The sequence below is a fragment of the Labrus mixtus genome, chromosome 4, assembly GCF_963584025.1.
Source record: "Labrus mixtus chromosome 4, fLabMix1.1, whole genome shotgun sequence".
Taxonomy (NCBI): domain Eukaryota; kingdom Metazoa; phylum Chordata; class Actinopteri; order Labriformes; family Labridae; genus Labrus; species Labrus mixtus.
Genome location: NC_083615.1, coordinates 8,342,454 through 8,482,634, shown reverse-complemented (window position 1 = coordinate 8,482,634; position 140,181 = coordinate 8,342,454). Strand labels below are relative to the sequence as shown.

General features: G+C 39.4%; 13 protein-coding genes across 22 annotated transcripts in view; 3 read left to right on the top strand and 10 right to left on the bottom strand.

Annotated features, from left to right (window-relative positions):
* Positions 1–7,999, bottom strand: part of alx4b (ALX homeobox 4b) — an 18,636-nt gene extending 10,637 nt beyond the window's left edge. For both annotated transcript variants that reach the window (XM_061035663.1, XM_061035664.1), the window contains exon 1: positions 7,279–7,999. In XM_061035663.1, coding sequence (XP_060891646.1) covers positions 7,279–7,621 — 343 coding nt within the window. In that variant the 5' untranslated portion in view covers positions 7,622–7,999. The remainder of the gene's footprint in view (positions 1–7,278) is intronic.
* Positions 8,000–35,261: 27,262 nt separating this feature from the next.
* Positions 35,262–38,643, bottom strand: lmo2 (LIM domain only 2 (rhombotin-like 1)). The gene is made up of 3 exons (XM_061035662.1): positions 38,128–38,643; positions 37,210–37,425; positions 35,262–36,308 (listed from the first exon to the last, which is right to left on the bottom strand). Exons 1-3 carry the CDS (start codon positions 38,166–38,168, stop codon positions 36,080–36,082), a joined length of 486 nt encoding a protein of 161 aa, XP_060891645.1. The 5' UTR covers positions 38,169–38,643; the 3' UTR covers positions 35,262–36,079.
* Positions 38,644–43,821: 5,178 nt separating this feature from the next.
* caprin1b (cell cycle associated protein 1b) lies at positions 43,822–55,717 on the top strand. 3 transcript variants are annotated; one of them, XM_061035661.1, is made up of 18 exons: positions 43,822–43,982; positions 45,267–45,431; positions 45,528–45,590; positions 45,690–45,776; positions 45,866–46,104; positions 46,212–46,294; positions 49,646–49,828; positions 49,946–49,998; positions 50,275–50,358; positions 50,803–50,982; positions 51,057–51,165; positions 51,258–51,319; positions 51,677–51,769; positions 53,124–53,237; positions 54,182–54,335; positions 54,474–54,653; positions 54,960–55,066; positions 55,183–55,717. In XM_061035661.1, exons 2-18 carry the CDS (start codon positions 45,267–45,269, stop codon positions 55,267–55,269), a joined length of 2,043 nt encoding a protein of 680 aa, XP_060891644.1. In that variant the 5' UTR covers positions 43,822–43,982; the 3' UTR covers positions 55,270–55,717. The 3 variants fall into 3 exon arrangements, with proteins under 3 accessions (XP_060891644.1, XP_060891643.1, XP_060891642.1); XM_061035660.1 differs by having other exon boundaries at positions 53,124–53,270; positions 54,477–54,653; XM_061035659.1 differs by having other exon boundaries at positions 53,124–53,270.
* A 1,094-nt stretch (positions 55,718–56,811) lies between these two features.
* nat10 (N-acetyltransferase 10) lies at positions 56,812–65,851 on the top strand. The gene is made up of 29 exons (XM_061035657.1): positions 56,812–56,959; positions 57,178–57,301; positions 57,925–58,016; positions 58,121–58,292; positions 58,491–58,613; positions 58,692–58,753; positions 58,835–58,949; positions 59,584–59,691; positions 59,902–60,035; positions 60,120–60,213; positions 60,300–60,398; positions 60,505–60,641; positions 60,815–60,939; positions 61,209–61,359; positions 61,644–61,740; positions 61,844–61,960; positions 62,179–62,280; positions 62,374–62,448; positions 62,543–62,659; positions 63,226–63,359; positions 63,460–63,508; positions 63,597–63,693; positions 63,789–63,896; positions 63,980–64,152; positions 64,237–64,356; positions 64,463–64,561; positions 64,804–64,877; positions 64,986–65,066; positions 65,157–65,851. Exons 2-29 carry the CDS (start codon positions 57,188–57,190, stop codon positions 65,305–65,307), a joined length of 3,120 nt encoding a protein of 1,039 aa, XP_060891640.1. The 5' UTR covers positions 56,812–56,959; positions 57,178–57,187; the 3' UTR covers positions 65,308–65,851.
* On the bottom strand, positions 65,411–104,631 carry adal (adenosine deaminase-like). Its single transcript, XM_061035658.1, has 11 exons — positions 104,626–104,631; positions 68,526–68,586; positions 68,267–68,397; positions 68,016–68,076; positions 67,838–67,925; positions 67,359–67,440; positions 67,084–67,210; positions 66,776–66,856; positions 66,560–66,698; positions 66,370–66,470; positions 65,411–65,836 (listed from the first exon to the last, which is right to left on the bottom strand). The coding sequence occupies exons 2-11, from the start codon at positions 68,568–68,570 to the stop codon at positions 65,645–65,647; spliced, it is 1,047 nt and encodes a 348-aa protein (XP_060891641.1). The 5' UTR covers positions 68,571–68,586; positions 104,626–104,631; the 3' UTR covers positions 65,411–65,644.
* LOC132972661 (tyrosine-protein kinase CSK-like) lies at positions 69,023–83,940 on the bottom strand. 2 transcript variants are annotated; one of them, XM_061035655.1, is made up of 13 exons: positions 83,465–83,940; positions 77,160–77,261; positions 76,961–77,074; positions 76,555–76,667; positions 73,259–73,478; positions 72,448–72,541; positions 72,266–72,331; positions 71,729–71,828; positions 71,317–71,407; positions 71,159–71,232; positions 70,441–70,636; positions 70,258–70,344; positions 69,023–70,095 (listed from the first exon to the last, which is right to left on the bottom strand). In XM_061035655.1, exons 2-13 carry the CDS (start codon positions 77,172–77,174, stop codon positions 69,910–69,912), a joined length of 1,356 nt encoding a protein of 451 aa, XP_060891638.1. In that variant the 5' UTR covers positions 77,175–77,261; positions 83,465–83,940; the 3' UTR covers positions 69,023–69,909. The 2 variants fall into 2 exon arrangements, with proteins under 2 accessions (XP_060891638.1, XP_060891637.1); XM_061035654.1 differs by lacking the exon at positions 83,465–83,940 and adding an exon at positions 82,049–82,163.
* Positions 84,158–90,306, bottom strand: LOC132972660 (enhancer of mRNA-decapping protein 3-like). Of its 2 annotated transcripts, none has more exons than XM_061035653.1 (7): positions 90,178–90,306; positions 89,714–89,879; positions 88,689–88,915; positions 88,263–88,601; positions 88,020–88,173; positions 87,325–87,542; positions 84,158–87,225 (listed from the first exon to the last, which is right to left on the bottom strand). In XM_061035653.1, the coding sequence occupies exons 2-7, from the start codon at positions 89,875–89,877 to the stop codon at positions 86,882–86,884; spliced, it is 1,446 nt and encodes a 481-aa protein (XP_060891636.1). In that variant the 5' UTR covers positions 89,878–89,879; positions 90,178–90,306; the 3' UTR covers positions 84,158–86,881. The 2 variants fall into 2 exon arrangements, with proteins under 2 accessions (XP_060891636.1, XP_060891635.1); XM_061035652.1 differs by having other exon boundaries at positions 90,140–90,300.
* On the top strand, positions 91,576–98,460 carry LOC132972658 (trichohyalin-like). Of its 4 annotated transcripts, none has more exons than XM_061035648.1 (21): positions 91,576–92,072; positions 92,157–92,221; positions 92,304–92,574; positions 92,717–92,793; positions 92,883–93,009; positions 93,099–93,224; positions 93,363–93,482; positions 93,572–93,640; positions 93,743–93,898; positions 93,977–94,206; positions 94,288–94,552; positions 95,166–95,265; positions 95,446–95,488; positions 95,589–95,658; positions 95,784–95,833; positions 95,919–96,003; positions 96,108–96,206; positions 96,513–96,632; positions 96,749–96,871; positions 97,733–97,811; positions 98,104–98,460. In XM_061035648.1, exons 1-21 carry the CDS (start codon positions 91,986–91,988, stop codon positions 98,322–98,324), a joined length of 2,583 nt encoding a protein of 860 aa, XP_060891631.1. In that variant the 5' UTR covers positions 91,576–91,985; the 3' UTR covers positions 98,325–98,460. The 4 variants fall into 4 exon arrangements, with proteins under 4 accessions (XP_060891631.1, XP_060891629.1, XP_060891633.1 ...); XM_061035646.1 differs by having other exon boundaries at positions 92,714–92,793; XM_061035649.1 differs by having other exon boundaries at positions 91,577–92,072; positions 92,714–92,793; positions 97,733–97,799.
* On the bottom strand, positions 98,780–103,374 carry syt18b (synaptotagmin XVIIIb). The gene is made up of 5 exons (XM_061035651.1): positions 102,744–103,374; positions 101,286–102,286; positions 100,652–100,808; positions 99,474–99,634; positions 98,780–99,376 (listed from the first exon to the last, which is right to left on the bottom strand). The coding sequence occupies exons 1-5, from the start codon at positions 102,886–102,888 to the stop codon at positions 99,230–99,232; spliced, it is 1,611 nt and encodes a 536-aa protein (XP_060891634.1). The 5' UTR covers positions 102,889–103,374; the 3' UTR covers positions 98,780–99,229.
* A 2,409-nt stretch (positions 104,632–107,040) lies between the features above and the next one.
* LOC132972650 (AT-rich interactive domain-containing protein 3B-like) lies at positions 107,041–119,546 on the bottom strand. Its single transcript, XM_061035636.1, has 9 exons — positions 119,240–119,546; positions 117,949–118,569; positions 112,552–112,626; positions 112,366–112,438; positions 111,013–111,196; positions 110,357–110,607; positions 109,682–109,945; positions 109,489–109,578; positions 107,041–108,259 (listed from the first exon to the last, which is right to left on the bottom strand). Exons 1-9 carry the CDS (start codon positions 119,264–119,266, stop codon positions 108,120–108,122), a joined length of 1,725 nt encoding a protein of 574 aa, XP_060891619.1. The 5' UTR covers positions 119,267–119,546; the 3' UTR covers positions 107,041–108,119.
* Positions 119,547–120,878: 1,332 nt separating this feature from the next.
* LOC132972647 (cytochrome c oxidase subunit 5A, mitochondrial-like) lies at positions 120,879–124,682 on the bottom strand. The gene is made up of 5 exons (XM_061035631.1): positions 124,532–124,682; positions 123,106–123,222; positions 121,620–121,741; positions 121,386–121,500; positions 120,879–121,300 (listed from the first exon to the last, which is right to left on the bottom strand). Exons 1-4 carry the CDS (start codon positions 124,602–124,604, stop codon positions 121,387–121,389), a joined length of 426 nt encoding a protein of 141 aa, XP_060891614.1. The 5' UTR covers positions 124,605–124,682; the 3' UTR covers positions 120,879–121,300; position 121,386.
* A 1,654-nt stretch (positions 124,683–126,336) lies between these two features.
* LOC132973585 (ribonuclease P protein subunit p25-like protein) lies at positions 126,337–127,831 on the bottom strand. The gene has a single exon (XM_061037131.1). The coding sequence runs from the start codon at positions 127,524–127,526 to the stop codon at positions 126,813–126,815; it is 714 nt and encodes a 237-aa protein (XP_060893114.1). The 5' UTR covers positions 127,527–127,831; the 3' UTR covers positions 126,337–126,812.
* A 1,292-nt stretch (positions 127,832–129,123) lies between these two features.
* On the bottom strand, positions 129,124–137,049 carry LOC132972649 (protein mono-ADP-ribosyltransferase PARP6-like). 2 transcript variants are annotated; one of them, XM_061035633.1, is made up of 23 exons: positions 136,619–137,049; positions 136,259–136,325; positions 135,669–135,749; positions 135,159–135,253; positions 135,003–135,063; positions 134,808–134,898; positions 134,008–134,074; positions 133,758–133,907; positions 133,535–133,673; positions 133,309–133,440; positions 132,322–132,417; positions 132,121–132,213; positions 131,911–132,036; positions 131,738–131,803; positions 131,542–131,609; positions 131,378–131,426; positions 131,086–131,198; positions 130,926–130,998; positions 130,741–130,810; positions 130,546–130,625; positions 129,951–130,014; positions 129,774–129,858; positions 129,124–129,645 (listed from the first exon to the last, which is right to left on the bottom strand). In XM_061035633.1, the coding sequence occupies exons 2-23, from the start codon at positions 136,292–136,294 to the stop codon at positions 129,558–129,560; spliced, it is 1,923 nt and encodes a 640-aa protein (XP_060891616.1). In that variant the 5' UTR covers positions 136,295–136,325; positions 136,619–137,049; the 3' UTR covers positions 129,124–129,557. The 2 variants fall into 2 exon arrangements, with proteins under 2 accessions (XP_060891616.1, XP_060891618.1); XM_061035635.1 differs by lacking the exons at positions 132,121–132,213; positions 132,322–132,417 and having other exon boundaries at positions 136,619–137,047.
* Positions 137,050–140,181: the final 3,132 nt, after the last annotated feature.

Genomic DNA, 140,181 nt, shown 5'->3' with positions numbered 1-140,181 from the left:
GTAGGTAAGATGACTAAATAGTTTCAGGGTGATGAAGCTAGGCGGAGGCTGTCTGCAACAAGTATGTTTGTTTTCAAGGATTAGAGCTCCTTTGGCTGGTGTCTCACAATGAAATGTCAATAGTAGATCCTCTCGGTGCCGCAGCAGCCCTCCCCTGCTCTCTGGCTCAAACCTGCCCCGACTGAGACGCTAATGGAACAGCACAGCTCGCCCAGCTGGAGTTCATGACCTCATATCACTGTGGCCCACCTGTCAGACCCTCTTACAGTCTCCACGCAGGCAGATGTTCTGACATCACCAACCCCTTGCTCAGGCCTCATGCTAAAGCAATGTGCAATATTTGTATTCTAGCCCTGGGCTTGCAATGCTAAGAAGTAAGACAGGTCAACTCCAGGTTCCTGTTTGGCATCTGCATCAGGGAGAGAAAATGAAATTATTCCGCTGTGCACGGCATATATCCGGTGAGGCAAGGGGTGCAGCTGGGTGCACAGATGAGGGGGAAGGAAGATGGTGGGTGAGTGAGTTTGTTTTTATACAGACCTGCATCACGAAGATTAACACAGGAATCTGCAGCAATTAGAGCTCAACATTTTGGATAACACGTATTTTCTTTCTTTCTGAGACATTAACTTTCTCACTTTGAATCTCATGTGTACAGTATGAATGTATCTTAAGCAACCATATATTTATGTAGGGTTATATGATGAAGGCATTTTCAGGCTTGCAGAGCTCTACAGTTGTTAATACAGTTGGTGGACCTTGTCCGGGTACAATCCTGAATAGATACTTAGCACAAGAGCTGCCTTGAGTCACATAATGGACTGTGACTGGTTCAGATGTAAGCGAACATTAATTGGCTTATAATGGACCAATGCAGCGCTGGCAACCACCAGCTTTGAAAACTTGAGTAACAGCTTGTCTAAGTAGCCTTAAAAATAGACAAAAATTAAAAAAAAGACAAAATTACCAACAGTGAAATTGACATTTGTGTCTCCTCTCTCATGAAATCTGCATCGTACAACCAACCCAGCTCCAAAAAGGCATCCCCCATCTTGTTGTTTTTCTGTTGCTCTATGCCAGCTTGCCTTTCGTCACTTCAGTTGGTCAGAATGAAAACTGAGAAAAAGCCCATGATGATATGTAGTTCTCGTAGACAGCCAATGGTACTAAGGTCATCCCCTAAGCGTTTCAGTTTGAATACTCCTTATTTCTTGACCAGGGCCAACTGCAGACAACCATCAAGTCAACAGTTTGCTACAAGAAATAACTTTAAAAAGACAATGTTTGTATTTGTACTTAATTTTATGAACTTGTTTAACAAATGTGACTAAACATGTTGATTAATGAGAGTCAGAAAAGCCGGCTGACAGATATTGTCACCTCCAGCAAGAGTGAGAGTAACATATCATTACTTTTCCATCTAAATCTCTGGGGTTAAAAACAATTCAGCAACAATGACAAACTATTTGTTTTAGCTCCTCAATACAGACTTCTATCACCACCAGAATCTGAACTAACCAACATCTTCCTCTTGTCTGGAGCTCCAAGCGCATCTCTTGTTCCTCTCTCACGCTAACTACACAGAATCCTTTGCCACAAACATCCATGAGCATTCCCGCATGCGGAACACAGCCATCACACACTGCTTTCTTTTGGGAGCCAAGATTCCACTGCACTGGATCCAGCTTTTCTGGCATTCCGGGGAATGTGTTTTTGACTTGTTCTCGCTTCAGTATTCATGGATGTATGCACAAATGCATCGAATATCACCGGCTGATCCCGCTAATTTGCCAGAGTGAGTCTGTGACAAGCTGCAGACCTCTTCAGTTAGCCGAGGTCACACGTTTACTAGGGTCAGCAATTTAATCACTGCAGAAAACAGAGAGGAAACATCAAAGTGTAATTTAACTGGTTGTAAAGCAACAGGGCACCCTCTCAGTTTTTATGGAAAGGGACGAGGAGGGTCAAGTGAAGCCAAATAAAAGAAACACTATAAATTAGTAACCTGGGGAAGGGTTAATGACCAAACACTAAATAGGGAAGGGAATGCTTTTAAACAGAGTGCTCTGAAAAGTTCTCTCAAGGCTGACAGCAGTCTGTTACAACTGCTCTCCACTTATCACACCTTATATGGACCCAATACAGTCATATATTCCGTTGGTTTTAATTGTACATCCATAGCTGGTCCGCAGACATTGGGCTATATTATTTTTCCTGCAGCTCAGTCTAAGCCCTGATGTTGACTGTTGTTTCCTCAGTGGTAGGGAGGCTCCCAGATGTTCCTGAGGAGAGATGTATGCCAGCGGCTCACGCAGGAATTCAGATTCCCTGGGAGACCGAAAAAATCTGTCTGTTCAGCCTCAGCTCCTGATAAATTTACACGATCATGACCTCACTACTGTCAGTATACCTTAAGGTGCAGCTGTCAGCCTTTTATATCAAAGGGCACAGAAATACTTTTTCGATTTTATGAGTTTTTAATGGAAATGTAGTAAAAAGAGGACAAAGCACATTTTGGATATACTGGGGGGGGGGGGGGGGGTGGTATTTTGATAAAAAAAAAAAGTTTTTGCATTGAAACAAACAAAAATGTGGTCAACAAAATGTAACATACTGTATCAGTGCATAGTAAAAGCAAAAAGACGTCTCAATTAACCTGAAGAAAGGGATCTGTTAATCTTGTGAATGCTGTGATTGTAGGTTTTTTTTTATGATTTATATTACAAGTACATTTGTTTCTGGTGATAGTTTAAAGACATGTATAAATTACATAAGCTTGTAAACGATAGAGTCATTAAGACGGTCATCGTCATCTAGTCCCAAATTCTGTCAGGAATATTTTTTCAAACGTTTTTTGCATTTTTGAATTTACTGGGAGGTATAATGAAAGTTTGTGGTGCATCTAGTGACATTATACTGTATATATGACACATTTTTATCAAACCAGCTGAATGAGCTGCCTCTCTGTGAGTCAAATGCCTAAAATATATATATCTGCATGAAATTTTCTGACATCTGGTTTTTGGACTTTATTTTTGTGGGGGGGTTTTCGGCAGTACACTTCTCCCTTCACCACTTCACTGCGTTGCCAAATTATGTCTTATTTGAGAACTATTACCAAAGTTAGATTTAGCTTAATCTGGGAACTGGATGTCGAGACAGAAAAGTCAGCCAACACCAAAGACACAGCTCAAAATGTGTGCAAGTTAGTTAAAGTTTCCAAATCATTTCTCTAATGTGGTCTGCAGCAGGTCTCAGGTAGGCTGGGGGCAGGGTGATTACCTCCCCCTGCAAAATGCCAGAGCATGCTGTGTTGTTTGCTTCAGAGCAAGACCAAATACAAGAAGAGCGACATACTTTTGATTTTAGTTCTTAATCCGACTTTTGCTTAACACAGCACTTCACACAGTTTGATTTCTGCTGTCTTTTCATGCAGTGGCAGGCAGATTGCTGCAGCTATGTTTTCTCATTCACATTTATTCAAACCAGTAATTCATTCATTACGTATTCTATTTCATTCTGGTTCACAGACCCACAGCGACACCATCATAGGTGTCATTCTGGCTTTTGCTTATTGTTAGCAGTAAGGACACAATGTGTTATTCATCAGCGCATGCATATCCTGTGACATCACTTCCCACAGCCTTTTAACATGCATTGCAGAGCTTTATTTTGACAGGATGACTTTTAAAAAAACCCGAGGACTTTTTTGGGGGTCTTGTTTTGGTTTTTATACAGCCTAGAAAAATGTTTTACATTTCACAGGATGCTTCGATTTCCCGCTGAATGGGGGAGGGGTTGTTTGAAAGAAAGTAAGAGCTGATGGCAGTTAGCTTTTAAGTGTTATTTTGTGGAAAAAGACGAAGAGGATGCGGCGCAAACAGTGCACCACAGCTCACACAGTAACTACATTGCTTTGCAGATTTTATACAGCAGTATCAACCACAGGCCTGAAAACACAGTGAGGTCCTCTCTTTTTTACTTTTGCAATACCAGTATATTTTCTCACATTTAATTAAAGTCTGCATATTTTGTGTTCGCTCAACGTTATCTTTTTTTATATTGCAAGACTGAAAACTAAACATGATTTTGATTCTGAAACTAAACTTTAATTTGAAATTTAAATGTAAAAGCCAGCGAGTTGAGTGAAGTTTACCCATGCAAACATTCATTCATTCACACGTGTGGCTCTCCCCGAAACCCTGTCATACCTCCCGATCCCCTCAAATCATTACCTAATCTGGATGTCCATTTCTGACTCATTGCTTATTTGTACAAGGTATTGTAGAGACGGGGTTATGTAAACCAGTCCCACTCAGTCATCTCAGGGACTCTCTGCAGCTTTGAGAGATGTGATGTTTGGGGAGTATGAATAATAACTATAGGAGCCAGTAATGCACATCTGGCTCCGATTAATGCCGACCTCTCCTGCAGCGCTGACCCGCATTCCTCGGCTCTCCATCAGCTCCAGGGGCTTTATTTCATTCATCCCTGTGTGAGCAGGTAGACGGCTCCATCCCTGCATCGCTGTGGGACAGTCTCACTGATTAACATCAAACCCACCATACACAACTACTGTGCACAAAAATGTGTTCATTCACTAGAAAGACAAGATTGTGTTAGTGAGGATTTCAAAATCATGAGAGGATTTTTTATTATTTATGCAAAAAAATATAACACTAAACCTGCGGAAAATTATCGTGTGATTTTAGAGATTAAACGTAGAGAATGCATAAGAATATCTGAATTTTACAATTGTACTTTGCAGCTTAAAATATTGTATTTTTTTTTACTTAACCTGAATCATATTTGGCATGGTATTTGAAACATAATTTGCCAGAATGATTGGAAATATAGGTTTAAAAATAAGAACAAAATGCAACCAAAGTAATATGTATATTGAAAGGATTAAAGCAGTAAACCACTTCTTTACCTTTGCTTCTCGTGTTTTCATGTGTTGTTCAAAGGTGGTAACATTTGAACAATTTTAGTACATATAGCTAGTGAGACTTTTTTTTCTCAGCCACACACTACATTGGATGAAACAAGTATGGCTACACAATGACGATATATCTAGTTGCCATGTAAACAATGTTCTAGCTGAAGTTGCCACAGAAAACTCCCTCTGGGTTCGAGCTGACTTTTTGTGTCATCACGATGGAGATAAAGCTTCAGCATTGAGCAATATATCTCCCATTGAGGACCACACATTAGAGCACAAGCCTGTTGACGCCTGAGGCTTTGGCAGGACCCCAAAGTATCCTCCCCGGAGCCACGATGCCTTCATCTGGCTGCAACATTTTCAATAACAACACTGCGCAGCTCTCCTCAGGGGAGGCATGTTGCATTTAATGACGGTGTTTAAATGGTTCTGTCAATGCACGTGCCAAATCGATTCAAACTTCAGCGCAGGGGTGCTCCAGTCTGTTTGGGCAAACTTTCACACTCTAGAAAAAAAAAGTGACATCTCAGTTTAGATAAAGAGTGACTCCAGATTTTCTCAGGGAAACAGATTACTTCTCACTTCGTGGATGTTTGTTGGCAAAGTGCTGTAGAGGCTACTGCAGAAAATAACTTATAGGCCTACTGCAGGCCGAGTTGTAATTAGTCCCACTGAGCAGAAAAAGGGGCAATTCATTTCATTTCACACATAATGCTGAGATTAACCAGAATGAGATCAATTCTTTAGTGTGTCTTAAATTAAGTGGTGTTGGATCCTCATTTCAGAGCGGCTTAAGACATCTTTTTTTTCCAACGTGAATGATCGAGCGATTAAAATGTCGATCGAGAAGTTTCAATTAACATCCCATTTCAAGTCATGATCATACAGACGTTTTCCTCTGCATCATGATAAACATCTGGACGTGAAACATCAGGGCACTAATCACTCTATTCGCAGATAACTCACATTTGATAACTGAACATAAATGGAGCTAATTTAATACAATTATAAATAAGAATTAAATCGTTGTTTCTACATACATTGTTTTTTTTTTCTAGTATGAAAGACTATTTTTTGTGCTATTGATCATTTTCTTATGTCCTGTTGTCACACCGTCTGCTCAATATATGAGGATTGGTCTCTTTTTATTTTAAACTTCCACTTCTCAGAGCGACAGTAAAACGGCTTGTTCTCTTTTAAGAATGCATTTTTAATGCAATGAACTGTCTAAAGACTGTAACGATTTCGTTAAAAAAAATAGCGCCATGTTTCAGGACGCTCCAACAGTCTCTAAATATTGAAATTTGTTGTGTTTTTTGTGGACTAATATAGGGAAGTGGACTAATATAGGGAAGTCTTGCCCTGAAAGCGGAACTCCACTCCACCATCGAATTAATTCATATTCACCAAGCTTTAGAAATATAGTCTATTGAACAAGTTATAAGTAATGTTTTTAATTATTAAAACATCTGATATAAAAAAAGAGGAAAAAAATGGATCACGTGCCAAAAATGCTGCTTATAATAATTTATAATAATTGTACTTTCTTCATTTACACGCCCCGGTGATGTTCTGTTCATATATGTAGGCTTTATTCAAGTGTTCCATACTAAATGAATTAACAACTGACTTCAGCTGCAGGAAAGTTAAATGTCAGCGTCAGAGATGCTGCGGATTCACCGGGAACACAATTCTGCATTTTGTGAGCTATAAAATCTGTGGCTCTCTCTGTCAACGTCATGGTCAATACAACCTATACAATAAAGAACACATGCATAGGTAAAATGTATATTAGTTTACTTTTACACCTTTCAGACTGAAAACATATCTTGAAATGATTGTTGTATGCCTTCTAATGCAATTACTGCTTAATGCACTTTCATTACGGAGCTGAAAACCCTTTCTGCCCCTGAAATGAAATTCAAAATCATTTGCTTTTTAAGAATAGATTACTCACATTAAGCCCTGGTCATAGCTACTTCTCCCGTCTACACTTCATTTCTACAGATTTAAGTCATGCATCACATACACTGCATGCGTAAAGATTTTATTGTCAGTTTTCTTTTTGTTTCACACAGTTATCTTTATCCGATTGATTGGAAACTACATTTCACCTTTAGATATACATTTTCAGTATAGTTTTATAAAATGCTGGCTGATTGGATTCCCGGTGGGTTTAAACAGATAACTTGACTTTCAGATGCTGCAGCCTATTGCGCACGATAGGATATTATTCCTTCCATTATTGCTTGCAAATGTTCCCTCTTGTCATGCATTTCCGTTCAACTCAAGAATCAACGTGTCGCTTCGTTTGAGCCTCTTTCGTGCGCACTCACCGTAGCAGGGCAGGAGCGTCCCGTTTAGCCCGCTGTCCGGGTGCAGCTTGCCCCCCTCCGGCGGAGTTTTGCAGGTCGTTCTCTGCATGAAGAGCTGGTACGACTTGTTGAAGGCGCCCTCCTCTGCGCCATCCAAAGACTGGCAGTCCGGCTGGAAAGGACTCCGGGGCTTCTCTCCGTACGGCTGCCCTTTACCTGGGATGAACGTGGGGCTGTATTTGGCTTCAGTGTTTTGGAAAGTCCTGAACGGGTTCGCCTGGTGGTCCCTACCCTGCGCAGTAGAAGTGCTATAATATGAATCCATCGATGTCATATCGCAGTATGAGACGCACGCTGCGTTCATACCTAAAAAAAGTGATATTTAAAAAATCCACACGCTTCTGGTTTCCCTCCCCTTCCTTCTCTGAGACAGTAGATATTCTCACGCGCTGACAAACTCACACTGACGCTCTCGTGCACACTCACTCTCGCACTCTGTACCGCATCTGGGACTGCTTAAAAAATGAATCAGATGTTTTCCAGAGACTGCAGACTGAACAAATGCTAAAAGCCCCCTGAAGGTTTGTCGGGGTAAAGAGAAATGCCTCGCTCAAGCTGATTCCGTCTCAGTAGCCTGCAGTGCATCTGACACACACACACACACACACACACACACACACACACACAGAGAGAGAGACCCACACAAACACACACAGTTTGGAGTAGGCCCACACCAAGCTGCAACCTGCGCTATTATGCAGCAAGTAGAAATGGGAGGTCAAATGCTCTTTTAGTAAACACGCGGGAGACACAACACATGACATTAATGTAATTAGAGGATCAATGTGACCGCTTTGATTTCAGAAGTTGCATGTCCGAACACACATCCTCTGACTTTTCTTCATATCAAACGTTAATAATGCCTTTTTGTATTCATCAATGTCAGAGGAGCCAGTCTGGTTATTAATGAGTTGTTTGTGTGCTCCTCTTTGTCTGTTTTTTTGGACTTGACTTCATTGGACGTGTAAATGAAAAGATCAAGCCCCGAATTTGGAGCAATAACAGCGTCTGAAGCTAACCAATGTTAAGCTCAGGTATAATATAAATATTTTCTTTACACATTAAACCAAACAACGTTTGACCAGGCCACATGTGCGAAGCCTGTCACTGCGGATATATCCACTTATAATAATGGAGAATTGGAGCCCATCAGGGCTGCTTCTTGATATTGAGTTAACCTCTAATTATGAAACATTTGGTCGGTGATGCACGATGAAAAGCTTTGCTATGACGCGTGTGCCAGAGACGTGTGAGCTCGTTTGCTATTAATATAAAATAAAAACAAAACCCGATTGTAGAAAATTAACAAAGACATTTTTAGCATATTGTCTCACATTAGGCCCTTTGTTTATTTTTAATTGTTTTGTGTTTTATTTTGAAGGTAATAAGCAATTATTCTAATCTGCAGGTGAAGGTATCAGTTTGAGTAGGCCTATAAATAAATAATGAATTATGGTAAACTATTTTTAATCTCACATTATTCTAATATTATTGTTTTTGTTGTTATTATAATAATAATTGTGATTAATATTATTTGCCTGATTTTCATTTGAAATAAAACGAAAATCAAAAGTGTTGAATTGCGACTGTCAGGTCTGAGATGTATTAATTATGAACACATAAATTCACTCCGCCATTATTAAAGTAATAATAATGACTCGATACAGAACTCGCGTGTTGAAACTCAACACATCGGCCACATGTGCACTTCTCCGAGCAGAAGGACAAACTCATTAACAAGAAAACAGAACGACAGATGGAAATCAATAGTGGGCTGCCGAGGTTTTTCGTCTCCACTACGGGGACTGATCTTCTGGCTTTCATTTAGTTTTTATACAAAGGTCACATTTTTGAAGAAAAAACTGAAAACCTCTTTCGACAAATACCATTTTACTGGTTTGGGCCCAGTGCACGTGCACGTCTCTCCGCCGTAGTCTCGTTCACCACCGGCACCTCTCTCGCTGTGCAGGTATTCCTTAACGAGATTTTTCATCGTTTTATAAGAAAACATCTCCAGTAAATCACTATTCTCTAGCCCAATATACCGTCACGAGTTCAGTCCTTACTGCAAACTTTCCTTTGGCTCATTTTATTATGTGGGTTTTTTAATATGGAGATGTTCGACCTGTTACTGGTTTTCACGCTCATAGCTGCATTTTGTTGCATCAAATTCATAAAAATTCGTTTTTTATCTCCGAAGTTTTCAATTTTTCTAAATTGACTGCTGTATCCGCTTTGATCCTCATTATAACACCGTGTTGTATAGAAAAAAAGAGAAACAGCTGATTATTTCCTGCTAAAGCCTTCGCTTTATTTTTTCACAATTTTCGAGGAATTTGGCTCAACATCTGTATTTGTTTGCTAAAACAGCAAATTGATGTTGCCTTTGAATTATAATAAATCTCTTGTAGTGTTTATGGATTTATCCAGATTTTATTTCAAGCATCACAATCAAAACTACATTCATATTTTATTTTTTTTTACTTTTTTAATACTGATATTTATTTGCACTTGTTTAAGCTGTTATGTGTTTGTACAAAGGGTTGTAGAGGCATGTAAAAAAGAGGATTTGGACACTTACATTTATTCATGTTCAAACACTTGTATGCTGGATTTGTGTCTGCTTGCATCCAGCCTCAAATTAAAGAAATAACGTGGAGAGAACATAATGAATTTGACACTTTTTGTTTAGTTGTATTTCTCTGCAGCCCTTATCTGATTAAAATATACAGAAAAGCTGATATAAGCATGTCATGAAATAGTTTTCTCAATAAAGTTTAAGCCAAGTCAAGGTTACAAAAAATAACAGATTTATATTTTTGAAGTGCAGGTCTCTCAGTATAAACCACTCCACTGCTACAGGCTACAGTCTGAGCCGTCACAGATATCCATCACTCATGCGTGGCATTCTCCCTAAAAGCTTTCCACTGAATGAAGACTTGTCCGTTTGAACCATATCCAGGTATTATTGGCTGCTGTGGGGGGACGGACTCTGCACTGATGCAACAGCTTGGAGCCTCTGGGGGTTTACGTTGGCACAGGCTTCATGTGGACCAGCAGCGGGGTCTCTGAGACTCTTGCAGCTATCGGTGTGTTGTCTAAAAGGCGTGTCGGTGCGGGTAATGGGCTGGAGAAGGCTCTAGGTTAGACTTTACATCTCAGTGATTCCATGTTGAAGCTTGGCTGTGGGAAAGGCCAGCAATAGAAGATGGGAAATGCATAAAATATGTATTCCTGCTCGATGGGAACATTTTTAACGCACAGATATGTTAAAAACAACAAATGCATGGAAACTTTCTAGAGCCATGACAAATCCAGCCTGTAGTAATCTTGTCTAAGATTTTAATTTTCTTCTGCATTTCTTCTTATGTTCTCATGTCATTCAACAGGAGTAAGAATGAACCTGGAGTTAGACTGGAACCTGTTTCCTGGGGTGCCCAGTGTGTTCAAAGATAGATATATGAAGTCATTAAAGGAATGTTGGGAATTCATAGTTGAAGCTCTTCACTTCTTCACAGATCAGATATCACTCCATCATCTGTCCCCAAGTCTATTTTTGGGGGCGGGGGGGGGGGGGGTATGATTCTTCAAGCATTGTCTCTTGTTGCATGTCTGCAGAAAGCCCTTGTTGTAGTGTCCTTTCCTTTCTCCTCTAATATGCGACAGTTTTTGATTGCTTTAATCATTCCTGGTCTCTTGACTGGTTGTAAATAGATTCTTACCTGATGTGGTTCCATCGAGGCGTCTGGACAAAACAAACTTAAGTGTGTTTAAACTATGCTGTCATAGTGTTTTCATTGCGTCTTATGTGACCCAAAAATTATCCAGCAAATCAGGTGTTTCATGAGTCTATGATTTTAAAGGTTTGATAAAGGCTACACAGTTGTTTATAATTCTATGCAGGATTTTTTTTTTTGATTCGTGCATGCTTTAATTGTGACAAAAGAATAAACTGGGTTCTTTTTTTTAAGACTCAACCTTGTCATCCCTGCTGATATAATGAAGTCGTCCCACTCAAACATTTGAGGATTTGTCTTTCTGAACATATTTGAAAGATATGCGACACAATCCACTGTCCTTTTTCTGAACCATCTCTTCTCTGACATTCAGGGGAAGCTAATATGAGGCTTCATAAAGTCTGTCTTCATTAAATCCACAAGGTATTTTACAAAGTTTGTTTTTTTTTCATGTAAAATGTTCTCTTTATATTTCTGTGTACAGTGATTCTTGACAAGATAGAGGAATGGCACTGAGCTAGCTTCAGAGCAATGCACAGTGGCCAAGATAAACAAGAAAAATACACAGGATACAGAAAAGACACCAGATTGACCAAAAAGAGACAAAAGAAAACCACAAAGAGACACAAATCAGCCACAAGACATAAAGGCCGCCAGATAGATCACAAAAACAGACATAAAAACCCACAGATATATACAGTATATATATAAAAAAAAACAAGACAACCAAAGAGTGACAAAGAACCAGATAGAAACCGAAGTGACCAAAAGAAACTCAAGACAAGCAAAAAGATACAAAGTACGACTACACAATGATGCAGAAGGTGTACTGAGATGTAGAGATCCACAAAATAACTTAAAAGAGATAAGAAATAAGAATAAAAGCGTCAACAAAAAAGACACAAAAGATAGAATAGACAGAACAGTCTAATAATGCTTTTTTGAACCTGAGGCCCGTGCTCTGATTTTGGAGGGGTTGGCGACCTTTTACATGTCTGTATTCAGGGGCGCACTGCCTCAAGTTTCTGAATAGTAAAAACAAAGCAGCAAGTTCACACTGAAAATAGAATAGAAAAGAATAAGACCCAGTGCCTTTGCGAAGTACCTTTCTCACCTGTGCACAAACCATTAGGTGTCTTCTCCTGCTGTGTTTAATACAAGCAGATCTCTTTAAGTGCCCTGACTAACAGCACACACCACACCCTCTGTTTCTGTATGTGTGTGTGTGTGTGAGAGAGAGAGAAGAGAGACACCAGATTTTTATGTGTAGCTTTAAATTGGTTTCACATGAGGAGGGCACACACTGCATCAGCAGATTCTCTGATCAAATTAAGCAGAGATGAGGGGAGAGAAAAAAGAGGCAGCGGTTGTACTGAAGTTTAATTCAATAAACAGGACCAAGCAGGCGCAGACAGAGAGGATGCTGTGCTGCCTTCATCCCTCAGTTCTATATCTGGTTTAGTTAACTGTTAACCCATGAGGAGGTGCAGCTCCATCCATCATCGCTGCTGCAGACACATCAGCTCTGTGCAGGCATGGCATGTAAAAAGTGAATATGGACATAAAAGACCGAGGAGATACAGCAAGAATAAAGTTCTATAGTTTTCACATCTTCAAACCAGTTGAATTCCTTTCTTGTTCATACACCTTTTTAATTGTGAAGACCTAATGTGTGTGGATTTGTGTGTGTTTGGATGAAAGTTTACTTGTTTAAAACTTACTTTAATTTTTACATTTCTTAAATTTTGTTGGTGAAATAATTTCGAAATGAAATGAGAAAATGATCTGTAGATCGAATGGTTTATCCATCCTAACATTCCATCCTTCTGTTTTTTTCATCAAGGGACATGTGGATAGCATGTAAACCCACACACCAAAGCATTTATAGTTGAAACTTAAATGCCATATTTGTCCCATTTAAGCTCTTAAAATAACTTAAAATCAACGTCAAAACACACAATACAAATACAAATCTCTTAACTTGATCGTAAGTGTTCACTTTCCAGAATGCTGACCCACTTGTTGAGCTGTGTGTTGCTGTGAAATGTAGTCATTTTGTTGTAGAGGTTGTAGAATTTAATGGCCATTAGTGGGCAGGTTGCAGGATGCAGCACACTTTTGATAGCTTCCCTCATTATCCCCTTTCAAGTAAGAATCTACACTGTGGGTGGTTTTAACAAACATGATTTTAAATCATTCATTCAATTTCTTACAACAGCTCCCCCTAAATAATAAACTGGTCCTGGACCAGTGGTTCTCAAATGGTGGTTCGGGACCCAGAGGTGGGTTGCAGAGCCATTTTGAGCGGGTCGCGAAAGTTTGCTGGAAAAAAACTTGTGTAGAAAAGCCTGTGCAGCACTTTTAATCTTTTGTTTTTTTTGATTTGGCTTCTTTGGTCAAAGTTGACATCAGAGATGAAGGCAAAGCTATCAGTAGTGAAGTGGTGCCTAAAGTAGTGGGTATACTCTTAATTATTTACCAAATTGTTTTTTTCTGTGGCCCATTCAGCAGAGTATAAACAGCCTCTGTTAAAAACAGTGACATGTAAGACTCCTCTTGCATATTTAGTCAGTGCGTACTAGCCAATAAGAGTATAGGGAGGATCGTCCCTTCACCATCCATGGAAAAATTGCAGCACACTACTGAATATTGTCAATAAATAAATGATGTGAATCAGAGGTGATTTAGACGTGGTTATACCCTATGAAGATACCCGAGATATATTTTGAGATATATACCTGCGTATACCCTGCGCTACACCACTGAGCTCTGATAGAGAACGTTCCCCCCTCCTGCACAGTAACAGCATTGGGCTGCTCCTTCAGCGACAGGCTTCATCACCTGTGGCGTCTGAAGGAGAGATACCGCAGGTCCTTCCTTCTTGCTGCAGTCAGACTGTTTAACCAAGCCTGCTCCCATAGATCAGGAAACACACACACATGCTCGAAACACTCCAACCACTCATGCATTATTATCACATTTCAATATCTCCCTCATGTGCAATAATATACAGAACTTCCTTGGTGTAATAACATGTTCAACTTTATGTACACTGTGTGCATGATAATCTTTACTGTGAATGTTCAGACTACATTTGTAACAACTGCTGCTCTGTTTCTGCTCCTCCATTATTTCATTGGGCACTGTCTGACTCTTTTTTGACTCTCCTTGCTCTTTGCTGCTTTAACACCGTACATTTCTCCGTTGTGGGATAAATAAAGGTTTATTTTGTCTTATCTTATTATTGTTTCCATGGTGATTAATTGTAATTCAAAGCATTTAGTTGTTATCTTGTTCTTCATTATCAACATTTTTTGTCTATGTTATTAAATTGTGAAAAATGCTCATTCATGTCCCATCTACAATGTGACATCTTAAGATCGAAGAAAAACAGCACTGTCACATTTAATGATGTTAATGGTTTAATGAAGTCAATTGAGGCAATAAATTGCTGTGTGTGCTAAACTGATGAAGAATATTGAGTTCTCCCACTCGCAGAGTTGTACAGCCAGTGCCTACATTTTCCATGATGCATTGCTTGTGAGTGTCAGCAGCCAGTATTCTCTTCTAATAACAGCTGATTCTTTTTTTGTAAATTAAGACACTGTCAACTGTATCCTTGTCCACAACATCATCTGTAGTCATATTCTGGGATTCTGTTCTTTGCTGTTTGTTTCACAGCTTATATTGAAAGCAAGCTGAGATGGATGATAGAAAGGTGGAAGAGCCACCAACATCACTAATTTGCAAGCTGTTCCTTGACATTGAGAGAATATCGGCAACAACTGCAGGCGTTTTTTACAACTCATATCTTACTGAGAACAATGTAGACATAAGGATGAAAATCTGCAAAGCTTTCCTTTAATTCACATTACAAAGGGGTTTTTGCTTAAAATAGATCAAACATTGTACATGTAGAAATTGGTTTTCCCACCACAGTCTTAACATATTCATGGAGGTGCCTCACTCTAATCATTTGAAAATTAAAGCAGCACTCAAACAGGGGACATGTGGCAGACTTCAGTCGACGAGGTTTGAGCAATTGTGGACACGTGTTGCAGAAATCAGAGATCTCACACGCACACACACACACACACACACACACACACACACACGCACACACACGCACACACACACACACACACAGCACACTTAATAGATATGCATTCCAAAAGAGAACTAGTAGATGACAGCTGAGAGCATCTTTGCCATGAGTTTGTGGAACATCAGTCACTCCAAACTAATATGGGAGATAATTTATATAATGAGTCAATCTGTTGAATCTGAACCAATGAATTGAAACCAGAAAAGGTACCATGAGCTAAGCATTTGGAAGAGATAACACTGATATCCTTCTGTTTTGAGTTTTTGATTTTGCGCCTCCTGCGGACAAAACGTCACCTCCTATGTCTTAGCTTATCTTGTCCTATATACCATATGTGTAAGTAGTGTTTTCAAATGAGATTGTCTGGTCCTGCTGTCTTTAAGAAGAGTATCGTAACATGCAGTGAGAATCTTTGCTGTGTCAAAAGTAAACAGGCTGTTTCTACAGCGTGCTGTTACTCACTTCATCAGACACCTACCCTGCAGCAGGTTACAAGCCTTACAGTTTAATTTATTAAAGTTGTTGCTGATCGTCTTGTTTACTTTTGTTGGATGTATAGAGGCATACATATTAATATTGTTTCATTCATAACCAGATAAACACCCATCAAAGGAGCTTTAATGTTTGCTATAATTTTGTTGGGAAAAGACAACCTGCTTAATTCTAAATATCATAATTCAGACTGGATATATACTATGATGATCGATTGTTTTCAAGCTGCTACTGAGCAGCACCTGAACAGTTTTGAACAAGGACTCCGTGTCAAGGCCAGCGTAGCAGTTGTTACACACCCATACTCTGATTTTTATAGTTTTACTGTAGCCCTCATTTACACTTAGAACTCTTTAACATGCTGATTTGTCTTTTAACAAAAAGGCTAAATTTAGGTCTGATACACTTCACAGACCCACATCCCTTCAGATCATAATGAAAAGAGCTGCTGAAGGTTGCAGCCCTCTTTGTGAATATCTGTGTACTGAAGTCTAAATTATTATAATCAAGCCTGACATGAAATGACTCTGTGTTTAAATGTTGATACAGCAGGCTGAGTTCATTTAAATTTGATGTAATGCAGCATGTATTGTTTCTAAACAATGCATTTGACCAATTACATCTAACTTGTGTTTGTGGGGGCTCAGAGGCAAATAAACACTCAGGGAACTACACCTCACCCTCAGCTATTTTCTTTCCTACACATGATATTTAAACCATTTTTTCTATTGAAGATGTGTTCCGTTTGAACATGCACCAGCCACCGGTGTCATCTAAAGACCACTCAGGTAAAAGCCAAAAATACAACAACCTTATTTTTCTACCAAGGTCTCTAGCTCGTTTGATACAGTTTTACTGAGTGTTTGCGTAGTAACAGAACACCATGTGTGTGCTGACCCAGCCTGTTCTTCCCACAGCAGTGTCTGGACCCAGCAAGCCGATGTGCGCTGAGACGCAGCACCAAAACAAAACAAACGGGTCTGAGGGAACATGTCTGTGGATCCAGGGTTCAGCACAGCCACATAGAGCTCAGAGAGGACTCCTATCTCGATGGGGAAAGAGCCACATTCCCCTGAAATGAGCTTCTCTAGGATGAAAGCCTCGTGTGAGCTCCCCAGATGACCCACGACCCCATCTGTATTTGTGCAGGGGGGAGTCCTGATCCTGGGTTCTCTGCCGCCCTGCTGGGATACTGGGGAGTCATGTTGGGGTGGCCAGACAAGCCCACCGCTCTGCCCTCGGGTGTTTTGGTTTTGGGGTAAAGAAAGACCCTCAGATGAGCCGGCACTGTCACAGTAGTAACCTTTCACCCCAAGAGTTTCAGAGGTGGGCTAAAGGAGGCCGATCCTGGAGCGCTGTGCTATCTAATGACAGAATTGCAATACACCTATATTCAAACAGTGTTTTGCTTTAAAACACAGCTTGAGACTTTAAAATTGGCAGAAAATCATATATATATATACAGTATATAAGGTTATTTTGTGGTCTTGTAATTCTTTGCATATTGCTATGGTATTATGGTATTTGACTTGCCAGTAGCTGGAAAGAGCAAAATAAATGGCCAGCTCGCAAAAAAATACAATCTTGTGAGGGAGCGAGGAGAGAGGCTGTCATCAGAAACCTGTTTGCAGCTTGGATCGCTACCTGTGATGGTGAGCTTACATCATCACAACTAACAACATCTGATAATACACTGCAGGGTTGAGATATTGGAGAGATGCAGGTTCGGAGATCAGAAAAAAAATTATACAGAAACCGGAAGGTGACACGGTTAGAAAAGTTAGGATGCTGAAAGTTCAACAGCAGCCGTTGATGTGCATGACAGCATACACCAGCACTGCGCTGGCTAACCTCATACCCTAACCCTCAGGCTTTGCAGGATGTCAGAGTCAGCCCCAAACACACTCGATTACAAACAAACACAGATGCCCCAAATTCCACTTTCACTTGAAACAGTTGGCTGACCTCCTTTTCCCCTCTGTTCAGGTAACCTCTGCCCACTCTCGCCCTCAGGCCAATGTTAATCCAATAGAGATCTCCCTTAAACAGAGGTTGAACAGGAGACACCAACCTCTGCCTCCTTTCCTGTCAGCCAAAATACATTCAAGGCGGGGGATACAAGACCATCGTGCATGTTGACCGATCGTTATGAGTACCGTGACCCACAGCAGGTTATCCTAACTTTGTCCCAGCTCTGTGACAAATCAATCACCCACTCCCACAAGCATTTCAATATTTTGACAAATGTTAACATTAACACAGCAATGATTTCAAACCTTTTATCTTAATTTGCCAAAATGGTACCATAAAATGCTTCATAGTGCATGAGACAGGTATTTTTTGTGTCTTAAAAACAAAAAAAAACATGGCACAAGACTTCAGACGATCACTGAGTCGATTACAGCTCATCATAATGCAGAACTTCATTACTGAATCAAATTTCAAACAATAGTTGTCAAACTCAAAATTGGTCCGAGGGAAAAAGTCAAGGGATAACAGATTTCAGAGGGGTTTAACCCTTTGAGGACCATGAATCTGTGATAAAAACCTGTATTGGATTTTGAATTTATTTATTTAATTGGGACAATTCAATTTAACATAATTTCAATACAAAGCATGAAACTGATGTGCTGCATAAAGAGTATATAGCTATTGCTAATTTCCAACTCGTGTCCCCAGCTGGGCCTTTGTGGAAACAAACAGATTAAAATGTACAACATTCAGTTACATAAAACCCCATAACACGATATGAGGATACATTAAAATACATGAACAACAATACAAATGTTATAAACCAGTTTAAAATAAAGTTTGAAGATATTAATTAAAAGTGGGTACAGCTCTGGCTTGCTTTGAGCCAGCATTTCACCTGTTTTGTAAAAGATTTTAAGTCGGACATTCATTTTATTTCAGGTGGTAAGGTGTTCCAGAGTTTGCAGCCTTTGATGGAGAAGGCTGATTGACCAAACGTAGATCTACGATGTTGTACGCTACAGTCTCCATTCACAGTGCTTCTCGTTACCCTGTATCCGTCCTGTTTTCGAACATATATGGAGAGAGGTTCAGGGGCCGGATTGTTGATACATTTAAAAACAAGTTTGAGGAAACACAAGTGCATAAAGCTCTCAAAACTGAGTAGATTGTGTTTTTTCAGTATGTGACAGTGATGCCAGCGGACAGGTTTTTTGTCCATTATTTTCAGGGCCTGGTTGTATAGTGATGAGAGGTTTCTGATGTATACAATTGTTGTTGGGATTTTTCAGTCTGGACCAAAGTGGTGAATTGACAAACTGACATTTTCATCCCCTACGTAATAGCAGGAGTGAACTGAAGATTCTGGATCTTGTTTTGTTTCGATGACTTAGTGTCCCTCTGCTGGGCTGGCAGTATAGACTGTTCTTATGTATTTCTGATGAAACCGATATGAGCCTGTGAGGTCACCACAGACAACTTCTTGATTCAACCTGTTTTTGCTCAAACTTTGTTTCTGTTTTCTTTTTCATCTCTCAAGTCATAAACTTTCTTCCACTTACACCTTTTTCATTATCTAATGTTTTCATCCATCACTACATTTCTCATTTTTTGATACACGTCTAGTGCCAGACTGGCGTTTCTGAATGCTCATGTCTCAAAAGGCAATATCCGGATTTGGTTTTGTGGTTGCACTATAAAGTATCCTGACCACATAACATTCCCTTTGTGCAGCAGGGCATAGCCCCGGCCTGCAGCTCCAGTCACATTAAGGGGTAACATTGGCTTAATAAACATGCCTGTCAAAGACTGTCATAAAGAAATAATGGTGGAAACCCAATAAATATTTTTTAATGTGTTTTTCTTTTTTGCTGCCCATCATCTGTTGCTCAATAAGAATTGATAATAGCAGCATAATGGTATTGCTGTCATTTAAACAGATAATTTCTCTTCACCTGCCATTTGTTAACACCATCCTGGTGAAGCTGCATGTAGATGGATCACATGGCTCATGTCCATCTTAGACTTCTAGGTACTCACTGCGCCAACAGACAAGGTCGCCTCAGAGAAACAAACAAAGCTGCACTCATCCTCCTAATTGTCAGGAATGTCCTCATTGAGACAAGAAAGCAGCTCATTCACATGGTGCTTAATCAGAGTCATGCTTCCTCCACTAAATTTCGGAGGACACTTGTTAAACAACTGCCTTGTCCTCTTATATAGGGCTGTGTCCTATTTACCCTTGCAGAATCACTACAGAACAATATTAGCTGGGCAGTCCTGCCAATGTCTCAGACGCTCTAATGTCACATCCGTTCACCTTTGCTGTGATTGTTCTATCTGTTCATGGTGTGAACACCCTGAAAAAAACAGTAAATTATAACAACAATATTGCAGAAAAGCTTTGAAGCAGTGTTGTGTGATTTGATTTCAACAGCTATGGTTGTCATCATCGATCGCTGAAACTGAAGAGTATACATGGATGAGATCTGAGAGAGTGAACCAAAACACTCAGGTTGAGCGTAGTGGAACCAAAACAAGGAGCTAAAAGAGGCTACAACCCTTAAAAGGTTAAGAGACCTGCAGAGTTGGATAATAATTCATATGGTTTCATCACTGAATGGGATTTTACGTGACACTTATTTAACCCCATGTTCATTTGAAAATAATGATTAGAACAGCTTGAAAGGGAAAATTCATATGAAGCCCCAGCACCTTTACATTTTTAGCATTTCACTCATACATCTGCTGCAGTCTGAAGCACACATTTGAATATTGTTGAAAAACTGATTTAAAAGGCAATTCACCTAGCAGATTAGACAAAAAAGTACACTGGGTTTCATACTGCAAAATGGAACTAGAGGTGGTATAAGAACCTGACATTTTATTAGCATGTTGCATTTGATATAAATTATGGGGTAGAATTAATCTTTTTCGGGGGGGAATATTTACTTGTATTAGAAGAATGAGTGGTGGATCGTTTCTCAGTAGATTGTAAAGTGCTGAAAGGAGTGATTTGATGACTATTGGGTTCAAATGTCAACCAACTTTCTCCATGGCACCAACCAACTTAAAGTTTTCTACCGCTCTTAACGAAAAGATCTGATGGGAGACACTTAAAATTCACCATTAGCACTTTTAATTCTGTAGGTCATATTTTCTAGACTGTGAAGTCCTTGTGAAGTCCTTGTGAAGTCCTTGTGGAGTCCCTTTGCTCTGCTGATAGAAACACACTGTGTGTGATGGTGACTTAACTGTGATCTGTGGGTTCAGATGGGATCTGAGTCAGCTGCAGTAGTCATGATCTCATCCAGGAGTCTTTAAAAAATTACAGTAACAAAGCTTTACAACATAGACAACAACATACAAATAAGGAATAGAGGCCTCTGCTCTCACTATTGTGCTGCAGGGTATTAATGTTAATCTGTGGGCCTCTTTGGCACAAGCTGAGCGGGTGTAGTCTATCTTTAACAATGTGACAGTTGGCAAGTGAGCTGACCCAACATTGAAGACACATGTTGGATAATCCACTTGTCGACACAAGTCAGCTCATCAAATGGTGACGAGAATTTCCTGACATTTCTTCAATCTCGGATTTAGGATTAATATTTTCTTTTTATATTTTATAACCAGCTCTGACTTCCTAATCCCACTGAGTGCTGTGTCCCCTTCAGTTAAGTAATGAGCCATATTTTACACACTGCTGCTCCTCTGGGGATTTTGATTTACTCTGAGAATTAGCAAACTTGAAGTAATTTATGTATCTGTCTCGGTGCATCAGAGTAGAGCCGACAAAGTTGGACTATTTCATGTTCTTTATTATAATGCCAGCCATTTCCTGCCAAATTTGCATTGAGCTGGTGCAGGCTGACAGTAAACAGCTGTGTGAATGTGGGCCTAATGGCTACACACTCAGGGGTAATATTTCACATTCATGTCACCAATTGGAGTAATTTCTCAATCCTTTGTCTCTGATGTGTTTCGATATTAAAGCTCTGTTCTTTCAGTTGTTGAAAGCAGTTGACTGACTATTGGCCTTATTAGACCTGGCTAATGGATCCCAAAACTTGATGGATCACAGCACAGGGATTTGTGGAAACTCTACTGGCAGACTTTAAAGATTAGGATGTTTTTGTGTTGTCTAAAGATAGTTACTCACATGGCAAACTCAAGACATGGCAAGTTGGAGCACTAGACCTGTAAACTGTGTGACTTCTGGAATTGGTGGCCGGGACAATTAGAGCAGAGGGGTCCACCCAGGGGTGCTGACCAGAGGCGGATCGGGGGCGCGTGATCCAGCCATAAAGGTAGCAGCGATGATGTCGGGTCACGGACAAAGGCTCCACTCAGCAGTGCTCTTTTGCTTTACACCTCACACTCACGCGCACTGCCCTTCGATTGCTTATTGAATTACGTCTAATCATTCAATTAAAGTCACATGGAGGAGCAGCATACGTTGTCTCAACCCGGCCACTGGATGCTGGGATAACGGGCGCTGTTGTTGGTGTTCGTGGGAAGTTTGGAAAACAAGATGTCTGAAATGTTAGCTCTGTGACAAGCGTCTCAATCTCTGACTGCAATCGCTTTGGTTTCACAATGCCTCTGGGAAAGTACCAACAGGAATGTAGATCAAACGCAGACATTTTCCCAAAATTACCTCCCATTCAGTCAGTCAGTCGGCGTTCACTGTTACAATTCACATGATAAGCTGGTTGCAGGTTTTTTATGTATTCATGAGCCAAATATTTATTTTATATTGTGACAGTAATGCAGTTACATTCATTAATAATGTGTTTACTTCAATTTTTTGTTTCCAGCGTGAGAGTAACCTTTCTGTGCTCATATTAGACAGTGAGACTGACGTGGGCAAGTAATCAAATAATAACTAACTGAGGAGCGTTCATAACATAATCTGATGCCAATGAATCATGTTTATGTTGCAACCTTTGACATCAAGAAAAAGAAGAGATGTCCTCACACTCACTCAATGACACTAAAAGTTGATTCAATCACAACATTTTGACCATTTGGTGAGATTTTGAATATTGGGGGCCACACACCCATATACTGTATATGGCAACCTTTGATATGAACAGACTTCATGCCTGGCAGGGGTACAGCTTCTTTTAAAAAAAAATCAAATCAACATAAACAATCACTTTTTCAAGCCATTTTTGGTTCCACCGTTTATAGTCATCTTTTCTGAATGTCAGGTCGGTCTGATGAGATTCTTTCTGTTGTAAAAACCATCTCTCCCCCACAGTTTGTTAAATTACACGACAATTACAACACCTTTGGTCATTTAGCTTCCAAAGTCCAAAATGCAAATCATGTCTACAATCAAATTCTGTATGTAGCGTCTGAATCACAACACAGAAACTGGTTTCACAGTAAACAATACAGAGCTGCCTATAAAATGCAGTTCAGGAATTTTTGTTATACAAGTTAAAAAAAAAAAAAAAATAGATAAAAATCCCCCTTAAAATTGTAATTGTTTGATAGGGCATATTTTTATTAGCACCTATTCCTGTTGCTTGTTTGTCTTGTGTACAAACCACACCTATTTGTAACACTCAATTTAAACAAAAAGGCTGCAAAAACATTATACTTTAAATGGAAGGATTGGTACATTTCAGTCATCTTTTTTGAAAATGACTACTTGGTTGTAAAATTGTGTTGGTTGATAAAATATCCCAACCCTAGTTGTCATGATCTAATTCAGCATTTCTTTCCTAATTCCAAGCACTTTTTAACATTATGTAGAATGTGAAACTACTCGATTGTATATTTACTGTCACGATCTTGCAGGAATAAGTGTCACTTTTTTGTTACTTAATTAAAAATATTCAACTTTTGAACTAGTAACACTGAAAACGACACACAGTTGGTGGAAATGGTTTATTTAGTGAGATAGTTTCCCTTGTATCTCTAAGGCCTCATGCAGGGTCACTTCCAAGGTCTGTTCTGGAGATTGAGTGCGTCTGCAGCCGCCTGGGTGTTGAAGGGCAGCAGTGAGTGAGGAGGAAATGGGCTCTGGCATGTTGACTCAGGAGAAAATCCCTCCGGACTTCTCAAAAGGCTGCCATTAGAGTTTAATCACCCTGCGACGCTGAACACACTCTGAAGCTGAGAGGGAGGACTGATGAGCACGCGGCGTACAATCTGTGAGCATGGACTCATCCAGAAGCTGCAATCAGCACTGTGGATGGATGAGTGCTCTCCAACCATGAGGAAGCAGAGGAAACTCTGAACACAGTCATAACACACTCTTCTTTCATGCTTCCTATTTTATTAAAAAACGTTCTCCTGCCTGTGTTTGAACAATAGCTGTGTGAAGCCTCTATTTTACTTGTAAATGATACTGGAGTGTGTTTTACTTCTTCCTTGCTTTACTTTATTACTTCCAATTTTCTCAAGGCCTTCACAAAGTGTGCCCAATTTCTCAACAAGCGAGGCCCTTACTTTTCATTATTCGCAGCTTATTTTTAGACAAAGGGTCCATTCTGTTGTCTGTGAAAGCAAAAAAAAAGCAGAGCACCAGTGAATTGTTTCAAGGACATTTGCATAATGCTTAGTGACTGAGTCCCTATTTTAAGCTGAATTCTTTCCAGACATCGCTTTTTTGAGCTACCAGAGAGAAGAGAAAAGAACAAGTGTGGAGAGAAAAGGACTATCAAAGGAAAGGAACCGAGCTTTCATGTTAGGACACTTTGATTGTGTTACAGATTGGTTCCAGGTGAGGCAACTCTGCGAGAAAAGGAAATCCAAGGGAAGAGAGAAATTCGTAACTAAGGATGACATTGGCGGGATTTAGGCATTATGGGAGATTTGGAACAGCAGGTGGAGAGAATCGGTGAGGCTCAAATATTCTGTTTTGTGGTGGGTGGCAAGTGAGGGGTTTTAAATGTTTTGGGAAAGTGTTTGTCTTTAATCACAGACAAAGTTTTCTTTGATGAGAGCCAGTGGTCGGGGACAAAAATGAAATGCTCTCAATACTGATCTTACAATTTCAGTGTTTGTGCTTTAGTTGACTATTTCCTGTTTGTGCTACTTTGTACTTTTTAGCCATTTAGGGGGGCTACGAGCAGAGATGATTTACTTTATTAATAATTCTGACCTGTCTTTTCTGTATTAATCTTTTATTTCTACATCACAATATACCAGAGAACACGGTGACATCATTACATGTCAAAACCTCCTAAAATTGTTTAATTCAATCTACAAGTCCCAAAGAAAAGCACTGAATTGACTGTAGTGCCAAGAACTTGCCGTGAATTTTTTTTGCCAGCTTTGCATGAAAAGTGCCTTAATAACTCAATCGATCATCAGGATAGTTGTAGAACATTGTTTGTTTGTTATAATTGAAGAATCAATACATGGTTTACCGTATAAGTAATCTTAAAGAGTTGCATTGAAATATATGAAACCTCCAAGAATGGAAAGTTGTTCGTGTTGTTTTACATACTCAGTCGTGTATAGTTCTATAGGATGCAGGTGTTTTACTTGTTGTGGAATAACTTTTTCCAACACAAACAAAAGCAATGAAAGCCTGTAAATGTGTCATTCATAACTGCTTCCCAGTCAATTTTCTGTCCTGAAATTCTTCATGATCTGTCTAACTGTGATCCACCACCTTCCTAGTTTGCCTGAATGCCTGAACTGGCTCCATGCAGTGATTGGAAGCAGGCATTGTGTGGGAAGTCCAATTAGAAACGGGAAATTGCACTGAGCCTCGCAATGTGTAGGCAAAGTTTGCCGCATGGTCACATACCTGCACATCTGCACTGGTTTTGTAAAAGCAGTAGCCACCTTTTCCCAGCACCTTAATTGGAGTTTCCATTGCTGATTGCCTGAAAGAGAGGTGTATTGCCACGGTCTGCTTCCTTGTAATGGTCTCTGGCTTTTCACTGATGTCTGATGAGAAGGAGGCAGGAGTCAGGTTTAGATTTAAACCAGGAAGTCCTTTTTTTGTGCTCATCTAAATAATGCAGGTTTAAACTTCACCGTCATCTACTGTCACCAAAATAAAGTGTATTATAAAGTTTCTGAAACATGATAGTGTTGGAAGAAAAGAAAGGAGATGTATTTCTGATTGAAAAGAAACCACATGAATCAATCACTAAATTGTTCATAGAAGAAGATCAATCTAAAACGTTTTTTAACATTCTCAGTTATGAAAATATTTTTTCTTCTTTTCTAGACAGTTTTACGCTTTATAACAAGATGCTTTCCCATCATGCAGCACAGAAAAAAAAAACGTAACTTTTGACCTATTACACCACATCCACTCGCTCACTTTCAAACTGAACCCTGGAGAATGTTTTCATGTGACATGTTGGTTAATTTTCCCAGCTATTCATCACAAGGAAAGCTCAAGGAGTCCATTGGTTTTGAGTTATAAAGCACGTAAAGTGATTGTAGTTTCTAATCCATATTGTGTGGTCGAGACATGAAGCTGCATTTATTACTCTGGAATATTGTAAGTCAGTGTAAGAGAAAAATGGTTCACCTAACACCCCGCCCATCAGAGCAGCATGTTTGATGCAGGTCTTGGGACGGAGCCCCTGGTGCAATGTGTATTTGGTTCATCATCAGCCAGAAACACAGCTCAACATATGGGGATCGTTTTAGGAGGGGAAATGACTTATGGCCAAAAGAAACATATTTTTCAAAGGTATTTTGGCCCAAAAAAGACTTGTTACACTTACATCAAATATTTTTGTCGATCTTAAGAATTTCAGCAATGATAAATGCAGAAGTGTATCAGTCAGTGTATGCATGTGTGCAGACAAATTGCTCATAGATATGTAGAAAGTAAAGTATATAAAGTGATAACTTGGAATCCAGGAGAAAAAAAACATTTATTTGCTTTTTACCAGATACCACTATCATGTTTTTACAGTTAATGATCAGCTAATACCAGCAGCTTAGCTTAGCAATACAGCGTGACAGAGGAATAAAATGGCCTGGATCTGTCCAACAGTCAATAAAATCTACCTTCCAAGCACACAATTTGAACCTCCTGTGAACTCCTTTTTACATTGTATGTCAATGGTTTTAACATTTCTGAGCTGTGAAGTTGCTGGTTGTCATTTTTTCTATCTTTGAACAGAGCCAGGCTAGCAGTTTCCAAGTGTTTTCAGTCTTTATGCTAAGTTAAGCTAAGCTAAGCTAAGTGACTGCTCAGTTCACAGACAATTTACTGTACAGGCACGAGAGTAGCCTATGTGAGAAAACACGTTTCATAATGTAGTACTATCCCTTTTTTTAATTAATACTTTTGAAGTATCTGTACTTTTTGAGGGTATTCCAGTCTTGTGCTACTTTTTTTCTCCATCTTGACAAACTACAAAAGTATAATGCTTCTCTAAGAATCTTGCATCATTTAATTCATTCAGATTTTAAATATGTAATAGTAAGCACTTGTTGAAAACGTTTTTCTGCATTGAGTACTTTTGTTTTCGATGCTTTAAAGTACATCATTCTGGGATTATACTTGCACACTTTAACTTTGCTTTTACAATATTTTGAATGTTGAGTTTTTGTTTGTCCTCTGTTATGTTAAAAGCATGCAGCTGTTCAGACTGAAGCATTAAGATAGTCACTGAATCCATCACATCACACCTCTAAACACATGGCCTGATAAGAGAGGACAGTGTGAGTGAGGAATAATAGTAATAGTTTAACGTACAAAGAAGCATGTTGAGAGTAAAAAGACAGATACTGGTAGATAAATAAAGGTGAGACAGGAAGTCTGAGGTAAGAAACACAAACAGGGAGAAGAGTGGAAGTGGAGGCAGCTCAGTCCAGGAGTTTTTCTTAGGCCCCTGAGGTCTTCTACCTAATAAATCCTAAGCACATATTTAATCCAGTCACAGGACAAGCTCAGGGAGAGTTAAAGGATGCACGCTTATTACTCACCTATCCACCTCTGAATGTGCAAACCCCAGGCCGACAAACCACCCCCCACCCCCTGTCCTCCTAGCAGACTGCAGGCGCTCCAACTATCAGAGCATCGGAGCAGGAATGTAACTCCTGTCAGGCACATCTCTCAGGACCACAGACGTAATATGTTCCAAATTAGCTGCATCTGATAAAGTGTGAGTGCAAGTGAAACCCAAAGCAGGCATGATCAATAGCACTTGACTCATTGTGTCATATGGGTTTGACATTGACAGGCCGCGTGGTGATTAATCACTGTGGTGCTGCAGATAATTGTCCAACCACATCTCCTTTTGTAGGTGTCGTTGAACTCGCGCTGTCATGTCTGTCTTTGAATGTGGCTTGTCACTTTAAATTCAGATCTAATGAATCTTTTCTCAAACTGGCATCCATACTGAAACCAGTTTTCCCTTAATCTGCCAGTCACTTATTTTACTATTGCAGTCTTCTTTGGTCTTGTGCATTGCCCTAAGAAACCTCTACCTGGACCAGAACTGCCATCTGCTGTTCACTCTGCATATTGCACCAGATTTATGCCAATTTGTCCTGCTTCAGTGGGGTGAGTTGTTTGATAGAAACAAGCTGCAAGCTGCTGCGGTTACTTCCCCAGAAAGTCTCCTTGGTTTTTCCATGCACACACAGCTGGATGTTTTTAGGTTTTACCCGTACGGGACGGCTGTGACATGGGCACTGGAGATGAAACAGGCCTGCCTCGGCACACAAACACAGCACTACACTCGTGGCCTTGTGTACAGCTGCTGGGGATGACACAAGAGGCACAGGGCTTTATTGAGTCCTGCTGAGGCTGCTGTGTTAGGCGGGGTGGTGCTCTGGCAAAGCTCAGCCTGCAGGGCAACACAAAAGAGAGTTGGACCGATGGAACGCAGGCCACTTGGCTGATGCGGAGGGACTCTGCAGGCCGATGTCTGTGTGTGTGAATGTGGTGAGATGAGACCTGGCCTCCCCTGAGCTCCGGTCTTACTTCACTCAGTGAACTACTTGTAGGAAAGGAGCAGCAGAAAAAGACTGCAACAGCCTTCTTTATAACATGGAGACTGAAAACACCAACATTATTTCATTAGCCTAAAACTTAATTTATTCTCCTATTTGTGTGAGAATTCCTCATAGATGTGACTTAGGACTGCTCACATGTTCAAAAGTCAATAACAGAAAATGATCTATTACTTCTGTTTGAGATCACAGCCGTACACATGAGTCTACAGATGCAGCTCTGCCAAGCTGCACAATATAAGTTCAGAGTGTCAATAATTTTGCTACTTAGTCGTAAATTCCAAACTACAACTGAGGCTCTTGGGAATGTAAATAGTTGAGCAAGAATGTGCTCATAAAACAAAGTATTGGACAAATTAAAAGTTGCACATAATTCAGGCGCTAGATTAAAATAGCTAGAACCAAGTTTTTTGTTTGTGCCTTTGTGGAATTTTATGTCAATTCATCAGAAAGGAATTCCACACAAAAACCATCATATTGATCAGTGAAGTCATTAGAACTCGTCCTGTGTGGATCATGCAGATATCAAGATTAAATGGGAAACTTTGATCAGCTGGTGGGGTTTATTGTAGTTCTTCCTTTTAGTACCATGAGTACTAAACTATCAAACAATCAATCTGACAGTTGCCAAGATGTGTCTTTAAAGTGAGAAAAAACTCAACTTGCCTCTCTTTTGGTTAGCTGAGCAGTTTGTTCATACAAGGTTAATGGGGAACGAGATTAAACTGACCATGAAAAACTTCACCATTTAGATTTTTAAAAATACTTTAAAATCTTTTGTTCCACATAAAATATTTTTATGCATGCCATAAATGCTCATAAGCATAGCATTAAATATGTCCATACTTTGTGCCATCAAGAAGCTTGAAGGTTAATCCTGTATTTTGCAATCCAAAAGTCGTATTCTCAGTTTTTGGAAAAAAAAGGGTTACCATATTTACACTTCTACATTCTGACATTTTTAGCTGAACAAAATAAAATAATTGCTTTTTCAATAATATTATAATCCAACCAAAACACTGAGGAAGTACAGCAAATAAACCAAACAAAAATGATTAGTCACATGTCACCAGTGTTGTAAATGTAGTCTATGAGCTGCTGCCAACACTCTATACATTTGTATATTGTCTATAATTCATCTACACATTTCATGTGCCTTGTGTTCAATGTGGAGATGATTTGTTGCTGAGACCACCGTGTGGTATATTTCCTCTGCATAGCCATTCCTCAAGCATTGCTTAATGTCAGACTGCAGACCTCCAAATGAGCAAAAGTGCAGCATCCCTCTGTGTGCCTGTACTGTAGATTCCCATCTCTGTTGTGGGAAGCCTCATTAGATTCCCCATGAGTATCTCTTTGAGCAACAGCATCAGCTCAGCCTGGGTGGGTTTTAAATCTGTCTGTTTCAAAATTCCCTCATCTTTGGGGGAAAGAAATGCCTGTAAAGATAACTGAGGGTGGCAGGAGGAGGTGGGATGAGACTGCAGCAGCACGCCGTGTGGTCACTTCAGATGGGCTGACTGCTGGTTAACATGAAGTAGAAGGAGAGAGAAGAAACACCCTGAAGGGCACCAGCTTTTTTTTTTTTTTTAAAGAACTAGAGTGAATGTAAGTGAACAATCAATGTCAACTCTTTCTCTCAGTCATCTATTTCGCACTGCTGACATCAACAGTAAGCTGCAAGACAAAGATAGATTTTTAATAATAACAGTATTCAGCAGCTCACCAGGAAACTTTTGAGACCTCTTGATTTCTTAGTATTTGGCGGCCTCTTGTGGCTAAAACAGGAATAAAGAAAAGGAAACTACAAATTGATGACAAGAAATGAGAGTGTACCGGCGCTTCTTGGATGATGTTGATTATCCTCAGTTGTCTTACCGTTAACTATAACACTAAACATCCTTAATTAAATATATATATATATATATATATATATATATATATATATATATATATATATATATTCGGGTGTGGGTAAGTAAAAGCACAGGGACAACTTCTGCTGTGCGTCTCATACTTTTAATGTCCGTCCGTAACAGAGCATGACATACCCAGACCTATGGTTTTCATGTACTGCTCCTCCTTGCTCCCTCTACGGCCTAGATAAAAGATGAGTGCGGTAGCTGAAACCTTGCTGGAGGGTAAACAAAAAGAAGAGCTTTGTGGAAAAAAAATCAAGCAAATACCTATGTCAGCATTATCAGCCACAAAAAAAAAACCCAGGATGTGCTAGCCCAGCTGGATGAAGCCATTCATAAGGCACCATGCTTAGGCTTAGCTGTAGATGAGTCCACAGATGTGTCTTGACAATGCGCAGCTGTTAGTTTATGTCAGATTCTTCAACAAGGAGAAGAAAGAGGTTCTGTGAAGACCTGTTAGGTGTTACGCCCCTTCAGACCAGTACAAGAGGAGAGGACATCTACCTGGCCATAAAGGAGATATTAACACAGAGGGGAATAGAGACAAAACAAGTGGTTTCAATAACCACAGGTGGAGCCCCCGCCATGGTAGGGAGAGAGAAAGGAGCTGTGGCAAGAATGACAGTGGACAATCCTGAGCTACTCGCTTACCATTGCTTCATTCATTCATCAATCAGTTCTGTGCTCCACCCTGTCAGATGAGTATGCTGAGGTTATGAACACAATGATGAGAATGATTAACTTTCTCAGGGCATCCTCGTCCCATCAGCATCGCATGCTCAGGGAATTCCTCAGAGAAGTTGATGCAAATGCTGATGACCCTTCTGCTGCACAACAGTGTAAGACGGCTCAGCAACGGCAGGGTGTTGAAGCGCTTTTGGTCCACCCGAAAGGAAATCGAAGCCTTTTTAGCACAGTTGAAGAGCCAGAAGGCAACACAATTTCTTCTCTTTTTAGAAGATGAGAAGAAGATGGATATGGTAGCTTTTTTTGGTTGACATCACGTCACACCTGAATGAACTGAATTTAAAGCTACAGGGTAAGGAAAATACAGTTTGTGACCTGATGACAGCTGTCCGCTCCTTCCAGAGGAAACTTGAGGTGTTCAAGGAAGACCTGCAGGAAGACTGTGCACACTTCCCGTCAGCGCAGGAACAGGTTCAGGGTGAGAGAGAGAGAGATCTTCTTTTGTTGACTTTGTGGACAAGCTGATTGTAAACTTCAGCAAACGGTTTGGCAGTTTCAGCCTTGGACAGCAGCTCACCCTGTTCATTCAGAACCCATTCCTCATCACAGGTGTCAGGGGGTTCTCAAAGGAAGTCACACAGCACTTCAAGTGGGCAAATGCTGGGCCTCTCCAGATGGAACTGGTCGATCTCCAAGCAGATGTGGCTCTGAAAAAGAACTCTGGAGAGACTGACCCTGCCACTTTCTGGCTCCAAATGGTCTCAGAGACAGCTTTAGGTCTGAGGAAAGTAGCCCTGTACATCTTGACCATGTCCGGCTCCACGTACAACTGTGAGGCAGCTTTCTCCACTATGAACATTATTAAAACAAAATGTCGTTCGAGGCTCACCAATGAGCACCTACACGTGTGTGTGAGAATGGCCCTGACACCATTCAAGTCCAGATTTGAAATCCTGGCCGGCCAAGCTCGAGCTCACTTCTCTCACTGAACAAGAGAAAGTAGGGGAGTGGGATATAAGAGGAAAAGAAAGAATAAATTGGGTGTTAAAGCCGTTCAGTTGTGAAGATGTTTTGAGATTGTTTATCATTTGTTATTAGTATTTTAGATTGTTTGTTAAGATGTGAAACAGAGTTAAAAAAGGAAGAAAAGAAAAGGGAAACTCAAGCTGCCCTTTTTATTTCATTTTTCAAAAATTAAACACTTTATTTTGATATGCACATTTTTCAAAAGCTCTATTTTATTATTTATATGCAGCCCTTATTTTACTTGAAATGAGAAGAGAGCATTTATTTATTATTAGAATACTACTTATTATTTATAATCCCTGTTCAATGTGAAATCTGAATAAATACTGTTGAAATATTATTGGATTTCTTTATTTAATCAGTCAGTTGTTGACTTCATACATACATTGATACAACTACTAGGCTACTTTAATATGTATATGACATTGAACTATAACGCAAGTTAGACATTACGATGTTCCGGACCTATGCTTGAGAAAATGTTCTCTAACTGGACCTCTTTGAATTTTAATTGAATACCCCTGTTATAGAGGATGATATTAATGTTACATGGTTGACGTTCATTTCGACGGCTCACAAACTCAAACGTCAACATTTTCTCTCATTATTATTATTATAACATAAACAGGCAATAACAAGTACAAAACTAAAGATGGTGACAGACAGAGATCAGCTATATGTTGAAGCTTGAACAGAAAAATTTGATTTGTGCAAACGGTTACCAAATTCAACTTTTTTGTCTCTTTGTATGAGTTCAGGGAAATTTAATCTGGTTATTAATATAGTTCTTAATTGTTACAGATGCTCTTACACAGAATATAGCAGTAGAAATATAAATAACATATGGAATGAAAATAAAATATAAAGCACATAGATATAAAGTACAAGAAATAGTTTGAAGAATACAGCCAAGTACTGAGCTCATGTTAATAATAAATGAGCTACTGTATGTTGGGTACTGAAGCACAGAGAGTTGGAACATGTGGGTGTCATCACTCAGGCCATTCGGGGGAGACCTCCCTCGCAGCGACTTGTTGAAGAGAAGCAACTGAAGTCCTGAAGAACCAACAAATGCAGATGTTGTTGAGGCTCAGGTTTCTTCCTCTGTCTCTGCAGCTCTCTGGGCACCTCGACGGACAAGTCACCAATAATCCACACTGTGTCTATAGGAGAAATACAAAGGTGTTCAATTAATGCCTCAGACAAGACAAAATGTACAGTTAACTACACGTGACAGTTCAGGGTGTTGTTTTGTTATTAACCACATCTGCAGGAATAATATTGAACAAGGTAGCTGCAACTCATAATAATAGATGCCAGTCTTAAATACATTTTTTTCTAATACTTAAAGTTTTTGGTGTGAAGCTGACACTGGCCACAGACTCCATGACTTCACGGGGTTCAATAGAAAACAAATGTCTTATAATAAATACTAAATAATTATTTTTCAATTGTCATGTTCACCCACATCGCTGTTGACATCAGTAAACATAAAGTAGATCCTAAGTTAGGTTGAGACCCCACTGAGACAGCATATCCAATATGGATGTGCCCGTCGATTAGACTCATTTGATGCCTCCGTAACAGACGGGTGACGTCACTCAGGGTTCGTCCAGTAATATTTACAGTCTATGATACAGACTGAACAACAACAACAACAGCAGCGACACCTTACTTGTCTTAAAGCAATATCACGCCTCCAACCGTAACCATGGGTAACCTTAAAGGCAAAGTGCATCATATAAAACAGATACTCTTGTAAAGTACAAATTGTAAATATAAATGAAATTAGCATTAAGTCAAATAATGTATATTATCTCAACCTGAGAAAAATAAAGATCTATAAAATAAAACTTCACAAAAATAAATCTCATCTCCATCTTACAAGAGGTTGGAAATGAGAAGTGTTTCCGTATAAGAGCGACTCTGTTGAACACACAATCATGTTATAAATTAGCTCATAGGTCATACACTCTGATTTGATCGAGAAATACTTTACTATAAAAAACAAACTAGTTGTTTGAGCTAAAAAAAAAAATTAGTGTGCAGGCTTCATTAAATTTGAAGTTGACTGAATTTGAGATGATAAGTTGAGATAAATGTGTATTCATTCAAATCAAAAACTCTTTCTTTGTCAAACAATCTTGTAACTTTTACATTTACAATTGAGTTGCTTTGTCAACACAGTGTTTCCTTTTCATTCCTGGCCAAACTGGGATGCAAAAGTGAGCTCCTAAGGCAACAGCAGTAACATTGTCTGTTTACAGTCTTCATATCATGTCATCTTAATTATATATTTATATTTTGGTCAACTTCAAATCATTTGAGTCATTTTTGTAAGTGGAAAATGTTTACATTAGTTGAAATGACAAACACGGCGTGTCAGTCTTATTTTGCACTGCATTGTGGGAGATCAGCGTTTCAGCATTAATCCTGATTGAATGAATTCACTAGAACCTGTTTTGAGTATGCATTTCCTGTGGTTTTAGGACACATCTTATGTTTTTGTGGATGTCTACATCATTTATTTGAATGTGATGTGATTAAAGGTTCCTGTGTTAATGGATCACTTCTTCTGTGAAGCTTCAGAAAAAACAAATTTCAGGACCTCTGGATAAAATGGGTATCTTATATCTCCCCTAAACTCCCATCTTTTGTTTAATCTGATTTTACCTAAGTTATGAAACCCTGTATGCTTCATTTTTGTATTTATTGTGGAAAATAACCCCATGTCTTACAATTTTGTTTTTATTTGATTTCTTCTGTTTTATTCATTAGTTTATTTATTTATTTCAATTTGATATATTTTGTTCTGTATTCATTTACAAAGAAAGTGAAAAGAGGAATCACTTGATTGTCTAACCACAAATTAACAATATGTACAAATGTCTGTGAATATGTGTGATTCCAAATAAAAAATTTAAAAAACGTCTCTGTGTTTGTCAAAGAAAAACACTCGCATCTTGTTTTGCACTGCATTGTGGGAGATACCCTGTCTCTTCTGATCATTCTCAAAAGTCAGTGTTTCAGCATTAAAAAGAAGGAAAATCACAATTTCTCTGAATTGTAATTTATTTAATAAATTGACAAGTAAATATACCAAAAAATCTCAGGTGTATGTCCAGAGAGTTGCAACAGTTACAAAAGAAACATAGTAAACTTCTCCAAAGTCAGTCACATTTATATTGCATGAATTCCTTTGATCACTAGAGGGCAGCACCGGTTCAACCTGGTGATACCGTACAATCATTCTGATCAGGACAAATCAAAATGACTTATATTCTATTGATGGTAAGAAAAGCTGGTAATGATTTACTTTATAGGTTGAACATTTGCTCATCTAATTCTCTCCAATTTCCTGCAGAGAACTAAGTAATGTAATATTAATTGTATGAAAAGTCTTTGAGTCAGTGCAGCAGGTAAGCTGAACATGTAAATGATTTACAATTAAACTCATACGGAGAACCAAGTCTCCTATAAATTGAGTTAAAATGAATTTGAAACAATTTGAATCAAATTCTATTGTTCTTTGCAGGTCATTCTTAGAAAAAAATACTGATTTATGACATTATAGGTTACTGAAATTCTTATTAAGCTTTTTAGACCAGGCTGAGATGATGTCACAGTGTCGAACTACAAGAAACTTTTTTTCATTAAAAATGTCTTAAATTCCATTGTGCTATTGCTGGTGTAGGTTCATTAGTCCCAAGCAGGGAGCAATGCAGAGGTTTAGTCACTCGTGTTAAGTTCAAATGATTCCACATCAGACTCTGACGCTAAAGTTAAAGCCTTCAAATGTGTTCCATTCCCTGTAAAGCCAGGGGGAAAGGGCAGGGTGACACTCCTCCGTGTTGGGCACAAGATTTTTTCTGCTAAACCATGCTGTTGTTATTGTTGAGTTTGGTCCACTCAAAGATGTCCTGCTCGCACACAATGTCTGAGTTGATGAGGAGGTAGCGGTCACCCACGCAGAAGTGTTTCTGGCAGGCGGCACACTTGAAGCATTCCAGATGGTACACCTTATCCCGCACACGCATTGTCATCTCGAACGCTCGAATCCTCTTCTCACAGGACGCGCAGAGACCGTCCTGACCGAACAGCCTGCATGACGCGGGGAGATCAACAAAACAGTGAGTATAAGAAGCTACACGTTCACTCTGTGTGCATAACATGACACTTTGGAGTATGTTAGACATCTTTAAACCTCTGTACATCTTTAAACTATTGATTCTCAGTGTGGAGGCTGCGGCCTTGAAAATTAATTAACAATAGATAAATACAAACTTTTTAAATTTGCACCTTTTTTGTTGCTTAACGAGTATTGTTTGATATATGTGAAGGGATTAACACTTTTCACTGTATTGCTACAGGAAAAATGTCATCTTCGCTCAGACGTTGATCAGAGTTGAGCGATTAACGGTTTGAGTGGACCATTGAATAATTAACCATTGACCCTCCAAAACCAGGGTGTCACCCCATTGCACTGAGAGGTACAGTACATTGTCTATAGGACCAACACATACTTCTACTTTATGCTTGAATAATACAACCTAGTAAGGATGTAATGACACACAATTATTTAGGACTAAATATACCAGTCACCATATAAACATGTGAATTCACATAACAAGTCTTTAACAGGGCTATTAGCCTATATTATTACCTTATCATGCATAAGCCTGCAAGGGATCAAACATTTCCAGGAATGTGTTTGTGTGTGTGTGTGCGTGTGTGTGTGTGTGTGTGCGTGTGTGTGTGTGTGTGTGTGCGTGCATACTTCAATATGTTTTATGCAAATGAATTCCATTGTTCTCAAAGAATTTTGATTGGTGACATGTTTACAAAGTATTCACATTATGTATTTGTATTATGTGTTATGTATCATAAACTACAGAATATCATCAAACTTATCTTCATCACTTTGATTTATCACAAGAAGTGGTTACAGTTAAGGGCAATAAGAAATTCTTACCCCACCCCTTAGTTACCCCACCAAACAAACCTGAGGTAGTCTCGTCGACATAGTTTTCTTCCCAGTTTGTAGTAAAGCCGACGGCCCACCTCCCCAAGTCGACAGCCACACAGGTCGCAGCTCAGGCAGTCCTCGTGCCAGTACTGCTCGATTGCCTTCAGGAAGAATCTGTCACCGATGCTCTGCTGACAGCCACCACATGTCAGCAGAGACGGAGGCATCTGCAGGACCTCATCCACTGGCTCCCTGAAGAGGACAGAAAGCAGGTTATGAAAACGAATATGAATCATTTGCACTGCCCATTACTTCATAGTGAAAATGCACATTTCCCTGAAACCCACGTTGAGAAATCTTTCCTGCTCTTTTGGTCAAGCAAACCTTTCCCAACCACAAACTTTTCTATCATATCATATCCTCCTGTAAGTTTTAAGGTTGTTAAAATGATCTAATCACACATATGTTTACATCAGTATTTACCTCCAGTACTTCTTCTAGATTTTAATACAAAACAGTATGATACTCAGAAAAATATTTAAACCCAAACCCTTGTTGATTATTTTGTACCTTAAAATTGAATTAAATATTATATATAACATCTTGTGCATGATTTCAAACACATTTCGTTGGGATGTAGAGCTCAACTGTGTCATTTCTGACCCATTGTACACTCCTGCTTTAAAGGTTTTAAACAGTGTTTAAGGTCCTTATAGGCTACAACATCTATAAAATCTAGACACTTTTGACAGTTAACTTGTCTGGTGAATATTTATTTTTCAAAGAGCCATTATAACCCCCCTTTTTGAACGAATAACACAACAATGTGCTGTTTAACATAAACTTGACATTTCTTGGCAAACAGCGCGAGACTCCTGACCTCGTGCCCGTGAGATAATTGGCCGAGACTATTATAATGTGTCAATATAGACTATATAGAAAGTAGCTACTTACTCATTTGCTTCCAGTGTCTTTCTCTCTATAGTGGTTGACATCTTTAAAATATGACGTCCAGCTCTCCAGATAAAAAGGTTTAAGAGTCACAGTCAGCTGTGTAGCTGCCTGTGGACACACTGCTGCACCTGCTCCCACAGCCTCCGAGACGCCGCTTCCAGCCGCTTATTTGGGGTTTTATGTCTTCTAACCTGACAGGCGGTGTAAGTCCTGGTGGAAATGGCCGCAAGACAAGAAAATATCGCTAAGTCGCTAAGCGGCGATGGAGGACACTGTCATCATTTCCTGAGGCAATAACCCGCCGTGACACCTCCATGTCTGTCAAATGCACTGTGTCTCCGTAAAGCCATTCTGAGGACTGTCCTTCCTTTAAATGAAAACACAAATATTCCGGATGAAAGCGGCTACTCCGTGTCCCCGCGCCACTTTGTTTCTAAGTGAGCTGGCTGATGTTGTTGTGCAGCAGCAGCAGCAGCAGGAGCATCGTGTTTAAATACATCAGGCGCCCTCTGCCTCTCTCTCTCTCTCTCTCTCTCTCTCGGCTTTCGTTTCCCTCTTCCTGCTCACGACTGTTTGACAATGGGGGGAAATGGGTCTTAAAGCGACAGCTAAACACGGTGCTCACGCTGCTCTGTCAGGCGTGCAGGCAGGTCGTGACTGGGACTAATGAGTTCATTATGTGCTTTAATTCACCGAAGAGCCCTCCGGACAATAGATAAAGAGGAGCGTGATATAATAGGACAGACCTTGTGTGTTTTCATTGTAAGTGCGCCTCATTACTTAAAAGTGTTGTATCTAATATGTAGGCTACAAAAAATATAAAGAGCCCTTTTACCACTTTCCAATAGGAAACACCCTTTAGTGCCTTTGGGCATGTGTTCTATTGAAAGACTTCATAAGACCAATACAAATAGTCAACCTTCACATTTTATGAATAGGAGACCATTCATTAAAATAACTTCGAATAGATGACTTTGTTAGTAGCCATGGTGGCTTCTTTTAGTTTGAGCACCACTTCCTGCTACTTTTGACCTCCTTTCCTCTACAAGTCAAAGGAAATGACTTCACATTTACTTTTACGTTTCTTGTAATGCAATAAGCCACTTTTGTTTGATAAACAAATCATTGTGATACAAAGTGTATTATGTTTTTACAACTCTATTATTGTTTATTAAGCCCTCGGTGTTTTCAGTAATGCGGGTGATTTAACTTGCCTCATACAAAGCTCTGGTGTGATTTATGAGGTTCTTATTTGTTTGATAAAAAAGGAGAGGCATTCCGGTCTAACAACATATTGCATTTAGACTTTTGTGTTGTAAAGGGTTGTTTCTTGGTAAAGTGAAGATTTACTTTTTACTTTTTATACTTTAGGTTAGTTAGTAGACTTCTAATCTTACTTCTGTTCATTTTGTAACGGAATAAATATTTGAAATGAGTCTAAGCCTAGAATAAAGGCTAATGATTTGTAATAAGCCTTTTAGTCAGTATTTGTAAGTACTTATATTGAACTCATGTAAGTAATGCACAATCACCTCTTTTACCTTGTTGTATATGGATTACAGTCCTGACTCCTAAGCATGTGAGAGGCATTTCAGTGATGCACTTGGTGGGTTGGAGAAAAAGAAGGAAATACTATTTCTCTTATAGCTTTCCAGTAATTTCTACCACAGTTATAATTAAGGCAAAAGAAACCAAATTTTATGTCAACAGAGTTAATATATTTCATACCTTTCAACATGACTCTTGGAGTTGTTTTCGCTTTTTATACAGAGCTCTTGGATCATCAAATATACCTGCTTTCTTGTAAGCTGTTGGACGACAGAAGATGCTATCAACTTTCCCTGGAGCTTTTTTTTTTTTTAAGTTGTCATTAATGGATGCAATAATATTCCCACTTTGTTAGTGTCCTTGCAGCCTTTTATATAACAAACCAGAGCCACTTCTTCTTATCTGCTGCCAGGGCCTCGGGTCTGCCTGCAGGAGGGAGGGACTCGCACAGCAGTTGGACTGGGCAGAGAGATAAAGCACCTCGACTCAGCAGCCTCACTCAGCTCCGCAAACAGATGCAACCAAAGGAAGATTGCAGTTAAACTCTAAATTCTGGCTACATGTGTCCTGAGGCTGGACAGTAGTTGGACTGTGTATATGCTCATGGGATAAACACCAGGCTTAAAAAGGCCCTGCAGAGAGGTGACAAAAGGCATTGTGCTGTGCCAGCTTCACAGAAAGTAGAGCAGCCTGCAAGAAATAAAACTCTTCATTTCGTGTCCTTCATAGTCGGTTTTTTTTTCGCCTTTTTCTTTATACAGCACAACAGCACATTTAAAGAGCTGTGGTGGCTTTCTTTCACAAACCTAATCCCCGATATTCAATTTTAACCTTCCTTTGATTGCAAATAATATCAGTATCACAACAAGACACTCTCTGGAGCTGATTTGGAGTGTTTGATCTACGACACTAACACCTCAGCCAAAAGAGTTTGCCCATAATTCTGTGTTAGAATTTTCTTTTTATTATTACTCTTGACGGATCTCTTTGTCAATGTTTGACATTTAACATGGACTAATAGTGCTCAGAAAACAAGGATACCATGACAAAATCTATCTGGAGAGGAACCCAGTATGATGCACTCAAAATGTCCATAATCATTTTTAAATGTTATGTTATCTTTTGTGAGGGCATTTTTTCCTTGCTGAATACGCCAAAAGAGACTAACTTTTTATGGTTCTGGCTCTGTTAGGTTAGTAATGCTTAATCCAATTTAGACACGTTGCTACCATGATGTCTCAACCCTGTAAGAGCTCAAGAGCAAATTTATGACAGCTATGACAACCAAGTCATTCACTGCTTCCTGTGAAGCAAACAGAGACATCCCAGAGGATGTGCAACTGGCATGCAGAGCAGAGATGAAGCCTTTCTGGGGGGGGGGGGGGGGGGGGGGGGGGGTTGTGCATTCACTTCCTGTCCCTCAACCTTCCCCATGCATGATGGCAGCCCGCTCATGGTCTCCGAGATAGACAGGTTGACTCCAGATGGTTCAGTATGATAGGTGTAACGAGGCTTCCAGCATAAACAACATTACAGCTTATTGTCATTCATCTGTAAAAACCTGAAACCTGCACCTTTAGCCCTCTCAAATGTCACCAGAAGCAAAAAGCTATAAACCTTCATTTTTTAATTTGATTCATAAAAGACACAAGTGATTTTTAAATGAAACATTTTAAAGGGCTATCGCAGGCTATGCCCACTATAGCTTTAATATCTTTTCAGTTTGATTTTGGAGAGCAAAGAGTTAAGTTAAGTTGACCTTTTGGGAAGTGGTGTCACTCATGTCCAGCTTCCTGTTTTGCTCGATTAGTACTGAGAGCTTTATGGAGTTGAAAGCAGAGTGGAGTTTGAGGGCAGATGGAAAATGAGCGTCAGCATAAAGCAAATAGTTAGATCATACTAATCATCTCACATTCCTTTATGTCATCATTCAAGAAACAAGATCATCTGTGGCAGTACATAGCAAGGTCATACAGGGTCAACAGGCAATATCACACCATCTTGTTAAATCATTTGAGATTTAGATATCAGGAATAGAACATCAATAGTTACATTATGGACTATCTGAACTACCTGGAGGCCCATATCCTAAAACAAGAGGACCCTGGATATATTGTTGTCTCCTTGATAGCATGAGTTCTGCATTAGGAATAGCAAAACCAGATACTTCCTTTGTAATCTGAAGTACAGTGATCATTGGCTATGGTTTGAAAGCATTTCTCCTGAACTAACAGTTAGAAAATGTGGTTGCATGTTTCACTACACGCTTACAAAATTGGTATTAATTAGAAGATTCAATTCAATTAAAATGTATTAGTTGTCTAGGTCAGAGGTAAGAAGAGGAACCACCCTGAAATACTTTGTGAACATGGCTGGTGAACTGTGTTGTTGTTCGATTGAAACACAGCAGGCTGCGGAAATGACTCACTCATTGAAAGGGAGCTGCACTTATCCTGGGAATTCTTCCATAATCAGTATTATCCCTGAAAGAAAACACTTTCAGTGGAACAGTGCAATCAAAAAACTGTGCAGCCATGTTAACTGCTTCCTGTATTTGGCAAAACAAAAGAAAGCTGGTTTCACAGTCTTCTGGTCACTTTTACTCTGTGGTTAAATGCTCAAAGGTGAAGTAGAAACACAAGAAACAACATTTAAGCTTTCCCTTTTTTTTCAGGTTTTTATATATTTGGGCTTTTGGTGTCTTTATTACAGAGAGAGGACAGTGGATAGAGTCAGAAATCAGGGAGAGAGAGAGAGTGGGGAGTGACATGCAGGAAAGGAGGCGCAGGTCTGATTTGAACCCGGGCCACCCACTTTGGAGGACTTCAGCCTCTTTACATGAGGCACGCACACTAACCCCTAGGCTATTGGCGCCCCGATTCAGCTTTCCTAAAGTAAAAAAAAAGAAGCTAGAAAATTAAAACATTTTGTTTATATTTGCTTTGGTTGAATCAATTTTCAGCGTTGATGCAGTTTGTATGCATTTGCTGTGTTTGTGTTAATTATTATTTTTAATTTGTTAAAAAATATATAGGAATGAACAATTAAACCTACACATAAATGATTCTTCTCCCCAGCCAGAGGTTTTACCTTCTCTGTGTGTGGTTGTTCTTAGTGCTGAGTTTTACTGCCACCTACTGGTGTAATTAACCAAAACATCTCTTTTGGCCTGAAGGCTGATGCAGCATTGTCATGATCTCTGGAACAAGTTTTGTTCAGTTTACTTAAGTGTCTGTCTGCTTGGCCCATTAGCTTATATTTAAGTAAATCTCAATGTTGTGAATGTAGTTTGTCTCTTGCTTGTCAAGTGTACTGCAGAGTGTGTTGGTCTTTATGTACACTTTACTTTATAATGCAGACAAACAAAGCAAGAAAAGTGCCCTTATCCTCAAATGCTGTTACATATTGGGCAATAACCTCTGTGCACATTTAAACTAAATAAACTATTTTTTTGCACTTGTTAATATTTGTGTTATAAATTGTGTTATCCTCCGAAATGCAAAATTTGAAAGCCAAGTTGTATTCAAAGATGTTGAAACATCTCTGAGTTATCTTTAAAACACAATAGTAATCTAACAGGGACTAAAATTACTATAGTGACCCCAATTATTTCCAACTTTCACTTTCAGTGCAGACCTCAATCTCTTTAACAATTCCATCTTTTAGTTTCTGTTTCTGGTTTTTAATTTTTTTTATTACTTACTTTTTGAACTTTAACATGCAATTTTAACTTGTTTAGGTCTTTTTCAGCCAGAGTCATGCTGAGGTTGAACTTGAAACCTTGTTCAAAAGATGGTATAATATTGTAACATTACGACTACTGGGTTGTACAGAGAGGCTGTGCTGTGATTGGACAGCAGCGTCTTGGACGGGGATACAGTTTGGATAGCCTAATCAAAGCTAATGATTGTGCAGATTTTCCACCAAGCGACTGTAATCTTTTTGCCTGACCAGAAGTAGCTAATGGATGATGATTAAATAAAATGTGTTTTACCAGTTATTCTACATTTACATTAACTTATTGGTTTTGAATATGCAAATCTTGTTTTTAACGGAGATACACTCCACTAAGGTTTTGATTGTGCATTTTATTTCCGCAGGCGATATCTACGGCAGCTAAAAACGGACCTTCGCCTTTATAAAGAGTTTCTCCTTCTTTCGGACCGTCTCAGTTGTCGGTGAGGCCGGCGGGGCGGATCCCACACTTAAGAGTGAAAGAGAATATAAAGCAACACAACAACAATAACAACGTGGCCGTTTCGTACATATCGCTAGGAAGCTCCTCCTGTGGATATAAAAACATTAAGGTGGGTGAATCGGGAGTTGTGCCACCGCCGAAATGAGGCTCCCCCCCCCGGCCGGCTGCTGGTTAGCACGCGTCGCTGTAGCTAATGCTACGTTAGCACCGACCAAGGCCGATTTACCCGGCGAGCTGACCCACACCGCTCCGGACACCAGGGCTCACAGAACCGGCGGACGAACACACAGCTATGTAGTTACAGAGTAAATGTTAACAGTAATATCAGCTCATCCTCTGCAGCTTGTTTCTGTGGTGAAGTGGTTTAATTACATGGAGATGCTGCTGAAGCTTTACTGCATAACTTTATAACGAAGCTATATTCAAACTTTATACATCACTTTAATATATTGTTTATATTTTGTGGTTTGCTTGGGATCTGTGATATATTATAGAATATAATAGAATTACTTTATTGATGCCAAACTGGGAAATTGTGGCGTTACAGCAGCAGGTTATCCAAACACGCAATGAGTAAAAAAAACACAATGTTAGCAAATTTAAACACAATATAATATTAACTACAAAGTAAATAAATACTAAAAGATATCAAAAATAAGAATGTGAATATATACAACCAGGATTTAATTAAGCATTACTAGTCTTAAATAGGAAGATTAAATATGGAAGATTGAATGTAAATGTGCAAAAACAGAGTTGTAAATGGACAGTATTGACATAAGTTAAAGTGCATGAGTGTAGACATATAATAAGCAGAAACTATACAATATAAAGGCGAGTAGACAGACAAATGAAGTGAACATGAGTGCAGGGATAATTTGTAAATTTAACATGTTTAGAACAGATTACAGTATGCAGAGACAGATATTATCATGATGACAGTTCTCTGCTGGCATGAGGTGAGCTGTTGTACAGAGTATATATGTATATATTGAAATAACCATACACTTCTGGGTTTAGACGAGTAATAGTACCTAATACAATTGTTTACACATCTTTTTATCCCATTAGGATATTCAGGCGAATTTGTATTATGAAAGGTATCATAAGGTCAAGGAATGTTATGCCACTAAAATCTGGGACGTGGGACCTGCCATGGCTGTATGTAATGTAATCTGGGATGACAATGACGTAAAGAACCTATTTGTACTGATACTGCACCAGACTGTCACTCTGTGCTGTTCATCAAACAGCAAGCATTGCCTGTTAAATAGTTTTGAAAGGTTTCACATAAGGTTAATGAACAGCATTTCCAGATAATCCTTCTGGTCAATGTATACATGTTATTGATCAAAGCATCTCTTTAATGCCACATAATCACTTTCATTTGCAGATGCCCTCAGTGATGAATGCAAATGGGACAATGCAGTCTGTCAGCCCAGATGTGGGATCCGCTCCAGGGTCAGTGGGCAGTTGTTCACTCGGTGGACAGTCTGAAGTCTTAAAACAAGTGCTGGGTGTCATTGACAAGAAGGCCCGTAACATGGAGAAGAAGAAGGTGAGTAATGGCATGTAGCTGCATTCCTGTTGTGTTAAATAAAAGGTATTATAACACAGGCGATAATTATAAAATTGCTATTTTAAATTTTTGCAGAGCAAACTGGATGATTATCAAGTCAGAAAGAACAGCGGGGAGCGTCTCAATCAGGACCAGTTGGTGGGTAATTTTGTACACTAAAAGAAGTAAACCTGTATTTCTGACAAAATTCACAACCCTGCAATGTGTGAAATTTCTCTCTTTCCTACATATTTTTAGGAGGCCCTTGCCAAATACCAGGAAATCACGTATAACTTGGAATTTGCTCGAGAGTTGCACAAAACGTTTATTGCTATGGGACAAGACGTAAGAACAATTCTGTTTTTAAAAAAGGTTCTCTCAGAGATTTTCTGAATGTAACCTAATGTAATCTTTTTTATTTGTATAATTGTTAGATCCAGAAAGTGGTGAAAAAGTCTGCGCGGCGGGAGCAGCTGCAGCGGGAGGAGGCAGAACAGAGGCGGCTGAAGACGGTTCTGGAGCTGCAGTTCCTCTTGGACCGGCTGGGTGACGAAACTGTACGGCAGGACCTGAAGCAGGGAGTCGGGGGGACACCCCTGCTGACAGATGCAGACCTCAGAGCTTTTGATGAGTTCTACAAGTTAGTGGGGCCAGACCGTGACCAAAACGTCAGGTTGGTCTAAAGCAGCAATATAGGAATACATTTCACATGCAACAACAGTTCTTATGCGTCTCTACCTCTGAACAAAGGAATCCATTCACTTATTTCTATACTTGTAGGTTGGCTGACCAGTATGAAGAAGCATCTGTGCACCTCTGGGACCTGCTGGAAGGAAAGGACAAGGCTGTGGTTGGAACAACATGTAAGTCAAGTTTTTTTGTTTGTAAAATCTACAATTTCCAGCTGCTTCACTTTGTGGATGAATCAATCAGTTTTGTTATTTTATCATTGCTGTTCATTTTTAGTAAGGCGTTCAGATCTGCTGCTCTCTTTTTGTCAGTTGTAGTCGTTCAGTCTTGTTTGATTGTGAACTAGTGATATCTGTGGATCATGGAGTGTGCATTGAGGAAACAAGACATTTTATCCATTAAACATAAATCAATTTCAAGGGAAAGGAACTGTAGGATGAATCAATGTTGTGCTCTATTCATGCTATAAGCAGCATTTCATCCCGGTGCTCTTCAATGCTATGGCCACATATACAGACTGTTAACAGAGCGGATGTGCGCACACAGTGAAGTGAGAGTTTCAACAAGCTCAAGGCTCTGAGCGTTGGCTTACACAAAAGTGTAGATGAAACATAACTATGAACATTGTTAGAAGAGGTTGACAATGTAAAGCAAAAGTAATACAACTGCAAGCCACACATTTATTTGCTCTGTGCCTGTCAAAGCCACTAACAGAAGGTGAGACCCAGTGTGTGGTAAAAGTTGGTGGGGGTTAAGTAAAGCAGTATTGAAAATAATAAGAGGGTCCAGCCCTACTGTCAGTTATAGCTAAATTATTATTTTTTTCATTCTTGAATAACTGGCTTCATTTATACACCCGGCTGGTGCTGAAATTGTTGGCAGCACATTTGGTCAGATGGATGGTGTCACAGCAATCATCAACAAGCTTTTTATTGTGTTGAAGCTGGCCATAATTAATGTGTCGCATACTTTTGAGTGACCTGAATGCACAGTAGATAAAGATAGCTAAAGCTCCGAACAAACCTTGCGCTTTTGCAAGCTATTAATCAGTCTTAATATGTAAATGTAGCGTGTGCATTGTATTTTGTTAATGCAGCATGTGTTCAGTGCTCTGATGGGAATAATCAGGGCTTGGGGATATTTGCGTACTGCATTCTCAGCGATCTGGCTTCAGGACTCGCACTGCTGCATTCTGCTAGGGGGCTGAGAGCTGTGGGCTTATCCTGAGTCAGCAGCAGGGCAGGGTGCCAGTGGCTCTGTCGCCTGTGGTCCCACTGGTCAGATCTCTGGAGCCACACTATGATACTGTTAGTGGTAGTGACTAGGGCTGCTAAAATATAAATTAAAATTTTTCTGCCTGAGAATTGAGATAATGATTCTCTCAGACGATTCTTATTTTTTCAACTTTTATGTGAAAACTGCCTCTTGCGGTCTCCCCGAAAGAATTTAAGCACAAAACATTTATTTTCCTGCATTCTGATAATTTTTTATTCACCAATTTGTGCCTTTTCCGCACAACATTATGATTATGATCTAGTCTTTTTTTTTTTTTTTTTTTTACTTTATTTGTTGTATTTTGTTATCTCTTTCAATGTTTCTCAGACACATGTTGACACAATAATGAATGCATTAAATCAAATACTTTTATAAACATGTGGACTGGAGAGTTGTAGTGTTTCTGCACTATTCTAGCCCTACAGAATTTCTGAAGCTGTGGCTTCAAACTAGTAACCTATGTATAGCTGGCATATAAGTTAGTATGACATTATTTTGTTTTGTTTAAGCGCTTTTAAGAGTGGGTTCATCCTGGGTTCCTGTTTTGTCTTGTTCTAAGAGGGGTCGGGACAGATTACAGACACGCGCCCAATGAACGTGCGCGAATGAGAGAGAGAAGGAGAAAGAGCTGATATGCCGCGCTGCATGGTAATAATTAACGGACCTCACTGAGTCCATGGATTTTGCAAACAATTTATGAAGCTGTGCCAACAGTTTGCTAATCAGTCCGACAGACTTGTAAAGTGTGGGTACGGAATTGCAAACGGCTTTTTATCTTTTCTTAACTGAGCCTTCAGGAGCTCCCTGCAACATAACAAAACTCCCGTTTTTATCACGATGCAGCATAACCAAGAGACGGCATAATCAAATGGGCAGCTGCATAAACATTAATAAAACCAATGAGAAGCTTCAGTTTTGACATGACAGGAGCGCTGGACCTCAGGTGCTTGTGTGGCCAGCAATTTTATAAATAAATAAAACACAATTTAGAAAAAAAAGTTTTGAAATATAGGCTACTTGGGCAGCCATAATAGTACCTGGGCAGCCCGAATATCATCTATGAGCAGGAAACACTAACGAGAGTGCAGCTTGTGAGGGAAATAGAAGCAAGAGAATCGCATGTAAGAATCTACATCGTGATTTATTTCACGGTTCATCATGCAGCCCTAGTAGTGACCCAGTTCCCTTTGTTGACACCATCCAACCACCTCACATCAGTTTAAAGGTCTCTTTCAGTGACTCAGGGCGATATTATTTCAGACAACAGCAGACGCCTTGGCCTAAGGCCGTAAAGAAAATCACTTTGATCTGCTGTCAATCTAGAAAAAAGTTTGAAGTAAAGAACAGATCAATAATATTATAAGTAACATTGTTATCACTGTTCTACATTAGACACAGTGATACACACTTTATAGAATATATATATATATATATATTGAGAGTGCATGCTGGACTTAAGCCATCTGTCAGTGCCAATGCTAACGGCAAGAAGTTTTGAATGTGTCAGAGCAACCTACATTTCGACTAAACATTTTGTTAGTTAATTCATAATTTGATTATTTCACCTGCTTCAGTCCTCAACACTACAGATGAGAGACCACTGGTTTCCTTAGCCTGGTTAAGTTGGTTTTAGTGTGGCTAGAAGCTGCTAACCGACTAACTACTGAAGAACAGTCGTAAGACAAAGTGATGAAACAGCTGATTTATTCACACAATACTATCAGCACTCAGATGTACAGGTTTCATTATGGTGGTGAACTAATTGGCAAGCATGATGGCTGAGCGAGGAGACAGGTATGAATAAAATATGCTTGATAAAGACCTTGTGGTGGAAAAGAACCGCACTTCTGATTAAAAAAATTATAATAATTTTTGATGAATTTGGAAGTGTACCCACACGTTGTTAACAGCCAATATGCAACCATCAATATTTATTAACGGCAAATTAATATCACCCTTTAAATTTGTGTTTAATCGACTTTATGATTAGTCGCCTAGGTAAATATATCTTCTGTGTGGTAAACACTGTCTAGACTGTGCACTTCAGAGAGTCATCTTCAGAATACCAAGATGATGTGAAAATAGGCCCAAATTGAGTCTGTATTAGGCTTTGACTGTTACATTGTGAATAGACTGGCTAGTTGAACTTGTCAGATCACGGCCTCATTGACCTTACTTCCCTGTGATAACTTGTCATCTTCGTCTGGTGACCAGAGAATGATTGGCTTACTGTGTCGTTCCTCTTGTAGACAAGGCACTGAAAGAGATTTTGGACCAGGTTCTGCTGAGCGGGTACTTTGACCGTGTTCCATCTCACCAAAATGGTGTGTGTGAGGAAGAGGAGGAGGAGGAGGAAGAGCCGGCGTCAGCAGCAGCAGCGGCGGCGGCAGTAGCTGAGTCTTCAGAAGCAGAAGAGCAGACTGTTGATCCAGGTCCTGATCGTTCTCTGAAGTCATGCTGCTCTCAGCTCACTATTTTTTAAAATGCTAATGTAATCAGAAAGTAATGAAATCAGCACTGCATTCTCAAAATAGTTTTTCTATTCACAGAAACTGAAGTAATTGAAGAGTTCACAGAACCAATCGCAGTTGAAACGACAGAGGTGAGATTGATTTCCCTCTTTCCAGTCATGTCTTGAAGCTGCTAACATGGTGGTAATAATAGTTAAACATCATATTCAAAATGTTTGATTATAAGAAAGTGTTAAATAAGACAAGCAGACCATGATCTTTTGAACAGATGAAATTCTATCTGACATTTTTTGAAAGGTGCTGCTGCCATTAATTAGCATTTTACACACTTTCCAACTTGTTTGGATTTTTTGGGGTTGTATTAACATTAACATTGTGCTGATGTCTCTTCTCCCCCCCCCCCCCAGTTTGTTAACAGACAGTTCATTCCAGACAGCACTTACAGCGGCAGTGAGAAGGAGCAAGGTGATGAGTGGACCACGGAAACAGAGGTAGAGGAACATGGAAAACTTATTGCATCCCTAAAACATATGGTCTTGGGGCGCCGTTGGCCTAGTGGTTAGTTTTGTACAGAGGCTGTAGTCCTTGAAGTAGGTGACCCGTGTCTGAATTCGACCTTTGGCTCCTTTCGTGCATGACTCTATCCTCTGTCCTATTTCTATAATAAAGGCATGAAGTCCCAAAGCATATATTTAAAAAAATTCTGGTCTCAAATTAGCAAAGTTCCTTTTTCATATGTCTGGTTTTACCTGCCTGGGAAATAATTCCATGTGTTTTGGTTTAAATCGGAAATATCAATGGAATAATATCCCAACCTAACTCACACTTTTACAAACCACATTGAAAGCCTGTATTGTCTTGTAAGCACCACCAAAGTGTCAAGTTAATCCTTGCCCTGTAACTTATTCATTATTCTGTCCATCTTTCTCTATCAGGCTATCAGTGCAATGCAGCAGCAGCAGCATCAGCCTGTGCAGCCTGCAGAGTCCCCTGTTGCCCTGGAGACCCACCCCATGAGCTTAACGTCCCCTGCACCGCAAAATGACCCCATGGTCAGGAAGCAGGTGGTGCAGGACTTAATGGCCCAGATGCAGGGAACATACAACTTTATGCAGGTGGGTACTTTGTGCTTTGAACTCCTGTTTACTTTAGACATTAAGCGTGATGCTAACCACTCCTCTGTTCTCAGGACTCCATGCTGGAGTTTGACGGACAGCCGATCGACCCCGCCATTGTCTCAGCACAGCCTATGAAACCAACTCAGAACATGGACCTACCCCAGATGGTGTGTCCTCCAGGTAAGTCTACAAAGAGAAACTCGGTTCTGATTTTATTCTGTGTTTGATAATGATGTGATACTTACCCGGCTTTTCTCCTTCGATCTTTTTAGTTCACCCAGACTCCCGGCTATCGCAACCCAACATTGTTCCCATCCAACCTGAGCCCACACAAGTGAGTAATCAACCCTGAGAAGGCAATACTCATTGTAAGGACACCTAAAAAAGAGTCTCAGGGACAGTACACTTACTTGGGCAGGCCACCCGGGTATATGTCTGACCGCCCAAGTATATTTGCCAAACATTTTAGCAAATTTCTTTTTTTACATCTGTGTAAAATAGTCTTCTAAGATCCATAACCTAGTGGAGGATTTACACTTGCTCTCTACTGCTCAGTTTGTTGGTGAAGACAAAGAAATATTTTGAATAAACTTCACTTGCAGGCACAGGTTTTGTGTACCTGTGGGAGGAGTCCATGCTTGCTTTCTTGCCCTTTGCCAATACCATTCCTGCTCATTTCGTTTGTCCTTAGGTCCCCATCGTCTCTCCAACTCCACCCCCCATGTTTCAGACTTCACACACACCAGATCCTCGACCCCCAACAGAATCCATCGATCCCATTCAGGTGAACCATGTTGTTCTGTAAATACATCCCTTTGTGACCTAAAGGATTCAACCTTAATGTGTGGAATGTATTCATTTTATTTATGGTCCAAACCAAATTTTCAGTTGTAATGAAATTAATCTTGGTAATGTAGGATACTATGATTTAGTTGTGATTGCGCACTTATTTTTAAGATTTAGACAGAGGTTTCCTCCTGAAGTATCCTTTGAGTAATAACTTGTATATTTATTAAATTGTAAGGCTTTAAACAGCATTAAAAAATGTCATCTTATAAACTGCCAGGAAAATAATTGTTGTAGAAAACATTTAAGATATTTCCAGGAACTTTTGTACCTCAACAATATATTGACAAAGTCTTCAGAATGCATTGTGCAACTTACCATTATAAAGTAAAAATTTACAATAAAGTCGAGCAATGTTTACCATGCTCAGTGTGAGGTTCTGTAGAAGCACATAAAGAGAGCTTACCCTGTGTTAGAGGTTTGACATAAGTATCCAGTTGATGTACAGTGTAGTCTAAAGCCCCGTTTCCACCAAGCAGTTCAGTTCAGTTCGTCACACATTTTGTGGCGTTTCCACTATCAAAAGTCGGGAAAGGTCCCCAAGTTACCGTCCCGTACCGTCCTACTTTTTGCTACCCTTCTGTTGGGGTGCCAAGTCTACCGATCTGACCCTAAAAGCTAAACACTGCAGTCCATTGATTGAAAGAATCGTCACTTCCTGTGCGACAGCGGTAATAATAGACGGCTGTATTTTCCCTCGCGGCACACAGCCTCGTCTGAAACAAAAGCTTCATTGAATTTTGTAACAAAGAACCACAAGCCAATGAGAGACCACGAATTGATGGATGTCCTCCATTGTTGCTCTTTGTTTACTGTATCGCGTTCTTCTTCGTTGAATTTATTAGCGGGGTATACTGTGTCGCGCTGCTATGATGTCACGCTGTTACATAGCTGACGCGGCTATCGGCATCCGGCTTACACGCCACCTGCCAAAAAAAGAGTACCGTAACTACGGTTGGCTGTGGAAACGCAAACAGGATCAGGCTTTACTGAACCAAACTGATCCATACCGGACAGCTTGGTGGAAACGGGGCTTAACTTACTGGGAACTGTCCGTTAAATAGCCGCCATGCGTACGTATTTCACAGTAGGTTACTGAATCATGATCTCAGCTATTAGCCAACCTTATATTATTTACATTTTCTTGGCAGAACTTCACCAAATAGGAACTTTCAAACCAGCAATTATTGTATGTATGAAGGTGTGAGAAAGTTGTCGTCCTCCTGATATTCTCTGCAGCACCACGCATTCAATGTATTTATGTGAATTTTGCGGTTTCCTCTCTTCAACAGACCTCCATGTCCTTGTCGTCAGAGCAGCCTCCACCCTCTGCAGCTCTCCCACCTGCCTCTCAGACGCAGGTTTTCCAGCCTGTTTCCAAAGCTCCTCACAGCAGTGGCATTAATGTAAACGCAGCACCATTCCAGTCAATGCAGACAGTAAGACCCTTGAATTGAGAATTGTCCCCTCTCATTCAATCATACTTACTGAACATTACCCATGTGATGAAGTTATACCTTTTAGGAAAGGACACATATCAGGTCATTTAGTTAAAAATGAAACACATTTTCTGAACTTTGTGTCACACGCAGTTTAAATAGAAACAAAGTAACAGCTTCCATAACAGCCCGTCTTAACAGCATGCGACACGAGCGTCAATGACAAAACTGGCTTGATTCTAATGTTTCCTAACTGCCCGCGAGCGACACAGCGAAACGCGGTGTGCTGTTTTTACCCCGAAGCACTGTTTTTATTTTCCTCTCTGTTGCTCAAGTAGACGGAAGAGGACTGAGGAAGGAGGGGCACTGGCACTCGCTTTTCTCACTCAGCAGGGCTTGTTTTACAAAGAGGAGATATCGGTGCATAAATAAAATCCACATCCATGACTGATTTTTTTTTTCCCCTTTGACTTGTGGCAACTGCACAGGAGAAAAATGTTTTGTTGGCTCACCTCAAGCCGTTTATCGACGAGCCTCTGAGTGTTGTGATTTGAGTCAAAAGCTCGTCAATACATAGCACCACACATCCGTTATGTCATACTGTTTGCGAGGGGAAACTGAAATTCACAGATCAAAGAATGAAATATGTAACAGATGCAATGTGGACAGCAAGTATGCAAACATGCACGATGCAACACTATATGAGGCTTGCATGCTGTTAGGACAGGCTGTAAAGAATTGTTTTAAAATTCCTTAATTCCCCTCTCATTGCATATTGCAGTTGAAGGAATTCTAAGTGAAGCAACTTTATCAAGGATATAGTGAGTTATGGACGTTACTCCTAATGAGCCTGTGACCTTTCCTCTGATTTTTTTGCTTCAACACAATGTGGCCCTTGTTTGCTCTTTTAGGTGTTCAACCTCAATGCCCCAGTCCCGCCAGCGAGTGAGACGGAAGCCTTGAACCAGGCCAGCCAATACCAGAACAGCTACAACCAAGCCTTCAGCAGCCAGTCACAGCATCCTGTGGAGCAGACAGAGATGCAGCCAGATCAACTGCAGTCTGGTGGGCAGATTTTCTGTTTTCTTTCATTATTTACTGACTGGATTGATAGTGCTGTGCATGTATTTCCAGATAAAGCTTTTTTACTTCAATATCGTATCCTCAACTGTGACTAAATATTGACAACCCCGTGTGTTTTAGTAGTTGGTGCCTTCCATTCCCAAGATCAGTCAGGAGGACATCCGCAGCCTTCCCAGCAGGGCCCGGGCTTCGTCCGGCAGCCTCAGTCTTTCTACAACAGCAGAGGCATGTCTCGTGGTGGACCTCGCAATGCCAGGGGAATGATCAATGGCTACAGAGGCTCATCGAATGGATTCAGAGGTCAGCTCACTGCCATCAGCCACAAATGAATCCCTTTTGAGACTTGGTGATAAATTAATGCTTTTTCTAATTCAGACATACTGTAGGTGTCAGTTATGTTGTATTTTTTATACATAGTAGGAAGGAAGTGGCTTTGCTGTGTTTTAAGTATTTTATATGAAAGGAAACTTCAATAGAATTTACAATACATTTTTAGGTATGACCTTTTTTTTTCACTGAGATGTTAAGTGGGACTAAAGAGCCACAGCGCTTTTAATTGTGAATGTCAAGAAAAAGCATTTTAATTTGAAGTCTTTCTGTTGTCAGGTGGCTACGACGGTTATCGTCCTCCTTTTGCCAACACTCCAAACTCTGGTTATGGACCGACTCAGTTCAACACACCTCGGGATTACTCGAATGGGAACTATCAGAGGGTAAGACCGAAGAATCCACATCGTTCATTAGCTTGTTTTTAACGTCATCTTTGCTCTTCTGTCTTCTCTGTTTGAGTGGTTCTTTAAGTGTCTTTTTATGTCCTTTTTTGCTCAAGGAGGGTTACCAACAGAACTACAAACGCGGAGCTGGTCAGGGACCCAGAGGAGTGTCAAGAGGCAGCACTCAGGCAATACGATCCTGAAAAAGCCTTTCATAATGACTGTGACTGACTAATTTGCACCACACTGAAAATTCAAAATTCCAGAATGCATTCGCCCCAGCTCACAATTTTTTATTTGTTCTTCATCAGTGGTATTTTTCCTGTCTTTTAAATCAAAGCAATGCCTGCTTTGATATTTGGACATATTAAATCATTTTAAGTTTAAAAACACAAGCAAAGCTGTAAATCCAATCATCGGTTTACATTTGCAATGTGTGACAATATTCCTGTAAACTTGAAAGATTTCATAAGTTATTTTTTGTATAAAAAATGCACCTGCCACTGCTGGTCCAATCCTTGGGAGTTTAATCCCTTCTCAGTTCTTTTCTGTCATTTTGGTTCAAAAAAGGATTTTATGTTCGAAGAGCTCCCGTCTCCTTGTTTGTAAATTGATGTTGCTTCAAGAGTTTCAATAAAGTTGTGTTGCATACCCATGCTTCAGCCTCAGTTTTCTGCTTTACAGTTAGGAGTTGCATAAATCACATGACATCACTAGTACACTGTAAAAACAAACCATTGATCAGTATGCTCTAGCAGCCACTACCACACAACCCCATGGCCCTTAACATTAAAGCTACTGACGTACTGTCTGAATACCATTTTTTTAATGTGTCAAATGTAAATTAAAGCAGTGCCTGTGATACAATTTTTTGATCTTACTTTTGCTACTCAAGTTTGCGCTTAACATTTTCAGTGAGTGGTCAAAGTCAACTTTATTGTCAATTTCAAAATATGCCAGACATACAAGTGGAATCGAAATTGCGTTTGTCTCTGTCTCATGGTGCAATACAACCAAAATAAGTTAAAATAAAATGAGGTAAAATAAGAAATAATATTTACAGTAATAAATTCTAAAAAAAAGTGCAAAAGGTACAAAACAAAATGGTAAATAAAATACAATTTAAAGAAAAAGTTAACTTGAAATGTGCAATATAAAGTGTGTAGCGATTGTGTAGTTTAAAGTTTTACCTTAATTTTAATTATTTAATCATACAAATATACAGAAAATCTACCATGATTACATTAGAACTGAACTTCTATGTTATTTATCGTGGTTGTTTTGTAGCCGGCATGCTCTAAAGGGCATTCTTCACCCCGGGCAGGTACTCACAGGCTGAATTTGTAGCTGTTCTTTTAACTTGGCCCTTCCACAGACTGTAAATAATAATAGTTATTTAGTATTTACAGTCTAAAGCCCCGTTTCGACCTAAGTTCCCCAGAACTAGGACTCGGTTAGACCGTTAAAACTGGATCCTAATCACTGTTGATGAATAGGTCGTTTGTTTTGTTTTATGGAAAAAAACATTTTGAAATTAAATACATTTAAAATAAATATATACACAGAGAAAACGATGCCAATCAAACTTTTTATGTAATTTCTCCCAAAGACAGTTCATTAAGACCGGAAAATAATTTCTAGAAAGCTAAATTTTACCATCTGCAAAGAAACTCAAATTTGTCTGTGAGGCAAAACTCCGGGGCGTAAAATCCGCTTTAACTAGTGCATCGCGTCGCATAGTTTTTACGTCAATTGAGGGGTCCTGCATGAACGGATGTCTCCACGTGAGAGTATCAACAGCATGATGGCTTGCATGTAAATTCGTCCCTCAACTCAACTTTTTTGGTGTTTCTTGGATATTGAACAACAGCCGCAGTGCGCGTGTGCCTGAAGGTAATGAGGGGGTCTTTGTATTTATATTTTTAGTCCCACTTTAATCCTCTGCTGACTTTCACTCTCAGTTGTTTTTGTAGTTTATCTCCAACGAGTCTGTAGTCCTTAGTCAAACAATGAACATATCTTTTTTTTTTTACCGTCTGTGATGTAACTACCATCGCAGATATTAACCTTTGGTTGTTAAAGCAGTCCTAAATGTGATTCTTGTGATGTAGCAGTGAGACGATGGCGACAGTACGCAAGAAGGTTGACAACCGGATTCGTGTCCAGATCGAGAATGGAGTCGCTCTGCAGCACCGGACCATGTTTGTGGTGGTGGGAGATCGTGGGAGAGATCAGGTAATATTTACTTCCTTTTCACACAGGCTGCCTCATCAATATCAGGAGGGTGTTAATGTTGCTGTGTGTCACACATTTTATACATCTACAATTCACTTAGCAGAGGCTTTTATCCAAAGCGACGTACATCAGAGAGTAAGTACAACACAAGCGAGGATCTAGAAAAAAAGGGAACAATGTCAGTAAGAGCAAACGATCAGCTTTGAGTCTGATTGGACACACAGGTGCTGACAGGAAGTGACCAGAGGCAAAGCACAACATTGACGGCAGTTCTTGAGAGCTCTAATCAGTATAGAAACCATCATCAATAATATGGAGACCATCATCATTAAGTTAGTAGGTATTCATGAAAGAGCTGGGTCTTTAGCTTTTTCTTAAAGGTGCAGAGGGACTCATTCCACCACCGGGGGGCGACAGAGGAGAAGAGTCTAGTCAGCGTCTTAGGACCTTGTTGTGAAGGTTGGATCAGACGCCTTTCATTGGCAGAGCGTAGTGGGCGGGAGGGTGTGTAGACCTGGATGAGAGAGTTAAAGTGAGGAGGAGCCGTTCTTGTAAGCGAGCAGCGGCGTTTTAAATTTGATTATGTCAGTAAGTATAATCAATTCAATCCTCCTCTGATCCAGGTTGTCATTCTGCATCACATGCTGTCCAAAGCCAGCGTCAGAGCGCGACCCTCTGTCCTCTGGTGTTACAAGAAAGACCTGGGATTCAGCAGGTGGGTGCATCTCCTCTCACGGATATCTATTTTTGATATATATATTTTTTTTTTAAATAAATATTGTGTTATGTGATATGATTGTCCATAAATGTCTGAAACAGCAATCGCAAGAAGCGCATGAGACAGCTGCAAAAGAAGATCAAAACTGGCACATTGAATCTGAATCAGGACGATCCGTTTGAACTATTCATTGCTGCAACCAACATCCGCTACTGTTACTACAACGAGACACACAAGATCCTCGGAAACACCTACGGCATGTGTGTCTTGCAGGTAAGTTGCTCCTTCTTTTTTTTTTTTTACTCAATATTAACACAGCTGGCATGAATAACAGGAAACAAACACAATAGTTGTTTCATTCTATTGAGGCACAATCCAAAACAGGTTTGGATCCGTTGATGTAGATCATGATAACAGCAATGTAGCTGATATATATTTTGACTCTCAAAGCCTTTGTTTTCTGTCACACAGGATTTTGAAGCTGTCACTCCCAATCTCTTGGCAAGAACAGTTGAGACTGTAGAAGGAGGCGGTATCGTGGTGCTGCTGCTGAGGACGATGAACTCTCTGAAGCAGCTGTACACGATGACAATGGTAAGTCTGTATAACAACATGTTCAATTCTCTAATTCTTGTTCGGTGGATTTGGGATCATTCTCTTCTCTTCCTGCAGGACGTTCACTCTAGATACCGCACTGAGGCTCATCAGGATGTGGTGGGAAGGTTTAATGAGAGGTAACTTGGATTTGTGGCAGTTTTAGTCATTGGAGTGACATTTGAATAATTTGATTAACATTTGCTTTATTTTTTTTCTAGGTTCATTCTGTCTCTTTCATCCTGTAAAAACTGTGTTGTCATTGATGACCAACTCAACATCCTGCCCATATCCAGTCACATGGCAAACATAAAGCCTGTTCCTCCAAAGACTCAGGTATCTACATGAGATTAGAAACAAGTTTGACAATCGCTTAATTATTTTATCTTGCAAATCTATGAAAAAGGGGGATGACACTTACTGGTGACAGTAACTCCAATGTGGGGATTTTCACTATAATCTTTTAAAAAAACATTTTAAAGTAAATACCATAGGTTGTAGACCTAAACTCTCTTTACCATTGAGACAGTATGAAATGCATTTTTTTGCCTTTGCAATTCATTTTATCAACTAAAAATGACCTCCAAACATGTGAAAGAAGATTGAAAAGATAAATTGGTCGTCACTTGCACCTTAAATCTCTCAGTGTAAATATACAACAATTTAAACACATTTCAGTGCTTATTTGTGCAAAATGTATAAACACATTTACCCTGTTTTAGCCTTTGTTCTTTGCACTGACCGCCTGCCTGAAAAGTGAAACTTTTGACCCTTTTAAACAAACCATTGCCTGCTCAGGCCTTTGGCCATTACTCGTTTTGTTTTTTTTACTGTGTGAGGACTTTAAGCTGTTTAGGCAGAGAACTAAAGTGAATTGCTCCTTGACTTAGTTTAGCATCTTAAAACCTTCTTATTTTCAGTGGTCTGGTCTGTAAATAAAGTTTCTGACCAGTAGTTTGATCTCATACAGGAGGACGGTTTGTCTCCGCGAGAACAGGAGCTAAAGGATCTGAAGGAGTCCCTTCAGGACACTCAGCCTGTGGGTGTGTTAGTGGATTGCTGCAGGACCATGGACCAGGTAAGAAAGTGTCCATAAAGAGAACTTTCAAATATTTAGAATTTTGTACATCTATGAATTCATTTCATAGATCGTTATGATTTCAGGAAACCAACACTTTTGAGTTTAAAGATCATTTCAGTGTTCCCAAAAGGATAAACCTCAGTGGTCATACGGTTCTCTAAAGTCCTGATTCATGTGCTTTTCATGCTCTCATGCTTGTCCTGACAGGCTAAAGGTGTGTTGAAGTTCATTGAGGCGATCTCAGAGAAGACTCTGAGGAGCACCGTGGCTCTCACTGCAGCTCGAGGTCGAGGCAAATCTGCAGCTCTGGGGCTGGCTGTGGCTGGAGCTGTGGCTTTTGGGTACAGTTTATAATGTCTTATACCAGTTTTGTCTATTGTATGTTCTGTAACTTTTTACTGACGAATGCCCGACTTTCTTCACAGCTACTCCAACATCTTTGTAACCTCGCCGAGCCCAGACAACCTCCACACCATGTTTGAATTTATCTTCAAAGGCTTCGATGCTCTGCAGTATCAGGTAGGCTGCCTGAGAGCGTATCAGAGAGTGTATGATCACACTTTGAGCACACTTGGCTTCATATCCCCTCTCTCTTTGGTTTGTAGGAGCATCTTGACTATGAAATCATCCAGTCTTTGAATCCAGAGTTTAACAAAGCCGTGGTACGGGTGAACATCTTCAAAGAGCATCGTCAGACCATTCAGGTAAAAAAAAAAAAAAAAGACGAGACCACACCTCTCCACTACGTGTTGTCCAAACAGTAAGAGAACAGATCTGACCCCCCCCCCCCCCCGCTCTTGTGACCTGCAGTATATCCACCCTGGTGATGCAGTGAAGCTCGGCCAGGCGGAGCTGCTGGTCATCGACGAGGCTGCAGCCATCCCCCTGCCTCTGGTTAAGAAACTTCTGGGGCCTTACCTGGTCTTCATGGCCTCCACCATCAACGGGTACGTTTAAGCCAGCTAATATTTACATCACCAATAACCTCCATACTAACATTTTTAGAAAAAGGTTAATCCATTTTCAGACGTGTGATAGTACTCTGTCAAATCGTTAATTGCTTTCTAATTTCAGCATTTGTTCTTTTCCTTTCTGACACTGTTTTAATTCCCCTTTGCAGGTATGAAGGCACCGGGCGCTCCCTCTCCCTCAAACTGATTCAGCAGTTGAGGCAGCAGAGTGCAGACAGTCAGCAGAACATGTCTGCAGAGAACAGGACCTCCACTACAGCAAGGCTGTCGGCAGGTAAACATCGCAGGGTTTACAATAGCAGTATTCAACATGCCTTCATGTTATGGAGGCGCTGTCGTGGAATCGTACTCTGAAAAGGGCTAATGACTGTTCAGAAAGCTCACTAACTCATGTGTGGAGGCTGTGGTCCTCCAAGCGGGCGACCCAGGTTCAAATCCGACCCGTGGCTCCTGTCCTATCTCTGAATAAAGGCACAAAAAAAAAAAAGTCTTCAGAAAGTTCACTAGCTCATGACTGACTGCTGTACTTGTCTCCCTGCATAGCTCGCTGTCTCCATGAGGTTTCTCTCCAAGAGTCCATCCGGTACGCTCCAGGGGACGCTGTAGAAAAATGGCTGAACGACCTTCTCTGTCTGGACTGTTTGAACATCCCCAGACTCATTTCGGGCTGCCCACTCCCACAGACGTGTGACCTGTATCCTTCAAGTACTTTAAAGTACTTAAAACTACTGCTCATACTTTAGACGTTAACTTGGCTTGATAATTAAGTAAAAAAAAAAACTTCAGTCCTCGGATCTAAGATGCATTTAAAATATTTATTAAAAAAAAATTCTAACAGTGGGAATTGACCTGACATGTTTTTTTTTAACTGCCAGTCAAATCCTCATAGTTACACTTTTTTTGTATCACACTTTTGTCCATGTATGTCTAAATGTGTCTTGCCATTTGTGAAGTTTTTCCTTAGCCCACACTGTCCAGATATTACGTGAACAGAGACACACTGTTCTGTTATCATAAAGCATCTGAGGCTTTCCTGCAGAGGCTGATGGCCCTTTACGTGGCATCTCACTACAAGGTAAATTCATCAGTTTGTATGTACACAACGTGTTAGAGGAGCCTAACGTCCTGTCTGCTGTGTGTGTTCATTTGTTGACTTCTTTTTTTTCTTTGGATGGAAGAATTCACCAAACGATCTGCAGATGTTGTCTGACGCTCCGGCCCATCACCTCTTCTGCCTGCTGCCCCCGGTTCCTCCCACACAGAACTCTCTGCCTGAGGTGCTGGCTGTGGTGCAGGTAAAAGCAGCTTCACTTAGTTCTTAACTGTATCTTCATGTGTTGATAAGAGGCCTCTCCCAAGAATTCTTTAGAAAGACTGTGTTTTTCTTTTCTTTATTATCCACCAGTCTGTTATTCCCTTCCTGAAGTTTCTGCAAATAGTAATAGGTGAATATCGTCCTGGCTTTTTTAAAATGTGTTCCTCACTACAAATGTTTGTGTCTTTGGTACCTCAGGTGTGTCTTGAGGGAGAAATATCTCGACAGTCCATCCTGAACAGTCTGTCCAGAGGAAAGAAGGCGTCTGGTGACCTCATCCCCTGGACTGTGTCAGAACAGGTACACGCTGTCTTCAAAACTGTTTCTTTCTTTAACCCCTACAGCTCACATTTCCACCGTGCAATAACAACCTCTCTGCTCTCTTCCTTCCAGTTCCAAGACCCGGAGTTCGGCGGCCTCTCTGGAGGCAGAGTGGTACGGATCGCCGTCAATCCAGACTATCAAGGGGTAAGAACTCCCAAAGACCTTAGGCATGTATTTGACACGTCCTCATCTGATCTGGATTCATGGCATGTAACTGTTTTACCAACCTCTTCACCAGATGGGCTACGGCTCCAGAGCTCTCCAGATGCTGCAGATGTACTATGAGGGCAAGTTTCCCACCATGGATGAGAGCACACACTCCAATCACAATGAGATCACCTCGATCAGCAATGAGGTAACACGATTGCATCATGATTGTATATACAGCTGTAGTCTGAAGACATCAAATGCTCTAATAAGGATTACATAAAAGTACAATAAGCAGGGATGTGATTGGCAAAGGACAGGAAAATAAATCAGCTACTAGCTGCACAAAACAATTAAAAGAACATTAAAAGTTTCATCAGAAAAAAATATTATAAATGTTTAGACAAAAGAATCCACCTTTCATGACAGCCCCATAAAATACCTTTTATCTTTGTCAATAAACGATTAGGAAATGATTTTTTTTTTGTACTTAACATGTGAAATCACACCTCAATCTTTGCACCTAAAAAGCAACCGATCAGTAGACATCTGAGTCTCTTTCTGTGATCACCGGCAGAGCTTACAGACGCTACTCGCAACATGAAGGCGAGGGGTAAACAGTGAGAGCAGATCATCAGCTGCTTTATTTGATCTTAGAAGGGGATCTTATACGGATACAAAAAAGGAAAAAATCCAGTAAGGTCCTGAATTAGACGAGGAAGATGAAAGGCAATAATAATAACAGTATCCCTGTTGATGTGTCTCGTTGTCCAGGCTGTCAGTCTGCTGGAGGAGGTGGTCACTCCACGGAAGGAGCTCCCCCCTCTGCTGCTGAAACTGAGTGAGAGGAGAGCGGAGAGACTCGACTATCTGGGAGTATCTTACGGCCTGACTGCACAGCTGCTCAAGTGAGTTTCAGTTCATTACGGATAAAGTAAGGTCATTGTAATATCTTCACAGATTAGAAATGTCATGGACTGTTTTTTTTTTTTTTTTGCAACCTCAAAGGTTCTGGAAGAAAGCCGGTTATACTCCAGTCTACTTAAGACAAACCCCTGTGAGTAAAATAACTGATGATTTTTCTGTTTGAATGTCTTGTCGTTGTCTCATGCTGTTTTCATTGATCTTTGTGTGGTCGTATCTAGAATGACCTGACAGGGGAGCACTCCTGTGTGATGCTGAAGGAGCTGAACACAGATGAAACCCCCGAGCAGAGCCAGTGGCTGTCTGCCTTCTGGAAAGGTACATTTGTACAACTTCTCCTGTGCTGCATCCTGACACATGATTTCTTTAAACCGGTCGTCGTCTGACTGAAATGGATTTGTTTTTTTCTGCAGATTTCCGCCGGCGCTTCCTGTCTCTCCTCTCCTACCAGTTCAGCTGCTTCCACCCGAGCCTGGCGCTCAGCATCCTGCAGAATAAAAAGTCCAAGGAGGAGACGAGCAGTAAGACCCCTCTACTTGCTCACTTATTCAGATTTCCCTCCGTGTCGAACAGAGCTGAACTGAACCGTCTCTCACTTTCACAGCAATCAGTAGCTCCGAGATGGCTTCCCATTTCAGCCCCTACGACCTCAAACGTCTGGAGCTGTACTCGAGGAGCATGGTGGACTACCACCTCATCATGGACCTGGTTCCAACAGTAGCACGCATGTTTTTCCTCAAGCAGCTCGGTGACCTCTCCCTCTCAGCCGCGCAGTGTGTACGTTTCCCCTGTCGGTTGCGTCTTCAGTTTTGAACTTAGTTTTATTGTCAAGCTTTGTAACGGCCTCTTTTCTCTTTTTAGGCGTTACTGCTGGGCGTTGGGTTGCAGCACAAATCAGTGGACCAGCTAGAAAAGGAAATTGAGCTCCCAAGCTCGCAGCTCATGGGCCTTTTCAACCGTCTGATCCGGAAACTTGTGCAAGTATGTCCTCTGTTGGAATTCAAAAGATATGCAATCAAACGGAAAAAAAAAAATCTGCAAAAATATGAATACTTCCTAATTCCTAATGTGGCCTTTACTCTCCCAGGTCTTCACCAGCATCCAAGAAAAAGCTATTGAAGCAGAGATGGCCACTACCAAAGATGTTTCCATGGAGCCGACTGTTAGAAGCCTTAACGATGATCTGGTACATGGTTTGATTTGAATTTTGAAATTGCTCGTTTTTAGCTCTCAGGTTGAAATGTTTTGGTTTTCTGTTGTATATGAAGCATTTTTCTTATACAAACTCTTATTCCAGAAAAAGTGGATTTATTTTTTCTCAGAAAATATTTAATAAACATATTGATCAATGGTGGAAAAGGGTAATTTGCATCCACCTTTTTTGAGGGCAGAAATGTTGAAGAATGTTTTTTTTTTTTAAACTAACAGACTGAAGCTGCAAAGGAGTTTGAGGAGAAACACAAAGAGGATGTTGAGAAAGTAAAGGAAATGGACCTGGAGGAGTGAGTATGAGGCCTCGGGAAAGCCTTTTGAATATATTATGTACATGGATCTAAATGTACATGGGAGTTTTTACTGTATTGGCAATGATTTGATTTGTGTGTGTACAGGTACAAGATCCGTGGGGACGATGAGGAATGGGACCAGGTGTTGAAGAAAGCAGGAGGCACGGCTATCGTCAGCATCAAGAGGTGCAGTTTCAGCATTGATCCTTTCAGTTGTGTGTGTGTGGTTGTTTGGTCAATGCAGAGTATTATAACAGAGTGTTTTATTGCACACAGTGATAAGAAGAGGAAGTATGAAGGGGGAAATGCCAACCCAAGCAATGGGACTCCCCAACAGGGGAAGCTCAAAAAGAAGGAAATGCAACATGGGAAGTTCAAGAAGAACAAGGACCAGCATGGAAAGTTTGGAAAGAAAGTGCGACAGTAACCGTGCTGCCTGTACTGGACAGCGTGTGTGCACGAAGAAGCATCAACATGATCCCTTTGGATATCTTAGCTGGACTTACAGATGCTGAAGATCACCCAAAAGACTGGCTTAAGATGTTTATTCTCATAGCTGTTTTTTTTTAATTATACCAAGGTTTCTATTACGTTTGTTGGTTTGATTTATGACATCATTTAACAGCAGATACACGTTAGACTTCCCTTTTTAGTTGATGTAACAATTTCTACAAAGACTTGTAAAAAAGTTAATGGAAATATTTTTGTAAACTATTATTTGAGGTAAATATCTGGCTTTAGGTGTCACTAGACGGGTTCACTGTTCACTTGAACACCTGAGGCTTTAGATCAATCCACTCCTGTCTGAGCTGCTGTTTCACGTCGTCCGGTGCAAAGATACAGTTAATGGCCTGCTGGGACAGCTTCCACACAGCTTCACGACTGAGACCGAACGTGGAGGCTGCCAGCTGATATTCCTGAGACAAGTCCGTAGAGAAGACTCCTTTATCGTCAGTCTGTAATGTGACAGAGAATAAAAATCATTCATGGGAACTCTGCTGTAATTATACCTGTCATAGAATGAAGTTATTTTCAGTAACACAATGGGAGATACTACTACTTCATACAAAAAGTCAAGTCATTTCATCCTCTGCTGCATAAATATTGATAATTTAAAAATAACTTTCAAGCCAAACTAATAAAACTGCGACATTAAAACAGCTGTAGCTCCCCTTTTAAAAAGCCAATACACAAAAATAAAGACTTCATGTTTACTTTCAGAACTTTACACTTTCATGTTTTGCACAAGTTGTGTACCAAGAAATCTCCGCTAACTCGCATAGTCTGGTTATTTCTCTGCACGTGTTTTGTGGCTATTTGAAAAGTTTTGTTGAATGAAAAGGTGTCAGTCGATGCTGTTTTATAATGATCGAAGAAAGGCAGCCATAAAGTAAAACTTTGCTACCAGTCCTGAAGCTGGCGTTAGTTGTCATATTGGTATATACTGTCTGAACATTTTAAAGACGATACAAAAAATGCAAAGACTTACACAAATGACACTCGGATGTCCTAAATTGTACCAGTATTTGAAGTGATGTTCAGAGTAGCAGGGTACAGTCTGTCCCTTGACGTTTGAGGTCAGGCATAACTCTGCAAGAAAACAAGCTGAGAAATTACAACCCAGACACTGGTCAGTGCACGACACAGAAAAACGAAGACTAATGTAATCTCGGTCTTACCCAGAGGTATGTTGTTCTTTAGCACTTTATCAACAAGACCTTGGGATCCACCCACTTCTGGATGCAAGAAGGTGCCGTGACCGATCCTGTCCGGAGGAAGATCCAACAGCAGGTCTGTCTCCTCCAGCTGTGACGCTACCTGCAGCAGATGTGGTGACGTCAGAGCACTCATGGGTAATGTAAGTACAGGTAACATTAAATATGTTGTGGTCTTACTTCTGAGAGGTGCAGTGACAGCTTCAGTCCACAGTTCTTTGCCCTCTGCAGAGCAGGAAGCAGGTCTTTGCCATGGCCAACCTGAATACAAAACGACATTAAATGAACATCCATGTTGAATTAAAAAACCAATGACAAAGCTCCCATCATGAGAAACATTTATTTATGACCCAACTGAATGACTATTTACAAGGTTTTGATATCATTTTCTGGTGTTCTGAAGCTTACGTTTACAGTAAGTCTCTTTCAGTGTTTTTCAATAATTGGTGCAGTTTTCTTTTCTAGAAGCCCCAGACTCTCCGACTGACCGTTGGATCTCCACTGAGGTCGAGTCCCACCACCAAACCATCAGAGCGCAGCATGAACTCCTCGGCCAGCTTCACCGTCTCAATGGCGACCTCAGTCCCATTTCTGCGGTCAATTGCTACCAGAAACCTGAGAAAGACAAATGGGCATATAAACCTGCACCACTGTTTCTAATTACATTATAACCATAGTTAAGTATTGTGATATTATTTGTATTTTTTTTTTTTTTTTTGGGGGGGGGGGGGGGGGGGGTTAACAGTTAATGCTAGATGCCTACCTCACATCGATGTCTAACCCATCACTCTTAGACTGTTGGATGGCTTTTATGACAGTTTCAATGTATCTCTTTTTTGTTAATCCTAGGAGAAAGAGAGAAAACGTTGAAGACTACGGTGAGGCAAATCCTTTCCAAGTGTGTCTCACGCCATCATTATCCCCCATTGTTCACATGATGGGGCGGCTGTGGCTCAGTCGTCACCTCTCAACCGGAAGGTCGAGGGTCCAATCCCCAGCTGGGCAACATGTCCGATGCGTCCTTGGGCAAGACACTCAACCCTGAATTGCTCACTCTGCTTCGGTGGCGGTGTATGAATGGGATTAGTTACTTCTGATGGATGATACTACATAGCGACCATCACTACCATCAGTGTGTGTAAGGGTGTGACCTGTTGGTGTAAAAGCGCTTTGAGTAGTCGGAAGACTAGAAAAGCGCTACATAAGCTCAAGTCCATTTATCATTTACGCTGACATCCTTACCTGTGTTTTTGTCCTCCCTTGGTGTACTTCTCAGCTCTAGATATTTGACACCATCAGCTGCAAACTCCCTGATAACATCTGTAGCCACCTAGAAAGTAAACAAAGTAACGCCCTGTTGTTGATAATCTGTGGAAAAATAAATGTATCATTTAGTTTTGAATGAACAACCGATCATTACCATCAGGATGTCCTCCTCGGTGTCCACCAGCTGATGTATGATCTTGAAGACTTGAAAACATCTGCGGACAAAGCGAGTCGAGTTTATTTAACTTGGTTTAACAAAAGTTTTAAGTTGCCTGAACACGGATAAACTGCTTGACATTTATCCTAAATGAATATCTACACTTAGCCTATATCAGCTTGTAATGTTAGACGTCATAAAGGAAGTAAGTAGGTGATTAAAATGGTCATTCCTGCAGTAAAACTCACTCATCCAGGGTCCTCCGCTGTCCTTTGCCGATAGCCGTCATGTCGTGTTCAATGTTGAGATGCGGCTTTCTGCTGATCAGTTTCTCGATGGTTTGACTGCTGACAGAGCCATTGAGGTGAGCATGAAGCTCCTGGTCACAGGTGAAACGCTTATGTTAGCATGCAGCGAGCAAAAATGTTACATTTGACTCTTATTTAAACTCAGGAAAACTTCCTTTTTCCTCGACATCGTTACCCAGACATGTTTGGTTAAACTCACCACTTTCGGCAGCTCCCGATAAAAGACATCAGCTTCTTTTTCCATCACAAAGTAAAACCTCGATAGTCTTCAATTCACCGAGTTGACTTCTGTCAGCCACACAAGCCTTTGTTTTCAGGTTTCATTTTCCTGTAGCACTACCGAGTGCAACCTAGATATAGTCCCCCCCCCTTCCTTTTCCCCCTCATAAAGGTTCCGCTACTTCCACTTTCTGAACATTGTTGTAATTCACTTCTTCTCGAGTAAAAAATAAACACTTGTTTTTGACACGATACAGTAAATGGTTCCTGTATTCTAATAAATACATGTATTTGTAAATCATAATGTAAATATCTATAAAATTGTGCAATTAGAGTATTATGAGCAATTCTGAAGTAGCTTTTTACACACTTAATTGGGATAAAATATTATTACTTTCTTGAGTATTATATTGCAAATGCTTAAACAACTTTTAAATAAAAAGGGACTTATAAAACAGAGGCTATAACAAAACAAAATGTTATTATTTTATTTATTAAAAAATAGAAATACGGTCAATTTAATAACATTCTCTTTATTTCAATACGTACAAAATCCTGACATTTTGGTCGAATCCAAACATTCCTACAATGAAACATTTATTGATGTTGGATGGCATATATTCTGCATATGCATTGACTACGTACTGGGGTGGCGTGTTTGCATCATCAGTAGTAAAGGTGACCTTTGTCTAAACTTGTGCTTCGAGTTTGGCAACAAGAGGAATAAAAAAGTAGGCATAAAACATTTCAAATGATAAAACAATCAAAAAAATAGAGCTGCATAATTAAAGATATTTTAACTTAGTCATTTAAAAAAAAAAAATAATTCAACATTCATGTACAATGGTGTACCTGGAAACACTCAAAAATAATACAGCGGGTATATTCCATATCAAAGTTGTATTCCTGCTAGTGAAGGGTCTCTCCTTTTTCAAACAGATGTAATGGATCAAGTAAAGTCAGTCGAATGCAAGAAGTGTCTACATTTTCATAAAACAAAAGATGGCATCAAAATGACAAAGGATATCACTTACAGGATACAAAAGGTTAAGGCACGGTGACACTAAGGCAGCACAATGTTTTCAGACAAGATTCTCAATATGACAGTTAATTATTCACTCTTGATAACCGTACGCAGGAAAACGGGGCAAGTTGCTCCACTGAACTTTGAACAGCTTGTGTTGAGGGACAAAGCTCAGAAACATAACTGTCGACAGTTCGTGAGCAATATTCAAAAGTTAAGTTTTAGATTTTTTGCCAAATAATTTAACCTAACGTCTTTTGAGTTAACCCTAGGTTATTGTCCAGGTAGCCTAAATGAAGGAGGAAGAAAGTCAGTTTGGTGTCTGTTTCTCACAAATCTCTCATTGTTTTTTTCCCATCCCTTGGTTGATATGTTGAAGCCACTCCTTCAACATCTGAAAGCTTGGCCGAGCAGCAGGATCCAGGTTCCAGCACTGTTTCATGATGTTATACACCACTTCAGGACAGCCGTCTGGACAGTCCATTTTGTATCCCTTCTCCACTCGCGGCACAACGTCTTTTAAAGGCTACAGACGGATAGAAAAGAACAGATGTTCATAGGTCAGGGGGACAGGACATAATTTGTTATGGGTTAAGAGTGGAAAGGTGTTACTTTTTGATCCTCGTCTAAAACTAAAGCTCTAAATCTTTATTCATAGTTTATGTCGAGAAAAAAAAAAGATACTTACAATTCTCGGGTAAGGCACTCGACCAAAAGAGTAAATCTCCCAAAGCAATATACCGTAGCTCCAAACGTCTGATTTGGTGGAAAATTTCTTTGGGTAAACAGGAAACCATATTTGTTATATTATTATATGATATATATACATAATATATATGCATGCTATCAGTGCCTGTAAACTGCACTGCACCTTTTCCCTGAGGGCCTCTGGGGAAGTCCACTTCACAGGAAGCTTTGCTGTATCCTGAGTGGAAGAGGCCTCTTTGGTCAGACCGAAGTCACTGACTTTGGCGATGTTGTCGTCCGACACCAGAACATTGCGGGCTGCTAAGTCTCTGTGGACAAAGTTATTGGCTTCAAGGTACTCCATGGCTTCACAGACGTCTCTGTGAAAGTACAAGGTGAGATGAAAGTTTCAAATCTGGAGGACAAAGCAAAGTCAACGTCTAATGACACATTGAGGAGTTTCTTGCCTACACTGTTTTTTCTGCTGCTATTTCTGACAAAAGGCTGAAAAACATTGTGCTATTGGAAATTCAGACCCTAATAGTAATTACAAGATAACACATTTAGGCAGACATTCTGCTACAGCAGCCATACTAGCATCATGTTTAAAAAAATATCATAAGCTAAGAGCATGCTCAAATTCTGATGTAATTAAATACCAATGTTCTTTTGGTCTAATTCTTACTTATACTTGTTTGTCTGCACTGCTAATTCAGTTGCAAAATTCATTCCACTACACATTTGTATATTTTCTTTCTACCGCAGCCGGAGTCGTTTTTGACAAATCTCTAACTAAGCACAAAATACAAGACATGTTCCACGGTGCCCTTAGTGGTCGAAAAACCCCACAGTCTATTTGTCATACAGTAAATGTTGTTGTAGCCAATGTCAATCATACTCACAGTGTAAAATTAAGGAGAGCATCTCCACCAAGTACAGTCCGGCCTCTGGATCGTAGGTAGTCAACCAAACAGCCCTGTCAAACACAAACACGTGACGTCTTTTTAACAGGACTCTGGTTGTGATGATAAACATTCAGGCAAGACAGCTGAACACCTACCTTGGCCATGTACTCAGTTACTATAAACAGGCTTCCTTTCTCCTCTACAATCACTCCCAGCAGCTGCACCAGGTTATTGTGCCTGAGTTGCCTGAGGAAAGAGAGGCAGATGGACATATTCATGCAGGTTTACATGTTCATACGATACACTTTATTGTCCGCTGGGGGAAATCTCCGCACATACACAGTATAGCTGCCTCCACTGTAGAATTAATACATAAAAAGAAGTTGGTAAAAGCTCATCCTCAGAGTAGAGGATGTGAGTCAGGTCAAATAATAATCTCTGTGTGTGTCTGAGAACAGAGGGTTCATATACTGGCTGCAGGGAGACATTTTCAGTCCTTGCTCGTTTATTTATTTTTTATTTTTTTTAAAGACAAATACACAGTGAAAGAAAGTTGTTTTTTCTTACGTCATGACAGAAGCTTCTGCGATAAAGGCCTGCGCTGTGGCATCGTGTTTTATGCACTTCACAGCTACTTTAGTCCCTCTGTAGTCTCCCACCATTACATCTGGAACGATCAGAACAGGAACACTGAGTTATATCAGTGAAAAAACACTTGTGGCGCCCTAAGCTGAACAAAATTAGACATATTAGCTGGACATGTTAAGGTTCAGTTATCTTATGTATAACATTAAGCACTGTTGTTCATCCTATATCCTAATACAACCACAACAAACCCCTTCACCTAAACCAAACAGGACATTAGGGAGTTTTTTCCAAGTGTAAGAAGTCATTGACCTGCAGGTATTAAATGATGTGAGTGAGTTTACATCGTGAAGATTTTCCTTGACTTTTATCAAAACTTTATATATTTAATTTTTGTTTACAATGTACATAAACTGCAACATGTTGGGCCTATAATAACAAATACACATAAACAGGTCAACTTGTACAATGCAGTGCAAACTTTTCTTAAGTTGTTTGTTAGATCCTGAAGACACTTACCTCCAAACTCTCCTTTGCCGATAACCTGCTGCAGTTTGAGTTCTTTTCTGTTCATGGACCAGCCACCTGTTGGACATTTAAAGAGGAAACAACATGTTGAAACAAAACAGGCTCATACATGCTTCTCATAAACACAGAGGCTACAATGATATAGTTGCACTAATAGTAAAATTATTATGTACCCCTGGAAAACTCATCCTGAGCGGCCACCGTCCCCTCCTCCACCTTTGGCTTTATTAGTTTGGTGCACAGGCCATCTGCATCTTTGGTGTAGTGCTACAACGACAGCAAAAGCAAGAAATAGGTAGGATTGAAATAAAGTGATACAAGATTACCCCATTCTCAAGAGTAAGTTTGAAGCACCTTATAGAAGAAAACGTTTTTCACTAGAGGAGGTAAAACAGAAGAAGCAACTTCAGTTCTTCAATATCTCAAGGACAAGCTGCTTTATTAAATACTCATTGAATAGTTCCCACCTTTTTTGGTGCTGATGCAAATATAAGATAACAATCTATTGGTAACATACTAAGAAATGCATCACAGTTAAGTAAAAAACAACCTCAGCACAAGCAGTGCTTAAACCGACCAATAGAGGGCTGTGTTATCTAATAAACAAAAGGTTAAACAGACGACTGAGAAGGTTTTGCCTTAAAGAGTTCTCACTGAACTTTCACATACCGTTCTTTTTCACCCTGTAGAGTTTAAAGTATTCTGCTGTTCAAAATAAGCAACCCAAAGAGTCAGATTAAGAGTAAAATGTCCGGTGTCACTTAGAGTTAAGGTGTCTAAACGTCAGCACACTGTAACTCTTCCTCTTTGACACTTCCTGTTCAGTATTTGTTCCAGGAACTGTATGTGGTCTGTGTGGTAGGAGAGAGTCACACTGACTCTAGAACAGGAAAGTAAAACTTCACATACAGTGGAGTAGACCAAAGCTCTATTTTCACCCAGAGAAACCGTATTTATAAATCAAAACCTAATTTTATGACTTACCTCGACCAGCTGCATGAGGTTTTCAAAGAAGGCCTCGTCATCGATAGTTAGCTTGCTGTTGTTGTAGATGATGCGGTAGTGCTCCACCTTGCCATCACAGCTCACACACAGGGTGTAGTCACCGGGGAAGTTGGTGCTCTCTCGCACCAAAAACAGGCCTGTTTCAGGAGGGTTCAGCAACTGCTCTGCCTGTTCCCGCGTTATCTTCCCATGAAACCATCTATGAGTAGCAGAACCAGAGAGAGAGACAAATAACCGTCACCAACACTAAAGTGAAATAAAATGTTGATGTGAGCATGGAAAAAAACAAACAAATGATAGAAAACTACTTAGAACGTTTCTGTTCCTTTCTTTCTGCCTCAGCTACAAAGCGTGTAATGGTACGTTCAGTTACCAGATTAAAAGTTGTACCATGCTTTAAACCAATGCAGTCTAGTAAAACAATTCTACCATGAAACCTAATGTTCAGCCTTTGTTGAAACTGTTTTGCAGTTACAGGAGCGTAGAATAACTTTGACAAATACTTTTTTCTGATCATTTTTCCAACCCGTTTTTTGTCAGTGAGGATAGACTGAATATCAAAAACACTGCTCAGTATGAGCCGATCCCATTCAAAAGCAAAATGAAGGCTCAAAATTTCACTTTAAGTTGGATCACCTCCTCTAACATATTGTTTACTCCTGAATATTTTAGATAAATTAACAGAATTACAGATTACAACTCTGCATAATGTTCAAAAGTTCCTGCGTTTATCCCTGTCGACTAGCCGGAATTTCATACTACTCTACTTATATAGTCTACTGTAGTTTATAGTCCACTCTATAGTCTACTGTAGTTTATAGACCACTCTATAGTCTACTGTAGTTTATAGACCACTCTACAGTCTACTGTAGTTTATAGTCCACTCTACAGTCTACTGTAGTTTATAGTCCACTCTATAGTCTACTGTAGTTTATAGACCACTCTACAGTCTACTGTAGTTTATAGTCCACTCTACATGTGACTGTAGTTTATAGTCCACTCTATAGTCTACTGTAGTTTATAGTCCACTCTATAGTCGACTGTAGTTTATAGTCCACTCTACAGTCTACTGTAGTTTATAGTCCACTCTATAGTCTACTGTAGTTTATAGTCCACTCTACAGTCTACTGTAGTTTATAGTCCACTCTATAGTCTACTGTAGTTTATAGTCCACTCTACAGTCTACTGTAGTTTATAGTCCACTCTATAGTCTACTGTAGTTTATAGTCCACTCTACATGTGACTGTAGTTTATAGTCCACTCTATAGTCTACTGTAGTTTATAGTCCACTCTATAGTCGACTGTAGTTTATAGTCCACTCTACAGTCTACTGTAGTTTATAGTCCACTCTATAGTCTACTGTAGTTTATAGTCCACTCTACATGTGACTGTAGTTTATAGTCCACTCTACATGTGACTGTAGTTTATAGTCCACTCTATAGTCTACTGTAGTTTATAGTCTACTGTAGTTTATAGTCCACTCTACATGTGACTGTAGTTTATAGTCCACTCTACAGTCTACTGTAGTTTATAGTCCACTCTACAATCTACTGTAGTTTATAGTCCACTCTACAGTCTACTGTAGTTTATAGTCCACTCTACATGTGACTGTAGTTTATAGTCCACTCTATAGTCTACTGTAGTTTATAGTCCACTCTACAGTCTACTGTAGTTTATAGTCCACTCTACAATCTACTGTAGTTTATAGTCCACTCTACAGTCTACTGTAGTTTATAGTCCACTCTACAATCTACTGTAGTTTATAGTCCACTCTACAGTCTACTGTAGTTAATCTAATAATACTTCAACACTGTAGTCAGAACAGGCTGGTGCTGGAAGTTAAGTTTCTGTAAATTGACTGAAGGGTCTGAACGTATTTCAGAAAGCCACACCTTTTCAAGTTTCATGCCAGCAAATGAGTTGTGGATTTTTTTTTAGGTTTAAACAGGACATAATGTCGCTGAGGGTGTATCTACCTGTCCACATTTCCAGATGAAACGTGATTCATAAAGGGGGCAGTGTGTGCAGTTGAGCCTATGCATACAGTAGTTAAACAGAATCCTGGTGTTCTTCCTCTTAAGTGTGTGATGTGTTTGTACACTTTTTATAAAGATCATGCACTGTTTATAAATCAGGCCCTAGATCTGAATTCCTGCTGGTGACGCAAGAAATACTGTTGGGATCTATTTTGGTCTTGTTAATGATTATTTTCCGTTGGCCATTTACAAATGTTGATCTATCCTTGTTCAGTGTATTTCATCATGCAGTTATTATACTCAAATAATCCCTTTACATAAAAACACAAATACCGTCCTGGAGATCCAGTGAAATAGATTACAGTCATTTGCATAATTTCACTTTGACCAGTTTCATTTTAAGGAGGCCACAGCATACAGTAAATTCAATGACATGTGGCTCTGTGAAGAAAACTAGCATTCAATATTGCACAGAAAACCATGTTGGAAAGCTATACAAAGTTTATTCCACAAAAACTGGAGAAACAGATTGTTGAAGAAGATATACTTTAAGACCTTCATTACCAAAATATAATATTTCAAACATTCCATTCAGTCTCCAATCAGAGTTTCCTAGATCATCTTTAAAACCTGACTCTTACGTTCAACATAAACCATAATAATAATGACTCCACTATTTGTGTGTGTCATATTACACATTATAACTGATAATAATATTGGGTTGATAAGGCTAACGGTAACTAAAACAGAGCTCTAATGCCTACTTATTTTAGTCGTACCATGTTTAATAAGTGCTTCTATCACTAGATGTTGATCCTGATTGCTGATTGGTAGGATTGCTTTTATAAAGTCATCAGAGTTCTATGATTAAGGACTTTATGAATAAACCTTTCATTCATACAAAATGTGCCCTGACTTGCAGACGGAAGCCTGTCATGCAGAGAAAAAAAAGCGATTTCAGAGATTACTTCGGTCTGTCTGAAATAGAAAAGCAACAACAGGAAACTGCAGCGTTCATGTAAGGCTTAGCTGGAAACAGACACGAGTGCTGTGCAATTTCAACACAGCCTGTCCAACTGTGGTCTCCATTCACATAACTGAAGCATCACCGCCACAACAAATAGGCCATCTGCTGTCAGCAACCACACAGCCATGAGAAGAAGGCAAAGATATGCTATTTCAGCCATCGCACAACCTTCTGAGATCATGACATCAGATACATAAATCCTCTAATTGAATGAGGTGTAAGATTACATTAGGCATCAGAAATAATTAAAGCATAATAATCGGTGTACTCACGGCATTAGGCTCAGCTTGCCTCCAGATCTCACACCTTCCCTTTTCTGAACATAGTTGGCTGGAATTGTTCCCTCCTGACCTGCAGCATTTTTTGCTTTGTACCAGTTTGGATCCTAAAACACAGAAATATTCTAATGTCTGTTTGCAGTTTTTATAAAAAACCATGAAGGTATGTTATATGTTTAAAAGAAAGCAAATAACGGACAAAAGAAAAAAAAACTGTATTTATTCAGAGCCGGTACAAACTTAGGGAAAAATCTAAAGCAGAGATGTGTGTCTGTCAAAGGGGTTAACTCGAGGAACAGTTGTGACAATGACTTAAAAAGGTGTAGTTCTCTAGGTATATTTAAAAATGTTGAAAATCGGGTAATAAACATAAAAACAAATGCAACATTGAACATTTTACCTTTGTGACAATAACAATAGTCAACACATCTCCTTTGTTGAAGGGCAGGTCCTGCTCTGATGTACCTTTAAAGTTGTACCTGGCCACACACTCTGTGCCCTGCGGCCACGGAGTCTGTGAAAGGACATGTGTTGTATTATAAACGAATACTATTATCAGACGTGTTTTCTTACATTTCTACTGTTGTCACTCGTCTTACCTGGACCTCTGTCATGGTGAGGCGGTTGAATCCTGTCACAGGAGATTTTCTCTAGATGCTACCATTAGAGCTGGTACACGCCCCCACAAACGCATACAGTACCTATGAAGAAAAACAGATTGAAGTAAGTTTGACACCCCCGCTTCAGAGATATTCACTTGACCATCAATACATTTTTAATGAAGACTGAGTGAATTCACACTAGTTCATAGCAGACAACTCAGCAGAAAGATTGGCATCAGATCCAACAGCGGCAGTAAAAAATAACTCGCTGATACAAAAAGCAGAACTAACAAGTTTTCTGTTTTTAAATAGCACTTTCACAACTGGGGCAGAATGTTTCCATGACGCAGGGAATTAGTGTTAACATGAAACACAGATTTTAAGCCCAGAACTGTACATTAAAATACAGTTTGGAATTATATTCTATATAATATATATAAATATATATATATATATATATATAATCAAATAAATCATGATTAACTACTTTTGTATTCTGTATGTGAACCCAGTTCTTCTTGACCAAAAATTGACACAAGTTGCTTCTCCAGCTTAGCTCCACAGACAGGACCTCGTATGAATCAAGATAGCTCACTTCAACCCCGGAATGCAAACTTGTGGTGAGATCTGACCAGGCCTGAGGGACTCATCCAGCCCTGTGTTTCTCTACGTCAATAAAGCAACCACTGTGGCACTAGCAGCAACCTTAGGCCTGAATCACCCAGAGCAGTGTTTCCATGATACATGCACAACAAATCAGAGCAGAGGCGTTTCAATGAAAAAGATGAGCTATGGATTAAGTCATGCTAAAAAAATTAAAAAAATAAAAACCCTTACTTACATCCTCTCATCCTGTATCAGTTCCCATAGAGGAGTGAAGTGCTCAGGGAAAACCGTGGCTCTCATACATCTGTCACTTCACAAGAGGTCACGTCCTCTGACATGTGCTATCACTGTACTCTACTTCCTGTATGAGCGCGCACATTTAGAATACTTCAACATAAGGGGCGGCGGACTTCTTAGAACATGAAAGATACAACAGATCCTCTGCTGATATTACTATCAAAACTCTTCACTGTAGAAGAACGTTACATTGAAAATATCGCACATCTGGAGAAATAACCTGACACTAAATGTGAGTCTGCAAACTCTCATGTGTCCCAGAGAGGACTGGACGATGAGGATGTGGTGGAGGTCGTCCCCTGTGGCGTTCTGCAGCTGGTTTTCTGTATAGAGGAACACGTTTTCCCAGTGCAGATGCTCATAACAGGAAAAGAAGAGAGCGCAGCAAAGCGAGCAGATTTTTGTGGTCTTAATGACTCAAACTGAATGATACCAAAACAATTTACCCTGCTGCCAAGAATTTTTCGATTTTCTCCTTCAACCAGTTTTCCATCTTGTGGCCCATCAGGTGTATCCTGTGACGCCTGTTCAAATACAACCCCGGGGTAACAGCTGACATTACTTTAGTTTAAATCTATTAACTAATCTATTAATTGAATTTGCAAATGTATACTTCAACTTTGACTGATACCTGACTGTGGAGAGTTTTTACTTTGTAGATAACTACACTGCAATAACATCTGTGGACTGTGTAGTCTGATGACCAGCACTTTATATTTACCGCAGTCAAACTGTATATCTATTACTACTACATCACTATGACTGTATACGGTGCGTTGTCATTCTCTATATTAAGCCACTTAACAATAAAGAATAATAGCATGGCAGAGGGTATTACTGCTACTTAGTGAGTACTTACTGGTTTCCTTTGTAATACTTCCTTAATTTTAATGATGTCAAATATCTTAAGTACTGCTTCCTTCACTGATAGACTATAAATGTGTCTGCTAACATTATATGATAATGTATCAAACCATTTCTGAGATATTTCCATCTAATTCACAACGCCAATGTGCTGCTGGCACTAAAAGAAAAGTTCAGGGATCAACAAAGTTAATATACAGTAGTTCACACTCTGTTGACAATGAATTTATGTACAAAACGTGCCATTCCTAGAGCCGTGCTGGTAATGTGGCTACAAACTCATGAAATGTAATCCTCTAACCAAAGCCTTTGTAGAAGCAGGAAGTCGTGCCCAAATCATGCAACTCTTTTGAAGGCAACACATTATGTCTCAACATAGTGTTTGATAAAAGAGCAAGAGTGACCTCATCAAGTGTGGATGAATGGACACAGGGCCATGGTCAACACACAGCAGCTCTTTTTAACTTGTGTGTTTTGGGGGCAGTGAATGCATCTCAGCAGCAGGCCACCGGCAGCTGAGTGAAATGGGACAGAAGTCAGTCACTCATGGTGTCACATTGCATTTTTCCAGAAAACCCTTATGCGGAACTACAGCTTGCTCTTTTCACAAGGCAAGACAAGGCTGCTATTGTGAGTCAGTGAAGTTTCTCCTGATCCCTATGTCTCACTGAGAGCTCATCATCATCATCATCGGTCTGTCCAGTGAGAAGCTCTGGAGGCAGCATTGCTTCATTTCTGCTCGTCTTGAGATTTGATGCGTACTTCACATTTTATTCTGACGAAGAGATGTCGTCTACAACAGGAGTAGTGATGACACTGATGTTACTGAAAGTAACAGGAAACTGAGTGTAAGTTAACACCGAAAAGAGAACGGATTGATTTCATACTATTCAAAGAGGTGTCATATCTGATCCGACCAAGCTCAAAGACATATTATAATCCAGTTTTGCATATTTCTGGTATGAACAACAGTATTGTTGTTATAACCAAACCAGTTAATCAACATTTATCTCTTCTCTTGTGTAAGTCAGTCGCCTGAACTGTAGAAATGAAGAGCAGCCTGACTGCACAAAGCAAGACAGGACAGGAATGTAGAAATATCTTCTCCAGCCTTGTTTGAATCTGCCACTCCCTCTTTGCTATTCCTGCAGACAAGATCTAAGGTGACACCAGCGATTGTGCTTGCTGTTGCAAAATCTGCTGTAATAGAGAAAAGAAAGGAGGGCTTTGAAACTCTGTAACTGAAATCATTACTGGATAGAAACCATCAGCAGGTGAGGTGATGTTTTGAAAATGAAACTGTATGTAAGCAGCCTGAAAGATAGAATGACTTTAAAAGGTAAAATCAGTCACTAAGGATTGAAACAACGCACAGGAAAGAAGAGTCATCTTTGACACCTTTCTTATGTCTGAGTTATTATCACTTTCAATAGAGACATATCTTCTCTTTATGTCGTAAATGCTTTTATCTGAATACATTTGTAAAGCATTAGGAGGTCTATCAAATATTCCCCCCCCCAGGAGATTGAATACAAGAAAAAAGTAAATAGAATGAACATGCCTGCACGAGAACTTTCTTTTTTACCTTATTGCATTCAACTCACATTTGATTTATGGTGGTCATAAAACTTGCCACAGCTCACAGTAAAATTCTCTTTAAACATTGTTGAATTAACTACTTTATGCAATGACCTGTAAAAGATCACATAGAATACCAATAGATAATATACAACAGGATACGATAATAATACTAATAATACTACTACTAATAATAATGATAATAATAATACATTGGTTTTATAAAGTGCTTTTCTGAAAACTCAAAGACGCTTTTGACAAAAAACGACGAGGACAGTACAACAAAGAAGTAATGTGGGGGGGGGAGTTAGTGGTTGTAGGCAGTGATGAAGAGGTGAGTTTTGAGGGATTTCTTGAAGGAGGTGAGTGTAGGGTAGATAAGTAAGGTCTTTTACCTGCTTTTTGTAACATAACAATGAGTAAGGTCTTTTACCTGCTTTTTGTAACATAACAATGAGTAAGGTCTTTTTACCTGCTCTTTTGTAACATAACAATGAGTAAGGTATTTTACCTGCTTCTTGTAAAGTGTCTCGAGATAACACTTGTTATGAGTTGACGCTATACAAATAAAAATTGATTGATTGATTGATTGATAGGGGAGTCTCGGATGTTATTTGGGAGTGAGTTCCAGAGGGTGGGAGCTGCAATGGAGAAGGCCCTGTCCCCCCCAGGACCGATAGTTTGTCCTGCAGGCTGAGAGTGCGGGTGGGAGTATGCCCAGGTAGGGGGGGGGGGAGCCAGGTTGTGAAGGGCTTTGTAGGTGAGGATGAGGAGCTTGAAGTGGATACGCTGGGGGATGGGGAGCCAGTGGAGGTCATGAAGGACGGGGGTTAATGTGGTCTCTGGTGCGGGAGTGTGTGAGGAGTTCTGCATGTATTGGAGCTTCTTGAGTACGATACACTTTGCTCTCCTCTTGAGGAAATTAGTCTTGGACTTTAAGTGCTGAACAGATGTAGCTGCCTATACATGAATATTATTTAATTCAATTAATTAATGAAAGCAAACAATAAGCAACAATCCACATGTAAAAGAAAAGCAAGTACATGTATTTTTGTAATTGGTCACCTATCTATGTAACAGGTACATTTACTCGTTATAATTCAAATATATTTTGCTGATACTCCTGTTGTTTTTACTTAAGTATGATTCTGTATGCAAACATTGTACTTGTATTCAAAAATGTGTGCGTGTTTGTGTTGATACTTCAACAAAGAATCTGAAAATGTCACTGCTGTATATCCTGTAGACTGGAGCGTCACAGCGAGCATCAAGTCTGTGTTGTTTACAAGTCATCCTGCATCCTTCCACTGCATGCCTCTGTGCAGCAGGGGGTTCTGGGTAATTAACCCCTCATGCTGACCATCCTTCCTCGGGATTCCTCTGAGTATTCTTTGATGCTTCTGCCCTTTTTATCACCACATAACAGCATGCTAACTACTTCTCTGGCAAAGCCAATTGTGCAGAACTATGTCAAAGTCAAAGGGCTTCTATCTGGCAGATTTACAAGCCAAAGAGAAAGATTACAGAGAGTTAAAGCTCACCCGTCTAGGTGTGACAGCCTGCAGGTGTTCTTGAGGAGCCTTTAAAGAGAAAACCACCTCTGCCTGAAGACAAACAGCTGGACTTCGCAGCAGCACTGTTCACTGAAACCACTGTCTGCAGGAGAGCGGAAGTATGAGTGCAGTGAGCTTGCAGTACAAGCCGTCATTGTATCACTTTAACAACTGTCAGCTTTGAAAGTGAGACTCTATAACACAAGCAATTCATGCAAATGACATCTAATATACAGTTAGTGTAGCCTACCAACCATAAATAAACAAAACTTGAAGGCCAAGGGGAAAAACCCCCTCGATCCAAAGTTCACTGAAAACAAAGACAGACTTCACATTCATGACACTTAAGGTCGTTGATGATTTAACTGAAGCAACCCCTTCTAAAATAAAATCCCTACATGTTAAAGCTGCCAATGCATAAGCAGACGATGGACACTTCCTTGTTACAATGCTCTGCATATTTGCGCAACCGTGCTCTGCTGATGCAGCCGTCATGCGCCACACATTACAGGAAAGCAGCTGTGCTCGCGTTTCATGGGTTCTCTTCATCTTGTCTCACCAGCTTCAGTCCAACTCTAAAAAAAACAAAAGAGGATCATATACAGTATGGACCACTCTCTCGGGCCGTGCCAGCACCATACTGGCTTCAGTGTTTTGCAGAAAGTTGCTGACCTTTGAAGGAAATTCTGGTAAAGCCGGAGGGGCATCACCCCCGCCCCCCGACCAAAAAAAAAAAAAAGACCCCAAGTGGTCCTCACTTCCTCTCTCGAATAAATAGGCCTTTTTGCCTTCAGTCAAATTTTCTGTTTGAGACTTTCTTTTAGTGCAGTGGTTGCTTTTCCAGAACTGTGATATTTGTTTTACTGATAATGAAATAATGACCGAGGAAAAAATGAATATCAAACTGAGAGGCAATATCATGTAAAGTTCTGCTGCATGTCAAACTTTTAGCAAATGCTTAAAGTCATGGTAATATTTAAAGATCCCCAGGTTCTGCGTCTCAGAATACCATGATCACTATAAATGCTTTCATCAATTTGCAGAATGTATACTGCTGCAAACAAGGAGCCAGAGGAAGCGGCAGAAGTTTGAGGGGGGAGAAAAAAAGGGTATAAATAACTTCAATGGCTGATTATATCATTCATTTCCGCTTTTTATGAAGTCTAATGCACGTTCTTAATAAAAATAAAAAAAACACAATGTGCTGCATGCCTTTCAAGTAGGCCTAGCAGGTTATTGTCACATGTCAAAGACTGCAAACCCCATTTTTCTTTTTTCATCTCAACAGAGCTGTCAGGGACTGCAGTTCAAATGTTTAGTGCGGAGGTAAGCGTTATTAAAACAAAGATAAACAACAGCAGCTTTACTGTATCCGGCTGGTCCTTTTTAAACTACAAGTCTTACCTGTTCGCAATCAATCCCGGTAGATGTAAGGCCAAAACGGGGTGATTTGTTTACTTTCCCACGTCCGTTTTCATCTGAACGACATCAGGCAAATCCTCATTCAAAGCAACAATGTCGAAGCGCAAAAAAAAAACACCACACATACATCAAGCCCTGATGAGGAAGTGAAGTCTGCTTTAGGTGACCCGAAACTTCAGCAGTCCAAAAGTACCTGAATAAAAGCAGGCCGGGTTGTTATTGGTTCGTCTCCTGTCAACATCATCTGGAAAATAGGTCTTTATAATGAAAATGGGAAACTGTTGTACAGACGTAGCCTCACTGTGGTCTCGGCGAAACTTCGGCGGAATTAAAAGCGGCTGGTTTCAGAGGGAAAAAAAAAACACGCGAGAACACAGCTGGATAAAGAAGTGCGGCGGCGACGTGAATACAGTTCAGCCTATAATTAGCGTCAACTTCGGGCAGCCCCACTTTTCCCCGTCAGAAACATTCAAGTTTTTTTTTTTTTTTTTTTGCCCCACCTTGATTTTACATTGCACATGCGCGTTAATGATAAACTAGTCTGGCTAAAAATGGTTCCCCCTAGTCTGCTTGAGTCAAGTTGGTGAAGGAATCTGATCATCAATGATTACATAAGTCCACAACAACAACAACAACAACAACAAAACAAACAAAAAAAGCTGATGGTGATTTTTTTTTTATTGTTTGTATTTGCAGATATGACACAGGAGAACGTCACAGGACTTTTTTTTTTTTTTTTTTTTGAACTTCGCCCCTAAAAAGGAAACAGTTGTGCTGTCCAGACAAAACCTCCCACACTGACTGAACTGTCAAATGAGATGTCTATTGACTTCACACACTTAAATGCAGATCTAAGAGTTTTGAACATAAAGGCCAATCTTATCTCCATGAAGCATAACCTGCTTTTAAACAACTTTACTTGACGGCCACACACACACACGACCACCACGTGGTTTGTGACTGTTCACATTTCGTAAAGAAATAACACTTCGCTCTGAGGAAATTGTGTTAGGTACATGAGAGCTGACATTACAGCAGAACAAGGAACAGTCAAGCTGAAGTGTGGCCTCATGCCCCATGGCCCCCTGGTGGTCAAAGACAACTTATTTTTTTTTCATCACATTCAGAAATGCTGGCTGCTGTTTCCAGGCCAGACTTGTCTCAACAGCTGAGAGGCAACACATCAGGCCAGAGGAATGTTGACGAAAGGACAAAAACCTGTGTTCACTTTCAAGACGTTAAAACGTTTGTGTGCGCAAAATACCACATCTTAAAGATGATGTGTATCCTTTTATACTGACCAACAATACAAGATTAAAGGTCCCTTCATGTGCTCAATATGAACATCCCATAAGGATACGCCAGCTTGACAACTGCGGCTGCTCTCATCACATTAAAATATTAAAGTTAGGCAGAAGAAATGCCTATAACACCGCTGACAAGGCCTCAATAAGCACAGAAATAATCAGCACAACATGAATTCACAGTCAATGCATTAGTGTGTTCTGTTCTGGCAAGTACACAAACAGGCTTGCTGCAAGACACCACTAGATACATGACAAGAAAACAGACCCCGTGTGACTGGATTAAACAGGGTGCTCAGTGTGAGAGGTGCATCTTGATCATTGTGAGCCCAAAATCAAAATCGTTCCAATTTCCAGTCTCACATAAACCGAGCATACTCTGGAAATGCAGCTTGTTTTGTAAACAGACACACGCTTGGAAAAAACAAAAAACAAATATCTGTTCACATTCAAACCAGAAGGTTCAAAACTGAATCATACACTTTGACACTTATAAAATGACCATGCACCAGTGGTTCAAGGCCATTTCCATTCAATCTAAACAGCTATGCAGTTTTAACTTGAGTCCATCACAGACAATGCCAAGTGAGCATTCATTCAGTGCAGACTTTTGAAACCCGACATTAAACTACAGCATAACTACACAATAAGGTTAACACTGACCAAAACTACTGCAGGCAGGATGCTTACTGTAATTCACGGAGTATAAAACTGTAATAACTGGAAACCAAGAAAAGAAAATATCAGAAAATAATCAGAAAACTTCGATGGGCATTACAGAGAGATCAGCAGAAACATTGATTTATAAATGAGCTGAAACTTGGTAAAACTCTGGTAGACATGGTCTTCAGTCTCACACGATAGAGCTGAAATGAAACCAGAAGAGTCCACATCAGTTCCACATGAAGACCTCATTCAAAGGCTCACTGTTTGTCACAACTCCAATGAGCAAAGATCTGTTTTTTTCTGAGCAGTTTATAGTTTAGCTCGCTTCACGTTTTTAGGAAAGAATCTTCTTCCTAATCCTAATTTCAATGATTGTTCAATATTTGTTTTTCAGCAGCCAAGCACCATTTTGAGGGAGACCGAGAACTTCAATGGATGAAAAAAAAAAAACGGCATCACTTATAGTTTCTTCATGGGGAGTTCAGTTATTTATGCTCACAAAGTATGTTCTGTGTTAATGAAAGGATTCTGTTTGCTTCAGGTTTCAGAGAGACGACTGAAAAAAAGTGGCTGAATTTAACATGATCTTGCTTTGCAGAAATGAGTGGACAAGAGGCCAGGCATGACATTTTGTCATGACATCAGCTCTACGTTGTACAACATTTTGGTTTCAAACCTTTTCATCCACTGAAAAGCAAAATGTCTAATTGATTGACGTGATGCGTCATCTTATCAGAGCCCTTATCACAGCCGTATTCATCATGGAGGAACATCATTGATATTTAGATGTTCCCTCAGTAGCTGCCCATGTCAACTCTGGCTCAGTTTGAAAACGCAGCAACTCTCATGTGTATGATAAATTCTTTCTAGCCTATAAAAACATTAGATAACAATAAGTGAGTTCCGCAGAATATGGCAGGCTCAAAGCCTTTAGCAATGCTAACAGCAATGTCAGCTGGATTGGTGTAATATTGCATTGTCATGTATTATATGGTGGATTTCAGCACTAGGCTCTGGAATGAGGTGAGACAAGTGACATTCAGAAATTTACATTATGGGTCAAAAATTGCCCGATTCAATTTAAATCTAATCCTTATGTTAATCTTTTTTTTTTTTAACATTTAAGCTGTATATAAGAAACATATTCTCAGTTATCTTGTAATATTATTTACTGAATGACAATGTCAACATAATGGTATCTGCTTAACTGCTGAAGACTCTGATGGTCAATAAAGCAACATGTACTTAGTCCTCGTAGGACTAATGTACCAAACAATGATCCTTCAGTATAAGGGGACAAGTCCCGTTCACATGTTAAAGGGTCAGAAACTTAATGGATGAACTGAAGCTTAAGCTCTAGGATATACAATAAGGCGCCAAAACCAACATGGTAATGGAGGGTGAGAGATTCAATCTGTCGTGTTGACTATTAGTCACACTGGGCAGAGTGCAAAGGGATGACAAATTTGCAGCCAAAAGGAGAAAGATACTTAATTCCCACTTCCTGGAACACCTGTCGAGGGATACCAATGTCACACAGGTAAATACTGCCAGCCCCTTCAGCCAGGGGAAGGGGGAGACATAGAGAGAGGGACCATTTGGCCTCCACTGCCTGCCCCTGTCCACTACAAGGAGGGTCTAAGTTGAGCACTGGCGCTCGATTCTGGTTTGCCCAGTCAGCCGCTGCTCGGTACCAAGGCTGATCCATCAGGAATGTGTTCTCATGGCAGTCCAGGCAGTTAATGATGAGGTCCACTGGGGTGTCTGGAAGGTCTGTGAAATCAGAGAGAAATACAAAATCTCAACACATATTGCTTGGACCACCTCTAATGCAAAATGCAAAAATTAAAAAAGGTAGAAAAATGTGCCTACCTTTGATACTCGACACCTGTTTGCCGCCAGTTTTGTTAAAGAGTGTTAGCTCACTGGTCACTGATTCAAGCATCTTGACAAAATTTGGGAGAAACAGGATAACTTCCACTTCATGATTGGCCAGGTGACGACCACAGCTGATGCCCTGAGCTCCCTGAACATGAGGGCCACACAGCAGAGCCACTGTGGGACGCTGGTGTAAGTTTTTCGGAGTGAATCTGAGAAAATGAAAAAAGAAAAAAAAAAAAAGTGAATTTCCTAAATGTTCTGCTCTTCCAGCAATTGTTTTCCATTAACCTGTTACAAGTTATTAACTTGGCATACAGCAACAATGTACATTTTTTAAACCAAATGTTTCTGTTGAAGAAAAATAAACAAGGCATTGTTCTAAGAACCAAACACAAGATATAACTATGTTATGAAGAAAACCATCTTTTTTTAATACCATTTTAATAAGTGGATGTAATTTCATTCCTTTTCTTTTCAGAAAACTTCATCATGACCCACTCATTTCCATTTAATATGTAATAATTTACCTTTTCAACAACACTTAACCAGTGTAAGCATACAACTAATGTCTATGAAAAAAAAAAAAATCACCATTCTGACAAAAAAAACGGTATTTGTTTTATATGCATTCCCTTTTATTGGTTATCAGACTATAATATCTATCAAAATAATTGCTACCGCCTTACCTATTGGGCCCACCAAGCAATGTAAGTGCCATCTGACTTGCACAAACTCCAGTCATCTCAAGTCTTCGCTCCAGTGAGAGACCAAGGCGCTCAGCCACTGACAACAGTCTCTTGTGTAATTCATAGGTTATACTGGGTACAACAAGCCCAGAGTCTGTGTGGAAGAAAAGGAAACACACATGTTATCGTCTATTTCAGATTATCTGAACACCCTACTGTTTTTGTCATTACAGCTACTCTTACCAGTGCAGTACTCCTTAGCCCCAGGCTGAGGTACGGTGATCTGTCTGTACACAATAGGTTTGGCTTCCAGAATGTTTTCATCATGACGATACCTTGAGGGCGTCTGCTCTTGAGGTGTCCCACGTGACCTTGCACCATTACGGCGCTCTGTTGTGTCTATTTCTGAGAAAACTGCTGCTTTGTCAAAAAGAGCCAAGTTTCCTTCAAAGTCAAAGTCTGTATCCAGCCCGTCATCCATGCCATCCCCGAAACACTCATCGTCTCTGTATTTCATTTGACCATTCTTCACCCCGTTCTTTTTTGGGGTCACTTGGTTTACCCCTTTACTACTAGACGACCCTGTTCAGAAAAATAAACAACATCAACACTTTGGCAATGACCTAAATGTATTTTTTTTATCTGACTGAGGTTCTACATCACACTTACAGGAGTTGTGTCTTCGACGGAAAGCCTTCGGCTGGCCTGGAACATCCAGATGACGTTCTCCGTAGCTTTTTGAGCAGTGCTGAGGAGAGTTAAGTTTCTCCACAGACCTAGGGTCACCTTTTGGGACTGCAACTGGGGCACTGCTTACTTTAGTAGACACAGAAGAGCTGTTCCTACCATTGCCATTTCTGATCTCTAAAATCTTGAGTTCCTTTATATCAATGGCACTGCAGGAGAAAAAAAAAAAGGTAAAACATGGTATATATTAAGTGAAACTAAGTTTTCAGCCAATAAGTCTCTCAGCTGTGAACTTTGCTTTTTTTTTACTTCCTTCCATTTGCCATGCACCTTAACTGCCTCTGCTTTATCTGGTCTCATGCACTACATCACTTTATTCTATCCTTTCTATTTCAGTATTCATCCAGTTCTGGTTACTTTATTCCTGTTGTTTCTTATCCATCATTGCACTACGGTCACTTTATTTATCTCATTTTTACCTTTACAGTTATATTGTATATATTAGTTCTGTTGTTCCATTATTCACCATGCACCTTATTAACTTATCATTTAGTATTTGCCTACTTGCACATAGCTCTGTATATATATATTTATTTCTCGTTTACTGCACATAGTTCTGTTTACATCTGGTCACTACTGCACATAGTTATGGTTACATCTGTTAGTCCGATCACTGTCCACTTATATCTACTCTTTTATATTTTGTATTTTTAAGTTAAGTTTAAGGTTTAAGTTGTATTTAAATTGACATTTTATATTTAGGTTAAAATGTTTTGTTTACTTGCACTGTTGTTAGCTCAGCTCAGCTCAGCTCAGCTCAGCTTCCCCCCCCCCCCCCCGGGAGAAATAAAGATTTTTGAATGGAATGGAATAGAATGAAATTGAATGAAATTGAATGAAATTGAATTGAATAGAATTGAATGGAATTGAATGGAATGGAATGGAATAGAATGGAATGAGCCAAAACTGACAAACCAGCCGAGGAGCAACTCATAATTGGACATTACCTGAATGTCACCTCGGGAACGGGACACTTGACTCCATTATGGAAGGGTTGTCTTAAGGAGATGGTCTGGCTGGACTGGTCCACGGATACAACCTCTCCCTGATAGACTCCCAGTGTTGGCCCACAGTTGATTGACACCAAACTACCCAACCAATCAGCAGCCATGACTGCAAAACATAAATAATAATAAAAACACACACGATAAGATAACAAATCAGACGAACTTCACAGTAACTACAACCTTTGTTTTTGTAAATTCATAAAATCACTTTCTGAAAGTAAATATATTTCTCGATGTTAGTAAATAGTTCTGCTCGCTGACGACGTTAGCGTCCCCCTGTGAGATGAAGCTAGCGAGGTTACCATCTAAGCTACATTTAATTTTAAAGAAGCAAACGCAACATTTAAACACCACCTAGTTTAGTACCTTTTTGTAATCACTGCGAATGACAACACTTTCAATACCTCGAGTGAATGAAGTGTGAAGTTAAACGCTGACAGGAGAAAACGTGACTGTCATGAACAGTTAGCTTTTAGCTTCTTTAAATGTTCAAAAGCTGCTGCTGCGAGCTTCTTCAGGATGACCACTTCCGGCTTCCGCTATAACTTACAAAATAAGAGCTTAGAAGTTAAGATGGATGTTACATAAATGAAGCAGAGCGAATTCTGGCATGCTGCTATATATGCAATTAAAACGAAACAGGCTTTCACAATGCACATTTTTTATTATATTTTTGATTTTAAGAACTGTAGAAAACGGAAAGTCCATTACAGTGTAAACATTAAAGCTCCTGTGTGAGGAGTGTAGCTGGTTATGAAACACACTAAAATGAATATCAATGCCTCTTTATGACATGGAAAAGCAAAAGAGCAAATTTCTTAATAGTTATTAAGGAGGACAAGATCAGCAAAGATCTTAAAGGCACTTTGTCCACAGGGTTCGCCATTGATATTGCGATATGAGATGAGATTCAACTTTATTGTCATTACACATATACAAGTATAGAGTAACGAAATGAGGTTAGGCATCCCACCAGAAGTGCAATAAGCAGAAAGTGCAAGAATCTGTGCTATGTACAAGTAATTACAAAATTTACAGATGTAGACTAAAAAAAGTGAATTATTGGGTATATATGGCTGGATTAATGGGATGCTATAAATACAAATAAATGCTATAAATATGAATATATTCTTAGAATTCTAATATACAGATTAAGGTGCAGTGAGCATGCTATACTAGATTACAGATAATATACAGACATATTGTACAGGCCGATAACTTATTGAGGTGATATTAACATACTATAAAACAATAAATAAATAAAATAAAATATTGTTTGAAAGATTGAGCTAAATAATGTTCATATACCATGACTGGCATAGGCTAAGAAATAACTTTGTATTTAGTCAGTAGCATGCAGTATTTCACACAGAGCTGATGAATATTAGCAAGCTGACATAGCCATGTTGTTATCTGACTATTCATCACGTGGTTTCTTATACCTGGAGCAATAATCAATTCCTCATAAACCGCCTATCGAATAACATAAATGCTAATTATATTTATCTATAAGTGCCTAAAAGCAATAATAAGCAATACGCTTATAATAATAATTAATTATAAATCGGAGGCTTACTCAGTTTATTATCACTGTTTAGGAAATGTTCTGAACAACTCATGTCAACCAACAGCCAGTGCACATATCTAGTGAGATCATGTGGAGACTATCCCAGAAGTGTGAGCATATGACACACCCACCCCCTGTGTACATGGGTTACCATGGATACCCAGTTCAAGGGCTGCACACTGAAAAGCTTGTAATCAAAGCTGTGTGAGGCTTACAAGAAGATTAAGTGGGCATTGTCAGTGGACAGGAGAGGGTCTCTACAGCAAGGTACTGTAAGATGTAGGCCTCTGTGAAATGTTTGGCAGACTCCAGCTATGTAGCCTCATTTTTATACATTTGATGAGAAATGCTTGTATTGAAATATGGAGAATGGTGTGATTAACTAATTTATAATAAGGATAAATGATGCTGTTTGTTCTCAAACACCCTCTGATCAAGTGGTGTTAAAATTAGTTGTTGATCATCAAGTAGATCATCAAGTAAGTAATGGGAATATATTACGCATGTACCAAGAATAGACACACACGCCAGCAGCCACCTTTGTGTGAAAATCTGCTCCTGTCCCCGGAGCAGTGGAGGAGATGAGGATTGAAAACTCACCCATACAAAGAGAAGACATAGCTAAGATCAAGGCGGACAGTCATAATGTTCAGGTCCTCATGCAGGAGCTCGAGTCCCTTTTCCCTCACGGATCTCGACATGTGGGACAACAGATCTCACTTTACAGCCCAGGTAAAACTCAGTTATAACTTTTCTTTCTGGTATAGAGCAGTTTGATGGGAAGTTAATTTAAAAGTTTGTGTTTTTCTTTCATAGACCTCCACATGGTGTGGAATGGCAGCTGTCTCCGGGACTGGGTGTCTGTCCAAAGTCAGCACAAGGTAAGAGAGACATTCATAAGTAACCGAGACTCAATCGTTTCCATTTCCAAGTAAAGGATGTTTAAACTCTGCCTGACTGTAGCACATGTGGGAGCACTGGTGGCTTCAGACAGAACGACCCAGGTCTAAGGAAGTGGCAGTCATTGTCCCATCTGGAGGCCGCACCACGACCCTTTCCTCCGTCTCCAGGAGCTGAAATGAGGGCTGCCAGAGGCGAATGCAGCTTAAGACAGGCAGAAGCAGGGCGATGGATGCAGGATGTCCATGAGCGTCTGGACACCCAGCTGAGGAACAGAAAATCACAGCTAAGCTACAACAAAACTACCACACAACTCCTTGACATGAAACACAAGGTACTCTAACAAAAGTCAATTTAAATTGTATGTTCTTCATTTATGCGTCTTTATAGATTTTTCTGTCTCTGTTAGGTGTTTGGGTATGGGTATCATTTGCACACAATTTCCTACTATCTTTCACTGATGTGTTAAACAGCAGCTCTCAGAAGCAATGACCGCTTTCAACCTGGAGAAGGAGGCAGCTGAATTTTCCCAAAGAGGAGAGCTTCATGAAAAGTAAGTCCAGTCCAAAACATGGGAAGGGGAAAATTTGAATGACTTGAGACAAGACTGAAATTCCTCCTCCTGTTAAATTCACTCTCAAGGGTCCTACAGCTGGAGAAGGAGCTGTTTCAAATGAGGTCTAGTTTGGGCAGAGGGAACGCCGATCATCCAAATCCTGTCTCGCTAAGTAAGACTTTACCATCGAGTGAAGAAGACTTGAGCAGACAGGTGTGTACGCTTTGAATATTTGTGATCCATACAATGTATTTTATATGTATACGTGTTGGTCAACAAATGATTGAACACATGGATTTCAGGAGAGTCACAAGGTTGACACAGAGCTGCACACGCTGAGGGAGGCTCTGAGAGAAGCGGAGGCGAGAGCGAAGACACAAGAAGAAGAAAGAAACCAGGCCCTTCAGAAACTCCAGACTTCCACAGAGGTCAGTAACAACAGATGGAGGGAAATCCCTACAGTTTCTGTTGTTACTTTTTTTTTTTTACAAGATCCCAAAGTTACACTGTCTGCTGTTATAAGGTTATCTTTTTATTGTTGTCAATTTTATTTCCATTGTATGTAGACGCAGAGGACGCTGCTGAATCAAATAGAGGAGATGAGGCTCAGCCACACGAGACAGAATCACGCCGAAATTCAGGAACAGCTGAGTGAAGCTAACAATAAGATCAGCCAAGCGTGCCTGGTCAGTTTTTTTTGTATGATTCAGTTTAACCTTTCCTCTTACAGAATTTAATTATGGGAATTATAGCTTAAGATTGTGTTTCTTCTCAGGAAAAAGCTATCTTGACAACTCAAGTGATAAAGCTGGAGGATAATATAAAAGACCTGAAGAGCAAATTGGTAAAGGATCTGTGTGACAAAATGATTCAGGAAGCAAATATACAGTCTTTAATTACAATGATGGATGTTAATACGTTTTTTTGTTCCATATATTTGGTATAGGAAAAAGCAGGTCTCCAGCAGAGGAACCAGGTCCTGGAGCTGCAGCTGAAAAGATCCCAACAGGGTTCAGATGGATGTGAGGACACTGAGTCGAAAAACAACAAACAGGATCAGAAAACAGTTGTGATGAGGGAAGAATCAAAGGCACTCAAAGAGGTGGAAAACTTTGTCTGTTAGTTAAGTTTTAATTTTCGGTAGGTCTTTATTAAATGATCTCTGTTGTGTCTCCACCAGGTGAATGAAAAGCTGATCCATGAGCTTGACATGACCAAGCAGAAACTGACAACATCACAGTGTCAGCTGCAGGAGATAACAGCAGAGAGAGACACGTTCTCCAGACAAACTGCAGAGATGAAGGAAGAACACTCTCAGCATATCAAAGACAAAGACCAGTTGATCAGTAAGCTGAACCAAGGTGGACATGAGGAGCTAACTGAAATGAAAGAAAAGTGTGGCCAGCTCAGGTGAGAGTGTTACAAATTATACTTCAGTATAAACTATGCAATTTCCCTGGCTTTACTGAAACATTCGAACTATTTTTCCAGAAAATCTGTGGACGTTTTGGAATCGGAGAAACTGAAATTGCAGGATCAGTGTCTGCGTTTGAAGGCGGAGGTCCATGAGAAAGAGGAGAAGCTACACCTGCAGGAGGAAGAGTTTCAGAAACAAGATGCAGCGAGAGTCCAGACCCTGCAGGAGCTGAAAGCTGTGGCCTCACATTGGACTGAGAAATGGCAGAAGGCTGCTTTGACACTGCAGGCCACACAGGGAGAGCTTGAGGAACTCAAAAAGAACAACTTCAGAAATGGGGTAAGCCTTACAACTCCCTTATAAATACTTTATTTTATGACCTAGCATTTCATTTAGATGCTTCTTATATTCTAATTAAAAAAAGGTGTTCAAGCAGAAGCTGCGCCTGTTGCCAGTGAGATTCAAAACAACAATAAAAGACGGCTAGAGAGACAAGCCTTGTGTCCACAAAGATGATCTTATTGTTGAATATGTAGTACGTGTCTAAATGAGTCAATTCACCCTGTGTTTAAAAGGATTTTTATTTATATTATTTTTTATTTTTTATTATTTATTTATTTAAAATAAAGATACATCACTTATTTTCTGTATTCACATTTTTCAGAAGTATTAATGGGACAAAAACACAGCAAAACAAAAGAAACAAAAAGAGAACAGCCATGCACTATAGAAAATAAAAATAAAATGCAAATCTATATAAATTGTTATTAAAATTATTATAAATGAAATTACAGCACATATATAACACAAGTAACACCCTGTTATGCACCCTTTATCTGTGGCAAATCAGTCCTCAAATAGTACAATAGAACAGTGAATGATTAATTTACATCCAGATTGAAGAACAAAGTTGAGTATCAGCCTTGACTTTCCACTTCATGCTATTTAATAGAGGGAATCGGAGTCATTGCTGAGGCTTGAGCTTGGCGCGTGCAGACAAGAGCTGGAGTTGGAAAGAAGCAGGAATCAGCTGCTGGCTCACGTACATAAAGGTAATGACACATATATTTCCTATAAGTTAACTGATATGGGTTAGAGGCACCTGCAAATAATCTCAAAAAGGTTTCTGCAACAAAAAAAAAAACAGCAGTTGTCCCTCTCTAAAGTGTAAGTGTTTTTTTTTTATCTTTAAACACCAGGGGGCGTTAAAGTGCTCTGATTTTGTTTTTCAGGTGATAAAGCGGTGCGGGATCAGGACACAGAGACAGTGACAGAGTGAGCAGAATTTGATGAGATTATCATTTTCAAAATTCAAAGTCTACAGATGAAATTATGTGGTCTGTGTCTCTTATCATGCCCTCTGTCTGTGTATCAGCTTATCACAATCCTCTTTGTTATGTGAGCCACCATCCGACTCCCAGACGAGCAAAAACAAAACCCCTCAGGTAACAACCTGTTCATCCCTCAAATACAAGTCTATGTTGCAATTCTATATTGCATGCATAGAGGTAAGCATGTAAATAAAATATTTCCAGTATAGAATGATGACAGTAACTTTCATGCTTGATAGGTGCATATTAACCAGAGGATGGCCAAAGCAGAGGAGGATCTAAGGGAAAAGTAAGCTCCTCTAAATATAGAGAGATCTACTGTTTTAAAGACAGTGAGGTGAAAATGTAACAGGTTTGATTTTGTGCTGTGTTAGGGAGGACGCTTTGAAGAGCGTCGAGGGGCTGAGAGAGACTGAACTAAACAAGGCTCAACTCAGGATTTCTCCTCTGGAGCTAAAGGTGAAATTGCATAAAACATTATGTGTCTTTGAACGTATTGGAAGATGTCTTCCTCTGTTGGTGATGATTATGAACACAATAAGTATCAGAATGCTTGTCTTTAGGTTAAAGACGACCAATCATCTTATGAAGGCAATAAGGATACAACTGTTGGTTCAGTTAATCCAGAAACAGAACAGCAAAGGAGGATGGTCACTGAGCAGGTATGTGTGCAGTGTGTGATGCTAAGATGGTGTGTTGGTCAGCTGTGAGTTCAGACTACAACATTGCCTATTCAGATAAACATGGATTGACCATGAAACTGAATAGAGGTATTCAAGCTCTCTAGAGGGGACTTTATACTTATAGCATACTCTTTCTAAATTCTAAATTCTAAAATGGGTAAACATAAAGAAAAAAAACATGTTAGTGTTGTCATTACATCAAAGCTCTCTGTGCCCGAGTGTAGCCTTGTACGGCTGCTAGTGTGGCTAATCCAACAGGCTATGTTTATCTGATTATATTTGTAGTTAAAGAGTCTGTTTAAAGACCGAGAAGCTAGGGAGCTGCAAACAGGTGACAACAGTCCAGGAGCAGCTCTGACAGAGGCCTCATCCCTACAGGACCAGTCCCACACTAAAGCCATGCGGGTAAGAAGCATAACTAATTCTGAGACAAGAATGCAGGCGAGTCATAAAGAAACAGAGGACGTAATTAAACAGATTATCTAACATGAAAATGCCTATTTTTTTGAACGTTCTTTTAGAAAACAGGGGGCAGGAGGATCTGGGCACAGAGCTCAGGCTTGCTGCCTGTGTTTGAGGAGGATGAGGAGAGCAGTGAATGTTCAGGAGGGGAGGAGGCAAAGCCAACAGAAGTGGCTGCTGAGGTAAACTTCCAAAACCAATGTCAAAAAGTCAAAGCTTACGTAACACCAAGTGACATGGTTGATAAAACAAACATACAGCCTCAACAGTGTATGCATCTATGACAACTTGTTTATGTGCCCTGCAAATGTAACTTTCAAGAGCAAGAGCTGAAAGACTAAAATGTCAATGCAAATGTCCGTGTGTTATCACGGATGTTGATGTTGCATCTGCAATTCATGCAAATTAATAGCATAAATGGCATAATCTTTGCAAGCAGATTATATCATGAAATCAACAGAGCTAGCTAAACATTTACTTATTACATATACTCACACACACATGTGCAGACTAATCCCAGCTTCTGCTTTAATCAAAGAGTATACCGCACATATGGAGGGGCTGTCTCTCCACTTGAAACATAATTCAGCTACAATCTCACATATGACTCTTTCCACGCTGTAAATAATCAGATTTGAAGCTGAGGAGTGAAGCACTGCGCTGGAACACATCAGACTCAACTATAACAGGATAGGAAAGAGTTAAACTTACAGCCTGAGAACAGAGAAATAGTGATAATGATTCAAGATGTTCACGTTTGTCCGAAAGTCATTGAGCACTCTCATAGGTATTGAGTGGCTTTTACTTTTGTAATTACCTTAGAAAATCCAAATGTTCTTCTCCTAAGAACCACAAAAAATGTTAAACAGAGCATTTCTTTTTCAGCTAGAATGAAAAAACAACACATTGTAACCAATCATTTATTATTTTTAATGGACAGAAATAGACTTTTAAAGCACTCTACAAATAAATTATAATTAAAATATATGCAAAGAAGGTGGATAGTCCCCAGTATGAAATTGAAACTATCTGTCCTCTGCCAGATGTCTGATCACACTGTGGATGCAGGTATCGTCACTCTGAAGGCAAAACATGAGAATCTTCTACGAGGTGAAGTTGTGTGTGAGTCAGTGTAATAATCACTAGTGTAGACATGTGCTGTGATCTGTGCTGTGTTTGTAGTTTATCCAAAACAGGGACTGCTCCTCAAATGTCTAACAGAACAAAATAACATGGAGCGTATTGTTTAATTAAATAATATGCTCTTCACTAATAGTGAATGCGTCCCTCATCTCAGATCTTTTCCCCTCTCCTTCTCTTTGCCTTCTATCTTTTGCATGTGTACTTTTATAAAATATAGTTGACGTTTCTTAATATTGTCCTGTGTGTAATTATTTCCATCTTGATTTGGCAGCCCTAAAAAGCAAGCAACCAGTCCATACTCGTCCTCAGGCTGCAGAAAATCTTTCAGACAGGACTCCAGATGTGGAAGTGGCAGACATACCGAACACTTCAGATGAAAACAGTCTGAAAAAGAAGAGATCAGATCCCATCTACCCTGATGGAATATTCCAGGCTGAGCTTGTTGATATCTGTAGCCCTGATGAAGACGAAGAGGAGGGAGTGGACAAATGAGGTGTTACGTTAAAGATGTCTGCACTGGGCAATGCTTGCTTTGCTGGAACATTGACCATTACTGCAAGGGGTTCATTATAAATGTTTGTGCCTTAAAGCTTATACAGTATGGATTAACTCACATGAAGTGAAAGGACTAATTTACTTCAAAAGTGTATAGATGAGACTAAGCTAAGGTGGTACTTTGTGGATGTTAATTTAAATATGAGTTAAATGGTTTGTGCTTTTTTTTGTTACACACATCATCAACATTTGGAAGTCTGTACCTCAGACGATAGTGTTAATAAAAATCAAAAAGCTTCTAAAGGAAAAAGTCTGTTTTATTTCTATCTGGCATGATATGAAATGATTCTTCACACCAATGTTTCAAACCAGAATGTGCATGAAATGTTTTAAATTTATGTCAAAGTACTGTGAAACTACAGATGAGAGAATAAAAAGTATCGCATATTACTCACACATGCAATCAATGACAGTGTTTTACAGGAATCACAGGAAGTGATTAATCGAGTAACTCTGGAGTATTTTGAGATAAATACCAAATGGCTGTATTTCATTTCCATATGTGTTTGTTGTGTGTTTTTTGTTACTTGGAGAGAGATTGAATATTTGAATGAAATCACCGATGACAAATTGATACAGTACTTACCCATGGCAAAAATCCCATGTTGGGTGTATTAAAATAAGGCCATTGTAAAGATGTAGTTGCTCAGTGTTTAAGCCTAACAGCCTGACATTAAGCCTGCAGTGTCAGTAAATGTATCGTTCAATGCATGAAGCAAAGCACCAGTGTATCTCAGGAAGAAAGTCACTTCTATTTGTTCTTTTGGATGTCCACTGAGTTCAGACAGTACTCAGGACATCTAACCACTTCAAAGTTCTTTCAGCACTCATGTGTCAGAGCTCTATAGCAGCTCTGGTTGCACAGTGTGCCAGCGAGCCTGCTCCACCTGCAGGGTGCACATGTCCCTCCAGTGAGCTCGTCCTGCATCTGCAGACTGGGGACCAATCAGAACTCGACCGATGACATTCTCTTCTGAGAGGACCTGATTCTGTCACATGTGAAAGGAACCAAAAGTATAAATGCGGGTGGTCAATGAATGTTTTTTTCTTCCATGTTAGTGAGCTCTAAAAGTGATGTTTACGTACCTGCATGATCATGAACTCCAACATAAGCGGCAGCCGACGGATGTCTCCTGGAGGGAGGTCAAAGTGGAAAGAAGCGTTCCACACAGTGAAGGAGGCTGCTTTAGTTTCCCTGCTGCTGATCACAACTCCGTCATGGTGCAGGTTAATCTGAACCAGGTACTCTGTGCAGAAAGAAAAACCTTTATTGTAGAATTAACAGTAAAAAGGAAAAGGAAGAGTCCCATGGAGGTTGAAGAAAAAAATGACTTTTCCCAGTGTTGGCTAAGTCACAAAATGACACACAATCAGTTGCAGGATGACACTAAATAAAGCATGATAATAAGACAGAAAGACAGAAATCAGATTAAAAAGTAGCCAGGAGGTAGGTTGATAAGCAACCAATCAAAATATAATTGTTAGTTATTCAGTATTAAATATTTCTCTTCTTCCTATACATAGCTGCAAACCTCACAGCAGGAAACAACCATTTATAACCCACCAGAGTCTGTGTATATAATATTAATAACTAAAACACATGCACCAAAAGGAGGAGTTGCTCAAAAATGATATTTTTTGTACATATTGTCCCTTTACAGAAATTTACTTGGAATTTTTAAAAAATGAAACCAGGCTGTCTTTACACCACCTCTTCTCCTGTATATATAGTGTGCTCACTTAGAATTTAAAAATGATTAAAATTCAGTTTTGTCTATTCTGTAGTCCAAATATACAGTATTTGAAATATTTCATAATCTGTTATAAAACAAGAAGAGATTATCCCAGCAGATGTATATGACATACTGTGTGTGAAATGGATATCATATAATGAAATGGCCTTGCATTTGTGAGTCTGCAATGAAAAAAAATCATGCTGAGACAGACAGGCTAATGCAAACAAAGATTAGATTTGTCAGAACAGAGATTCAGAGGAGATTGGAACATTTTTTTCCTGAGGATTGTGGATAGTGAAGGATTAAATCACAATGTCATCACAAAAGGGATGATCTCCTGCTGCATTCGCTTCCTCTAAGACATCATTTAATCCCTTAAACATTAAAAGCAAACATAGGGAATTACTTTACCTCTGCCCCTGTATGGCAAATGTGACAATGTCCCACCCATGCATGTTTACATAATGCATCCATGCATGATGTCCTCATGGGACACATTTCTCAAATTTCAGTAAATGCTGTTTTTACCTGTTGCTGCCGAGGAATGAAAGAGATCGTCCAGGTTGTCTGCTCTGAGGACCGTGGCTTTGATTCGATGGGTCAATGCCTGATACTGAAGCAAAATGAAGATCTGTGGAGGACAGCTAAGTCCCTTACAAACCAGAGCATCCTGGGGGATCAGACTCTGGAGTCATAGGGCACAAGTTCAAAGAGCAGAGAGTGAAACCTCAATCAGTGGGAAATACAGCTTGGGCTTTTGAAAAGAGTGAAAAACACAATTTACCAAATGGAACACTAGTTTAATTGTACTGACTGCAGAGATCACACATCGATGTGTAAAAAGACAAACAAGAATCAAACAAAACAAGATCAGCCAACAAACAGATTTTGCCTCATTTCTTCTACCCTGTCCAAAATGAGCAAAACAGACTGCAATCTTAGTACTATTCTTTTTTCAAATATACAGCAGTATGTGTCCCAAATCCTAGGAATGTTAATTTTTGACCTCGGAGGCCACTCAAGTTCAACTAAAGTTTAAGTCTACATTTTTTTATATGAGGGGAAAAAAGCAACCCGGAAATGTTTGATTGTTTCCTAACTGGTTAGGCTTTTTGGTAGCTAGACAAAGAAGTACAAATATATATATGTGTATAACCCTTACCTTTTTCAGGTTCCACTTGTTGGGGTTAAGATCTTTGGTGAAGTGAAAAAGCTGCTCATTTCTCCAGGCTCTTCCCCCACAGTCGACCTCCACTTCACCCAGTGTGGTGCCTCTCAGGCTGGGAGGTTCCCGTGTGTATACAGCTATTCTCAACACACACCTCTGGAGCTCTTTCTCTGAGCTTACCTTTAAAAGCATCAGCAGGCTGTTGCTCTCAGGGCTCAGGCTGCTCTGGATGGAGGCCTGTATGGGGCAGGGGTACAGAGGCGGCAGGCTGCCCAGCACAGACAGGTCCTCCAGTTTGTGGGAAGTCCCAGTCAGGCTGGCGACGGAGACTGCCAGGGTTTGTTGCTCCAGAGAGAAGGCCATAGTGAAATGGAGGCAAGGTTTCGGTTCTTGGTAACTGGCATTAGAGCCATAGTTCAGTGGAGCCAGTGGAATCGGCCCTTCAGGCATGGAAGGGGACAGAGCCTCCGGGGTGAAGAGCCTGCTGTGTTCATCACAAGATATACTCCCACTCACTGTGCAGCGTCTCTGTAGAGCCTTACAGGTTTTAGCCAACAGTCCCAGTTTAGGAAAAGTAGGAAGAGAAGCATCGGTGTGATGTATGGGTTTGTTAAGAGGAGCTGTCAGCGGTGGTGTGCTGAGGCGGCGCAGAGAAATGTAACACTTTGGCTGCTCCTTATATTCAGAGACGGCTCTGTTAGAGGGTGTCAGAGAGGGAATCTCAACCTGTGAAAAAGCAGGGCTGGTAAAAGTGGAGGGATACTCAGGCAGATCTCCATCCAGCTCCTTGTACTGCTGCCTGGGGGCTGTTGTCACAGACGAGAGAGGTGGGCTCTGCGCAAAGGTCAAAGGTTCAGCAGGAGCCGGTGCTGACGTCACAGTATTTTTGTCTTTACCACCACAGATCTGACCTTTCCTCCAGCACAGAATACATCCCAGGACCAAACACAGACAGAAAACAATCAATCCAACTAAAAGAAGGATCTGGAGGTGGACTGTAGACACAACAAAGAATAACAAGACAAATCAGATGACAAGAGTTTACAAGCTATTACAGATAGAATTATTTTCTTAATTTGACTGAAAGCATTGACTCTATGCTATCAGTTTACACATTTCCAAGTCTGCCCTAAAAAGACACTCACATGCCATTATGAACATTTATGAAATCGTTGTTTGCTGTAATAATTCCTCTTATCCATAAAGGCTCAGTACAAAAATGGATCTTGACATCAGAAATTTACTAAGGTATATTTTCACCTATCATAATTGACAATACGTGGAAATTATGGAAACAACAACAAGCGCTAGTATGGACAGAAGGAACAATTACCAGTAGCATTTCGTTATTTTAAAGCACTTTCTATTTACTTCGTAGCTTTTCATTACTAAATATGGGCACAAGTGATATATTTTAGACTTAAAACCGTTAACTTTCCTTTAAGACCATACCTTCGAGTTGTTTGGTGAAGAGGACCTGCACCAGCAGCCAGAAGAAGAGGATGACCATGATGCCCTCAATCATCCCCTTACAGCAGAAGAGCAGCACGGACTGCCACAGAGGCTGACCCGGGTACTCCTCATCATGGTAAGGCATGGTGACAATCCAATGCTGCAGGTTAGTTAAATCCTATTTCAAAAGTTCTGCAAGAAGAAGCCCAGAAGCCCCTGTGAAGTCATTTGTCTGACTCAGGAAATCACATTTTGGCATTCAGTTCTGTCCCCATGTACTTCTGCTTCATAGGATCAATGAAAGCCATATTTGTGGGGTCACTAAGGCACAAATAAACACAAACAATTAACATCACAGGTTTCAGGTTTGAGCAATAAAACGAGTTAAAAATCAAAACATATCATGATATCCTTCTGACAAAGGAAGAACCTCCAAGCACAAGATAAAGGTTTTATCTAAGTGAGCAGCTGTAGGTGTCTTTGTATATGAAAAAAAAAAAAATGTTGTCCTGACTCTCTGCAGACTGTTTATTCCAATCTTTGTCCCAGGACAGTGATCCCTTCATCTGCACAGTGACATGAGTAGTATTATTCCTCCCAGACGGGCAGGACCGTGGGCGGGGCTATCCACCTCATAATTCCTTTTAAATCGTGCCTGCAGAATGTTTCTTCCACAGGGTCCAGATGCCAATCCAGCAGTGTGACTATAGAAGTAAACCCTGCTGCCCATCCCCCGCGTCCACCCTGTGACCCATGAGCTCTTATCTCCATTAGTACAGCTTCTGTCACAGGTCTGCTGGAGTTCAGGAATAAAGTCACAGACACAGACGTTTTCTTTAATTCCTGTTTTATGCACAAAGCATTACGATTTTTGATTTTCTAAATGTGCTGTGTTGTCAAATATGTATTTGGAAAACCAATATGAAACACACCAGTTGGAAACAAACCTTAATGACTGTAGCTAAAACAGGACAGGACCTGTATAGAATTAAGTTGTTCAATAATTCAGGGTGAAAACAGATACTAACACAATACACAATAGTTTCATGTTATTTGATGCATGACAACACTGAATCTGAAAGTGTGTGTGACTTAAATGAGGGAATACTACCCTCGTCAGGCCACTCACTTTCTGGTTTGTATTTTTCATTGGTGTTTGAAGATCTTTTGGTTAAGTATAGTTTATATACTGCAATATAATAATACTCCATTACATTTGTTAGCCCTGCAAGTGTCTGTTAAGCTAAATGCACCTCAAGTAAAACCTTAAAAAAAGTGCTGTAAAAGAATTTTAAAAACTAGCCCCTCTACCTATATAAATACTATAATATTATGTATGTATGTGTCTTTGTAACTGATGCAAGATATATGAGGCATTCCCAAACCAGATGGGATATATAATCCCTCCAGCAGGCTCTATCTACCCAGGGGTCTCCTCCCAGTTGAACGTGCCCAAAAAACCTTCAAAAGGAGGCGTTCAGTAGGCATCCTAAGATGCCAAAAGAACCTCAACTGGCTCCTGTTGATGCGTGGGAGTAGCGGCCTAACTCCAAGCACCTTAACCCTATCTCTAAGGTAACATAGGTGAGGGATCAGATGTAGATTGACTGGTATATTGAAAGCTTTGCCTTCAGGCTCAGCTCCCCCTTCAACACAACTGTCTGGTAAAACCAACCCGTCTGTCAATCTCACAATACATTTTGTCGTCACTCGTGAACAACGCCCCAGGATACTTAAACTCTTTCATCTGGACAAAGACTCACATCCCACCTAGAGAGGAAGCAAAACATTGTTTTACAGGAGAGAACTAGGGCCTTGGACTTGAAGGTGCTGCCTACACCTCGGCTGAAAACCGGCCCAAACAGCTGCAAAAACATCTGCAAAAAGCTGAGATTTAAGGTTCCCAAACTGGAAACCCTTCGGAAATGTGGACACAGCGCTCACTTTGGTCATACAGGGACTGGATGGCCTATAGCAAAGGCCCTGGAAACCCATATTCCTGCAGTATTCCCCACATGAACCCCCAAGGAGAATGATGGTAGGCCTACTCCAATTCCACCAATCACATGTAGACTGGATGAGCAAAACCCACGCTCCCTCAGGAAGTCTTTCAATAGGGAAGTTGGGCCATTGATCCACGGGGCAGGATTGGGCACATTGTTACTCTTGATTTAAAAATCAGCCGGACCCTCCTTTCCAGCACCCTAGAGTAAACTTCCCTCGGTGTGAGCAATAGTTGGAGCACACCCTCTGGCCACCTTAATGTGGACCACCACCCCAGTCTTCCACTCCACAGGCACTGCCCTAGACGTCCATGCAACATTGGAGATAAGTGTCAGACAAAACATCCCAACAATGTCTTAATCATCTCAAGGCAAATCTGATCCACACCTGGCATCTTGCAACCTAGGAGCTTTTTGACTACGGTCCTCAGCGACCTTTGCCAGGGATAGAGTTGAGTTCCCCTGGATCTTTAGACTCTGCCTTCTCATCAAAAGACCTGGTTGGTTGGCTTCAGGAGATCCTCAAAGTGTTCTTTCCACTGCCCAACAATATCCCCCGTCCACGTCAGCAGCCTCCAGCCTTGCTGAGAACCGACTGAGCCGAGACCTTTCCCTTCATGAGTCATCAATTGAGGCCTTGAGACATACAACCGCAGATTGGATGATATGACTACAAAGTCGATCATCGATCCCAGTGCCAATGCTGTGCCTGGAGTTGGAGGGCAATTTTTTGCCTGTTTCCAGGGGTCATACTTTGATTAACTCGTCCTAAGTGATAAATCTAATCAAGCTCAAATTTAATGAACAGCTAGAGGAGACCTCAACGATGTAAAGTGTACAAAACTCAAACCACGTGGCCATGGCAAGAATTCAAATTAGCAATTTTCCCCTTGAAACAGGGAGTACTTTATAAATCACCTGTATATGCACTAATACGACCAAATCTTGACTTATATGATAAGGGCCCCAGCCTGAACACAATCATATAAGTCAAGATTTTCATTAATCATTAAAGTGCCATCAAGTGGCAATAGGTAATGTAATGGATTGTGCTACAAGCTACTGCTCCAAAGGGGTCTAACATTTCCACTTCGTGTCAGAAAAGCCTTAAGAGGTTATTTAAACATCTGTTTGCAATGTGTTTTTTGGATTACATCCTCTTATGGGTTTAACCAGATACACTTTATTTTTGGTGTACTTGGTAAAAGAGATCTTAATAATGAAAAGATATCAAACTCGTATAGACATTTTCAGGACATGGTCATGCCAAATTGGCCCTAGTTTCAATAGTAACTGAGGCAACTCGAAACCAGCATTCTTGACAAATGGTTAGATAGAATCTGTGAGCAACTGCCAACTTTAGAGAACGTAATTAAGTCAATGGTTCATGCTTAAGGATGTCCGATGGAGATATCCTCTCATTTGTGACTCATTCTTTACAGCCTGGCTAGCACCTTGAGAAGGGAGAATGAAGTTGGAGTTAAGAGACTTCATCAGAGTTAGCTTCACTAGCACACACGTCGGTTCATACATGTATATAAAAAGGCAAAATTTCGATCAGATGATCGTAGATATGTTCCTGGATTCCAACAGCTAAACTGTGGAGCCCCTGAAGTCCCAGAAAGTAAAAAAATATATATATGTATTGTGTGCAAGAGATAATTATGTGGTGCGCACAAGATAATTATGTACATAGCCTACATATTAATACGAGTGTAAATAAGTTAGGTTTGTCTTAGCACTTCAGTCAAATACTTTTCAAACAAGTTTCTACAAGTTATCAAATTGTACTGTAACATACTTTATAAACATGTACACAAACAAACATGTGAACATGAGTTTTTCATTTAAGTACCCTTAATATTCACCCCTCAAGTAAAACTCAGTGTTTACATTTACGTCAGGTAATGTTTAAGTATAACTGCTAAAACTTCAGGGGCTCTGTACTAAACTGACTTTAACACTTCACTTCATAATTCTTCTTATTGACAATTAGAACAATAGGCCACATGTGACAAAACTATCTCAACTCAGCTGCTGCTGGAGATCAAGTTAATAAATTAACTTTAAATATATTTTCAAATGTGGTATGGAATGTTTCTTTTATCATTTCAGGATGTGTTCATGCTTAAAGCAACTTTAAGATGACCGCTATATTTTTGCTTTTAATCTGAATAAACATACAATTAGTACGACAGAAGAGCAAAGATTCTGTGGGGCTATTCTGATATTTTGACTAAACTATATAGTAGTTGCAAAATGCAAACAATGAAGTGGATTTGAAAATGTAACGTTGACTTTACATAAATACAATTGTTTGGTACTCAACACAAGATTTGTTTATTTCTCATGGCCACATGTCCAAGAAATATGCCAGTCAAATACCAAGACATGTTTTCAATGATATGTCTTCTTGATTGTCCACATACAGTATATTTCAACAGAAGGCTTCATAAACACATGCTGCATTAAGTATTGCATATTCTCAAGAAAAGTGAGGTAGCACTGTTTCAGTGTGTCAAATGCTTGAGGTCATTAACGGTACATTCTCTGTGTTTACAGAAACACAACACAGCATTATTTTACGAGCTCTAATATAACAGTGATGAGTCTTTCCTGAGTGAAAAAAAATCTTGCCACTTTGTAAAGTGTATTGAGGTAAATTTGTATCACTTATATTCTAGATAAACTACGTTGCTCACATTTTGCCTTTGAATCACAGCTTTCATGATAAATGTTTTGTAATCCTGAAAATTATTAAATAAAAATGTAAAATAAAACAATGCAAAACATTAAAAAAAAAATCTAACAAGCCTTCTAACATATATATTTTTTTAGTTCAGTTTGATTGTAATGCGGGGAAAAGTTTAAACTACGAGCTTTAACTCAAACGATTACCAAGAGAAGTACAAAATCCATCCAAACTGGTCACAGACATGAACTGTGACACTATGCTAAGGCTTTTTGGTCTTGTCAGCTGCACTTTGGCAACATTGTTGTTCTACTATTAAAAAAGGCAGCTACTGTAAATAATGATAAATGTAAGTGACAACAGAAGGGGCTAAGTATTGGTCGTCATTGAGCACTTCCCCTTTTGAAGACACTTTTGGACAAACTCTGTAAAGCCCTTTATACATGAATGCCTCTACATTTCAGCTGCCAACAGGCACTACGGATTACTCGAAATCTGAAACGACATTACAGTCAATTAGGAAGCTTTTGAGGAGTCCATTTAGGCATACTACACAGCTGAGGTAATGTTAGAAAAATAAATTGCGGTTGGTTTTCCAAAGATTTCATACAGTACTTTCTGACATGAGAGGTATATTGTGTTTTCATTTTTGCTCAGAACCAATCTAAACACCAATGAGTCCTAATTTGGTCCCTTTGAAGAGGTGGATGATGAAGACAATGGACTATGAGAGGAGGAGAGGGCACTGAAGCCGCTGGTTCCTGCCATAGTTACAGCCTGAGACACCACGGGAGAAGCCGACTTCTGGGCAAACAGCTTTCCTGCAAAAGCAGACACAGAGAACACTTCATTAAAAATGTGTTTTTGCAGATATCCACAATTCATGTTTGTCACCTCTTCATGTCGGAGAATCTGGGATTACGATTAATCCGAAAGAATCACATCTCTAATACAGTTAGCATTGAAAAACACTTATCATATGACTAATTTGGCATGTTTAACAAAGTAAAGGGATGGATCTTATTGCCATCATGTACTGGTTTACAAAAGAGCAAAATAATTCAGCACTGCAGTGCACACCATGAAACAACTGTTACAAAGTAGAGTCAATACAATAATATCGGGGCGATCGTTCTGGAAATGTTCTGAATCTATTTGTTTTATTTTGCCAGGAGTTAGATTAGAAGATCATTACTTCTCCGACGTTGGCACTCTATAAAGCTAGAGCCATCAGGCCAGCATGGCTCTGTCAAGAGGTAACAAATCTGCCTACCAGCACCTCTAATCTCATTCATTAACAAATTATTTCTGGTCTGTTTGTAACAAATGGTTGACACTACTCTAAGTCAATAAACTTAATCCCCCCTGTAACACCTCAAGATGTAGTTTTTACTTTTAGGTTATCTTAAAATTTAAATGTAACAAGATACAACATTGTTAAGAGGTGCTGGTAGGAAGATACTTTACCTTGTCAGAGACAGTCCGGCTGTTTTCAACCCTTTATGTTAAATTAAGTTAATTCCAGGAGGATTCTTGGTTTGCTTACATTGTGAGAGAATGGCAAGAGAAATCTTTGTACCACAAACGGTAACAGAATGAGCGTCGCTGGGCCTTTAAAATGTGGTTTGAATGGTAAAAATAAAAACTGTTTGGATATTAATCAATAGTGAAAATAGTTAGATGCAGTCCTAGTCTACTTAATGCATCATTTAAAAAGAAAATGGAGCTTGGGAACAGTAGACCTCAGGAACATAAAAACACTACGAAGCTAGATATGCCCCCTCCAGACTTACACTCAACACATATAGGAGACTGTGATTGAGCATCTCCTTAAGAAAACATATCAAACACTGATATTTTTTTAAACTGGTGTTAGGTGTGTAACTGAGTTAATTTAGATTCTCGTTGTGCTTATATCATAAAGTAAAAAGTCAAGTCCACACTCGCATAAAATAGTATTTCAATTCTACATGTGCAATTGAAATATGTATTTCCTCTTTCACTTCATTGGAAACTTATAGAACAAAGACAATCTAATCCAACCACTTACCGGAGTAAATAGTGCCATTGACCTCCACTGAAACACTGATACTGGCTGCTCCATTAGTGGAGATACTCAGAGATAAATCCTGTTTGCTTTCTGTGAAAAAAAACAAAAAAATACTCAAATGAATGGACTCTCCTTAAATCATGTTATTAAGTAATGAATAGATGTGTCACACCAAACAGCTAAGGCAGCTCACCATGACCATTGTTGAGTTTGAGGTTCATGGGGTTGAACTGGGAGGCAAAAGCCAGCAGGTTTTGTTGGAGAGCCTGCTGCATGAGGCGCTGCTGCTCCTCTGCCAGCTGCATCATCTTCTTCTCTGGACCGTCGGCTGCCGCTCGCTCCCTCCTCTCTCCTCTCAAATGCTCCATCGCAGCAGCTTGAGCCAGCTGCTGCTGCTGCTGATGCAGTGCCAGAGCCATGGGCAGCCGGCTGGGTAAGACAGGAGTCGAGGTCTCATCTGGTTAGATGAAAAGAGAAGTCAAACTCATTTTAGAGATGTCACGAAATCAGAAGAATTGTACAAAGAAAAAATCATTTAAAATACATTAGTAACAGTTCATAAACATACTGAAAAAGAATCCTCTCCTTTATGAAAACACTGCATTATGACGACCACTAGAGGTCACAAGTTTTTTTTATTCCTCACTGAATCACAGGGCAGCCCACAGTAAATGGCTGCTGGGTTGCAGGTGATGAGCTTTGTACAAACCAAGTTGAAATTCAAAATGGTTTAAAAAACATTTTAAAATGCAATCCAAGTACCATCAGGTTTTGTTAAAGACAAAGAGAAATCATTTCAATGTACAATATCTCAAATCAGAGGGCACCACGCTCATCACATTTTAACACACCACACACTCTGCAATACCTGTGTTTCTCTTCAGGATTGGGCTGGCAGACCCCGTCAGTCCATTGTGCCCAGTCGGGGTGGTCTGCATGGGGGGTGTGGAGAGGAGGGGGTGTTGGGCAGAGCTTGGGGAGGGGGTATAGCGATACAGGCTCGTAGTGTAGCTGGGACGTCGGCCTTCTCTTCTATTACTGTCGATGGCGGCCTGCAGCTCACCTGGAGAACTCAGGCCCTTCTTCTCACACTCAAATGAGTAGAGGTACTTCATATACCTGCCAAGGAAAAGTCTCATTTGAGTCACATGTGCTGGTTCAAACAGGTATAGCTTTATATGTGACTACAACCTGGATAAAACATGAACATTTAAATCACCAGTTACATCATCGGATACTCTACCTGTTCACTTTGAGCACTTTTTATTTACCTCCAATTCATCAAAGCAACCACTTAGGATTGTTGTTGTAATACATATTTGAATTATTTCTTTATATATAAAAAAAATGACAATAGGGCCCATGATTAACTAGTAATGTAGGGAGAACAAAATCACCTTACTGGTTGGCACTTAAAGTGAAAAGCTTGTACAACCTTTGATAATTGTTTTTCCATTTAAACACAAATATTGTGTAACTTCTTCAAACTTTTCAACTCCTAAACAGAGAGAGAGAGACACCTACTGGGTGCGGAGGGTGAAGGCTGCACTGGTGATGGATGTGGGGAGGTTGAGCCCTTTGGTGATCTCCCTCCAGATCTTCTTGTTAATAACCTCCACCAGGCCTCCCTTCTCTGTCACGAGCTTATACAGCCGGTACAGGTCCAGCACCTGCTTGGCCATGATGGGAATGCGGTTCACAGGAGTTCCTAAACGAATGAAGAACAAAAATACTAATTACTCATTTACTCAGAATTATAATCCTGACAAGTTTAGAAGAAGAAATGGTGGTCTAGTGAAATCACTGTAAAGGGCATGCTAATCCATATTACCTATGTGGATCTCTAATGAAGCTTATTTCACATGGTTGGGGTGGGGGTGGTGCTGAGGGTAATTCCACTACAACTCTGTATTGATTTGAGCGCAGGGGGGAGGGGTGATTTTAGAGGCAGCAGTGTTTGCCAATCACAGGGTTGACAGCTCACCCTTACAATCCCCATTTAGACTAAAGGCAATTAATGAAGGAGGGTAAAAAGCAGTCGAAGCAATAAGATTACTTTGTGATTAAGATTAACACACAACACAGACACGCACACAGACATTTGGCATGGGCATGATGATTGCACCCAGGAGTTGAGATTGTTGGCTGCTGAGGTTTACTGTTAGGCCTGTAACTGCACTTTAATTGATAAAATTGCTGTTTTTTAATCAAAGTGTATTTAGGATTTGAAAAAAAGAGTAATGTGGATTAAAGCCACTTTAAATCCCATTTACAAAAACACTTAAATCAAAATGATTCTTTACTTTGACTGACATACTTTGCAGGGTTAGTTTTAGGCCTGTAGAGCTTAAAGTTTGTTACAATGCAATGGGTTAAGAAATAAGTAATCCCTTTTTAATAATTGATAATACTATGTCAGTCTCTTACTTAAATTTAACATCCACCAAAAACAAAAAGGGCAAACTAAAAAAAAAGTCATTTTTAAAAAGTAACATGGCATTTTGAACCTTTTAATGTATTTATCTTTAATCGGTATAAAATCTTCTGGTATTATAATATTGAAAACATTTTTGTAATAAGTGGTTGCACTAGGGTTGTTGAAAACTATTGGCCGCCAAAAACGGTATGTGAAAAGAGAATTCATGAGACTTCAGAGTGGTGAAAAGATAATATTGCATTTTTATGTAATCCCACACAGAAACATTACAAAAGGGATTTATATAAGGTATATTAAGCCTGATCCTCATTAAATAGCAGTTGAATTACTGCTATTATTAATTAAAACTTCACCAAGACCAAGGAATGACCAAGAAAATCTCCCTTGGTTACTGAACTAAAGGACTCCTGAAGTCAGAAGGCTCCGGCTCTTATTCTCACCTCGTTTTTGCATGAAGACAAAGAGTTGATCAAGAAACTCCTTCCTTTGTGGGTCGTTATCTAGTTCATAGAGCTGAAGGTTGGAAAAAAAAAAAGACCCATCAGCAACAAGACTGTAAACTGTCACTCTGCTATCAAATCAGAAATATTTGTGTGCAAAATAAAAATAGAGAAAATCTATAAGACCTTGGCAAAGTCCCTGGATGGCTCTCCTCTTACTTTTCCTCCATCATTGTCCTCAGGCCAGGCGGCACCCCCTCTCTGTAAAGACACAAAAGAAAAGAGAATATTAGTAACAAATTATATTTTTATGTGAAAAGAATTTGTCATTTAATAGTTATAGCGTGGCAAAAACACTGACAAATCTAAGAAATAATTTAAAACAGCTGATTTCAGACGATAAATGAGAGTACATGTGACACAGGAAAGTGTAACCTGAGAAATTTACAAAAAACAAAATATTCAGATACAGGAGAAATAAAAAGTGATCAAAAATCTAACTGTGGAATGAATGTGATAACATTTATTCAAAGCTTCTTTCTATAGCTTTGGCCTTCCCCCCTCCTGTATCTAAACCTGCTTTTATTTGACACAACTGAGAGTTTGAACAGCTGGTCACTGTGAGCATCTGTTTCCCTGCACTGCTGCACTGCTGTGTATACATATAAGCACATTTTTCTATAGGGAGTATCAGTTTAAAGCTGGTCAGTGTAAAAGGGAGATCTACCAAACACTCTGTTGCTCATTAGATAGTTTATTAAGACATGTTATTCCTCCATGGCCTCCCCCTTAACATGACAGTTAGAGGTTAAAAATGTGAGAGAAGGGCAGTGTGTGTGCAACTGTGTGGAAAAGCCTGCTGAGCGGTTATTGTCTTGCTAATGCATCCCCAGAGCGGCCCTATGCCGCTCGTCTCCAGAATGCTCTGTCCGTACAATGACATTACAGAAAGGATTTTTTATAAATCAAATATCCCTCCTATCCAGATTTACCCTGTGACATTCAATTATTTTACTGCTCTATTTCTTTCCCACTCATTTTCTTATAGTGTTGTCGTGAGACACTTTGGAACATGCAATAAGCTGTGCTATTGTTTCATGTTAAAACAAGCATGTCTCTTTAAGACAACAAACATGCTTTTGTATTTGACACAATCCAATGCTTCGATTACATTTCTTGTGGTTTGTCTAAACATTACTCTTCCCCCATGACATTTTTTTTCCTAAACTCTGCATTTTACTGTAGGCTACCAGTTTGTACTTTTACATATTAGCCCACTTGCTTAATGTTTGGCATGGAAACTTAATCTGATCTTACAACAACAACAAAAAAAAAGCATTTCACCCTCTGAGCAGTAAAAGACATGGGAACTAATAATTTGATGGCCTCCACTCCAACTGTTCAACTCCTCATGTTTACAATAAAAACACAATTCAAACAGCAAATGCTGACATGAACACACAGCTGCACGATGCACAACGCTGGGTTTTCCAACCTGTGTTGTCTGAGCACTATCAAAGGTCATTGTGATTTCAAACTGGGCATTATTTAGAACTAAAGCGTTCTGAGAAAATGTAAATATAGTTTATTAAACTTTAGTCTTCTAGTGGCAGAGCCATCCTCAACATATATCCATAACTTTTATTTAACAATTTCAACCATTGATCATTTAAAGTTAGGCTAATACTAGAAAGTTACGCTTAATATTTTGCTTTTAGAAAGCTATTCCCTTTATGTTTAACAAACGTGCATTAGCCTTAACCATTAAACATTTCCAGTTGACTTTTTTAGCGACCTTACTCGTAGCTAACTCATTTAACTTTTTAATCATTACTTTAACATAGATAATCTAATCATTTGTCATTGCATTAGCAAAGTTGAACCTTTAGCATATTTAAAAACATAAATATCTTAATTGAAGTCAACACGTGTAACTAACTTTTATCTATCTTTCTGATCGTTTTAAGCTAACTTGTTCAACCATTTTATCCATTACTTTTACAAAGACATTCAAACCATTGGTCACAAACCATTGGTCATTACCCTTATCTAAGCCTATTAGTAACTTTTTTTTAGATTTATCTTTGGGCTTTAATGTCTTTATTTACTTACTAGGACAGTGATGCAGGAAACCAGGTAAGTAGGCCAACCAGCGCCCCTAAATAGTTCCACATTTGAACAAATATGTTGCGAAATTAAGCTAACTAAAGCTATCTTTGTGATATCTTTTAGCTAACTAATGTCCATTATCCACTTCTTTCACACATTAACCATTTTTCATAAATGGTATCAAACTTTATTAGTTCTATCTTTTTCAAATTGTAACAGTTGATCTTTTCCTGTCAAATTTAGCTCACTGTTAGCCAACACACACTATATTTAAGCTAACTAATAAACTATTTGTTCATTAATAATTGGGACTAATAAAGTCACTTGCTAGTTCACACTCTTAATCGCAACACAGCGTAAGTTGCCCAAATATTACGGTACATTTCTTATCAAAATCAGACATTAATTTCTGTTTCTTATATAAACTCTGCCATTTTCTAAACCTTGTGTTAAACATATCCGTGGTTCGGATATCCAAATTCAAATGGACCCTTGTAAACGCAGATTCGACCCCTTGAAGCATATAAAACCTATTCCTCTGTCTTCACGTTCTTAAAAAGACACTGTGACTGTATGTATTCACTCTTCACTGAAAACTCTGCCCCTGATGCGACTCAGCCGTGACACATCTGCTGGCCTCAGCCGAGAATTTCTAATAAAAGACTTCTACTCCCCCACCAGAAGCTTATTGACGTGAAGGTAGATAAACATCCAAGTCTTTTCATCATCAAATGGGAATAAAACCCTTCCCCCCTTATTGATGAGCAAGTGAGACCTACTGTGGATCTATTAACAAAGAGCTTTCAGTTAATTGCTCACAGTTTTCACACATGCAGCCGTGGGAATCCTGATAGTATTCAGTATGTAGGTCAGGAAAAGGTTTCTTTTGTTTTGTTGAAAAAGGCCAGCTTTTATTGGCCTTTTACATTATTTAACATATTCAAATAACAAAAAAAAAAAAAAGAAGAGTGTTATGGCATGCAGACACAAAGTTGTTCTGTATGAGTGTGTCTGTTCAACCAGTGGGGATCATAAATGACACTTCATTAAAAACAAATCACACTATCCAGAAACTTTCGTTCGATAATGAGCTTCATTAAATTAATCCAGCCGCTCCAGCAGAGCAGCAGTGAAAACTAATCCCTCTCAAAGTTTCAATGTAACTGCAGGGGGGAGAAAAAATTTAATCCAAATCAAATTATTGAGCCTTTAGTCACCCGAACAAGTCAAGATCATTTATCCGGCCCCTCGCTGTGCTTTGAGCAGCCTGTCTGAGGACAATGCAGCGGGCTTTCCATCCCCGCCCATGTCATATTTAAGGACGTACAGTTGCACTGTACACAAAAGGAGAACAATGGAGACGCTGATACTGCGGTCTTCACAGAAGTTTGATGAAATAATTCAAAAAGTTAAGCAGTAGCAGTGGGAGAAACAACAAAGGGAAACCATAAACATACTATTTCAACAAAGCATGATTAAAAGAAAACTCAGGATACACGTCTCAGTGTTCCTCTTATTCTTTATTACTGTAATGTGTATGTGCTTTAAAGACTTTGATAAGTGTTTGGTGTATTCTACAGTTTTCTTAGGAGCTTTTTTAAATAAGGTTTTATGTATTTATTTCTGTTTTTTTAATGTACTAAATAAATAAAATGATGAAGTAAAAATGTCAAAAAAATGCCTCCTCCTACTTGTTAGTAATTTAAACAGCATCCTATTTTTATGTGATGAATTTATAAAAGGTCTTTACACAAAAGGGACACAACAAACCTCTCATTAACCTTTGGTCTAACAGAATATCAAGATGTTATCTGCACTTTAAACATTTCCGCATCGTAACCATTTTACACACATATAGCTTAGTTATTCTACAACTTCTAGCAGGACAACTCACTGCTGTTCTTTCACTAAAGAAGAAATGTCCTTCATTGTCCCCGGTGTTGTTTTGTGCTAGTCTAAGAACAGGAAATGCATCCTCACTGCAGTGGCCATATAATGTATTGATTACTTGCAGCTGAATTAAGCTGCCATTTAGTGTTGCTAAGCGACCACTAAATTATGCAAAGCTATCCAGTGAGCTAAAGCTACGTCAGCAATGAATAACTGTGCCTGTGGAGGCTTGGAAAAAAACATTAACAATAATGTTCATGAAGAGAAACAGTACCTTTTTACTCCATATGTGAATAACTTTTACTAAAACTTTGCAAACAGAGTCAAAGTAAATATCAAATATCTCTAAACTATAATCAAGAGATGTTTAATTTTCTGATATCAAACAAAAAAAAGCCAATACTGTACCTCATAAACTACACTTAGTCAACTTTATGGGTATTTGCTTGCTGGTATGCTGTGAGGCACTACAACCCAGCTGTCCCTCTGCCCACAGGCCTCATTAATCATAATGTATTGTACTAAAGTGGGGCCTTCTAGAGGGAAACATACACATTGAAGAGCCAATCAGATTGGACTCCATAAAAGAAGAAGAAAAAAACATGAGGGGTCCCTCTGTTTCAACAAAGTAGTGATACATATCTGCTGGAAAAACACACCGAAGGAAATCTGGCTGATAGAGTAAGACAAAAGTCTGAATGCAAGTCCTTACAGTAAAAACCAGCACTGAGCGTGAATACACACGCTTATGGCCACTTCATTAATCCTCTGCTCTCATTTTAACCCCACGTCTATCAGGCATGAACAGGTCGCTTTGAACACTTAAGGATTGGACCTTGTCCAAGACCAATTAGCTTGGCTGTTGGTGGTAAGAATGTGTTTTTTTTTTTTAAGTGTGAGACATGAGGTGAGGTACGGCAGGAGGAGAGATCTCTAGCCCGGCCGGGAATCAAACGCGATCTAAGTATGGGCATCTTGCCAAAAGGGACACGCTCCTTTTTACTCGACATGTGAGAAAACAGGCGGGCAGTCCGAGCAGTGGTGAGCCTGACTTTCAGCAGGAAGTCAACAATTGATAATAATAGAGGGAGAACACATAGTAGCTGAAAAAGGAAAGAGACAAATCTTTTCTCTCAATCCACATTTGTAAGAAATGTTTTTCAGGCCCATTCAATTCATATTTTTAGGAGGGCCACATTTTAAAAAACATGAAGTGCAAAGGGGACATTTACTTGTACTCTGTCGGACATGTAATACCAGGGAATCGAATGTGTTAACAATGCATCTTTTAGAGTGAAGTATGTTATTGTTTCGGTCTACACAACAGCATTTGCCTCTCCCGCATTTCCTCTGATAACAGCCTGGGTTAAAAGTCTTCAAAAAAAGGGTCAAATAAGCTACTAATACAAATAAAGGTCTGCTGATAGTCAATGTACAGGGGAATGAGTTGACATTATCTCTGGAAGGCTCGGACAACATCTTGTGAGGTCTCTCATAAATAGTTATTAAAACTGTTGTCTGCTATGTATGAGAAATAAACATCACCATCTTTAGAAAGAAAATACGGGACCGAAGTTAACTTACTTGTTTGAAAGATTCTTCAAAGCTCCAGTCTGAGATGCCGCTGGGTGATGAGAAGGCTTGGTGGCCTGTGGGAGACATCACCTCCTTCTCTTCATGCTCCTGCTTTATGGCTGAAGGAGGAGATTCAGACTTCACAGCACAAGTCTGAGGTGTAGAATAAGGAGGGAAGGGGAAGCCTGGAGCCTGCTGGAGTCTGGCCTTCTTCGCCTGCTGGAGAGGCCCGTTCTCCTCCTCCTCCTCTTCCTCAGAGTCTTCGTCCACGTCGTCATTCTCCTCACGCTCCACCATTTCCTGCTCCTCCTCATCTGAGTTTTCATCTTCGTCGTCTGGAGTGGTTCCGCTGAGATGGTGGTTGAAAGCTTGTTGGGCTGCTTGGTAAGTCTGTCCATCTGCTTTGCCGAATAAGGCTGCATCTAGTCTGGATCCGGAGGCCCTGGCTGCAGCAGCAGCGGCATGTTGAGCGAACAGGAGCTGGGCCTGCAGGAGATGTTTCTCCTGCAGGTTCATCTCCAGTTTGGCCCCTTGTTGTCGCTGTAGCTGCTCCATCATGGCCTCCAGCTTCACTCCTGCGGGACTGAATTGTGGACTCCCAGCTGAACTGCCCTCCTCTGACAAGCTTGACTAAGAACCGACAAAAAAAACAAATGAAGAAAATAAAGGAAACATAATACAGAGGTTTCAATATTTACAACAGTTTCAGTTTGATTTTGGTTTCCAAAGGAGGGGGGGTGGGGGCGTGAAGAGGCAGATTAACATTCATCAAATTCTTGTTTAGATTCTGGATATATTGTGTAGATAAAGTTATGTAATTTGTATCGTTTTTTAGTTTAACAATCCAATAAGAGTTTATGTGAAACGTGTTGAAAAAGGGGGGGGGGGGGGGCTGAGAGGGCCCCAGAAACACGTTAATGGTGTTTAAAGGGAAACAACGCTGATGACTTGAGACAATTATTAACAGGACAAAAAAAAAATCTGATTTAATTAGTAGCAGGAAACAAATGTTCCTCATTTAAGTTTCTTTGTCTTCGCTCTGCTAAACGCGATTTGGATTTTTTTTTTCACATTTTCTTCAGTTTCACTATTTTTGAATTACCTTTATTTCATTAGCAGTGCGGATTAAAGTAAGTTTAGAGCATAGGTTAATAACGAAAAACCACCGTCATATAAATAAACATGCTATTCAGTAAGTGATCGACGAACTGTTCGCTGAATTGTTGCTGCTTAATGTCTTCATTATCGGTGGTTCGCTTTGTTACTGTAACAAACACGAGTACTAGCCGTCGACACTCACCATTTGCGCCTTCGAGTAATCCATCATCGCCAACAGGTCTTATCTAGTTTTTCCTTTTTTCCTCCGGCAGAAATAAATCACATCGCATGACCAATTCGTTTTGTTTTTTAAACAGAAACGATTCTTGTGATCGAATGAGAATTAAAAAAAACAAAAACACCCTGTAGAGCTGAGGCTGGAGGAGGGGTAATGTTACTCAGCTCTTTACCTCCCTGGTCACCGCGCATGGAAACTCAAACATCTTTGATTGTCTTTGACTGAGTGGCCTACACCCCCAACTTGGATGAATGAAGGGCCCGCCCCGTGCGTAAAGCTCGTAAAGTGGGCTTTTCTTGCCTACATCTGTGGAACTACCCACCCTCTTCAGCAGGAAATCCCACCCACTGATTTTACCCAATACAGTGAAGGCAACACGACCTCTACTAAAAATAAAACCAAATGCATTTGAGTCCAAGAATCTGGACTGACGCTGACTCTTTCACACTGGAACTTGGTTTAACCTTCACACAAAGATGTTACTTGCATTAGTTCAACTTCACAGTTAAAAGATACCTAACTATTCTAGCTATAAGTCGTACTTGAAAACACACAGAACAACTGGTATGAAAGTAGAGAGGTCATCTATCTGAAGTGAAAATGTAGTTTACTTCCCCCAAAATAGTCCATCTGCCCTTATATTCAGTGTCTTTAATAGATCTATGTCCCTGTTACACTTTAGTACTTATTGGTACTTATTAAAGAGCCAGAGCAAATTGATTTTAACTGTAATTCAGCACTCATGTGAAAGTATCAGAGATCTTTTTTTTTCATGGTAATCATTGATAATTGCTTTTCCTAAACTCTTAAAATGATGTTGACAAAAAGCTTATATCAAGCTCAAGATGCAAGAGCAAATTAGACAAAAATGTTAATTGAGATTTAAACTGCTTCTTTTAGTCAAATACATCTGAAGTCACCAAACCTGAGTAAACCAAGTCAGAGATCTTGTAACAGGAGCTCTTGTTTTTCTTCAAGTTAATAAGGATATGCACATATGTTGCTTAGTTAACTGGTTTACTTTAATGAATGGGGAGGTTGAACAAACAGTGATGTGAAAAAGTAAAATCACAAACACCTGTTGTCTCCTTTCTTACTTACAATTCACACTAGATGACCTACTGGAGAGGATTAGGGCCACTGGAAAGATGTTTTTAGTTCAGAGAAAAGTCAGAATTCTGACTTTAAATCCAGAAAACTACTAGTCAGAACTAAAACATTTTTTTAAATTGCCTTAATCCTTTTCCACTGTTGTCTCATATGACTGTTTGTCAAATGTATTTTTCACAAAAGGTAAAATGTCTTTACATTTTTTAAAGAAAAAATTAAATTGTTGTGAACAGATCAGTATTGCACATTTACTTTGCACAGTAGGCTGATTGGCTGTACACTTGATTTTTTATATTTTAGAGCTTAAATAGTATTTTCTGCTCAGTCCCAACAAACTTATCATTCACTTTGCTTTGAGAAATGCAAAGATTCTCATTATAAAGTTAATCCATAATCCTGTGCTATCGTAACACCATTTATTGAAAAATAAACTATATTTTTACTCATATTTTGGTCAATATTTTAAAAAAATTCTGACAATAACTAAGACCACTTCACAATTGTAAAAGTTTATTTAGTCAGCATGAAAATTGTCCCTGAAATGAAAACAGATGTAATGAAGATTGCAACCACAAGAATGTCATTTACATTCAAAAGAAGATTGCAACCACAAGAATGTCATTTACATTGAAAACGCTGCTCCCTTGTGGCAAAAAGTGGCTCACACAAGAAGGACCACACACTCAGATAACATGCAACACTCTGCTCTAGCTCTCCAGTAAGTACTCAAAGAATTCCAATTATCCCACGATGCTTGTGACTCTCAATAACCGTACATTTTCCTTTATTAGGTTCATCAATATTTTACAAGTAAAAGAACTCAATAAAGGCCAAATTAAATATCACACATATTAGATGAGGCAAACATTAAAGTACAAGGGTTCTGGATCCTGATGATGCCGATCGTCGTCAGATCTGAAACAAACAAAAATACAGTCAGATTTCCATCTTTAAAATAAATAATAAACCACATGATTTAGCAGTGGACTTAGATACCTACTCTACACTTTATCAATGCCGAGCTCCTCAGGTGTAGAGATGCCAAGGTCTTCTAACGTTGGTTTTAGCTCTTGGATTAGATACGGGTAGATTTCTTTATGAGGGCCAGCTTTGTCCTGAGGATAAAACAGATGGTAAAATCGATTTGAAATCCTTTGACAACCACAATAAATGATACTCATTGGTAATGTTCCCAGGATTATCTCAAACTGAGATGCTGTCTTTCTTTCCTCACCTTCACCGCTTCCAAAATCCGGATGGCAGTGGACAAGTCGTTTAACCTCCGACAGGCTTTCAGTGCCGCCTCAAGAATCTTTGGCTCAGGTACCAGATCATAACCAATCAGTGTGTTCATCCCTGAAAGAATTAAAAACAATCAGCACTTATACTATTTCATTTCATTTGTCAGTTGCCTAAACAATAGGGCTGGTGTTATTTTATACTATATAAAAACTTCTTCTGTGCAGAATTATCTGCCGCCTGGTAGCTGTTTGACAGACCTTAACGCTCTGGAGATAGACACTCAGTGACTTGTTCCTTCACAAACACATGTTCTGTAGTTTATTCAGAGTTGATCCGACACACACCATCTTAGAGCCAAAAATACTCCGGAGCATGTGAGCAAATGTCTAAACCACGGCTGAAAATAGCTTCCAATAACAGCTTTACTTTCTTCAGTGATGTTTGATAAAACGACAGTTTCTAGAAGCAAGTGGAAATTGTTGATCCCGTAACAACATTGAAACAATGATATTTCTAGCCTGTTTGAAAAGGTTTATGACTTCAATGGGAACCAATGAGTATTACAGCTGAGAGACTCACACAGGATAGGAAAAACAGGAAGGGTGACAATCTAACATTTCACTGGTGTTGGCCTTTTTAGGGAATTATTTGAAAGTAAAAATATATAACACTGATATAAAACTGATATGAACTGTCAACCTTGCAGTTATGCTGCATGCATGCACTTAAATCAAGCAGCAAGGAACTTAGAAAGATGTTTTTTTTATTACATTAATTCTTGTGGAAATGTTGGTGTAGTGATAAAAATGTGTCACCGCAGTTATTTAGAGAGTACTATTTGAACCTTGACAATTTTAAATGGTAAAAAACAATCAACTAAGATGGCTGTGGTATGTTAGCAAAGTACCTAGAATCAAATGTTCATTTGAGACAATAATCTCATTAAATGTTTTATCGACATGGAAACCCAACAGGAGTCTCATTTACTTACAGGCCAATAAATAGCCCTTTCAAACAAAAATCTCTTAATATGATGATAATAGAATTTTGCATGTTTTAAACCAAACTTTGTAAATTTGTTTTTGAAATTTTACTAAATTACAGAACTACGTAGTAAATCAAACAAAACATCTTAATATATAATTATAATCATGCTTGTATTAAAGCTTCTATTTTTTATATTTTTGTAGGACTATTTCTATGTAATCTGTCATAATTATGTTGCAGACCTCAGGAAGAGTAGCAGCGGCAATGTGCCAAGACTAATGGGTTTCATAATAAACAAATAGCACAATAAGTTTAAACTTTAAATCAAATGTTATCATTGATTGGTTATTTTACTGACTTTAGTTTCAGCTTTAACATACAATACTAGTCAAAGCAACTTTCTTATAATAACACTGCAGAAACGGTTGAACTTTTAAATTGGCACAATATTTTATTATGTTATATAGTTTATAAAATCATCCATAACATACCTTTTCTCAGCTCCCATGCGTCAATGTCTGGCTTGTTAAAATAGGTGACCCAGCGGGCGTCAAACTCCTCATCTGTCTCTTCTTTCCCATGTGAATAACACCTTGAGGTCAGAGCAGCTGAATAATAAAAACATTTTTTTTAGTAAGATAGTCTTCCAAAGTTTAAATAACACAGTGTGACGCACAGCATTAGGTAATTTAGCAGTGCAAACAAGTTCAAGGAAATCTTCACTGAGGTAAATGGAAAGAGGACAAATGCTGCTGTCTAGTAATGTAATGCATCTGCAGACGTCCTGACATGACCTACCCACTGAATCAGCTGAATACCCTCATGCAAACAACCTTTAAGTGTCTATTTATACTTTGGTCCTCATGGTTCATTTAACAGGATTTGGAGCTAAATTAAGTGGTCATAAATAATAACCAGTTTATTTAAATCACTTGACAAATGTCATTGTAGCGTTGGTAACGTTTAGCCCAATGATCATTACAACAGAGTAACGCGTGTTTACTGCTTAGTGAATAAAATAGAATTCCTTTATTGATCCCAAACTGGGAAATCGTGGCGTTACAGCAGCAGGTTATCCAAACACACAATATGAGTAAAGAAACACAATGTTAGCAAATTTAAACACAATATAATATTAAATACAAAGTGAATAAGTACTAAAAATATCAAAACTAAGAATGTGAATATATACAACCAGGATTTAACTAAGCATTACTAGTCTGAAATAGGAAGATTAAATATGGAAGATTGAATGTAAATGTGCAAAAACAGAGTCATAAATGGTTATAAATTAAATATGAAAGATTACATGTAAATGTACAAAAACAGAGTAGTAAATGGACAGTATTGACATTAGTTAAAGTGCATGATTTTAGACATATAATAAGCAGAAACTACACAATATAAAGGTGAGTAGACAGACAAATGAAGTGAACATGAGTGCATTTGTAAATTTAACACGTGCAGAACAGATTACAGTATGCAGAGACAGATATTATCATCATAGTGATGCCTGGATAAAACAATACTTGGTTGTCAAGATAACTAGGGCTAAAAAAACATAACTAACCTAGTTAGCATATTAGCATTAGGGGCTAACATCAGCAGAAGAACCACAGGGCCTCAGACACAGCCTGCTAACTGGGTCACGACAAGGACACAGACACCTCCATGCTTAACATTGTGACATTTATTGAGTAGCAGACAACACGTACATGCAGGGAATGGCAGTATTAAACAGAGAAACACACAATCTGACTGTATAAAATAGTAGTTACAGTGCGGCATGTAATTAAATGGATAGTTGAAGTGGCTGGTTAGCTTAGCAATGTGTCGAGAGCCACACTTGATTTCCGCCCTGAAACTTCCACAAGCTACACAATTACTTCAGAGGTGAAAAGCCCAATGGACAAATACCTTGGCACCATGGTTGCGTGCGGGTTAAACTCCGGACACCGGAGACCGAGAGTCGGACGGCGGCTCGGAACATTATGTGGGACAGCCAGCTACACGAACCGGTAAAAATTAATGTAGGAAGCTTTCTTGTCTTAGCGACGTACGCGAGAGAGGCTAACTATACTGCGCATGTGCAAACTGCTCATTGACATTTCGTCTGTGTTGTTGACATACTGTTATTTGTGGAAGCCCATTTCCGCCAGTTAAGAAAATAAAAATGAAAATAATAAAGTCATAATAATGAGATAAAAAGTCAAAATTATGAGATAAAAAGTCATAATAATGACAAAAATCAAAATTATGAGATATAAAGTCGAAATTATGAGATATAAAGTCATAATAATGAGATAAGTCAAAATAATGAGATATAAAGTCGAAATTATGAGATTAGAAATCAAAATTATGAGATATAAAGTCGAAATTATGAGATTAGAAATCAAAATTATGAGATATAAAATCGAAATTATGAGATAGAAGTCAAAATAATGAGATAAAAAATTGAAATTATGAGATTAAAAATCAAAATTATGAGAGTAAAAATCGAAATTATGAGATATAAAGTCATAATAATGAGATAAAAAGATAAAAATTATGAGATATAAAGTCGAAATTATGAGATAAAAAGTCATAATAATGAGATAAGTCAAAATAATGAGATATAAAGTCGAAATTATGAGATTAAAAATCAAAATTATGAGATTAGAAATCAAAATTATGAGATATAAAATCGAAATTATGAGATAAAAAGTAATAATAATGAGATTAGTCAAAATAATGAGATGAAATTATGAGACTTTATTATTTTCATTTTTATTTTTTTTACTGGCGGAAATGGGCTTCCATAGATACTGACTTCTATCCAGAGTGACTTAAAAGCTGGTGCTGGATGTTTTACGATATTCTGTCCTTATTTCAAACGAATTGCCCCCAGCAGAAAATGAACCGAAGTGTACATGAATACATTATTATTTTGTAATCAGATCGCAAGGTCAACAGCTATACAAGCAATGTGATTTCTTTATCTCATGACTTTAAACTGCCCTCTCTGGTATGAACATGTTCAATTCAATTCAATTCAAAAAAAACTTTCAAAGGCACACAGAGCAGTAAATTAACAACACTGCAAGTAAACGAAACATTTTAACCTAAATATAAAGTGCCAATTTAAATACAACTTAAAGCTTAAACTTAACTTAAAAATACAAAATACAAAATATAAAAGAGTAGATATAAGTGGACAGTGATCAGACTAACAGATGTAAACAGATGTAACCATAACTATGTGCAGTAGTGACCAGATGTAAACAGAACTATGTGCAGTAAACGAGAAATAAATATATATGTACAGAGCTATGTGCAAGTAAGCAAATACTAAATGATAAGTTAATAAGGTGCATGGTGAATAATGGAACAACAGAACTAATATAAACAATATAACTGTAAAGGTAATAATGAGATAAATAAAGTGACCGTAGTGCAATGATGGATAAGAAACAACAGATAAAGAACCAGATAAAGCAGAGGCAGTTAAGGTGCATGGCAAATGGAAGGAAGTCAAAAAGCAAAGTTCACAGCTGAGAGTCTGCATTGGGTGAGAGGTGTTGATGTGCTACGTTAAGGCAGTTCCTCACTAGAGCCAGTTCACCGAAAGGAGAAGTTCGATCCCCAGCTACTTCAGAAATTTTTTTCTTGATCCATCTGACCATTTCTACCTTTTTTGGAATGAAAGAAAAATAAACACACATTGTAAAACACCAAAGTTTTATTGATTGACGGTGCAGGTAAAAATTGAGAGCATCATCATTTTAAAAAAGAAAAGAAAAAGCATTCTGGTCCTATGATCCAGTATTATGAGTGGATGAATGTACAACATGTTTGCGCTTTTCAAGTGCTTTTTTGGATCTTGTTAATTATAAGAGCTCTGTTATTACATAACTAATTTTTGACCAGTTTCATTAGGCATACTTTTCATAAAGAAAGTAAAAGACAGTTGCAAGACATTAAAATGTCAGCATGCACTATATGATTTCTGCAAATACTTTTATCAATTATCAGTGAGCTACAATGTGAATATGAACTGAGAGACTGTCCTTCATTTTGGCCATTGGAGGCAGAGGCAGTTGTTCACTATAGCGTACATGAACATTCAAAAATGTTTATATTCAGATGTATAATTTGAAGTAAAACCACAAAGAATTATAAGACATAATGAAAAAAAAACAACTCTGAAGCATAATTTATGTTAATTTTGGAATCTTTCTCGTGCTGCAGTCAAGTCGTTGGTTGTTTGCGGAGAAGATTCACTCTGGTCATGCAGGCAGACTCTCTTTGCTGTGTGTGAGGAGGGACTGTGAGCTGGCCTGAGCAGAACTCTTTGTCTCTTTGCGCCTTCGTTGGTAACACCCGGGGTTTCGGGGGGTTGGTATCCCGGCTCCTGAGGATCCAGAGGATCTTTGGAAAGCAGGATACAGATGGAAGGAATTGTCCTCTGCATGGATACACTTGAAGCTCCTGTTTGTGGACTCTCCCAGACATCACTCACTGTCTTGTAATAGAGCTTGGACACTTGGTGTAGCCCTCCCACTTTACGCTTCAGAATCTCCACACAGGTGATGGTCTTGGTGACTCCTCTACCTGAACCAGTAAAGATTACCTGCCTCAATAATGCCCCTTTTCTCTCTTCTCCCTCCTCTTGCATTCGAGCTGTCGCAAACCTCAGCAAGTTGCGGATCTTGCTTCCTTCTTTCACTCGCATGTGCAGAATGTCTGCTGCGAGGCCGGGGATCGGAAAGGAACTGCTACCCTCTGTGCGATCGACTCTCCTGAAGTCAGCCTGGTAAAGTTTTGGAGAGGAAGATGAAGATGGGGCATCAAAGTTGAATGACGCACACTGAAGTTCCATCACAGTGCTGCTTGCAGCATTTGAACTCTGCCTATGACCCCTGAGTTCAGTCATTGCTTAGAAAGTATTGAATAAACAGAGCAGGATGCCTTTTCTGAGTCTGCAGCCTCGGATTACTTGCATATCTCCCCCGAGATCAGAAACGTGTTTCTTGTTCACGCAGAATAAGAATCCAAAAACTGATCAGCTTTGTAATCCAAACTTGAGACTTATCTTGATCTTCTTTGTGTCCTCAGTCCATAATGCTTTTCCAGGCAGTCCCTGAGCCCTGAGATGACAGCCGGCAGTATGAAGAGGGCATTTCTTCCTCTAATCCCATTGAAGTGAGGGAAAAGATGTCCTTGCTCAATTCAGCACTGAGGACAGCTGATGCCAACAAACACATATGAGGCTCAGAGAGAGACATGTAGAGTGGGACATAGTGCTCTTAAAGGCACATGCAACATTTAATAATCTCACATAATAGTTTGTTGTTTCTGGTGAGAAGCTTTTGTTAAACCCTTGAGGGCTTAGTGATTTGATTCATCCATGTGGTTGCATGAATTATATGGATGAATAATAAGAGTAAATGATATTTAACAAGGCATGCAGTTGACACAATCCCTTGTTTTAGCCAAATTGGTTTTGGCTATTGACATACTTAATGTGTCTTTTTGCAGATTTTGCATCCTTACTGGTGCAAAGATATTAAGAATAGAGTTTGGAAACTCGCAGTATATGGTTTTCCATCTTCCTCTCTGCACTATCATCAGAGAGCCATATGGTCCACGAGAAAAGTCTTTCCTTTGGGCTATTCAGCTACTTCACATTTTTCCTCCCTTCAGTCCATCGCCTGCTGGTCTGACCCAGAAAAGGCTGCTACTTCATCTGTGCCTCCTTTGAATCAGTGACATTCATGAGGACAATGACACCTTGGGGCTGCTGCGTTTATGCCAAACTTGCATAAAACCATAAAGCAAGAGCTTACAATAAAAAGATATGTATCCAGATGCAGACGAAGAATTCAAGAGACAGCTGTGGGGCTCATATGGAACCAGTATACTGTAATAATGGTGCATTTCTGCATCGCAGGGTAGTTTGCACCCCATGATAATCACTGACTGGAACAATGGGCACAATGATGTGGCTCTCAGTTGAGTTGATACAACTCAGAGAAAATTACAGTTAGTTCCCGAGAGAATCATCTGCTTTCTATGACAGTCATTTTAATCTCCAATAATTGCAGACAACTAAATGTTTTCCCTTTATTAGAATATTGGTCAAGCATTTGGATAATGGCTGTGACACATTGGGAAAAGAAACAAAAAATATTTCCTCCATGAAATACTTGATTTCTTTTGACAGTTGACACCTTTGGTGCATACTGTGAGTTGTGCATTTTACTCATGTTGATTACAACAAAGGCACCACCTTAGTTTTAAACGACTTTACCATGCTATATAATTTTTAAACATCTTTAGCAGTAACTACTGGCCGACCTTTATAAATAAAAGTGCCACAATAAAACAATTATGTGGGTTAATTATCTCTGTGTTAGCAATGAAAAATCTCTTGAAGTACAGGCATTGGTTAGACCTCCATCTAGTGGTGAAATTAATGTATTACACAAATAAGAGAGAGGCCTGTTGAATTATAGGCAACTGAACTAAAATCAAAAGTGAGCAAAATTAGCAAATATTGTAAAACTTTATTTAAAAAAACGTGGGGTTATAAAAATGTACAAAATATATTTAAATAAAGAGTTATCAGTCTTGTGAATGACAATGCAATACACTGTAGATCAAGGTATAAGGCAAAGAAGCTTTACAGTTGTATGACCAAACACATAGCTGCGCATATCTACTGAAACAGATTTTTTATTAAAAAAGCATTTTGTGAGTTTTTTTCTTTTCTTTTTCTTTCTATTAAAAAAAAGATAAATAATGGCAGCTAATTTATAATGTTCACTCATCAAAACATTAAAACCCTATGTTGTGTAGACATTAAGAAACATATTCTCAGTCTGTGTTTTCATATTAAACAAACGTTCTTATCACAATATGTGGACATACTGTACTAGTGTGCTTATTGGTTTTCTCAGCACGGCTATGAAGCAATCACTTGTATAATTTCCCTGTGGATACTGGCTTCCTGAGTGTTGATTTGGACATCTCCCACCAGACCATTCTCATACCTGAGAAACGCAAAAGCACACCATTGTATTAATCTAAAATACAAAGTCATAAAACATCACATCACGCTGGCAGGCTGAAAGGTTTACAGGTAGTTACATGTGTCGCTGCTGCTTCGTGTTTTACTCACACAAACAGGAAACGTGTGCACACGTAGTCGGATATTGGACACACCCAAATGTTCCCATGCTTTTGAAGGTCCTTTGAAGTTATCACTGTGAGGACGTGCAGATTTCTTTAAAACATGTTTACAATCTATTCTTGTCATCAAGTCTCTTTCAGGATTTATGTAGTATGTCCAATTTACCTTCACAGAGAGCGATGCAGTTTAAGTTCCTGTTTTGCAGGAACCTGGCCTGCACAGGCTGGTCCTGTACGACAAGGAGAGAATACAGAATAAGATATGAAAACAAAATAACAAGAGAAGGTGGTCATTTCTGAAAAGACAAGAGAGATAAGGACACTGGCAGAGTAGATTGTTCTTAATACTCTTGCAAGAGGGCACATCAACCAAACAGACACCGACAAATGCTTTGACAAAATGCGCTCAGATTCTAAGTTCAGGCTTCTTTTGTACATGTGTCAACACTTGTCCGTCATGCATCAACTCTTTAGACATGAATAACACGTCTGGCTTGAATCCAAAGTTAGATTCTTTAGCTTCACCCTTTAGGGTCACTGCTGGCAACCCAGAGACACAACGGACCAAATGACCAACTGACCAAGCGGCCTGAATAACCTTTGACCAGGACACACTAAATAGAACAGATGATGGTGTTAAGTTGAGCTTCAGGTAACATCCTTTTTAAGGGTGTGAAGAAAAGTAAGTGAAAGGCAAGGATCCTAAAATAGCCATAACAGTACCAAATCTATCTTTGGGACAAACATGATATGAAACCTACCTGTTTGCTTTGGTTTAATTGGTTGTATCTCTTTAGGAGTTCTTCCTTTGAGGGCATTTGGTGCTGCCCTTTACCCATCTCTGTTGTTTTTAAAAAAGCACACACTCAATAAGTAAACATCATCTTTGTACCAAATGTGTGTTGTTTTTTTTTAATGCAGTGTATTATGACAGAAAATACATTGTGCATCCCTACCTGAATATCCAAATGATATGCCAGAGATGGGACTCAAATAGATGCCTTTCCCATATGCAGCTCCATGAAGCTTGAACAGCAAAAAGACCAAAATCATGAGGCCAACTACCAAATCAGTTCATTTCAAATTCAATAAGTTTCATAGGTATTACTGTAAACTTAAAAGGATAGATAGTTAGTTTTACCTGTAATTTAGTATAGGAGGCATTAACAAGCCCGTTTCTCAGAATAGAGTGCCAGTTTTCAATGTGGGAACCACTGAAATAAGACAGAACAGGTGTCTTAGTAGAATGCATGCAGAATTATGTTATGTTACTTTCTATTTAAGTTGATTATTTCACTTACTGGAAAGCAAAGGTGCTGCCGTAAAGTTTCCTGGCGGTTTGAAAGCGAGCTTCTTTGGAGGGGGGGCTGCTGATTAGCAGGAACTGATGGGGTGTTTGCATGAACTTAAGTTGCTATTGTGAACCAAGTGATGAAAAAAAAAAGATGGAAGAAAATCGACAATTACATTAAAAAGTATAAAACATGTTATATCATCTTTATTTTGACAGCCATTCATGAACTGCTATAGAGGTCAAACTTGCAGCTGCTACGATACGACAGCAGATTCTAGCTGTGAACTACTTTTTCATACCCTGTTTAGTGGAAGCTTGACAATGTGTGATCTGTTGCTTGCTAAAATCCTGTTATCAGACATGCAAACACATCTGGGTATTAACCTTTGAAACATCTGGATTTGATGAAAAGTTTATTAAATTGAATTGAATTATGATTAAGATGCTGTTTTGAATCACTCACCATTGCAGCAAGGGATGAGCAAGAGGGTCTATTTTATCCATTTGCTTCTTTGTTTCAGAATATGGGCCCTGATTGGGATAAAAACACAATTTTGTCCATCTAAGAAATGTTCATCTGCTTGAAATGATTCTCAAAAATGTTAAGCCAAATGTGAAAATTGTGTCATGATGATAGGATGTATTTTAATATTAGTTACCTGGGCCATTCTCCTGATTAACAAAACGCTGTCTAGAGCTTTTTGCAGCCTGTCGTAGCTCTTTCTCTGCAACAATAGAAACAAGAGGATTGCTTCAAAATAAAAAAAATTAACAACTTATACGCCGTTTATCAACTGAATTCAGTAACAAGTTTGATTAGGTTGGCTGATACCTTAGGACTGAAGGCCAGAGTTTTGGGGTTGTATGGATCGACAACAGAGGGGTACGGTTCAAATATGATGCTCTTGCGTGAAGATTGAAGAGCAGCTCTGCACATGGCCACCAGCAAGTCAACTACCTGTGGATAAGAAAGAATGGAAATACAATAATCTTATAGTAAGATAATCCAGACTTGTTTTAAATGCATATGTGTGTTACTAACCTCTGCACCGGTGGCCACCTCTTCTGTAGCTCCAGACATGACACCCAACGTATAAAAAGAAAACACACATAGCTCCCTGCTGCAAACTGCTGGCTTGATACGCACAACACAAAACAGGGACATTAATTGACATTCAGCTTTTTTTTTTTGTTTCGCTTCAGTAGATGAGTCTCTTGAATTGATTTCTTTTTAGCCATGTACCTTTAGCATGGGGCCATTCTGAAACACATGTCGCTCATCACAGACCACACAGTATTCATTCAGCGTGGGGAGTCTCTGCTCAGCGTACCTCATTATCTGTGCACACAACGACAACATGTTATACTCTTTTAACTTAATCCCTAAGAGGGATTTCAAAATGTTCACTCTGTTATGGAAGATGTCACTAATGCATTAGTGCCAGAGTGTTGGGGCTTCACATGCACCCAGTTCAGTGCATTGCTTAAGGAACTTGAGCAACAACTGGCACCCCTCCAGCAACAAGTCCCAATTTCCATACTCGGTCCACTCAGGCCAAGTCCCTGAAGGCTGAGCCACTTGTCACCCCTCTTGCTTTCATTGCATCTCGTTATAGTTTCTTTCTATGGGGATGAATAAATATGAAGATATCTTGAATATTTTTATTTACCCTTTTATAAAAATGTTGAAAATGGTTACATTGTTGAAATGAACCTACACTTACATAATATCAATATGGTTTAGTGTTATAATGATGTCAGTGAGGTCATCTCTAAGGTCTGAGGTTCTAAAGGTCATTGATGAATGATTTTTGAATGATGTTCTAAAATAGAACGAGACTACTCTGCTTAATGTCCGCTCAGAAGACGTTCTCAAACTTTTTATTGTATCAAAAAATCTCCACTGAAAAAAGTTGGTTCAGTGTGGATTGCTCTGCACATAGTTAAAATATCATTTTTTTTCTTCATACTTTTAGGACCTTCAAAGTCAAACAGACTAATTTATTTGACCCTTTTCTCTTTTTTTATTATTATTATTTGTCTTTTTTTCACTTCAGAAAATGGTGCATGAGCAGACTATAGATATAAGGCGCAGCAAAGATCACTTGGTCCACACTTCATGTCATCACAAACTGGATAACAAGCCTCCTGCCTGGAGTTCCTTTTTAGTTTCTCATCCAGACACATGTAATGCATGTATTGTAATAGCTGTTGATTTCTTGTGCTGTACCTGTACCAAGAAGCCGTGCTGCAGAGTCGGGGTGGTCTTACAGTGCCCGATGGCCTGTGAGGAGAAAAGCAGCTCGATCAGCTGTTTAGTGCTCAGCTGTGCTGAAGACTTGACTGCAGACACCGCCACCCTCTGTGGAGGAAAGGACACAAACACTACTTTTAAACACTTAGAGAACTTACCAGGCAGAGACTTTATATCTTTAACGAAGCTGAAGGAAAGTCACCTTTCCACTGGGTGTGTAGGTGAAGAGCTCTCCTGTGGGATTCTTGATGTTGTAGGAAGTCTTGTGATTGGTGAAACAGTTCCGTTTCATTGGTGGTAAAATGATCCTTCCTCCAACTGATTCCTGGAGATAATCGGACCTGATCATGGTGCGAGATAAAACAAGTGAATGGAGAACCAAGAATACTTTGATTCACAATTCAAACTGCAGAGGTTTAACATACTTTGACGGGGGGAGCCGGATGCTGAGTCTCGCTCGAAATTTCTTGATGGTTCCACTTCGCCTGAACCAGCTTTGTCTGCTTTTCCGTCGGACCACGATGTTCTCATTGGTCAGATGTTTCCACTCCCGAGAAAGAAATATTGTGAGGATACTGGGGGACAGAAAATAAGAGTTAGTCATCAAAGAAAGAGGGCGTAAAACCTTCAACTACAACCTAGGTTAAGAAAAACTAATAAAAAAAGAATACTCACTTCTGTAGTTGCTTCCCAAGACTGAACTGATCTTTGTTGGAAGGCTGAAAGACTTCAACTGAAGGTGCTGTGGTGAGAAACATCTTCTATGAGATGTCACGATCGTTTTCTAGTTACTTAAAGTTCCTGTGAGGAACTTTCAAACAAGTGTTGATTTTGGCACCCCTTTGGTCAAAGCAATATCTTTTATCTCTTTGCTCATCCTGTACATGTGTAGAGTTTTCACAATCTATTCCTGCTCATTTTAAAAAGCCAGTCCTACTGGCGGCTGTGGCTCAGTTGGTAGAGTCGTCGACTCTCAAACGAAAGGTCGAAGGTCCAATCCCCAGCTCCAACAACATGTCCGCTGTGTCCTTGGGCGAGACACTTAACCAAAAAATGGCTCCCGCTGCTTCGGCGGCGGCGTATGAATGGGATTAGTTACTTCTGATGGTCTCACTACATAGCAACCACTGCCATCAGTGTGTGAATGGGTAGGCGTGACCTGCAGTGTAAAAGCACTTTGAGTAGTCTGAAGACTAGAAAAGCGCCATATAAGCTCCAGTCCATTTACCATTTACTAGTCACTTTGAAGCTGTACTTTGGAAAATGTAAACAGTCTGTTTCTGCAGCGTGTTGTCACTGCAGTGTGCCCAAGTATTAAAAACAACTATTCAGTAATTATCAATCTAAATGTTGATGGCGTTGTTTGCTTTTGTGGATCACATAGAGGCATCAGTCTGTTTCATATCTAGCTTAAAGGTCCTCACAAGAGCTTTGAAGTAATACGTTTGGTTTGCAGCAGGGTTGTTGATGCTCACCAGGTCCATCCAGGTACTCAGACAGTGAAAAGTGCAGACGGATAACGATGGGCTCTGATGGATTAATCCTCCAGGCCTCGGCCACTTCTTGCTGTAGACACCAAACAATGTAATCACATTAAACAGTGCAGGATGTCACACAACAGGAACATGGCAGCACTGTCGTAATTGAGTGTATTTTCAGATTCAACTTACATCCAAAACGTCTGTGTTTATATTCAAGTCAACATCCACATCATCAATCCACCCAAACTCCCTAAAAGAGAAAATATAGATCACATGTCATGAATGAAGAAAAGCAGCGGTGCTTCTCTCCTCTTAAAGTCACAAAGAAGACCAAATTGTTCGGACCTGATAGAGACGGCAGAGTCTGAATATAAAGTCCTGACTGCCTCTATGTCCGTTTCCAGCTGGTGGTGGTGATACCACTCAGTGGCACAGCTCTCCTGCAGAGAAAACACCTTAAAGTTACCTTATGGAGCAAACAGCTCAGCACTGCAGGAGGCCACAGATTAAACCACTCACAGATTTATACAATGACTGAGATACACTGACTTTAAATCTCAAATGTAGGTAACACGACATCTCTGTTAGACTCTTAGCATTCATAACAACTTTGAAAAGTTGAATTACTTCAAAAAAACGATACAGAGTAATTATTGTATTTAGATGTATGAGTAAATGAGATGACATCTGATTTAAGGTCTTGTTTTAGTTTAGAGGTGTTTATTGAGTGTGTTCATATTCTGGTTTTACATTTAAAGAAACACTCAACCCAAAGCTTGATCCAAATATGATGATGTATGATACCTTGTGATTCTTTCTCAAACCTATTTTAACCACCTAAAAGAAAAATCTTACATCTGAACCACTCAGGCTATCCACATCCACATCACTGTCCTCATCACTCTGGCTCTCTGTCCACGGTTCGCTCTCTGTTTCCTGTCGGGTTAACGGGAAAATGAGTCGATAAAGAGATCCTCTTAATGACGTGGCTAATGTACCTGCTCTGTTACACTTTACTGCAGGCAAACATTTCAACAGAGACAAAGATAAGAGTTAGCTTATTCAAAAATATCAAACAGAGAGAGTACTGGCTGCAAAAAGACAAAAGGAAGACTACAAGTCTGCACACCAGAAGCTCCTCCAATACACAGTCAATGGATTTATCAGCCCATGTGACGTTCAGGGCCCTAGCCCTTCATCAGGACAAGTTAGCTTGTTCACATATCTTTATTTTGAATCCAAAAGAGCAAACACTAAATGGTAATATGGCAATAAAGTAGGAGACTAATATCACCAAATAAATACATAAAATAATTATAATGGAAAAAAATCTAACCTGTCAGTTAATGAACCCACTTTTAATTTCAGGACAGTTATAAAAAAAAAACTATAGGAAAAGATTAGAATATGAGAAGAAGAGGAACATGTAGAGCTTACAGACTCACCATGTGTTCACTACTCATTTCTTTAGCAACCATCATCGGTCTGTTTCCTCCAGCTTCACTGACACTACTAAAACATAAAGCAGGAAAAACACATGTGACCTCATTATGTACCTACAGGTACAGTGTTAAAACAGATTACTGTAAGTTTTGTATTTAAAATGTCATTGTTATTTTCATACCAGAACATATATATATATATATATATATATATATAGATATATATATATATAAGTTGCCTCATTTTATTCTCAGCATCTTTAGGGTTGTTATCTTAAACGCTTCAAACTAAGCAAAGACATGAACATTTTCGGAATTAATGAGACAAAGATGTGTGTGCAACCGAGCCGAAAAAGACCTTACCTTCTTTCCTGACAGCAAAATGGAGTTTCCGCATGTTATGATTGCACAAACAATTTCACTCTTCAAGAAAAAACATCAGCAAGAAAAGCATAAACAATCATCTCATTCCAAATGTGACCTCCAACCAAGAAAAACTGTATATTCCTGTATAGTGGCTCTGCAGGCTGTTTGTGTTTTTCCGTCCTCTCCCCTCCTCGGCTTCGGAACAGCAGGAAGTCCCACATGTTCTGGCCCCGACTTCAGTCTCACATGATTGGCTTCAGACACTGGCAGGCTGATCAGCTGAACCTGGACCTAACAAACAGAGGAGAGGCTGAGGGCGTGACCTCACACTTTAAGTCTTTTTCCTTACTGCTTGTGCTGCTTGTGTGATATGTGTGCCATTGTGTTCACAGATTGTTTGGTTTATTTATTTTTAAAGGAGAAATCTCTGTGAAAACGATCCTGCAGGCTCAGGCTCATGAATCAGTGTTAAGACTGTGAAGAGCACAAGGATCCCTTGTTGGCAGGGCTGAAAGATGCTGATGATGTTTGGCATTTATTAGTCTTCCTGTCTGCCTGCTGTGCTGCAGTCTGACCTTAATCTGCAGTTACCCTTGTTAGCAGTCGCCTGCTGCTCTGCAGTCTGGCCAGATTAGACACTTCTAGGAGCGCTTACATCTGTGCAAGTCTTCTCTCAACAAGTGCTTTTCTCAGAGTAATCCACTTAGACACAAGTGGGCGTTTGTAATGTGGCCTTGTTTATTTATAGGGAGTGGGCACAATATCATATTGTATATGGCTGTTTTTAAGGCTGAGCATGAACAGTAAGAATAAAAAGCTAGTGACATTTCTCCTTAGGTGAGTTAGCATGTCATACACAGGCAGAATCCCAAAGAGCTTCACATGTTTTTATTTGCAAAGTTTTAAATATATGTTGTATGTAAGTTTTTCTTTGTATCCATCTCCTGCTGTTGGATCAAAACCATGCAGCCTTATCTTTAAACACAAGACAGGTTACAGATCATGATGCAAAGATCAGATTTCCATGGCAACAACCTTGCATAATATCTGTAGCATCTGTTCCAGTTACCAAACAGTCTTTACATGGGGAATTATCAGAGGGCAAGCTCTTTCAGGCTTTATGCTGAATAATGACAGTAGAGATATAACAGAAAGATAGCAGAAGTAATATGATAAAGGTCTGGAGGGTAAAGCTCTTTACATAAACAATAAAAAATATGGACAAAAAAAATAGTAAAAATAAAATGACATCGTGTTACACAGCGTGCTTAAGTAAAATATTAATAACATCAATGGGGAAATTAAATTGCCTGGTTAAAAGGGTTAAATTCCATTGCAGATATTTATAGAAACATTCTCTGGAACATCGTGTCAATTGTAAGATCAATTAATAAAAAACTGTTTGAAAAGTGAAAGTTGTAGGTTCTGTGTTTTGATGTTGACAGAGAAAAGAAGTATCGAGACGTTTTTGTTGTTGTTTCCGAACAGACTCTTATTAAAAACTTCACAGAAACCCCAGAGAACAGCACACTGCAGTTGTTTTATTTTTCACTCTCAGGACACTTTGACTCGTTTCGTCCACTAGAGGGAGCTGTTGTTGACAGAAAGACAGATCTAAAATGCGACAGTTAATCCATCCATACACAGTCGGCTTATTGTTAAACTGCGAGTTTGTGACTGAATATGTACCTCCTTACATACATTATCAAATAAATGTCAGCATTTAATTGTAGTTCGCACTTTGCAGAGATGTTTTCCCTTACATCTATTTATATTCTACTTTAGTTAAATAACTCTTTTTGTGAAATGCATCAACTAAAGCACATCCAGTTTGCATGCTTCCTGAAACAGACATTTTGCCACTTTTGCAGCATGACTGCACGACTGATTTAAACCTTATTAAAAATGAATTTGTCGCTGGATTTAGGACGGTTTGAAAGTTATCATACAGGACCATAAATGTAAGATGATTCATTTGGTTAAAAGTGAATAGTGAAAAAACATTGAAACTTGTAACAGGTTATTGACCTGTTGCACGTTATACAGTATATTAGACCAGACTCTATGTTGGTATATCAACACAATCACTTGTCTGTTTTTTTTTTTTTTTTTTTTAAATTAAGATTGTGTACATTGTGTACAGTTGAGAAACTATAACTATGTAATTGGGTGTCATTCTAATAGAAGTAATTCTCTGTTCAGCTTTTCAGCCTTATTTAAACTGGTCGTCAGAGCTGCAAGCTTTCCTCTGAAGTCGGTAGCCTGACTGGCTTTAAGCCAGTTTCACACTCACAGCTATTAAAAAAAAAAAATCCTTAAATGGATGGGAGGTGGATGAAAGTCAGTTTGGAATCACATTTCATCCTCTTGAGCGATCCTCACATCCACATGTAAAAATATGGAGGTGTCATAAATGAGGCATCAGTCGTTATGGGCTCCCATACATCGATATCGGTTTTTCAGGTCAATTAGCTCTCAGCGAGGTAACCTCTCCTTAACCTACATTAAAAGACATATTTTATCCAAGTAAAAAACAAAACCCAAGTTGCCCAAGTTTGAGGAATGGTAATTAATGTTCATTTAAAAAAAGAAATGCACATATACATAGAAAGTATAAAGGTGCAGTTCCCCCATTAGTAGCTAAAAATAAGCTGAGACAGCACATGTAGGCTAAACATTATATTAAATAACATGAAGGAGGAGTGTCTGCTTATATGTTAAATATGGCACATATATGTATCGGGTACAGTATGTTCCTCATCTGATCCCCATGCTTCATGGAGCCAAGCATGGCTCAACCATTTATCTCCTGAACACATGTAGCCCCAACATGCTATGTCTTGACAGTTGACATGCAGACATGTGGAGGAGGGAGGGGGGTCCACATATATATTTTTTTGAAAAAGTGTCGTCTGTTACAGTAGCAAACTATTTATATGTTATCATTGCATATTAAAATCTTGTGAAGCATTAAGCAGCCTGCTCGTAAAAAGTCTAACATAATGTCTAACATTTCAAAAGGAGTGTAGACAACTGTGACTGTAGCATTTAACCATGTGTGCATAAAAATTAGCATAAAAAAACAATAAACTATAGTAATAAATAAATGCTTAGTAAAATGACAATGAGTTTTCACATTTCTTTTATAGAAATTGAACTAATTTCATCGTGTGAAATATGAAGATCAAATGAGTAATTCTATATATCTGTACTGGTGAATTTAAAAAGAAAAGAAAGGATTTAAAGAACTTTCAAACATTTGCAGTTGTCTTTGTCTTTGTGTTTAAAGTTTGAATTCAGGAGGCCAAGATGAGAAATGAATACTGCTCCTCAGAGATAGCTTGTGATTCCTCCTGTAAGGGTCTTTTCTAAATTTCTGCTGCTATATTTAGACAGCACAGAGTCATTACGGAATGATAGCCTTTAAGTTATTGTCCCTTATGATAGCACGTCAAGCCATCATATCATATAGGCCTAAAGAAAGAATAAGATCCAGCTGCAAAGGGAAGAAAAACTTTGAGCATGGAAAAAATAAAAAATTCTCATCACATTTCTCCATC

Excerpts from the sequence above, each read along its gene's own strand:
- lmo2 (XM_061035662.1), bottom strand. The coding sequence starts at position 38,168 with ATGTCAACCACTATAGAGAGAAAGACACTGGAAGCAAATGA. Across the intron at positions 37,426-38,127 it reads AAGACACTGGAAGCAAATGA|GGAGCCAGTGGATGAGGTCC; the intron begins GTAAGTAGCTAC and ends TGTCCTCTTCAG. Across the intron at positions 36,309-37,209 it reads TGTCGACGAGACTACCTCAG|GCTGTTCGGTCAGGACGGTC; the intron begins GTTTGTTTGGTG and ends CGCGTCATGCAG.
- caprin1b (XM_061035659.1), top strand. The coding sequence starts at position 45,267 with ATGCCCTCAGTGATGAATGCAAATGGGACAATGCAGTCTGTCAGCCCA. Across the intron at positions 45,777-45,865 it reads TTATTGCTATGGGACAAGAC|ATCCAGAAAGTGGTGAAAAA; the intron begins GTAAGAACAATT and ends TATAATTGTTAG. Across the intron at positions 51,320-51,676 it reads TCCAACCTGAGCCCACACAA|GTCCCCATCGTCTCTCCAAC; the intron begins GTGAGTAATCAA and ends GTTTGTCCTTAG.
- nat10 (XM_061035657.1), top strand. The coding sequence starts at position 57,188 with ATGGCGACAGTACGCAAGAAGGTTGACAACCGGATTCGTGTCCAGATC. Across the intron at positions 62,281-62,373 it reads CCTGGACTGTGTCAGAACAG|TTCCAAGACCCGGAGTTCGG; the intron begins GTACACGCTGTC and ends TCTTCCTTCCAG. Across the intron at positions 63,509-63,596 it reads TCTACTTAAGACAAACCCCT|AATGACCTGACAGGGGAGCA; the intron begins GTGAGTAAAATA and ends GGTCGTATCTAG.
- adal (XM_061035658.1), bottom strand. The coding sequence starts at position 68,570 with ATGGAAAAAGAAGCTGATGTCTTTTATCGGGAGCTGCCGAAAGTG. Across the intron at positions 68,398-68,525 it reads ATCGGGAGCTGCCGAAAGTG|GAGCTTCATGCTCACCTCAA; the intron begins GTGAGTTTAACC and ends ACCTGTGACCAG. Across the intron at positions 67,211-67,358 it reads GGGTTAGACATCGATGTGAG|GTTTCTGGTAGCAATTGACC; the intron begins GTAGGCATCTAG and ends TGTCTTTCTCAG.
- LOC132972661 (XM_061035655.1), bottom strand. Across the intron at positions 71,408-71,728 it reads GCAGAAGCTTCTGTCATGAC|GCAACTCAGGCACAATAACC; the intron begins GTAAGAAAAAAC and ends CTCTTTCCTCAG. Across the intron at positions 71,233-71,316 it reads TAACTGAGTACATGGCCAAG|GGCTGTTTGGTTGACTACCT; the intron begins GTAGGTGTTCAG and ends TGTGTTTGACAG.
- LOC132972660 (XM_061035653.1), bottom strand. The coding sequence starts at position 89,877 with ATGGCTGCTGATTGGTTGGGTAGTTTGGTGTCAATCAACTGTGGGCCA. Across the intron at positions 88,174-88,262 it reads GGCTAAGGAGTACTGCACTG|ACTCTGGGCTTGTTGTACCC; the intron begins GTAAGAGTAGCT and ends TCTTCCACACAG. Across the intron at positions 87,226-87,324 it reads ACAGGTGTCGAGTATCAAAG|ACCTTCCAGACACCCCAGTG; the intron begins GTAGGCACATTT and ends CTGATTTCACAG.
- LOC132972658 (XM_061035646.1), top strand. The coding sequence starts at position 91,986 with ATGTTCAGGTCCTCATGCAGGAGCTCGAGTCCCTTTTCCCTCACGGAT. Across the intron at positions 95,834-95,918 it reads GAGGAGGATCTAAGGGAAAA|GGAGGACGCTTTGAAGAGCG; the intron begins GTAAGCTCCTCT and ends GTGCTGTGTTAG. Across the intron at positions 96,633-96,748 it reads CCCACACTAAAGCCATGCGG|AAAACAGGGGGCAGGAGGAT; the intron begins GTAAGAAGCATA and ends ACGTTCTTTTAG.
- syt18b (XM_061035651.1), bottom strand. The coding sequence starts at position 102,888 with ATGCCTTACCATGATGAGGAGTACCCGGGTCAGCCTCTGTGGCAGTCC. Across the intron at positions 102,287-102,743 it reads CTTCACCAAACAACTCGAAG|TCCACCTCCAGATCCTTCTT; the intron begins GTATGGTCTTAA and ends TTGTGTCTACAG. Across the intron at positions 100,809-101,285 it reads ACAAGTGGAACCTGAAAAAG|AGTCTGATCCCCCAGGATGC; the intron begins GTAAGGGTTATA and ends CTATGACTCCAG.
- LOC132972650 (XM_061035636.1), bottom strand. The coding sequence starts at position 119,266 with ATGATGGATTACTCGAAGGCGCAAATG. Across the intron at positions 112,439-112,551 it reads CATCCAGGGACTTTGCCAAG|CTCTATGAACTAGATAACGA; the intron begins GTCTTATAGATT and ends TCCAACCTTCAG. Across the intron at positions 110,608-111,012 it reads GCCTTCACCCTCCGCACCCA|GTATATGAAGTACCTCTACT; the intron begins GTAGGTGTCTCT and ends TTTCCTTGGCAG.
- LOC132972647 (XM_061035631.1), bottom strand. The coding sequence starts at position 124,604 with ATGTTCCGAGCCGCCGTCCGACTCTCGGTCTCCGGTGTCCGGAGTTTA. Across the intron at positions 123,223-124,531 it reads CACGCAACCATGGTGCCAAG|CTGCTCTGACCTCAAGGTGT; the intron begins GTATTTGTCCAT and ends TTTATTATTCAG. Across the intron at positions 121,742-123,105 it reads CGCATGGGAGCTGAGAAAAG|GGATGAACACACTGATTGGT; the intron begins GTATGTTATGGA and ends TAATTCTTTCAG.
- LOC132973585 (XM_061037131.1), bottom strand. The coding sequence starts at position 127,526 with ATGACTGAACTCAGGGGTCATAGGCAGAGTTCAAATGCTGCAAGCAGC.
- LOC132972649 (XM_061035633.1), bottom strand. The coding sequence starts at position 136,294 with ATGATGGTTGCTAAAGAAATGAGTAGTGAACACATG. Across the intron at positions 132,418-133,308 it reads AGCACGGCTTCTTGGTACAG|ATAATGAGGTACGCTGAGCA; the intron begins GTACAGCACAAG and ends TTGTGTGCACAG. Across the intron at positions 131,427-131,541 it reads GCTCATCCCTTGCTGCAATG|GATTTTAGCAAGCAACAGAT; the intron begins GTGAGTGATTCA and ends GTCTGATAACAG.